Source organism: Pantherophis guttatus, chromosome 2 (genome assembly GCF_059756535.1).
Source record: "Pantherophis guttatus breed Tessera chromosome 2, ASM5975653v1, whole genome shotgun sequence".
Classification (NCBI taxonomy): Eukaryota; Metazoa; Chordata; class Lepidosauria; order Squamata; family Colubridae; genus Pantherophis; species Pantherophis guttatus.
Window position 1 is genome coordinate 156,862,009 of NC_142064.1, and position 144,179 is coordinate 157,006,187.

General features: G+C 41.7%; 1 protein-coding gene and 5 long non-coding RNA genes across 6 annotated transcripts; 4 read left to right on the top strand and 2 right to left on the bottom strand.

The window, feature by feature from the left end:
* Window positions 1–17,648: 17,648 nt before the first annotated feature.
* On the top strand, window positions 17,649–20,736 carry LOC148115392 (uncharacterized). Its single transcript, XR_015731933.1, has 3 exons — window positions 17,649–17,857; window positions 18,264–18,555; window positions 19,877–20,736. It is a non-coding gene; the product is annotated as an uncharacterized LOC148115392 (long non-coding RNA).
* A 4,792-nt stretch (window positions 20,737–25,528) lies between these two features.
* LOC117663138 (uncharacterized) lies at window positions 25,529–35,409 on the top strand. Its single transcript, XR_004590625.3, has 2 exons — window positions 25,529–29,759; window positions 33,834–35,409. It is a non-coding gene; the product is annotated as an uncharacterized LOC117663138 (long non-coding RNA).
* A 16,595-nt stretch (window positions 35,410–52,004) lies between these two features.
* On the bottom strand, window positions 52,005–52,486 carry LOC148115393 (uncharacterized). Its single transcript, XR_015731934.1, has 2 exons — window positions 52,407–52,486; window positions 52,005–52,213 (listed from the first exon to the last, which is right to left on the bottom strand). It is a non-coding gene; the product is annotated as an uncharacterized LOC148115393 (long non-coding RNA).
* Window positions 52,487–52,579: 93 nt separating this feature from the next.
* Window positions 52,580–53,680, top strand: LOC117663139 (uncharacterized). The gene is made up of 2 exons (XR_004590626.3): window positions 52,580–52,763; window positions 53,211–53,680. It is a non-coding gene; the product is annotated as an uncharacterized LOC117663139 (long non-coding RNA).
* Window positions 53,118–53,522, bottom strand: LOC148115394 (uncharacterized). The gene is made up of 2 exons (XR_015731935.1): window positions 53,484–53,522; window positions 53,118–53,376 (listed from the first exon to the last, which is right to left on the bottom strand). It is a non-coding gene; the product is annotated as an uncharacterized LOC148115394 (long non-coding RNA).
* Window positions 53,681–77,080: 23,400 nt separating the features above from the next.
* On the top strand, window positions 77,081–83,815 carry CBX4 (chromobox 4). The gene is made up of 5 exons (XM_034412816.3): window positions 77,081–77,401; window positions 77,522–77,565; window positions 78,607–78,672; window positions 81,150–81,216; window positions 82,134–83,815. The coding sequence occupies exons 1-5, from the start codon at window positions 77,174–77,176 to the stop codon at window positions 83,493–83,495; spliced, it is 1,767 nt and encodes a 588-aa protein (XP_034268707.2). The 5' UTR covers window positions 77,081–77,173; the 3' UTR covers window positions 83,496–83,815.
* The last annotated feature ends 60,364 nt before the right edge of the window (window positions 83,816–144,179 follow it).

Sequence of the window (144,179 nt, forward strand, 5' to 3'; positions counted from 1 at the left end):
GAACTGTGTGCAGGAGGAGTCTCCCCTCTCCGTTAGGCTATTAATTGTCAATATAATGTCCTTGTATATTCTGGAATGCATCTTTATGAACGAGCTTCAAAGAGTTGAAAGCCATAAAAATGTATGGTTGAGTTATTCAAATAGTATGAGAGAAGTATGGCCTCAATCATAAAGCCCAACTGCTATAAAGGATAAACTTTGTCCCAATTAAGTGCAGTTCTTGTAATTGCAATTGTTACAGATGTGTCCAAATCCATCTCAATGTTTTGTTGAGATGGATTTGTTATGGATGGGTCCTCTGGGGAGTGGCCAGATAGCTGAGACAAGGCATTTTTTAGTCCCAGATTGCTGCTTGCCTGCAAGTCTTCCTATAGGGATGGAGTGAATCGTGCTCCCCCCACCCATTTCCTAGAAATAGGCTCATCTGTATGTACGAACACAGCCACAAACCCAAACTCACTTCTCTTTTGGCCGTGAGCAGTAATCTATGGCAGCTTTTAAATTCTTGCCCCCTGAAAATGCTCCGTGATTTATTTACCCTGTTGCCAATCTTACCTCTCTTTCGGCATGCAGAAATTTTATTATCTGCTTTAAAATTAAGAACAGGCGCTTGTTCTTATTGCAGAAAGCAGCACATATAAGGGAAGAATAGCTGAAACTTTGGCTTTGTACCAATCCATCCTTTAACCTCTGGTTAGGAAGGACGCAGGTGGGCGTTTACCCCACAGAATCTAAAATCATTTACCAATAGCCTCATAGGACCAGCTGAGAATATGATTTCCTTGTGCTGGAAAGGTAAAACAGTGGAACAGAATGTTCCTGGCAGATGGTAACTCAATGCTCCCCAAATGAACATGCTGTCTTAGCATGGGTCCAGTGTGCTGTTAAATGCCTGCTTTCATTATGGAGACTTCTTCGCAAGGAAAAGACAAATCCTGTGAAGAAAAGACTTTGCAATCACCACAATTTGAAGGGTTATTGCAACGTCACTCCTCATTTTTAGGCAGGTTATATTTGCTTTAATAACAGCAGGGTCATGTATGAGAATGGCCCCAAACCGACCAGCTTGTGCTTTTTATTTGAGCTTTATAAGGGCTCTTTGCTAACCAAGCAAACTAACCAAGCCCCCAAGGCTCCATCTACTTACAAGGTTGTTCTGGGGAAATCAAAGGCAGTGTTTCCACGAAGCAACATTCAGAGACATGCTCCCTTAAAGTCAAAGAGGTGGCCATTTAGTTTCTCCTGCATTTCTTGGAAGATCTGCCCTAACTTCCCATCTTGTATATGTAATGTGCACTACCTGTATTTCAACTATCTATACTTCAGTTATTGGAAGAGAGGCTTTAAACCTCAATACTGGTGTGTTTCACCTACTCAGCTCCTCATTGAAGATCTAAAAGACAACCAGCCTCTATTTTAGACAAACAGCTGGGAACAGCTAATTTGGAGGCACCATGTGCCAAGTGTCTTCTTCCTTAAAGAAACTGTCTCAAATGGCCTCCAGTGGTTTCACAAGGAGAAAAAAAAATGCTTTTGTCATTGCTGCTGACTACAAACACAAGTTCAAGTAAAGTGTACCATTGCTATATTTTATGTGCAATTCTTTTTTCTTGAGGTCACATGATAGTATAACATCACGGTAAAGTGATGCAATGGATGGAGTAGGAGAAAGACTTAGAATGAGAGGTGTAGCACTTTTCAGTCACAACCCATCTTTTAAAATGTGGAAAAATGCATATGCCAGAATAGAACACTGTCACTGAAAATGGGTCTTATCTATATATACCATATCTATATGTAACGTATCTATTGTCAAAGACTTTCACACAACTGGATTCTAGATAGTTTCTATTACCCAGGGGGGAAATGTGCCATTTTTAAAATATAAATGTTGCCCTTTAGCAGTGGGAAATTATGAATGGTCTCAGAAATAGAAGTATATCTGGGAGAAAAGGAGGACCATATTTAACAAATAGGCAATAAAGATGCTTTCACTGCACACAAAGACATGGACATCATTTTTCTTATTTCCCAGATCAGAGTCCAGAATTTTTCAACAGCTTCTCAGATATCATATTCAACAGTAGAGGATTTTTCAGCCCAAACTAACCCTTTGATTATTTTCCCCAAAAGTCTATCGCTTTCGCCTGTAAGGTGAATACTATACTTACTCCCAAAATAGAAATCTTCTACTTTCAGACTTCAGCATGTTGCTCAGTTTAAGTACTATATATTCTTGCAGTTTTCTAGGATGAATAAGTTCAAAGAAACACAATATAATTCCTATAATGTAAAGGGGAGGGGGGAGGAATTTTCAGCAGAGGTACCCTGTTTCCCTGAAAATAAGACATCCCCTCAAAAAGGGCTTTTTAGCGCATGGCAATAAGGCCAAGCGCTTATTTCAGGGTTCAGAAAAATATAAGACAGGGTCTTATTTTCGGAGAAACACAGTAGCTTGCTGTGAAAATCTTGGAATTCTAGAATCATACGATTAGAAAGCAAGTCATAGGTCATTTCACTACATTCTTTGTCAGTAAAGAATTCCTTTTTGGAAATCAATGCCACCTCACAGGTTTTAGAAGCCTAGATGATCTTGGTTGATCTTGAAAAAGTTGAGCAGAGTCAGATCTAGTTGGCACTTGAATGGGAAACTACCAGGAAATCTTAGGATCATTGACTGGATAGGAAAGTTGAAAAAAACCAATGCAGGAAGAAAGCAAACTATTTCCAGGCTGATATCAAGAAGCAACATGGAATATTTCCATGTACTGTATGCCTCAGGAGTCAAGCTAGATATACAGGAGATTTAATTTATTTCCACTTAGATGTAGCCATTCTCTAGTTGTTTTTCAGCTAACTGATAGCAAAATAAATAAATAAAAGGAGCAGCATGTGGGCAGCTCACTTAATTCATTGTGACACTGATAGATACAGCCACCTAAAGGTCAGATCAAAACCTACTTATTTCTGACCTACCTGGTAAAGACCAATGGCCTAGAGCAGTGGTTGGTGAGCTGCATTTAATTTCATATGTGCTTTGAAAAAGGTCTCTTCAAGGAGAGTTCTTTGTCCCTGCATCACAGTTAGCATTTTGGGAAAGAAAGAAAAGTTGTAAAAAAAAGGGGGAATGAAAGGAATAAAGGGCTTTTCCAATCTTTTAGCACCACCAATCAAGGATTGCAGCATCAACAGGAGAAAAAAAAATCACACACACTTGATCAGGAAAGCTTTACAAAACTTCTCTAACATTCTTCATAAATATATCCCTGAACTTTTCAGAAACTGGTGAAAAACAGCTGTTATCGACACATAAATATTTTTTACATAAGCAAGCACAATAAACTTTCGATGCTAAATTTGTAGATTTTCTTTTTTGTAGAGTAGTTTTATGAAAAGTATCATTGCAACAACAACAAACTAATACAAGCTAAAAACAATAAAGTAAAAAAATTCAGAAAAGATAGAAAAATAGGAAGAGAAATAGAAAGGAAAGGAAAAGATAAGAATATCCAGTAGCAATGGGGGAATATACATAACAAGTGACTTTTCCTTTCATCACAAGTAGAAACAATTTTAGTAACTTATCACCTTCACTTAAAATAACACAAATTATCTTTTCTTTATTTCATATCCCATCTGTTATCTAGCAAAAAATCCATAAAGCCTTGTTATTTCAGTCCTGATATTAGCAAAAGCTTATTAAGGGCTACCAGAGATAACAACCTATCTCTTTTAACCTTGGTCAAATAAACCAACTTTCCTTCCATTTACTGTACCCTTTCTTAAGTTCTTAAACTTGTAATTAAGATTTCTTTTGCTAAGGAAGGAAACTCATCTGGAGCCATTAAACCTGTTGACCCAAAAGTTTGTAACAGCTGAAAAGCCATTAACTAGGAAGTACTGCAAGTGGTTAGAAAAGCAAGTACATGAACCTAGTATCCTTTCAAAGGCACTGTCAATCCTTCTAGTAAACCAGACAGGAAATATGACTAGATGAACTAAATCCGTATTACTATAAGGCTACATTAACAAAATCTTGAAAGTCTGAAAGTACTAAAGTACTAAACTTCCCACCATCACTTGATTCATTAATGAATCAACTGCTTGATTTATTAGGATAAGGCCTTTCTAAGGTTTTTTCTCTGACTGTCAAGCCACTGGAGGGTCCTGTCTCTCATGTCTGATTGTTTTCTAGGCAGTATCTTTTTCCTTCATTCCTCAAGGTCATTCCCACATTCCATTACACCAACCAAACTTTGAGCAAATGGCTATTCCCTCATCTCCCATAACTTTAACCTGCAGGAGACTGCTGTCTTGTGGCCTCATGAAGACCAACTGTCTGGAGCACTTGTGGGCAATCTCAAGTCCTAACCTTATCCAGAGAGGAATTATTGAACAGTTGGTCTACTAAATGGCTTTTCATTCTACTGCAATAGTCACTTTTTGTAGAACTGTCTTCAGTCTATCATTTCTTTCCCATAAGCCTCTAAATTTCTACATTAACCATAACAATAAGGTCATTTCACAACATAATATAAAAGTAGTTCTAGTGTTTTATAACAAATTTGCTCTTATTTTTTTTAAAAAGAACTAAACTTAAAGGGGGGGGGGAATTTGGTGTAATAATTAAGACATCAGGCTAGAAACTGGGAGACTATGAGTTCCAGTCTTGCCTTAGGCACAAAGCCAGCTTTGGGATGATCTTGGGGCAGTTACTTTCTCTCAGCCATAAGAAGGAGACAATCACACACCGCTTCTGAAAACCTTGCCAAGAAAACTGCAGGAAATTGTCTAGGCAGTCTCTGAGAATTGGAGATGATTGAATCAAAAAAAGAAATCTTAAAAATATTTGCAAGAATAAAAGCATCTTAAGTTGCTACCTAAACAACAAAGTGAAAAAAATTAAATAGAATTCAAACACCTGTGTCTTAGGGTTCAAAATATAGTTCCTCTTGCGGTAACCCACTTATTGTGACACTATTTGTTTTCACACAACACACTGAACTGATTTGACCCTTTCTCTGGCTTCACACTACACACCAAATAAAAAGGGCTGAGTTTTGCACATCAATTTAAGGTCTCCTCCAACCATTAAAATTAATCAAGGTTAAAGTGAGATGCAAATGTAGATTCTAGATTGTTTTACATCATGTAGAAACCCTTGTCTCTGTGAAAGATTTTAGCAAAAACATTTAATTTTAAAAAGCAGATTATTACTGGAAAAAAGTTGCTGCAGTATTGGATTTTTCACATTATGACAGTTTGAATTGTACTAGCACATTAGTAACAAATTAATGTAGTTTTATCAAATGTGGCAAGATACATTTGTATTGCGCTATTCCTACTAGTACTACATTTTGTACTGATTTTAGGTAGATGGTAGAATCCTCAAGCTGGATGAGGATAGACAAATTGGCAAGTCATACAAAGTGGGAAGGAAATTCTGCCAAACTGAAGGGTGACTTACAACTCTTTGCAAGGGGATTCAAGTATTTGGTTTCTGAGTTCTCCTGGACATATTGCTGACTGCAAAACATCAAGTGACTAAGATAGTCAGGAGTTATTATTATAGGTTAATACACTAATTGCAACCTTATCTGAAGAGGGCAGGTGTGGATATAGTTGTCCAAGCTCTAAAGATGCCAAGATGGATTATATAATATATTTGGATGTATTAGTTTTAAGGAAGCTTGATATTTAAAAAAATGGCTGGTCATATGACATCTCTGTTGTACTAGCTATTCTGGTTTATAGTATGTTTCTAAGCCCAACACATCAGGGATAGGCAATGTGGCCCTTTGGGGCAGGGTTGAACTCCAGTTGCTGTCACCCTTAGTTAGCAAAACAAATGTTTAGAGATCACGGGAGCTGCTGTCCAACATCTGGAAGGTCAGACTTTTCTCACCTCTGACCCAACTGACCTAAATTGTTTGAGTCCAGCTTGTTTGAAAGATAGTCTTGATCAATGCCAGCTTGATAGCACTTTAAGATCAGTGTCAGGGGCCTGGAGGAGCAATTAGGAAGGCAGGCACACAAAATAAAGCCTTCTAACCACTTGTGGATTGCGCTTCTAACTGATGCTTACCAAACCCATCCTTATAGGCCTTCAAGCTGCCCCGTGACTCCGCTGTTCAGCTAGCTATGTAACTGCACCTCTGGTACTATTTGTTTTTAATTATTAATTATTTTTCATTGCTTTATCTTGTCCTGTGCTTTTAAAGCTTGTTAGATGTCACCTTGTAGAATTTAGTCTTGAAGGCGGCTTATAAATATTTTAAATAAATGTGCATCATGTAACCAAGATGAAACATGCTAAAGCAAGTTCAGTCTGTAACTGATCTGATAGAGAGCCTGCAGCCCCCTAAATCTTGATTCTGGGGCTCTGAGAAATGTTTACTTCTTACTGAAGACCGACTAAGGAGTCTGAGCTCGCAGCTCATTTGCTGTCCACTAGTGAGGGAGGATGCTTGCTTCTGTTGTAGAGGGATAGAGTTCAGTCATGTCAAAGTACAGAAGCAAAAGAGAGCATGGATAAATAGCAATAGCACTTAGACTTATATACCGCTTCACAGTGCTTTTACAGCCCTCTCTAAGTGGTTTACAGAGTCAGCCTATTGCCCCCAACAATCTGGGTCCTCATTTTACCCACCTTGGAAGGCTGGAAGGCTGAATCAACCTTGAGCCTGGTGAGATTTGAACTGCCGAATTGCAGGCAGCTGGCAGTCAGCAGAGGTAGCCTGTAGTACTGCACTCTAACCATTGCGGCATCGAGATACAGGTACAACCACAATTGAGCCCAAAATTTCTATTGCTAAGCAAGACAGTTGTTAAGCAAATTTTGCCCCATTTTACGACCTTTCTTGCCACACTTCTTAAGTGAATTACTGCAGTTGTTAAGTTAGCAACACGGCTATTAAGTGAATCTGGCTTCCCCGTTTTGCTTGTCGTAAACATGACCACGGGGATGCTGCAACAGCGTGAAAAACGGACATAGGTCATTTTTTTTCAATGCCATTGTAATTTCAAACGGTCACTAAGCAAATTATTGTAAATTGTCTATTACCTGTATCTTGCATTTCTATGGTGCAACCTGTTAAACTTTTGAAGGCCCTTTTATACACAGCTACACAGCTACAACTGGTGCTCCTAATAATGAATAGAGGAAATCTGCCAAATTGTAGACAAGGAAAATGCCCACTGAACTGAACAGTCTTAAGGCAATGAATCAACATACTCTGAAATATCAGACTATTATGTACATACATTATGATACCATTATGCAGTGTAAAGTGATAAGTCTTGGTGTGCCACCACACATAGAAAATATGTTTCTTTGACCTTTTCTGTATGAAATAAAAACTTAACTGGAGTTGCAGGAAGGAAATACAACACAAGACTTACCTCCAGAAATGAAGAATTGGGATTCACTAATTTGCATTGGGGTAAGAACTGCTCACTGCTTCTCCCTAACTCTTGGCTATTGCAATACTTAATGTTCCTAACCCCTCTTGCTTCATTCATTTCTCTATTCAGAGGGATTTGATAATGTTCTTGCATAAGTTCCTCTGAAACTTCCAGAGAAGCATTTAGTAGAAAGATTGCTATCACCAAAATGATAGCAATGATAGCAAATTAAGTGGGTTATGGGTACTAGAATGGTACCTATTTTCCCTGTTGTCAGCCTTTAATAACCATGTCATTAGCAGATGGCCAGATACCAACTGGATGTTGGGACTGGTGTCATCAGAGTTTGTACAACTTTGAAGCAATTAATCAACATTATCTAGTCTCTACCAGATGCTTTGACATGCTTGTCTTGTGAATGTTGCCATATGGGCACACATAAGATCTTTATTGAATCAAAACAGTACCTGAACATTATATGTAATAGTTTTTCTGTTGTAATCAGTATAAAATCAGGACAGAAGATCTGTCATTCCTACATTTGACTTCATTATGTGCCATCAAGTTGTCAACTTGTAGCAACCACAAGTATAGATCTGTAATCTATTGTTGCTGTAATTGAGTCCATCTACAGTACCTTGTCATCTTCTGTTTATCATCTTCTCTTTTATTCCATCGTTTCCCACATTCTTCTCTTCCTGACAATTTTCATCATCTTTTGACATTCAATTTGGTTTCCTTTATTTCTTAGTCTTTGACAATCTCTTTTTCATATTCATCCCTAACAAAAAAAATATATTTTATTCCAGTGTTCCTCTAATATTCTATTGATGAGGATTTTACAGAGATTCCTGATAATTCCCTTTAAAAAAGTGGGGATAAACTCAACATCATATGGAATGATAATGTTTGGAATTGATTGGTTTCGTTCTTCTGTTTTAGCTTGACTTGCATCTAGCGGATGATTACTTAATGATTTGTCCACAATTAGCTCCTGACTATATCTTTGCTGTTAAAACTGAGCCCTCCAACTCCTTGGACCAAGAACAAAGTTCATTTGATTTCTATTTGTTCTCTCTGATGATGTCCATATATAGTGATGCTGTTTGAAGAACACGCTGATGAAGAAATATTATTCATTGTAATTCTCTCTACACAACTTCACATTTTCTTTTTCTACATGGTTATCTCCAGAACTAGATGTCTGGAAGGCTTTAATCCAGCCACATATAAATATACTGCTCAAAAAAATAAAGGGAACACAAGCAGAAGACATCCGAGATCTGGATGAATGAAATAGGCTTATTAAATACTTTGTTCGTTACATACAGTAGTTTATACACTGCTCAAACAACTAAAGGGAACACAAAACTACTGTATGTAACAAACAAAGTATTTAATAAGGCTATTTCATTCATTCAGATCTCGGATGTCTTCTGCTCGTGTTCCCTTTATTTTTTTGAGCAGTGTACTATTACCATAGTACTTCAAAAGATGGCCACCTCTTCCTCAATAGCATGCCGAATGCCATCAGGCCTGAGGAATGTGTAATCCAGCACTATGTTGGAAATCACTGTATCTTATCTATTCTTGTGGTTTTCTTGGCAAAATACAGGAATGGTTTACTGTATCAGATGAACTGAGGCTTTTTCATTATCTCTCACATGATCATCTACCACCAGCATTTTCCCCAATAAAGGTGACTATTGAGCAACTGGGATGATCTTCAGGCCTTGTGTGATTCTACTGGGTGTAAACACATAGGGTACTGTACAATTCAGGCCTTCTTTGCTCAATCTTCACCTGCCTCACTGAGGCAGCATAAGAGGGCAGTGGGACTTTCTATGAACAATGCAGAAATCTCAAAATATTTTGTTCTGACATTGGATAACTTGAACAATATATTCCTAGAAGTCTAAATTAAACGAAAGACCTTGTGAGCAATACTTAGACTACATTTTAATTTTAATTCAACTGGATTAAATACATTTTATGTTCAACTGAATTGAGGATTGGTTGCATAAAATCTATAAAACATATACTTCTTTCAAATTATGAATCTCCATAGCTATGAAGATCTCAAACTAGAAGGAATCCTTAGGTGGGTTTGTTTATGTTATTTAATTTTTTTATTTGATACATTTGTCAGCTATGCTGATACAGGCTTTCTTTACGGAGTCCAACTTAATCACTAAACCATTATTCTTTTTGAAACAAACTGCAGCTCCAAAGGCCTGTCACTCAAAGCAATAAGTTTGGTTTTTACACAATTTAAATAAGGAACTAATATGATGTCAGAAGTGGCCCAATCTCAGTTGTTCCAGATGTCTTAGCCAACAACTTCTAATATCTCTGATAATTAGCCCAAACAAACTGAGGCTGCATTTAAAACACCTGTAAGTACCAGCTGGGGCCAAAGAGGTGGTTGATCGAGTAACAACAACTGATCCTACCTCCCCCTGCTCTACCCCTGCCTGCCCCATGTGCCTTAAGCTTTAACGTTGATTTTAATTATTTCTGTTTTAATTGTGCATGTATAGGTATATATTTTTATGACTGTAAGCCATCCAGAGTTATCCTATCGTAAGATGGGCAGCCAATAAATATTTAAATAAATATTTAAATAAATATTTAAATAAATATTTAAATAAATATTTAAATAAATATTTAAATAAATAAATAAATAAATAAATAAATAAATAAATAAATAAATAAATAAATAGGATGCAGTGATCAGCCCTATGCCTGTGCAATAGCCCAGAGCTTTTCCTCAATAACAATCATGGAGATGAACTCAGCTTTTGTCAAGGAATGAAAAGAGCTGTTGGCACATAATGATTAACTGACCTGACTTTGGTGGGCATCCTATGTGATTTGCTGCTGTCTAATGCTTTGTAGTATAGGAACCATGAAAAAAGGGTTTCATAAACCATGGTCTGGGGATGAAACAAAGCCAGTGTCATGGAACAGAGGGTGAAATTGTGCCTGTCAGGTCAGCCCATCTATTCCGTGCATAATTAAAACAGAGTTCCACCAGCTAAAGCAGCAAGGAACAATACAGAGCCCTCCCAATTTTTGTTCAGCTCCAGCTCCCATCAGTTCTAGATAACATGGCCAATAGTGAGGGGGTTAAGAGTTGCAGAGAAGGATTTCTGGAAAGCATCATGTTTCCTAGCTAGGCAAAACTTTTGTCCAAGAAATTTGACCAGCCAACCTAGAGTACATTGAAAAAGACAAACCAATGTGTGGATACAGTAAAAGCTGACTTGATATGACCAAGAAGTCAACATAAGCTATGCTACTACAAGCCATCTATTCATGATACAATATATCATTGGGATGACAGATTTCATAAGAACATAAAAAGTTATTTTATATACAAAGTCAAATCAGATGTCTCCATATAACTCAATACTGAAAATAGCATGCTTATATTTGACACCCAGTGATGTTTAGTTGCAATATTTGAATGGTGTTTAGTACTTGGCAGTTTTTGTAGTTGATATGTGATGGCATGAACAGGGGGCTTTCAAAGATTCTGCCTTCATTAACTTGTTCCACTTGTATCTCTGATAAAGAACTTATGTATTTCAAATCAGCATCTTCTGAAATCTTTATAATGCCTTGGTAAGACCACTTGGAATATTGCATCCAGTTTTGGTCACCATTATATAAAAATGATGTTGAAACTCTAGAACTATAGAAGAACAACTATAGGAGCTAAAATATACCTCCTTATTTTATAGGTCTTTTCACCGAGAACATTTATTTGTCCAAAGTATTTTGGAAAAAGTAGTTATAATTTACCATTTAATGTGACAAGAATTTTTTGTTTATTTAAAAAAAAAATATTTCTGTGATACTTAGTACTGGAGTTAACAGTTTTCTCAGATTTGAGATTTTATTTGGACTGATAGCAATATGGTCAAGTATTGTAACGTGAGGTAAAACTTCAGATTGAAGATGCAAAAAATGGGAATGGTTGCTTTATTTCATCTGTCTTATATTTTTTCTGTTTTCATAACAGTGTCACTGTTGCAAAGTGGAAAGGCCAGAAAGTACCCAAAATGCACTGTCAAAGAAAAAATATTTAATATTAGGAATATAATGTATTTATGTCTAGATTTCTATCCTATCGTTTGAATGCTGGCAGATCCCTCCAAGTAGTTATTACTAGTGGTGACGTGTGGGCTTATGTGATGAAAGTTCATTTTGATGCATTACATTTAACTAGTCATTAGTAAGAGCTTTTCTAATCCTTGATTACCCAAATGGTTCATCCTGTCAGCTATGCTGCCCTAACTATGGTGAAGAAATGGCCTTGTGTGTGATAACCTACAGAAGGTAGGTTAGATGTCCTAATAAGATACAGTCTGTGACTGTGGATTTACAAAATACTGAATTATAAATAGCCAATCACCTGTTAGCCTACTATATTATATAAACTAAGCATATGAAGATGGTTTATAGAGATATGCAATATGGCCACATTTTACCTTGGTGAGGGATATCTGAGGCCAGCATTCTTAGCCTCAGTTAGAAGATGTGATTCTGCTAATTAAAATGTTTCATGTTGCCCAGGAAAAAAAAACTTCATTAGCAGTTTCAATAGCTAGAGGTGGCCTCTGTATCAGGTAGATACTTCTCTGCTATTAGAAATTTAAAAAAACCCACAAGGAATTGCTTCACGAATCTGCTTCAGAAGGGACCATCAAATAGGTTTTTGTACTTTTGTACTTTTTTTAGGGAAATGCTCCTTAGGGTTTCACATAGATTTATTAATTTATGGTGCAGAGTTTGCTATCAGAAACCTAAAGATTCAAGGAATAATCCATAGTCAAATGATTCCCGATGGTGTTAGGTGAATACAATATATGGATCAAAAGCTGTGAATTCTTTTAAGATATGATCCTTGGCTTTTACAGCTGACTCTTGAGACAGGTGGATGCTTATCTAGTATGTTTTTAAAGGAGTTTCTGTTTCAGGAGGAACCTGTCCCAAATACTGCAATTCTACTTCCCCTACTATTCTACTACTGCAACATGCTTTCTGACCTACCCATGGCAGCTGTTCTCACTTGGCTGCTTATTACTTTTGAATAGAGAAATATTTTACAAGGGTTGTCATGAAACAAGTTTTACCGCTTCAGCCTGCAGGCAGCTTTGTATTTTGTTTTGATATGAAATCCCTTGGTGTGCCAGGAATTTACCTTGGTTAACTTTTAAAAAGTAGTTTGAGAAGCAGAGCCTGTCATGCCAGAGCAGAGGCAAAAGGTGATGAACTGCAATCCCATCCATGTTTAGTAGGAATTCAGGAAGGCTTATTTTCTATTATGGGTGTTTTTACAAATGCATAGATTTACCGGCATCCCAATGTTCATTCATGAAGCCATTGGCTCATTTATAGAATAGAATAGAATTCTTTATTGGCCAAGTGTGATTAGACGTACAAGGTATTTGTCTCTGGTGCATATGCTCTCAATGTACATAAAGAAATATAAAAGACATTCATCAAGAATCATAAGATACAACACTTAGTGATAGTCAGATGTTACTAATAAGCAATCAAATCATACTAGGAATTAAATAAAACAATATAAATTGTAAAGAGAAATTTTATGTAAATTTATAGAGGGAAGCCTGTTTTTCCCTAATCTGACTTTACCACCTCACCCTATAGTACAGGAGTGTCAAACTCATGTCATCACAATGGCATTGTGTGACGTATTGGGACTTTTTCTCCCTTCGCTAAACCAGGTGTGGGCCTGGCCAACGTCTGACGCATCTGGCCCGCAGGGCATGAGTTTGACAACCTCAAACGCAGGGGAAGGCCTTCTCTGTGGCTGCACCAGCTTTCTGGAACCAGTTACCTCCTGAGGTCCAGACCATCCCCACTCTATTGGCCTTCCAATAGGTGAAGACCTGGCTTTTCCAGCAGGCATGGGGCCATTGATCTCGCTCTTGTGATCCGGCGAGATCCGGCCATGAATGGTGTGAATGAGTTTTAATGTTTTTAATATTTTAAATTTTTAAATGTTTTTTATAATGATTTTGAATGCACTGTGATCCGCCCTGAGTCTTCGGAGAGGGGTGGCATACAAATTGAATGAATGAATGAATGAATGAATGAATGAATGAATGAATAAATAAATAAATAAATAAACCCTGCTATAGTACTTTTTTTTTTAATTTGATTTATATGCCGCCCTTCTCCGGAGACTCAGGGCGGCTTACAATGTGTTAAGCAATAGCCTTCATACTTTTGTATATTTATACAAAGTCAGCTTATTGCCCCCACAAACTGGGTCCTCAATTTACCTACCTTAGAAAGGATGGAAGGCTGAGTCAACTTTGAGCCTGGTGAGATTCGAACTTACAGTAATTGCAGACAGCTGGTGTTAATCACAATGCTATCAGTCTGCTGAGCCACCAGGCCCTACTTGTGATTAATGAACAAGTTGCTTATCAATGTAAGATTGTGGATAGATGGTTATAATTAAACACGGTCATCTGACTTTTGTGTGAAACTTTGCATATTTATATACAAAAATATCTATCTATCTATATCTCTTTATTTCTTATATGAATATATGTTGAAAAAGGATAAAAGAACAAATCAACAAAAATTATGCAAATTATATGAATCCAATATGTCACATTTCTGTAACTACTGCTTCAGTTACTTTTTTCTTTAATTTAAAAAAATCCAAGCAATATAATACCCATGACTTCACCATAAACATACATATATAAACATACAATATACATACACATTTTGGATCCATGGGGAATTCAAATGTAGAGGATCCCTACTAGGAGTACATATAAAATCTGTTGTGAGATCCAGCCTTTAGTTGTCTCCCAACCATAAGAAATTTTCCATGCAATCTTTTCTTAACTGTATTTATTCAAAATTGGTCCCGTTCAAGTCAATAAGAAAGAATTCAGCACAGGGTTGCAAAATTGTGTGTCAATAAAAAAGCCAAATGGAATCTAATATATCTTGTTTAGATTGTGTTCCTTAAAGATGAATGATAAAATATTAAAAACTGGAAAATGACCGAAACATGTAAAATGAATGTGAAACACGCCTACCGCATTCTTAGGTTTAAAGGTTGCAATTGAAGAGAAGAGCTATTTTAGAAATGCTTTGTATTTCTTCTGTAACCTCAGAATTTGAGCGTAACCCGTGGATTTCTTAATGCCAGGATCTGCAATTTAAAAAGCAAAACTGCACTGCAGACATACTGTATACAGACCATCTTCTCTTTTCCTCAGACAAAATTATAGCTCTCTGCCATATGTTTGGGCCTAAGAGACTGTCGTCCAGGTCAAAGAAACTGGAGTTCCAGGCATGTTTGAACCTCAGGACCTCTCTTTTAGAAATAAATCCTTCTTTGAAGCAGAAGATGAATAGGATTAAGCAAAGACAAATTCCTCTCTATTTTTTTTTTCTTTTTACGATCTGCTGTATTTTGTTTCTCCCCAGATGCCTCTGTGGGGTGCATCCCTACTAATAAGTTTTATTAAAATAATTATCTCCTTACTGAAGTGATTACCACTGTCTTGGTTGTAACATGCAAGCAGCAAACACACACACCACACCATCAAACTGCATTCTTGTTGCTGAATTGGGTGGTTGCTATGTCCACTTTGCTTGACAATTGTATTAAACTAAAAAGGATGCAGTTGTCCTTTCTAAAATTGTTGTCAGTCATTCCCTTGAAATTTATTGCTCTGAGCACAATCCTATACGTTTACCCAGAAATGAATCCTATTGTGTCATTTTTGCTCCCAACCTAGGTAAGTGACTAGAGAAGTCTTGCAACTGCTAGTAAAATATGACCTTATTCAGAAAATAGATTAAAATTACCACTGGCCGTAAAGCTAAGAAGAGAATGTGAGAGCAAATCCTTTAAAAAATGTGCTTTTGGTGACCCTGAAATAAAGAAGAGCATCTTGATGATTTGTTTATTATATAAAGTTAACTTACACTTTGCCATTTTAGCCTTATTACTACTAATATTAGTTCTCCTTTAAGTATTAATAATCTCAGGAGGGGGAAAATTCAATTTAATGTAAATGATGCAGGTCACCTCGGAAGCATTCATGAGCAATTTATCTTTTACATCTGAACGTTCAGCCAGCAGGGGTTTCCTTTGTGGGGATATGCATAATGTGGGGGTGGGGGGAAAAGCCTGGGGTCCTTTTAGATTTGCTACATTTGCCACTTGCAATGTCAGCTCATGCAGCCAACGATGAGGCATGCTGGACACCTTTGGAGATCTTAGATTCCCACCCACCCCTTTTTGGCAAGATGCTGTTCAGCTTAAACAGCCTGAGAACCTGCCACAGAACAATGTATTTTATGATTAATATCTATCCATCATATCTATCCATCAGCAGGGGTGGGTTTCACTTATCTTTGCTACCGGTTCGCAAGCGCACCACTTCTGCACGTGCACAGAGTGTATTTGATGACGTCTGGGCAGGTGGGCAGAGCCTCCCACCACCGCTGCTACTGGTTTGCCCAATGGTTCGGGCGAACCGGTAGCAACCCACCACTGTATTACAGATAGTCTTCGACGTACGATCACAATTGATCCCCAAATTTCTGCTAAGAAAGACAGTTGTTAAACGAATTTTGTCCCATTTTAACAACCTTTCTTGCCAGCTGTTAAGTTAATAACACGGTTGTTAAGTAAACCTGGCTTCCCCATTGATTTTGCTTGCCAAAAGATCGCAAAAGGGGATATCATGACCCTGGGACACTGCAACCATCATAAATACATGCCAGTAGCCAAACGACTGAATTTTGATCATGTGATCTTGGGGAGGCCGCAACAGTGGCGTGAAAGTCAGATATAAGGCACTCTTTTCAGTGCTGTTGTAAATTTAAACAGTCACTAAACAAATGGTTGTAGGTCAAGAACTGCTTGTATTACCAATTGTAAATGGCTCTGTCAATTTAAAAGCATTCCAAATATTTATAAATGCCTGCTCCGAACTAACCGTAAGGATTTAGAAATGAAAGTAAAACCAATTTAAAAAGATATAATATGTTTCTTATTATTATTTTTTCCAAGCCAGCCTTGAACTTGGGAGAACTTTTCTGAGAGCAATGAACCTGGGAACTTCTCTACCCATTGATAATCATTCTTGCATGACTTCTAAGGGAGCCATGACTAAGCTGTGGACATCTTTCTAAAGGAATGTAAATTGCTCCCACAATGATTTAATTTATTAAAAGCTATTAATAACTCACTTAAGCAATTTACAGACATGAGCCAACAGCTCAGAATTCAGGTGCAACCTGTTTCTCTGTCCTGGGTGGAGACCAGGGAAAGAAAATGGTTTTGGGGGCACTTTTCAGCTGCCCCATTCCTCAACACAACATTTGGGGTGGTTGTTGTTAAAGCACAGTACTGCAGCCTTTTCATTTATTCATTTAATTTATTCATTTAATTTATTCATTTCATTTATTGTTAACAATATGCTTTCATTATTTGAAATTTTGGTTGTTGCCTTAAGGGAAGTGTTTTGCTTAAACAATTGTGAGCAACTCAATTTTTTTTTTTACACGAAATCACCTTGATAAAAGAGTTTTGATACATTGCTTCACGAATAAGCCTCTCTGTGGTATTCTCCCTGTGCTGCCAGGGACAATTTTAATAAAATGGGTTTAGATTTTCTTGTGTGTTGCCTTTAGAGCTTAGCAGCTGGAGGCATTCCTAATATTTGGTGTAGATAATACTTTCATAATGCATTGCCCAGAGGCCAGTTATTTAACAGCAAACCAGAAATACTTACAGAACGAAGGTTTTTAGGACTGCTGAACAAAACGTGACGTGATCTATTCTGTATTTTATTTTGCAGAGATGGTGGGTAAAATATAAGCTGCTCATAAATGGTAGATGGCAGTGTTTGCCCCCCCCATAAAATTACATGAGTGAATGAAAGACTCTGAGAATTTTTTTCTTTTTGCACTGAATTCTGTTGTGTTTCATCTACCTGCACCGCAAAAAAAAAAAAAACCTACAGCGGTAACTACACCTTTTTTCTGTCACCAAAATGAAGAAACTGCCTGATGAATTTATGCCTGTCACACCCTTAGTAAAAGCATTTTTGCACGGAAACAAAAGGGCCCATTTTAGCTGACTGTAATTTATCTGCATGATGATGAAAAGCCAGGATATAAAAGCGGGGCTGGATGAGATGCAGCATGCTTCTGTTTCTGAGTGCACATGCATACCCTGTTTTGAATGAGAGAGAATTAGTCTACATGGAAAGAAAGACTCAGACAGGAGAGCTTCCTTCCTTGCTGTATGTTCAGACTATCCAAAGTAGTTCAGACGCTAGCAACCAGAGGTCAAATCTATGCACTTGATTGATCTGGGAACAAACATTGACTATATTGGGTTTGCTTGTGGATAACTATGCATAGGATTACATGGGTAGGTGTTTACTCTTCTACTTTGGTGACCAAAGTCTTATTCCAAAGACTCCTTCCTGGATACGAGAACAGTATGAGCAGATATAGCAGTACATACAGGTAGTCCTCGAATTATAATCACAATTGAGCCCAAAAATTTCTGTTGCTAAGTGAATTTTGCCCCATTTTTTAATTTTTCATGCCACATTTGTTAAATGAATCACTGCAATTGTTAAGTTAGTAACACAGGTTGTTAAGTAAATCTGGTTGCCCCATTGACTTTGCTTGTCAGTAGGTGATTACATGACTCCAGAACACGGCAACCGCCAAGCGTCAGTTGCCAAGCGTCCGAATTTTGATCATGTGACCATGGGGATGCTGCAACAGTCGTAAGTATGAAAAACGGTCTTCGTTCACGTTTTTTCCAGTGCCATTGTAACATGGAACAGTCACTAAACAAACTGCTGTAAGTCGAGGACTACCTGTGCAGAACAAGCTGGAATGTAAAGAGCATTTTAGAAGAAGGTTTTTGCTTGAAGCCACATGGAAGCAGATGAGGTGCACAACAATGTGCTGGAAAGGAGGAGAATCACAATAAAATACACTCCACTTTCTTTCCGCGATTCCTAGGAACCATACCTGTTTCAAGGGCAAAGTTGGAGGGTTGTTTTTGCTAATGTGACAGTTACTGCTTGGCAACTTCTGCTTTTTCCAAATAAGGTAAGACAGGAAAGGATGCAGATGATGTATGTAACCAACTTTATAAAAAGTGCTTGTTTGCCCTTTCGTCATCTTCCGAGAAAGGACACTGTGTGGCCACAGATCAATAAAACTTCAAAGCACTCTTCCGTTTATGGTTTCATTGCAGTTAATTGGGATTAAGGGGAAATTCCCCTATGTATGCGTGTGAGAGGGAAGGAACTGGCATTCCGTTCCTTAGTCTCCTGGACTCCATGAGAGCTACATAGACATTTTAAAATAAGCCATCAACTCCTATCCAAGTGGGTACCCAGAGGTTCTCTTTTTTGTATTCTGTAAACCCCTCAGGGAGAGGCAGAGGTCTAGGCTGAACAATGCAATTGTGCACATTGCTTCCCATGTTCAGGCTATGACTGGACCACCTGAATATTAAAAATACCTGTCTTTCTCTAAATTTCTTCCAGGTTCCCCGTGCACCATGAAAATGCGGGGAGCTACTAAAGGGGAGCCACTAAAACCTTAGTTTTAATTTGATTATGAGTAAAATGGGAATAAAGGAAATGCTTCATTAAAATAAAATATGAGTTGTCAACAATGTAATAATCGATTCTACTTATCCACTTTATTCCTGGCAACAAACCTTATGGTATTCAGATGTGGTGTTATAGGTTGGACGTATATATTGTACTAACTAAGTAGGGTATGGCATTCCTGGCTGATGATAAAGAGAACTAGGCTAAACCATTAAGCAATAGTTTGTTTAGCCATGCTTTATTTCACAAGCCATAATCAAATAGCTTTGTATGTCATATGAAACAATACAATAGGAATATTTTATAGATTGGTTGGGGGGGAAAGAGTTAAGAAATGGAACAAAGTAATGGAACTGGAAGGGACCTTGGAGGTCTTCTAATCGAACTGCCTGCTCAAACAGGAAATCTTATACCATATCAGACAAATGGTTGTCTAATCTATTCTTAAAAACATCCAGTGTTGTATCCCATCACATTCCCACCCAAGGAATGCTTTGAGAGCAGCAAAAATATTCTTGCAAGGAAAACCAGATATGCAATTACAGTATGTAATTCAGTCCACGCACTCATATGAAGCAACAGATCACAGTAGCAGAATCAGAGGCATCTATGATAGAAGGAGAAAAGGTGATATAAAAAAAAAATTGGAAGATCTCCAAGGTCCCTTCTAACTCTATTATTCTGTTAAATTCTGTTAAGATGGCAATTGTGTTCATGCAATTGAAACCACACTCCCTTTTACGTGTATCAAAAGGGGCAGGTGGTCACACCTGCCATCCTGATTTATTTTTTTTAATTCTTCCCCATAGATTCACCTGGATAGGATTATAGAATCACTGAGTTGAAAGAGGCCTTGGATGTTACAGAACAGGTCTTGACTTCCTTCCTTCATCTTACTCTTGATGAGTGATGTTAGAACCCACTATATATTCCTTTTGGTATAACAGAAAATAACCTGGTATTACTCAATGTTCACAAAAGTGATGCACAAGATTTAGTGGCAATGGGTTAATGCCCAAGTCTGGACTTTAGACATGAAAAAGGTCAGTTTTATCACAATGGTAGCTAAAAGCAGCCATGTCACTGGAAGAATTAAAGGGACACCCACCAAACAGAAGGAAGACACTGGATCTAGGTTTTGGCACATAAGTGCACGTAATTTCCACACAAATCAAGGAGGGAAACAGAAACCTTTGTAATATTGCAAATGATGGTGGAGGGAATCACATTTCATTTCATTTTTATGCTTGCCTTGGTTGTAGAATGTGCACGGCCCAGACACTGAGGTTGCCTCTGGTGATTATGGTGCAAATAAGCAAGGCACAAGTAAATGATGATTAGAAAGGGGCTAAAAATAGACACTTATTTTTGTGCCATTGGAATCTCTGATCAATAGATTACAAAGAAGCAAGAACTCAAACCATATAGCAGAAATGCTTTCATACTATATTTTATAGTTTGGTCTAGTGGTTAGGATATAAGGTTAGAAAACCAGAGACTGTGAGTTCCAGTTCCCCCTTAGCCACGAAAGCCAGCTGGGTGACCTTAGGCCAGTCACTCTCTCTCTCTCAGCCCAGCTCACTTCACAGGGTGGTTGTGGGGGAAATAGGAGGAAGAAGGTATGTTGGATATATTCACTGACTTGAGATATTTGTAAAAAAATAATAAAGGTGGGATACAAATAAATAAATATTCCATAAGGTTGTTTATCATAATAAGTGCTTCTGTGTGTTCAAGTAATAAAAAAAAGCTTCTGCTTTTGTCCATGACAGTATTATTGCACATATTGTACATACATTTAACATTTTTATATTGTTTCCTCCAGAATTTTACATTGTGGATTTCCTGTCTCCATACTTCCTTCTCTCTGTCCTCCTTTGTAACATCTAAACACAGTAATGTTACTGGGGTGGGGAGGGAGTGGGTTGATTGTGTTCTGAAATCCTCTTTTAAGAAAAAAGTAGACTCATTCCATTTTATCTTGATCGTATTCTTTCCTCCTATAATTTAGCCAAATGTGTTCATTCCTTAGGGAAACATATTGCATCAGTAAGTGATTTCATGGCTAATAATAGTTCCCCAAGTGTTTTGTCTCAAAGAACAGAGCTGGATGAAGTAACTTATGAAATTGTTCATTGTCCCTTATTTTTCTATGCATCTCTCAACAAGCTTGCTTTGTAAGGTGAACCACAGAAATGTGAAGTCCTTCTGGCTATTTTCTTCAACCTTTTTTAAAACACCCCATACAATATTCACACCACTACACTGAAAGATGGTTTCTCATTTTTCTATTTTCACAGATACTTGTTTTGCATTTGGGAGGCTCTTTTCACAATGCTTTTCACATTGGATCTCTTGAATCCAAACTCAGTGGAAAATACCTTGCAGATGTATTCAGGCAATCTAAATATCTGTAAGAAAGTGCTGGTGGTATTATCGAAGTGTAAATATGACTGGACACAAAATGATGTTAATGGATATATATCTGTTCGTTTATAAATAGACTCACACCTGGAAGCTCCTCAGAACTGAACATTTATTCCACGCATCTACTTAGGACAAAGTTGAATGGGCATTCTTACTCCCTCCCTTTAAAAAAATATCCACTCACCAATATCACACAAATATTTCAGATGTATATGTTTATTTTAAGAGATGTGTGTATACAGGCAACCTGTTACCCGTCAATGCAACTCACATATAGAGAGTAATGAGGCTTGCATCTGAATGTTCCCCTAGATACATAAGAGCCGTAAACAGGGGATTTATACAATCCTTGGACACTCTTCCAAAATCCCAACTGACCCCCTAATCAAACAGAAGAGTTTCATTCTCAATTGAATATGATTCTTTGGCTTTCTGGCCAGGTTTAGGCCAAGAAATTTTACCTTTTTAAAATGCAGCTTCACAGGAAATCCTGATGACCACAAACCTTTCAGGGCATATTTCCATTGCTATGATGAAGTGGTAGCCACCCATCCTCCAATCAGCGGAAAACTATTTTGACATGAAAATTGCTGTTCCTGATGCCCATCCCTATCCTGCCACTGTTGCAAGTCACTGCAATTATCCGATTTCCCTCCAAGCTAATCAGTGGGGGGGAGACCTAATAGATTTTCTACATGAGGCTGCCCTTTGGACAGCACTGAATATAGGAGGAAATACTGTGCTGCTTTAATAACAGAATAGCTAAGAATGTATTTAAACCAGTTTCTCTCATAGGCTGAGGACCAGATGAAAACAGTATCATGGGAACGTGTATGAAAAATAGATATGGCAGACCATATTTGCAACAGAGTTAGGTACAGACCGATCTAATTTCAACACTGTCAAATCAATAACGTTCTGTTCTGCATGCAGAATGAAATGGACACGACTGTCTTCCCTGTTGTTCCTCTTTAAGCAATGATATACATCACATGCACGTGCAACCTTCCATTTTCTATTACGTTGATTAAGGTTAGCACCAGGGCCAGACATAATTGGACAATTATCAGTGCTTAGGACCAATTGCTAAGACTTGCCCTAGCAGGTCTTAATTCTTGGCTTCCTGTTTGGAATTTTGAGCATCAAAAAGTGGCTTTTAAATTCCCAGGCACTGTTATGTGATATTCAAAAGACAGCAGAACTAGATACACCAATGCATCTACTTGGAGAGCAATGCGTATAGGCAGCTATGGCCACCAGAGACCAGTGATGGAAAATGGAATTTATTAAAAACGCTCCACCCAGGATCACATCAAACTATTTCAGCCGGGTTAAAATAGCAGGAGTTTCAGAAAGAGATACCAGAGTGGCCTACTGACATGTCCTACCCTCTCTAAGCAAGCATTCCATCCTGTTTATGATAGTCCCTCAAATATGTGGAGGCTGTCATCACATCCCTATCCTTAATTGTCTTGGCTTAAAGCCGAGCATAACCAGTTCTTCGATCTTTTCTGGTTTGTCAGAGGGTCATGGTTTGTGACCTCTTTATCCCAATTTGAAGCAAAAGCATTCCGTTTTATGGAAGAGGACTTTGAGATGACTTTCTGAACTGCCACTGGCAATGGCTCGATGGCTGCAGGGTTCCTTGGGAATGTTGATTTAATTCCCTTTCCAATTGCTGTTGCAATATCTTTCAGGTCTTTCCAGTGACATGGGGAGTAGAGGAGCCATGTTTTGACGTTAATAGAGAAACATCTCTGTTCTTGTGGAGAGGTAACTAATGGCTCCCACTGGGACTTCATGATCATTGCATACTAATCACAGTAAGCGAGGGCAGCCTTGGAGAGTCTGGGCTGTCAGCAGGTGACACAAACACTCACAATACATCCCAGACTCCGAGTCTGAATGCTGATAGCATTAGCACTTCTGCGGCAGTACACAGAGCTATTTCAGCTGATGCAAGATCTACAATTCATTGCACAGATTGTGTCCTCGCCGTGATTCTCTTTGATAAGGTTTTTGTGTTCCATGAAGTAGTGATTCTATCATGAGAGTAGAAAGACTGAATTAGGAGATAGAGAGAAATCTGAGAATCTCCTTTTTAAAATCATTTCTGTTGTGAGCTTTGTTTTATCCTGTTCTTGATCATAGGAACAACCAAAATGCTTGGGAAGTGGTTTGTGATTCAGTCTTGAAACCGGAGAGAAAATATTTTAATATCTCTCAATATTAATAATTAGCTGTTCATGAATCATAATTTATACATTATCCAATGTCCCATTCAGCTTTGCTTTCTTTCTTTCTTGTAAAAGTTTTTATTTTTTTCCCAGCTTTTCTTGTTAACACTGACAAGACATTGTTTTGCTTTTGGAACTTATAGAATATAAACAATTCTGTGTTTAATTGCATACTGAATGTTTCTGATAAATTCAGCTCTCATGAAAGCACATTTTCTGAGTATTAAAATGAAAGCTTCAAGTTAATATTTGACCTAGAAAATGTGGGATTTCGATCTGATTGAGTTCACATACTGTTCTACGCCAGAGTTGTTTTCAACATGGTGGCTTATTGAGTAAGTCATAATTGATTTGAGTTCATGCCATACAAACTATGGATTATAAACCACAATGACTGGTTTGCCTAGAACAGTCTGACTCTGATGTGATAAGCAAGCCCTATTATTTATTCTGGAACTAATATACATTTTAAATATTATTTTCTCCCACCAAGGCTATATATTTTTTACAAAAAATATTTTGTATATTTTTTTGAGCACCAGCCAGTATGGATTCAGATACAATATTTGTCCCTTCTAATTCTGAACACACCTATTGGTAGGGGTTTTTTTTTGTTTGTTTGTTTGTTTGTTTGTTTTTCAACATCTGCTTTATTTATAATCAGCTCTACTCTGGAGAACCAAAAGTGTATAAAAAAAGCAAGTGCACTGAACAGCACTTATACAGTGACTTATGGAATATACTTAACATTAGTACAATTTGGGATACTTTACTCATCCTTCTGAAAGAAATCATCATCCCCCTTGCTTACACTTGTCTTCTATTTATTATCAAAATGAATGCATATTTTTTTTTTAAAAAAATGAAGGATGATAAGTGGTTAAGACTTTTGTCATAGGTTCCTTATAATGCTTTAAAACCTCACAGACTGCATTCTACCCAGCAACTATCATTTCATATAGCACACCTTAATAATTTCACCTACAGACAGAAGACCAAGTCACATTTCCTTATCGTTTTGATGCCTTTTTAATGTCCATCTAAAAGCCGGTAGGGAGATAGGAGCTGCTAAAATTAGGGTTTTCACTTGAACTTAATGCTTAGAGATGCCACTGTTGCCTTGCCCTCCCCTAGTTTGAGCCCTGCCGCCCTCTGGGCCGCCCAAAATCCTTCATCGCTTCGCTCTATTGAGCTTTTTTTTTTTTCTTTCGCTAGAAAAGCGCGGGACTTTCACGCCTTATATATCCCCTATTAGTAAAAGCGAACCAGCCACGCATTTATGGTTAGACGTATATGATTTCGGAAGGGGCTCAAAAGAAACGGCGGGCTGACGGGCGCCTGTCTTTCCCACCGAGGGCTCAGGCCTCGACCAGCGCGCTCTGCCATGCCGGGCGGATGAGGCAATGCAACCCTCCGCGGGCTTCCTAAAGGGGGGCCGCGCCAAAAGCTTTTCCTCCGGCCCCCGCCTCCCCCAGAACGTGTTGTGCCAAACTGAGCCGCGGTCCGTGAAGCGTCCGGGAGCCCCGGGAGACATTTGGTTGCTAGGGGAGTTCCGAGGCAGCAGTTAGCCTGGCTGTGGCAAGAAGGGAGCTACGTGTTCCGAGCAAGCTCTCCAACCTGCTTCTGCCACTAATTGCCAGGCTTGGGAATGGGGAGTGAGGAAGGGAGAGCTTGGCAGCAAGCCAGCCGGAGGCGGGGGGGCTGTGGGGGGCTCCCAAGGCTCTGGCCCGATGACGCAACAGGCAGAGCGGCCTTACAGGCGCTAGGGAGTCGGTCGGGTCCACGCCAGGAGCTCCTGAAGCGCGGAGGTCCAGAGGAGGGGAGACGGGGTTTATGCTACTCTAGCAAAATTCATCTCCACCCTGATGGAGCTAGAGCCGAGGAAGATCGGTGTGTGTGTGTGTGTGTGTGTGTGTGTGTGTGTGTGTGTGTGTGTGTGTGTGTAATATTTGGAGCAAGGCACCTATAATTTTTTAATAACTTTATTGTCATTGTACCTATATACACAGTATACCCAGACAATGAAATTCACTTAACACCCAAAGACCAGGTCCAACATACCTAACAATCCCCAAAGATACCCCCACCCACCACAAATTCCCCACCCCTAAACCACCCAAACATCCACACAACAGACCAAGTAATGCTGTCCAACAGCTCACTGATGGTGACCCTTTAAGGCCCTATAAGGAAAGATGTCAACCCTGAGCGGGTTTCCTTTGATCCACTGAGCTGAGAGGCAGAGTCAGATGGTAGAAGAAGACAAGACAATGACATTAAGCATGTCAGGCGCTCTTCCTTATCCCTCGATCTCATCATACAGAAACTCAGGGCAGTGGCAGGGCTGCCAGGGGAGGAGAGTTAGGGACAAAGGTCCATAGCCTTTGTGCCTGCAATTACTTCAATGTCTTCCAATCATCCCACCACTTTCTTCTCTAGGTTGCCTTGTGTCTCCTATGGGGCTTGTGCCTCAGGATGGCTGTTTCTTTTGCTATTGCTTTTCTCCTTCAATACAGATTTTTTTTTTCTTCCTTGCAAGGAATATGAGGGGCCAGTGATGTCAGGACTCTGGCCCCGTGATGCAACAGGCAGAGTGGCCTTACAGGTTCTCCAAGAGCTGGTCGGGTCTACGTCAGGAGCTTCTGAACCACAGAATTGGGGGGGGGGGTGGATGAGAGGGGACACCCGGTTTATGCTACTCTAGCAAAATTCATCTCAACCCTGAAGGAGCTAGAGCTGAAGAAGGGGGTTTTTGGAGCAAGGCATCCATAAGGAAAGATTGGCGACCGCGTCTGAGCAGGTTTCCTTTGTTTCGCTTAGTTGTCAGCCAGAGTCAAAGAGGGCATGGTAGAAGAAGACAAGAGCATGACATTAAGCATGTCAGGCGCTCTTCCTTATCTCTCAGTCTCATCATATAGAAACTCAGGGCAGTGACAGGGCTGCCAGGGGAGGAGAGTTGAGGACAAAGGTCCATAGCCTTGTTCGGCAGAAGTAGGAGTATCTTACAGGGGTAGTCGTGCCACAATCGAGCCCAAAATTTCCGTTCTTGAGCAAGACAGTTGTTGAGGGAATTTTGCCCCTTTTTACAACCTCTCTTGCCACAGTTGTTAAGTGAATCACTGTAGCGTTAAGTTCATTAGCACAGTTATTAAATGAATATGGCTTGTCTGTTGATTTTGCTTGTCAGAAGATTGCAAAAGGTGATCATGGGACCCCAGGACACTGCAAGTCATAAATACATGCCAGTTACCAAGCATCCGAATTTTGATCACATCACCACGGAGATGCTGCAAGCGGGGTCGGGGTCATAAGAGTGAAAAATGTCATAAAGTCACTTTTTTCAGTGCCATTATAACTTCAAACGGTCACTATACAAATGATTATAAGTCAAGGGCAACTGGTACTTCATTTTGTAAGGCAGGGCTAATAGGGCTTTTCCACCTAAAGAAGAGATTATTGTTAGATGGTTCAGTCCAGAATATAAAGTTACTTAGTTGCTCTGCTGACCCCTGAGTTAACCAACCCATCTTAACTTTTAAAAGTTCAGACTAAGGAAGAATTAAATATTTATTCGCATAACCCAGAGTTTAAACTGTGGGATTTGCTATATCCATCTCTGGCCGTTAGCGTGGCTAGAAAAAAAAGAGCTAAATGAATCTAAGGAGAATAAGAATATTGGTGGGCATGAGCTATGATGCCTCTGTTGAGGCAGCAGAATGTGTCAGATACCAGTTGCCGAGCAACAGCAGAGGAAGGATGAGGCGATTCCCCTCCTATGCAGCTTGCAGGCTTCCTATGCGTAGAAAGAAAGAGGCACTCTGGGATAAACCTTCAGGATGTTCCAGCTGGAATCTGTCCTTGTGTTTTTATCAGTCAATACACAGTACACCTCCCATCCCCTGCCAAAAGGTATTTCCCACCTTTAAAAAAAAATACTTGTGTTAATATACATATTGGACATCATGTGTCCTGGCTGCTAGATGACACACGAATGAGTTGCAATTACAATTCTCACCCTTCCTTTGAACGACCACTAAAGCTAGCCCGCTATATCTGGACAGCACCAGGCAGGGAGGAGACAATCTTCTTTCTTCCATTATAAAAGCCCCCCCTCTCTCCCCCTCCCTCCCTCCCTCCCTCCCTCTCTCTCTGTCTCTCCCTCCATCCCCCCTCCCTTCTCTTCATGCATATAGTATTTAACAGTTAGATGAATCTTGCTGTGATAATTGCCAACAATATTGCTGGGTCCACACAACATATTTAACTGGGTCATGAAGGGAGTTAGGTTGCAAGACAAACAGCAAAACCAAATCCTTTGTGGGGTTAAGGAGGTGCAATTTAAAATAACATAACCCTAGGTTTTTTAAAAAAAAAAATAAAAAGCCCTGTGTGAATATTATAATCCAGTCTAAACAAGGCATTTGCTCAGCTCCATCCACTCAGTTCTCCAAGGAATAGATCCAGCGTTTTAGAGGTGCTAAAATAGTCAGACCATCCATTACAGAACTTGTGCCAGGTCCAGGAGCCTGGGAACATCCCTCCCTAAGACTTGCTGCAAGTTACACCTGACAATCATGTCATCCAGGTCAAGTTGCTTGCAGACATTCCTCCAATAAGCACCTAGGATTAACAGTTGATTCAAATTGGGGTGGGGTGGGGTGGGGTGGGGTGACAGTTTCAAAGCAATCTCATTTTGAGTGCCAAAATCTGAGTGTCCAGCAGATGGCAGTCTGGTGATATAGGAAACCAACTTTTTGCCTCCATCTAGTGTCCGTACAATTATTTGCAGTCCAGATATGGTAGCCGTTCCATGCTCTAAACGAGCATCATTTGAGACTGCTTGCATCTTCACATAAATTACCCTATGTGGGAGAGTTATGGTGTCTGTTGCCCCATTTCTCAGGACATGCTATGCCAGCTTTGTGTCCTGGATTCCAGAGGCGTGCCTGCAATTACTTTAATATCTTCCTGTCATCCCACTTTCTTCTCTAGGTTGTTTTATATCTCCAATGGGGCTTGTGCTTCAGGATGGCTGTTTCTTTTGCTATTGCTTTTCTCTTTCAATATAGATTTTTTTTATCTTCCTTGCAAGGAATATGAGTGACTAGTGATGTCATGAAGCAGTCGCCAATATTGTCCTTGTGCAGGGATCCAGGGGAAAGCATGGACTATGTAGTCCCAAACTAAGACTCTTGACTTTGTTAGTGTGATCCTAATCTCCCAGAACAATTGATAAAGACACTAAGTGGCTGGTTGGGTTAGGTGTGTGGAGGGAAAATTATGTGACACAATTGATTTTCTTCCTGATATACCATAGATGTTATACACTTTTCACATGGTGGGAACTTAATCTCTTTCTACTTGAGCAATGCAGTACTGAATTGTTGTTAGTTGCGAAGTCGTGTCCGACCCCTCATGACCCCATGGACAACTTTCCTCCAGGCCTTCCTGTCCTCTATCATCCCCCAGAGACCATTTAAACTCACGCCGACTGCTTCAGTGACTCCATCCAGCCACCTCATTCTCTGCCACCCCCTTCTTCTTTTGCCCTCAATCGTTCCCAGCATTAGGCTCTTCTCCAGTGAGTCCTTCCTTCTCATTAAGTGGCCAAAGTATTTCAGTTTCATCTTCAGGATCTGGCCTTCTAAAGAGCAGTCAGGGTTGATCTTCTGTAGGACTGACCTGTTTGATTGCCTTGCAGTCCAAGAGACTTGCAGGAGTCTTCTCCAGCACCATAGTTCAAAGGCCTCAATTCTTTGACACTCAGCCTTCCTTATGGTCCAACTTTCACAATCATACATTGCAACTAGGAAAACCATAGCACTTTTGTTGGCAGGATGATGTCTCTGCTTTTTAGTATGCTGTCTAACTTTGCCATAGCTTTCCTCGCCAGGAGCAAGTGTCTTTTAATTTCTTGGCTGTAGTCCCCATCTGCAGTGATCTTGGAGCCCAGGAAAATAAAATATGTCACTACCTCTATTTCTTCCGCATCTATTTGCCAGGAATTGAGAATTAACAAATATCAAATGTAAGTTTACACTTTCAATTTTACCCTTTAATCCAACTTTACTGCATAACAATTTTATCACAGTAGGGTTTAAATTGTTGTACTCATTCAGCTGATGTCCAGGTGAACTCCTAAGAAAGGCAAACTCTGCAATGCTCCAGGTGTACAATTCTACTATTACCCCTTTGCACAACCCAAATCCCTTGCTCACTCAAACAAAAATACATCCAAATAAAGATAAAGTTCCTGTTAACCACCTGTGTGCTGCTTCATACAAAAATAAAAGTATCACCTTTTTGCCCACTTTCCCTAGTTCTCTCTTCCCTCTTTTTTTAGCAGATAGGAAGTCAATATTCACAAGTGATGTTGGTACAAGCAGCCTTCCATTGTTCACCTCAATCACATTATAATACAAATTTGTCTCCATTGCATTTTTTTTTTTGAGAAATTTAAAGAAAAAGAAGATGTTTCATAGAGTTCAATTCTGTCCCACTGGGCAGTATGGAGAATGATTGGTAGTTCCTCTCCTGGGAAGAAAAAAACCCAGCAGTTGGTAGAAAAGAAAATGAATTTGAGAAAACCCAAGTCATCAGTATTAAAATAGAAAGGGCAGTACCAATCACTGGCTTCATTACTATGTTTCAATATAGCTCCACAATCCAGGTAGCTGATTTTATACTGGCATATTTTCCTGCCAGTTCAGGATCTGGTTGACATTACAACATGGCTGTAAGACTATGCCTTTCCATCCCTCTTACGGCAAAGCTACTGTATTTCGGTCGACACAATCCAGGCAATCGCCAGATGGAAGCAAAGAAATTGCAGTTTTCTATTCCTCTCTGCCATCACTTAGTGATCAATTTAGATTTTTGCAGTGTAGACATAGTAGCCTTATTTTACATTAATAGCCCATCTCAGGGTGTCAAGCTCTAGACAAGATGATACCAACATTTTCCTTTAGTTGAATCAGAATGAGTCAGAAAGAATAACATCTAATGTTTATTTGTCACTTTTTAAAGAATGAAAAGAGGATAATACTTTGTTTCTGTTGTTAAGAAGTAATAGAACTTTTATCTGTATAGTTCTGATGGCCATAAATAGCCTAGGCTTCTTGATTCAGAATTCCCATGGTTAGTCAGTCAGTTTGTCTGTCTATCTGTCTCTCTTTCTCTCTCTCTCTCTCTCTCTCTCTCTCTCATTCCCAGTAGTGTTTTGAAACCTTGGCAACCACCTAAGACTTCCTTGGACTCTGGGACCCAGGCCAAATCTGCCTCATTTCTACTCTCCTTGTGCTATTGAAACCTACCACACTATTCTGTGAAGCATATCCTGATTCATAGGTTCAGGCTGCCATGGCTATCTTACAAAACAATCTCAAACATAAATTTGAAAATTGGGTGAGACGTATTTCAGCATTATTAGATCATTGTTTAATCTTCATGGCTCTTTTTTAGCCTACTGGATATCCTGAACATCTGCAGGCTTCCCAAGATTGCACAATGTAACATTGAAAAAAAGCAACTGATTACAGAATCTTTTTTTCCCTAAAAAACAAAATTCTGAGATTTTTGGACCAGAAATCTAAAATTTCAGGTGACCTGAACAAAATTTGTAACTTTCAAATAACTCTGACATAACTGATGTAACGAATGGCAAGACTATGCCAACATGATTTCAAATACTGTACCAAAACTACTGTGATAATTTTGACTTTTATCTCTATTACAAGATGGGAGTTTAGAGTATAACAAAGTCACATGTTCGGCTGGTGCCAGGCCCTCCACCCATTTCTTAACTCTATTCACTTTCTATTATTCTGGGTCAGTTTAGAAAACAAATAGTGTAATTTACCATCCAAATAAAGCAGACAATGAAAGAAATAAGTGTCAAGGCATATTTGTTTTAATGTAGGTATATCCATTTTCCTACATGGGAATACTATTCATTTTGAAAATGAAACCAGTCAGCAGAATGATTCTATTAAGTTACCTTTTTTCAAGCAAAAAAAAGAGAAAGATATAATGAATCAAAGCCATTAATGTGTGATAAATTAAGCATGGTGATATTGCAAATCTATATACATTATGGGATTGCCTGACTCATTTTTGTAAAAAGAAATTTTATAAAGACAATTCAGTACATTAAACTGGGGGTGGAATATTGGTTCTGAGGGCCAGGGTTGTCAAGTTAATAGCAATAGCAATAAGACTTACAGTATATACTGCTGCACAATGCTTTGCAGCTCTCTCTAGGCGCTTTACAGAGTCAGCATATTGCCCCCAATAATTTGGGTCCTTATTTTACCAACCTCAGAAGGATGGAAGGCTGAGTCAACCTTGAGCCAGTAAGAATAGAACTTCCAAACTGCTGGCAGCCGGCAGTCAGCAGAAGTAGCCTGCAGTACTGCATTCTAACCACTGCACCACCACAGTTCTTAATAACTCTTAATAACTCAAAAGATATGCAACAAATAGATGAGATAATTTTCCAACATTGTAACATCATTTTAAAAAAAAATAGGTTAGGCCCATGTTAGCCCCAATTGTACAACTGAGCCAATTCTCCACCGTTTTGTCTGTTTAACATCTTCAGAAGCTTTGGAAGTTCACTGCATAAGCCGTGTATATGTGTGTGTGTGTGTGTGTGTGTGTGTGTGTGTGTGTGTGTGTCAGCAATGTGGCACCTGTGGATACAATGTCATAAGTGGGCTTCCTTAGATGTCATTGGCATGATTGTAAAATCAAATCAAACTTGATTAAAAACTAAATTACTGAAACCCTATAAGAAAACCTGTGAAGTTTCAAGTGAAAATGTCAATAAGTTCTGCTAGTTGAGCTATTTTAATTTTTTTTTTTGTACTTATACCAGGAATGATCTGCAATACCACAAAAGTCTTCAGAGCACATGTTGAAAAACATTGTACTATAACTTTTGTATTTTCTCATATATTTTTTTTAATTTGATTTATATGCCGCCCTTCTCCAGAGACTCAGGGCGGCTTACAGTGCGTTAAGCAATAACGCACTGTAAGCAATTTCACAAGAACAAAAAATTGCACCTCTGGTTTTTTACAATAACCTTATGAAATGATTTATGTTGCCAAGTGAGAAATTTGTTAAGTGAATTTTGTCCCATTTTACGACTTTTCTTGCCATAGTTGTTAGGTGAATCCCTGCAGTTATTAAGTTAGTAACACCATTGTTAAGTAAATCTGGCTTCCCCATTGATTTTGCTTGTCAGAAGGTTGCAAAGGGTGATCACATGACCCTGGGACACTGCAACCGTCATAAATATGAACCAGTTGCCAAGCATCCGAATGATTACGGGGATGCTGCAATGGTCATAAGTGTGAAAAATGGTCATAAATCATTTTTTTTCAGTGCTTTGTAACTTAGAACTGTCACTAAATGAACTGTTATAAGTCAAGGACTAGCTGTATATTGAAAGTAGAGTGTGAGATTTTTCATGTGAGTCTGTCTTTTGAAAATTATCTGGAAACTACAGAATGCAGTCTCTTGACCAGAGATACCTAACCTTTCTGTGCCTTCAACCACTTTGAGAACCTGGTGAAACATATAGACCCCTTCTCATAAATGTTTAGTCATTTAAATGACTAAAATAAAATACATACTATAGTTATATAGACCATATTACAAAGGAAGTCAATTAGGCTGATATATAGTTATCAAAATACTAAAGTTTAACCAATATGTAATAAAGTAATATAAGTGTCTTTCTATTAATCCATCAAACCATTAACAAGAAAATACCCTTCCTTGAGGGTCTGGTTATGGAGTCTAGAAATAAAAAATTACTTTGTTGCCTACATACATCATTGAATAAAAAGCTAAATTTCAGCTAAAGATGAACGAAAATAGGTCTATTTTTTTCCCTCATCCATATTTATAGACTCCTTGAAATTTATCCTTTGACCAACAAGGGAACCCAGATTAAAATTGTTACCTGTTCCAATTTTTTGAAAACTGCTGTCTTGACTTCTGTTGTAATGGATGTGGCACTGTTTCTGTAACCGTTGCTGCAGTTCCTGTTAGTGGCTTCAGTTTTGAAAGCTAATTGCCATCTGGTTGTTTCTAGGTCTCAACAATCACATCTGCTTGCTGGTGCGTTTTCCGATTCTGTTTCAAATGTTGCCAGTTAGCCATACACTTTAAGTGGCTTGGGACCAAGTTATTTGAAGGACTCTCTGCCTCTGCGGGAAACCATCTGAATCCTCCAATCAGCCATAGAAGCTTTGTTCCTGGGCCTGTTGATAAGGACAGAGCTTATCAAAGTTGGATTCAAAACAAGCAACAATCTTTCGTCTGTGGGGGTACCCTCATTTGTGGAATACAGTCCTCCTGGAAATAAACTCCCTCCCTATTACTTTCAGACCTTAAACCTCTGGATATTTCAGCCCACTTTTAATTTATGCTACTCTTATCATATATCATGGATTAACTGGTGTTTGTGTGTCTGAGGATTTCTGTTTTGTAAATTGTCTTCACATAGTGAAAGGCAGTAGAAAAATATCTTAAATAAACAATACAATACACTTTGGGAGATCAGGGTCTAAGTACATGAAGACCTGGGGGAGTTAGCCTTAGCTACTATTCTGTTCCCAATATGATTGATTTTATGCCATCAACTCCTAGTGGCCATAGATTTTCTCCATGATGATCTATCCCTAGCCTGATCTTTAAATTCTCCCTGTGGTGCACTCATCGCTACTACAACTAGTCCATTCACCGTCCTGCTGGTCATCCTTTTCCTCTACTTTTTCCAGCATTAGAGCTTTTTCCAAAGAGCTGGGTTTTCCCATAATGTGTTCAAATTCCCAATATACATGAGTGTAATCCATGTATTTGAGGGTTCCTGGGATAGAAACTACATTTATTTACTAGATTTTTATCCTGCTCTTATTATTTTTTTAGAAAAATAATTCAAGGCAGTGAACATACGGCAAAACTCCTTTCTCCCTTATTTTCTCCGACATCCCTGAGAGATGAGTTGAGCTGGGAGAGAGTGACTGACCCAAAGTCATCCAGTGTCAGATGCAAATAACCATATCCACACATGTAGAATCAAAGCTATTTCATTGTATTGTGCCTATAATACAGGAATCTCTCCAGATTGCTTGCCTTCTCTTGGGAACAGATAGATAAGGTTCTATGGAGCGTGGGAGTGTCAGTCCTGGATCTCTTTCAGCTGCATAACAATTCAAGGCTAATCCCCTGCTTGACTCCTCCTCCCTTCCTGGCTATGCTTTTTCCCTTTTTCTGTCAAGTGCCAGGGGAAATTAGGAGATTCAGGCAGTTCAAATAAGTATAAAGATTTATTGCAAGCTTAAGCTCTCTACAAGAATCTGAACTACCAATGGTCAAGGGAATTTAGCAGGAGTGAAGAAGAGAAAGGAATTCAAAGTGGGCTGGACATAGATCTCTTGTGGGTGTGCCGGGACTCATGACTGATGACATGTTTGACCCCTCCCTCAGGCTCAGCCTGTCATCTACATTTTCATGCCTAAAGTGGGACTAGAATTCACAGTCTCCTGGTTTATAGGCCAGCCCCTTAACCACACCACCAACCTGGCTCAGAATAACCAACATGTGTGCCTGGATTTACTGTACAAGAAAGAATAGATGTTTGAATAAAGTTGGACATGTTAACTGCTTCCAGGAGTGCTATGGTTGTTATGAATTGCCAGTCCCAGAATTTTTTTCTGTGTGTGAGAGAGAATTGCCAGAAAAGAGAGAGCAAAGCCGCCTAGGATCCTCAAAACAAAACAAAAAAAGTTGGCACAATTGATTTATTGGCCCAAAGCATTTCTGAATTAATGTGTATTTGTTTCTATTCTATGCCTGTGCATCTTATTGCCAAATCTAATTATATGTATAATCAAGCAGCCAAAAATATATGGAGACTAAGCAGTTTTGAAAACAGCAGAAAGGCACCCAGAATTCATGCAGTTTTTAAAAAACAGGCAATGATTTCCTTCTGTTTCACTTCGGTGCCTTTCACCAAGAGGCTTTCTTGCTTGCATCCAACTGCAAAACAAATATGCCCCAGAGCTCTCTTTTATCTGCTCTGCTTCCACACGGAGCCACAGAGCCCATACTTGAGACGGCTTTAAGTGGTTCTTAAGAGTACCAGCATTGAAGTAGAATTTGTTCCCATATCCTGTCACAGGTTTTGTTTGGACAGATCTGCAATGGTTCACTGATCATTTTGGTTTGACCATTTTGAAGGAGAACCCACCAATCTTGGTCTTTAAGGTGCCTTTTGCGCTGTGACTCAGTAGCATCATTTGCTTCAATTATGCTTGTAGCAAAATATGCAATGTAATATATATGTTATATATTACATATATACAAAATATATGTTTTTTAAGTGTTTTTTAAGTGTTTTGTCTATGGTTTTTAATTAACGGGGCCAAATTTATATATGTATATTTTAACTGTATTTTAATATTTGTATTCGATGTTTTTACTTGGCTGTTCACCGCCCTGAGTCCTCAGGGAGAAGGGCGGTATACAAATTCAAAATTAAATTAAATTAAATTAAATGTAATATAAAATGGAAATTTTATGTTCCTGGCTCAAAGCACTGGTGAATAGCAATTCATCTGTTAGTAAGAGTAAGAGTGTTCCAGAACAAGTTTTGCTCATAGAGTAATCCAGTGGTGAAATCCAAATTTTTTTACTACCGGTTCTGTGGGCATGGCTTGGTGGGCGTTGTGTGGCTTGGTGGGTATGGCAGGGGAAGGATACTGCAAAATCTCCATTCCCACCACACTCTGGGGCTAGCCAGAGGTGGTATTTGCCAGTTCTCCGAATTACTCGAAATTTCCGCTACCGGTTCTCCAGAACCTGTCAGAACCTGCTGGATTTCATCCCTGGAGTAATCCCATGAAGCAGATAGGAAACTCAGAGTGGGCCCATTCAGAAATGTTGAAAAGAGATTTTCAGTATGAAAATAGATTTTTGTGTGGATGGGCATTGAGGGTATGTATGAAATGCAATTGTTGTGCAGGCTAGTGTTGAAGCTTGTACAAAGCCATGAAGAAATCATGCATGGTCTTCAACAGGGTACCTTTTTCAGTGTGACCTTGACCAATTTGCAGAGTGAAAGTCCATTTTGGGGAGTACAGCAAGTCCATTTGAGGCATGGTTGGTTGAAATGCCTGGAGGGGAAAGTGTTTCAATTAAAACATTAACTCCACAGGAAGAACTCTGTTTGGCTCTCACTCTGAAGACACTTGGACAGTAACTGAAAGCTGCTTGTTTTGGTTGTCTTCCTTGGCTGAATTTGATAGCTTTTTTTTTTAATGTATGTTGGCTTCTACTCAATTGGTTTGTAGTCTTTATTATGTCTTTGTGATAGCATTTTTAATTTTAATAGGATAACAGCCTTGGCAAGAAAAAGGATAATATGGTTCTACATTTGAGTAAGAACTGAGTGATGGGGTTAGATAATTTAAAACTCTGGATTTTTAATTGTTTTACATTTCTCTTCCTTACAGGATAATGTATATCACTTTGGTTTTTTTTTCAAATGCAGTGAGCCCAGTTTTTCTGTATTTAGGTAAAAAACAATCATATAGCTGGTTTAATATCTTTTGGAGTGGAATAAAGCAGCCTTACTGCTGTTGAGATCCTATTAAAAATAGCCCAGGTTTCTACAGAAAGTCTTACCCTAACAGCATCCCTAGAAATTCTCTTGATTTTATAAAAGCATGAACTCCTCCTCTAGGTTGTACTTTCATTCTATGGAAATTTAATATTAGTGTTAAGTTGCAGGAAACAATATATGGAGGCTGAATTTGATATTCATGGAAGCAATATTTTGTAGCAGAGCTTTGATTCGTCTAAAGATAAGTGATAAGAAAATGTATAGATGTACGTTGTTCTTACAAAGGAAAAGAGATAGTTTATGAGGTATGGTATGTTGATAATCTCCTTGCCAATCCTCATATTCATGCAGCAGCAATGCTAATGCTGCTGGGTTGTGTACCTGGTGGTTGAAGGATGAATGTCACATTGCAGGTCAAAGATTACATCATCCCACCAAGAGAACATGTTCACTGTGCAATGCAGAAATATTCTATTCTACAGAAAGTCATCTCAATTGTTTTTTTCATAGAAGGTATGCTAATAGATTCATGTGTGTACAGACAATTTCATCACTCAGGAGACTATTAATCAGAATATCAATCAGGAAAACATAATTCTATCAATTCCATTTTTAAGATAGAGGTATTTTCACACCTTCACTTCCAGGTAAAGCTTTTAGAAACTGAATGATTGCTATATATTGATACAGATATAGGATTTCTTATGTCAATCACAACCCCATCCTGTTTTATCCTAATTCTCCTGCTCCCCATTTATACATTTACCCTCCCCAGGAGGCATTCACAATCTTGATTATTTCTGCCATTTAATTGGCTATTTCCTCAGCTGGAGCTCTGTTATTGTAATCAACCCTGTCCTTAGTAGCTGTCAATCTCTTTAGATCAGCCCTCCTGCTACACATCCACCTATGTTTTCTGTCATGAGACACTCTGAGGTAGACCATATCTGCTCCTAATGACCGGTATCATTTAATTAATAAAAGTGTAGTGAGAGGTATGTGTCATCCCAACCTCCTGCCATGGGGAAAGGAAATTAATCCAACCTGGATATGTTTGCCAAACTTTTTGTATTTGAATCATTGTTTTTCGGTGATTTGGGCAATAAAAATAAATTGATTTGGAACAAAACAGGAAGGACATTTGTGTCTCACTAAGCAAGAAAGAGGAATGGAAGCGATTCTGTGAAGTATGAAGAGAAGAGAAGAGAAGACTTTATTGGCCAAGTGTGATTGGACACACAAGGAATTTGTCTTGGTGCATATGCTCTCAGAGTACATAAAAGAAAAGATACATTTGTCAAGAATTATGATAGTCATAGGGAAACAGTCAATATAAATCTTAAGGATACCAGCAACAAGGTTACAGTCATACAGTCATAAGTGGGAGGAGATGGGTGGTGGGAACGATGAGAAGATTAATAGTAATGCAGACTTAGTAACTAGTTTGACAGTGTTGAGGGAATTATTTGTTTAGCAGAGTGATGGCATTCGGGAAAAAACTGTTCTTGTGTCTAGTTGTTCTGGTGTGCAGTGCTCTATAGCGTCGTTTTGAGGGTAGGAGTTGAAACAGTTTATGTTCAGGATGCAAGGGGTCTGTAAATATTTTCACAGCCCTCTTTTTGACTGGTGCAGTATACAGGTCCTCAGTGGAAGGCAGGTTGGTAGTAATTGTTTTTTCTGCAGTTCTAATTATCCTCTGAAGTCTGTGTCTGTCTTGTTGGGTTGCAGAACCAAACCAGACAGTTATAGAGGTGCAGATGACAGACTCAATGATTCCTCTGTAGAACTGTATCAGCGGCTCCTTGGGCAGTTTGAGCTTTCTGAGTTGGTGCAGAAAGAACATTCAAAACTGTTGTTGCTGTGAGTCTTGGAATTTGTGCTTTTGCCAGATCTATTCGTCTATACATTTTCCATTAACCTAATGGTCATAATTTGTTGTGGATTCTGGAGGGCACCACATTGGGGAAGGCTGCTTCAGGTAAAGTAATTCATGTGAAAGCTATTGGAGACAGAAAATGAACATTCCTAAAGCACAAAGTGTAAGAAATCTACCATAATTCACTGCACTGAATCTTCAGAAAGGAGTTTGATGAGTGAATGAATATGCCCGGGATTATTTCCTTCACCTGGATAGAATAGTATGGTGCCCTTCATTTGGGATTTGGGCTTCTCATGGAATTATAAAACATGTTAATTCCGGAGCCCTTTTGCTTCTGGGTCTTCTTATAATGCTCTATAAGATGCACCAGGAATGGCATTCAATGGTGATTCACATGTGTTGGCTATTCTGGTTCAGTCCAAACTGTGGCAGTTTAGATAGTCCTCAATTTACAATTGTAATGGAGCCTGCCCATTACAGTCATAAGCCATGATGTTCATAAAGTGGGTCATCACATGACAGCCTGATTTTACTTTTTTTTTTTTATGATCATTAAGCAAATCACTATTGTGAGTTTAAATGAAACTGCAGTCATTAAACAAGGTGACTAAGGGGTGAGTGGTCATGGCCAGGGCCCCTGATCCAGGAACAAGCTAAATTGGCACATAGGACAAAGTTACACAAAGTGAGCCCTAGCCCAAATTGATCATTGAATTGGAATGAGGCAGTGCAACCTGCTCAAAATCAAGGATGAGATCTCACTGGTGCTCACAAGCACCACTCAAATTTTCAGTACTGTATTCCAGTCTGAAACCTGACTGGAAGGGTTCCAGATAATTTGCTTCCTCTGGGATCCATGGGAGATATAGGCCAACCGTCTTCTCAACAGCCCTTCCTAAGAAGGGAAGGTTGGAGACTGGACAGAAATTATCCCAATCTGTAGGATCCAGCAATGGTTCCTCAAGAAGAGAGCAGACTGCTGCCTCTTTCAGAGCTAACAGGAACTTCAAGTAAGCAGTTACTACCTCACGGATTCACCCACATACCCCCTTCCTAGACACCTTGATCAACGAGGAAGGGGCAAGGATTTAAAAAACAAGTGGCTGAATCCACGATGCCAAGAACTCTGTCAACTTCCTCAGGTCTAACTAAACAGTTTTTAATATTTCAAACATTTCAAAGAAAAACATATAAAATGTACTAGGGCTTGATTATGGTTGGCTAGTCTGGGGAAAATATAGTTTTCCTTCATCCTTTTTCTACTCTTATTTTATTTTTCTGAATCACACACACACACACACACACACACACACACAATACACAAAGACAGTGTGTTGGCACAGTTGACATTTGCAGAAGCTTGGTGGGGTTGTTGGTGTTGTTCCTTCCCATCTTAAATGAATACTTCAGTATCCCAAAATGCTAGGATTAGTTAACTAAAGTACAGGATCCAATGAACAAAGCTTAAAGCGAAGAGCCAGTTTGGTTTTGTGGTGAAGATACTGCATTAAAAACAAGGAGACAGTGAGTTCTAGTCTTCCCTTACACATGAAAGCCAGCTGGGTGACTTTGAGATAGTTACTCTTTCTCAGCCCAACCCATCTTTTAGGGATGTTGTTGTGGGGAAAATAGGAGGCCGAAGCATCATGTACACTACTTTGAGTTGTACAAAATAAAAATGGGATATTATAACAACTACCACCAACATATAATGCAGAAGCTTCATGTAGATCTATACCTGACCTTATTAAGTTTAACTTGCAACTTGCCCCCAAATGGGCCAGGACAAGTTGAGCCTCCTAATTTACTGCTAAGGGAATGCATCCTTCTTTGTTATTGCTTATATTCTTAATATGTAACTTTTTTTTTCTGGAATTGCTCTGGGAAAGTTGTTGAGAACCTTTACAATTCTTTAGTACAGGTAGTCCTCAACCACAATTGAGTGGTTAAGTGGGACATCTGTTAAGTGAATTTTGCTTCATTTTACTACCTGACTTGCCAGAGAGTTGTTAAGTGAATCGCTGCAGTTGTTAAGTTAGTAACACAGTTATTAAATGAATCTGGCTTCCCCATTGACATTGCTTGTCAGAAGGTGGCAAAAGGGAATCACATGACCCCGGGACACTGCAACTGTCATAAATATGAGTCAGTTGCCAAGTGTCTGAATTTTGATCACATGACCATGGGGATGCCACAATAGTTGTAAGTGTGAAAAAATGTTCATAAGTCACTTTTTTCATTGCCGTTGTAACTTTGAATGGTCTGTAAATGAACTGTTGTAAATACCAGTTTACAAGACACATTTAAACTGGGTTTAAAACTATTATTCACTGAACTAAAACCTTCACTCCTCCAGACATTCCCAATCCCAATTTCAACTCAAATTGTAGCTTCCCACTTCACTGAACTTTCAGAAGAACCCAGAAGACCTTCCTTCCTGTAACTTGTCCTTATTCTATGTGATAGTTTAAAGTACTATGTAAAGTACTTTGTTCAAAGGAACAAAGCTGCTCCCATCCACTTTTAAAATTCCAGCAAGTTTTGGCCAGTTCCAGCATGATAATCCTCTGATGTCTCTTGGTACTTCATTCAGTTCACGTGGGAACCATCTCTTGTTCGTCTTTTCTTATGAAAACCATGTCTTGTTTTGAGAAGTATCTTTTGCTGTGTCTTCTTACAAACCTTCACTCCAATATTCTTCCTGAGACTGCAGAAGCTGCCATTGGCCCAAACAATCCCTAGTCTATGTTCTGCTTTGAGGGGACCGTCACAGGAATGCATAGCAGAAAGTTACACATTACCATTGTGTTAATACAATGAAAATGTGGCCTCATATCACAGGAACAATATTTTAAGCCCTGGCTTTCCATGCAGTGACATCTTGGAATTACAAAATGTTGCTATACAAATAAATATATGGTAGCAGTTAGCTGAGCAGAATATTAGAGCAGAACAATAGGAATGTTTTTTTTTTCAAATGGTATGTGTTATATGGCCCCTGAGTCTCATTTTGCAGCACTCAGTCACTGCAGAATATCAATTGCCTCCAAAGCTCAGCCAAAAGATCCTCTCAAGCTCTACCTGGCAGAGGGACTGCTACTTAGCTATGGGCCTGGTAAACACCTGATCATAACAACGTCATCGGATGTTACTGTCTCTGGATTTAGAAAAAAGAAATTGGCCACCACTTTTTGTATGGTGCTACCCAGAGGTGGGTTTCAGCAGGTTCTGACCAATTCTGGAAAACCGGTAGCAAAAATTTTGAGTAGTTTGGAGTACCAGTAATTAAAAATTCTGACTGGCTCCACCCCTATCTATTCTCTGCCTCCCAACTCCCAGTTGATCGGGAAGAAATGGGGATTTTGCAGTATCCTTCCCCTGGAGTAGGGTGGAAATGGAGATTTTACAGTATCCTTCCCCTGCCACGCCCACCAAGCCACACCACGCCCACCAAGCCACGCCCACAGAACCAGTAGTGAAAAAATTTAAAACCCACCGCTGGTGCTATCTTCACGAAAGACAACTAAGGCCTCAGCTGTCCCAATCCTGCCCTTTCCACCTTTTACGCAAGCACAAACCCCATGAAGACAACAGCAGGGCATCATAGTTCTTCCCGTGTCTTTCGTAGGTGACTCAGGACTTGCTCAGAGAATAGCTATGGCCTTCTTCTTTGCTGAATCACCATGGACAGCAATTGTTCTTGCCCTTTAAAGCAGTCCTTTTGTAAAGTCAAAGCCTATGGAAATGTAATGGGAGAATCAACAAGCCATTGTAGAAGGGCTTAATTTAGCAGGCAGGCTATTCAGGCACGGCAGTAAACAATGCCCCATGGTGCGTAAGCAAAAGCCCAGGAACAAGATGAATCAGCCATATTAATCCTCAGCAGAATCTGTAGAGGCTGAGCTGATAGAGGAGACAGGTATGCCAACCTGTAATTTGTTCCTACATGAGCAAATGGGTTGGAAAATGACAGCTCTTTATTAGATGCCAGAAGACAGCAATTAGCCAGGAACTGACTTCGTCGAACCACCATTTGTATTTGGGTTACATTAGAGCTATCGGCTTGTAATTTTAAAGAAATCCTCTTTTGCTTCTAAGTATTCAAATATAGCCTTTTCCAAAAAAAAAAAAATGGCAAAATCAAGCAAAGCCACTCTTATTCCACTTCTCTATTTAAAGAAGTTTTTAAAAATCATATTCAGCATCCTTGGTACAAGCTTGGGAATACTTATTTAGAATTCATAGGCTCACAGGTAAAACTCCATTGATGTCAATGAGCATTGTATCCAAGTAGACTTTGGTACAGTTGGGCTATAAGTCATGCAAAACTCAGTGGAACTTATTTCTAAATAAGCTTAACTAAAATTGAATAGAAGGTTCAATTTTGATGCCAGTTAATCACCAAGGTATCCAGTTGGCACTTAGGTTTTCATTTATTCAATAGGATAGGGAAATCGTTCCATCAGTGATTAGAAAACAAACTTCCTTCTTCTGGTTTTTGGCTCATAAGATTGGCAGCAATTTTAAGAAAGGGCTCCAACCTCCTTTAAATTCTATAGATGTCTAACAAGACATATTTATTTTCCTACACATTCCTGTTTTTATTCTATTTGTTTTTCTTAGATTTCAGGAAGCCAGCTAGGCCTTTTAAGTAACGTTAGGATGGCTTTTAATGTGTATTTATTTCAGTATTTAAATTATGTCTTTGTGTTTTATTTTGCTTTGTATCTTATCACGTAATTGTCAGCCTTCTTGATTGTGCTGGTTGGATGGAAAGATGGAAATAAATGAATGTACATTTCCTGTGTTATCCTTATAAGATCTCTGTTCACAGAGTAAACATCGTGGCTGAGAGAGAATATAAATTTAAGATTAATTCTCTGGTTGTATTCACCTAACATTTTATCTTCAGGTCATTTATAGAGCTAGTGATTATATTTGCATATGCTAAACTCGGTCAGTGTCAACCTTGATTAAGTTTTTTTGGCTTCCTCGGTATGTTGGATGAACCCAGCCAGTGTGGTTAATTTAAAATTTAGTATATTGTCTGAACTCTGACAATGGGTTCATTCATTCAGTAGCCAATTAAGTGTGCTATTATAGACTGACAGCCACATGACTGTTCTTCCATGAAACATCCATTTCCAAGCTTTGGGAATTGTTTGATACATTTCCGTGTTTCTTTTATTAATGAAACAACATGTGGTTTTTGCAGTCTACATGCAGCATATAAGGGATGATTGCGTCTTGCACTTTTCTCTTGGAATAAATTAGTAACAGGGAAAAGAAGGAATGGAGGAACGAAAGAAGGAATGACTGAATGAGGAAAAGAAAAAAAGACCAGTGGCATCAAAGCTCCTCCTTGGCTCAGTGACACTGTTATAGGTTTCTTTAGCACAGTTTATGTTTGAAAAAGTTTCTCTTTAAAGAATCCTCAGCTGGCACAACCATTGTTGTGTCCCATGTTGAGAAAAGCTGCTATTGACTTTACTGGCTGTGGATAAGGACTACCACATGTTGGTTGCAGGAACTCCAGGTGCCAAAAGAAATTGTTTTCAGTGTTCTGTTGCTGACACTGTACAAAATACAGCACTGTACAGATGTACATTACACTACTTTCAAAAACACAATGAGAACCAGACATGCCTCCAAACCTCATTCATGGGTGGTCAGTTTGAGCTCACATTTAAAAAGTTAGCAAAGGCAATGTCTGCCTTCATGGGAAAAACATGCCTGGTATTAGGCATTTCTTCCATCCAGGTCCAGGAACCCTTATAGATTCCAGCTCTTTTTGACTGATTCCAATCTCAAGGTACCAGCATCGATCCAGCCCAGCTGTCACACAGGTGTAGTTACTTCTGAATGACACTAGATGTCCTCAGTCTGTGCTTGGTCATAGAAACACAAGATTATTCAATAAGCATAATTGTCCCTGTAATCCTCCTGAAACATGTGTCACAATTCAGCTTTAGCATCATAAAACATAGCTCTGGAAAGGCAGATTTAAAACCCTGAGTCCAAACCTCTGCTCCTTACAGGAATCCCGTTTAAGGCATCTGTGGCAGATCCAGCCTCTGCTTAAATGCATCCAGTGACAGACAGCTTCCCCCTCCTCATATAATTGGGCCAGGAGAATTAATCCCAATCCTAATTCATCTTAGTATTAAGATATTTCTTTATATCGATATTTGTTAATTACTAGGATGAGTGGTATTCTTGATTGTTGCCCATCCCCTGCGATTAAAGGAAGAAGCCCTACTAAAGGTGACGGTTGCACAGTACTGAAAAGCCCAAGATAGAAATAGGTTGGAAATAGACTTTCAGTCATGGGGCGGGGGATGAAGATACAGGTGGTCCTCAACTTACGACCATAATTGAGCCCAAAAGTTATGTTGCTAAGTGAAACATTTGTTAAGTGAGTTTGTCCCATTTTACGACTTTTCTTGCCGCAGTGGTTAAGTGAATCGTTGCATTTGTTAAGTTAGTAACATGGTTGTTAAGTGAATGTGGCTTCCCCACTGACTTTGCTTGTCAGAAGGTCATGAAAGCTGATCACATGACTCCAGGACACTGGAACCGTCATAAATATGAACCACTTGCCAAGCATCTGAATTTTGATCATGTGACCATGGGGATGCTACAACAGTCGTAAGTCTGAAAAATGGTCGTAGGTCCCTTTTTTTCAGTGCCGTTGTAACTTTATTTTCTTTGTTATAAATGTTTTATTTTCTTTTAATACAAACATTTCATCTTTCATTAAACAGTGTGTCGTCTGGGTACAATTTTTTTGTGCAATAACCATTAACATTGATTTAACCATTAAAAATCAGCCATGTTCATTATTTATCTATTTTTTAATTAATACTAATACATAACATATCTACTATTGTAACTTTTCTCTTCTTAGCTTACTTGACTCGGTAATACATTTTCGATATTTCACTCCTCTGCTTCTATTTCTAGCTTTCATATTTATTCTCTAACCATTGATAAAATAACTTCCATATACTATAAGTCTGATTTTTCCTTTCCTTTAATTGCAAGTGTTAATCTATTCATTTCTGCACATTCTAATATTTTCTTAATCACATTTTCAACCGTAGGGATCGCTTCACTTTTCCAATTTTGTGCAAATACAATTCTAGCTGCATTATTACATGAATAATCAAATCGTGCCATTGTAACTTTGAATGGCCACTAAATGAACTGTTGTAAGTCGAGGACTACGTGTATCTCTAAGGCATTTGTCAGGGGAAACAACCCTGCTGTAAATGCTCTAAATGTCTGCTCAATGAGTGGTTTCCAACCAGGGGGGCATTTTCTCCCTTAGGAGTCCTGGGATATTCCAAGGGGTTCACAGATGAAAAACATGTAGCAAGAAACCAGGGCATGTATCAAAGGGACCATAGAAAGACTGCAGCTACTGTCTGGTTGATGCCAGGAAATGTATCAGTTTTTGTCCCATGCCTATAATGGGACCTGGGCAGAGGAGAAAAAAAAAAGATTGGAAGGGAGCCAAGAGCAACAACAAAAAGTTTGGAAAACACTGTCCTTCAGGACTGCTTCATCTCAGTGATCTATGCTAGATGAACTGAAACTTTCTTCCCCTTTTTTTGCACAAGATTTTCAAACGTAGAAAGGAATTCTGAGACCAACTTTGGAAAGTGGGATGATATTGGTTTATTTAGCTTTTATTACAGATGCTATTTTCTGTACCTTCGTGTCTCAAATCCAAAATGGATAACAATCATCCATAGAAGAATCCACCAAATTAATGGAGTAAGTCCAAGTTATTAAAAAGATTAATAATGTACTCAGGAGGGCTGATTTACAGGAAACATGCTCAGAAACAAAGTACACGTCCTCTGTTGAGAAGAGCATTTTTGGTGATGTGGTAGAAATCTGTTGCCAACCTGAATTAATACATGTGGAAGGTTTATGTGCCTAGCAGCATATGTGAGCCAGCAGCATTTTTTGACATAAGTGAACTCTATTTGGGAAAATAGTGTTGGCAGATCAGAAGTTGCTTGGCAATACGAGGGAGGGAGGGAGGGAGGGAGGGAGGGAGGGAGGGAGGGAAGAAAGGAAGGAGAATAATATTATTGCCATTTTAGTAAGTTTAGAGAAATTGCCTGGTGTGGCTTCTACCTACTTGAATGAGTAGGCCAGCTGAACACTTGGATGGGTGCCAATGCCTAGCAGAGTTGGGCTCTGCTCCACAGGACAAATTGATTGAGCCTCAACTGCTCTTCAATACACTCACCCACTAAATTAAAGGAACATGGTATCAAAGCTGTGAATAATTATGATTAGGCTGATACGCTCTAGATTACGTTCAGTGTTACTGCTGCCAAGGCCAGAGGTGCTATGCTCTTAATTTCTTTTTATTCCTACAGCTGTAGAAAAAAAAATTACCACCATTTGCTGGAAGCAAAGAGTGCATCTCATTGTTGCCATCTAATGGTCATAGGGACTTTCACAGCCCAGATGTAATAGCGCCTTTTGCACAACCCAAGCAGCAGCACAGGGAAATACCAATGCAATCTAGACATATGGAAAGGATTAATCCTTTATAGCAAGGTGGTCTCGGGAAAGACTTTGCTGCAAATTTCAGAAAATTTCAGTTTTTAACCGGTGACGCAAAGCTGAACAAGCTCAGTTCTTCAGATCTGTAGAGACAGGAAAACTGTATCAACTTTGCCTGGTCTCTCTTTTATTGTCTGAATCTATTACATCATATCTTTATTCAAAAGTAGGTAAAAAGGAGGGAGATGGGCTGTCTAGAAACATTATATATATACACACACATACATATACATATATGTCTCCCTTTATTTCTTTATCAGCGAAATATAAATTTGGTATAAAAATGAAAGGGAGCAGTATGCTCCCTCCCACATGTTGGGGTAGACGAGGTGCCTCGATAGAAAAACACTTAATCTCTCCCCTTGCTCAAGCTGATGAAGGGAGGAGAACTTGTCGGGGAAACACGGTATATATGTGTGTGTGTGTTTGTGTGTAATTTACAAATGTACATACATACATACACAAACATACATATATACTTGGTTTGTTCCCAAGTAAGTACGTAGAGTAAAATTTAGAGTAAGTCACATTGACTCAATGGAACTTGCTTTGAGGAGGCAACTGTAAGATTTTACTGTTTATATGTTGAAATTGATGGCAATTGTGAACTGGCAGCTTATGAATTATTATGCCAGATGTTAACATTATTCTCAATCAGTTGGATTTTGCAAGAATACCTAAACATTCTGGCTCTTTTCAGGAAAGACTCATTACCAGGGCAAACTTAGTTCCTCTTTTTCTTTCAGTTTGCCCATTTGAATGTAACAAAAGGATGCGAGGACTTTCTCGCCAAAGGAAAAGAAACCCTGAACATTCTGTTCACATTCCTTTGGGCCTGAAGACACACTGGCCAAGGATGAACGCTTGATTGACTGATTGATTGATTCCTTCAGGCTGATTGCCCATAGATTCTATAAAACTGTGCACAATAGATCATATCTACCAGAAACGTTATTCAAGCACAAAACAAGGTCAGGAGAAAGAAGCGGATCTTACGATTCGTACATCTGGTATGGTGGAGTGGTTAAGAAATGGGATGACTTTCGGTCAGTCACTGTCTCTTAACCTACCCCATAGGGTCCCTGCAGAGGAAAAATTGAAAAAAAGATTTCTATATATACCCCCTTAACAGAGGTGGGTTTTGGAATATCTTGCTACTGGTTTGCCACATGCGGGCACACTCGTTTCATGTGCGCGTGTGCCCAGTTCGTGTGCACGTCTGCTTCCGCACATGTGCTCAGCCTCAAAAATGTGCCTAAATTGGATGGCATAGAGCCAGGGTAGGTGGGCAAGCCAGGCCCACCCGTGATTTCCACTACTGGCTCAGGAGAACTGGTCCGAACCGGCTGAATACCACCTCTGTCCCTTAAGTTCCTGGAGAAAAGATATAAAGGATACAATATAAATCAGTGGTGAAATGTAAAATCTGTTACTACCAGTTCTGTGGGCGTAGCTTATTTTGTGGGCGTGGTTTGGTGGTGGTGGGTAATGTGACTGGGTGGGCATGGCCAACTTTTTTTTTTTACTTTTAAAAGCATTTTTTCTACAACCTTAAGAGGTTGCAGAAAAAAATGCTTTTAAAAGCCTCTGACAATCCCAGATGAGCCACGCAATCATCAGAGGCTTTTTTTTTAAACTTTTTAAAAGCATTTTTTCGGCCGAAGAGATTGTAGAAAAAATGCTTTTAAAAGTAAAAAAAAAAGCATCTGATAATCGCGCAGCTCAGCTGGGCATGGGGGGGGGGGCAGGGATTTTTGCTACCTGTTCTCTGAACCACCCGCCGCCATCGCTACCGGATCGGGCAATCTGGTTCGAACCGGAAGCATTTCACCTCTGATATAAATCTAACCAATCAATAAATATGATTGAAAGGTGAATTAGTAATAACAATAATAATTGGATGGGGATCATGTATTAAAATGTCCTTATCCCAAACCTAGTCATTCATTCATTTTAGCAGTTATGACTCAGAATGTGCAACAATATTTTTTTAAAAAGAATAAAACAAATACAAACAATACAGCAGTGAATCATAGTAAAAACAAGCAGGCTGTAGAACAGCATCAGGCTGTGGGAGTCAAAAACAGATCGTAAAATGTATGCACTTTTAAAAAACAGTGAAATGTGCTCTGATTGGCATCTTGCAGTTAGTCATTTCTTTGCCGTATTCTGAACTAGTTGCAATTTCCAAACAGATACAAGAGAGTCTCACATGGAACACCTTGCAGTAAATAATCTAAATTGGGTAATAGAAAAGCATGGATGCTGATAGCAAAGTTGTCTCTGTCTAAGAAATGAGATGAGAATGCTGTAGAAGTAGAGATAGTTCTACGCCAAGAAATTGGAATTCCAGTTTTTTGTGATGATACTGGACAGGATAGAATGTAATGTACAATCAAATTCCATCAAGCAATTTTAACTTTGATAAATGGCTATGAGTGGGGTTTTTTTTTAATCTTATGTTAATTTAGAAGTCTTTGTTCCATTTATATATACATGCACATAAAGATGAAGCTTGAGCCTAACTTTGTAAAAGCCCCATTGAACTCAGTAGGATATTTAGCAGAGGCGTCTGTCTTTCTGACTGACGTCAAAGAAATTAAAAGGATTTTGTGTTGGTTGAATCATCTAGCTGAGTACCTCTTGAATGGAAATAAGAGGGTTGGTTCTATAGGCATCTTCTGGCTAGTTGTTGAAACATTTCTGCTTTGTTATGATTTTTAAACCAATGGAGACTGAATTTGTTATTAGGTATCCCTTTCTGTTTGCTTATTTACTTAATTTTTATGCCCCCCCCCAATCTCCCTTATAAAATAATTTTGGGCAGCTTTAATAATTTTAATACTTAGTTTAATAATAGTTTTAATACTAGTGCTGCAATCTTAAAACATGGATTTCTGTAATATGTTGAATTCTTGCTTTATAGTTGTAGGAAGTTTCTTTGGAGAAGGAATATAAAGGCAGATAATAAACTGACAAAATTGGTTGTGTAATAGCTCTTCAAAAATGCTGTTCTGATGACTCTTGTTAAACCACGTATGTGGTTGAAATGTTGTAGTTATGGATAGTCCATGTCATAGCAATCAGTGGCAGCAATCAAGGGTTGATTAATACTCATGATATTTATGGGAGTGAAAAATCATGCTTTTGGGGTGCAGAATATTCCGTAATCTGGCATTTTGCCAAGCATTAATTTAACATGCAATTATTTCTGAGCCAAATGTAGTGAATGGCACAGTATTTAGTAAAGAGGTAGTTGTTTCGCCATTACAACACCTGGGTATAAAAAGATGATGAAACTCCCATACTTTAAAGAGTTAGCTAAAAAAAAGAACTTTCAGGAAGTGTTTGTTGAAATTATTTAAGCAGTAAGAGGAAGCTGATCCTCTTTTCTTTTCTTTTTTTTAAAATCTGTTAACTCATTCAGAGTCAGTGCCGAAAATTTGTATACAGAAAACCTGCTCGGGTTCAGCAAAAAATTACGAAAGGGAAATATATTTCTCTGGTTAATTTCTAAAAAACTGTTGTCTTTAAAAGTACAATAGGCCAGAATCATCTGACTATGGTGGGGAATACAGGCTGAAACATCTACCTACCTACCTACCAGAACTGGGTAGAGTCGAAAAGAACAGAAGATAGTTTGGATCAGTATGGCTGAAGCCCTCTTGTGTAGACATTATAGAACAATAAAACAAAGTTTGGATGAAATTCATGATAGTGAACCAGCATAGCAAGTATAACAGTTTAACATGCTGAGAATTCGAGGGAGATTTCTGAGCCCTGTCTTCTTCCTCCAGCTGTCCATTCATTGCTCCTACAGGACAGAAAGGCAACTGTAGCTAGAGAGGGCTCTTCTCAGGGGTGTTGGAGACCCCGGTTCAGTGGTGGGTTGCTCCTGGTTCTCTCCAGTTCTATAGAACCTACTAAAACCGGTGGGAGGTTCCACTCACCCGCCCCAATGTCATCAAGGTTGATTAGCGCATGCGCAGAAGTGTGTGCGCGCGTGTGAGTGAAGCAAGCGTGTGTGCGCACTCACATTGCGAACCGGTAGCAAAAGTAAGTAGAATTCACCCCTGCCCCAGTTGCAATTTCCCTCCTCACCCAAATATCTTGCACACAGTGACATGAAACCAGAGGCAACCAGAAAGGCAATATACAAAATTAGCACAAAATGGCATGTCTCCCTGTCTGCCCAGTTTATGACAGCTGGAGTTTTCAGAATCTTCTCAGAGAAAAGCTTAGCTGGTTGGGAGCAGGCCCATCTTTCCACACAGCATCACAACAATGATAGAACCAGTGTGGCCCTCGGGGTTGTCCGGAGAATAATCTTGACAGCAGAAAAATACAGTAACCCAAATGGTTTTGTGTGATTTTTCTAGAACTGGAAAAGGGGGAGAAAAGAGAGAAAGAGAGAGATGTGATTTGATTCCTTTTTAGTCTTTTTTTTTTTAATCCACTGCTGCAGCAGGTCTAATGTAAATGTACAGGAAATCTGTAATATATTTATAAAGGGTGAGAATCTTCCCCAGAACTGGAGAAACCACTCCACTCCCCCCCAAAACACTCCGGCTCGCCTGTTTTTAGCTGTAAGCCTCTGCCTGATTGGTCCTTGCGATACTGATAAGAAGATTTATTCAGTAGGAATCCTGCAGCTTATCCCCCCCACCTTTGTTTCTGACATCATTCCTGTCTCTATAGCAACCAGATGTGATGTAACTCCAAAAGGTTCCTTGGTCTTGGAGGGCAGGGAACTGGAAGCAGGAAAAAAGTCAGCTGGCCGCTAAATAGGGAGGATCCCATTTCTGTGCCTAAAGTGGGGGTGGGTGGGTCAAAGAGAAAGCCAAGTCAGCTGCTTGGCATGAATAGGGGAGCCCTCGCCCATCTGCCTGCAGGGAAGAAGAGACAGCGCATTGACACAGAGCTGGGATCTGGTCAGAGAAATCCCACCCACCTCCCCTTTCTCTTGTATTTGGCAGAAATGCTATTCATATAGGTTAATGTGTCCATATGGGAAACATCTTGTGTAATGAATGATGTCTTCGCTGATGGTTAAATAGGGCAGAAGAATCATTACACACACTTGCTCCATTTAATCAACAAATGTGCAGCCTTGTGCTCCATTGTGAACAGGTGTGCCAAAGGCGGACAAGCAAATGGGCTATTACTCAGTTAAAATTCTTTGCTTGGCGATCTTTATCTAAGCGTCGAGCTGCCCTTCTTCCAGATGTGCTGGCTGGATCTGTGCTCCACCTCTCCCCCCCAAAAAAACATTTTCTTTCTGCCTCTTTTCAGTCACTGCAAGCAAATAGATTTAATTGGTTGAGGTACAGTATGCACGATGGTGATTAACTCACTCATTGCCGGATTTCCCTGCACAGGGACAGCCGGACTGAACAGTCATCCCTGTGACACTGGAAGGTGAACAACGAAGTATCCGGCTTGTGGAGCAGGTGGCTGACGCCTGTGTGGCACGTTTGCATCCTCACCTTTTCACCTTCTGTGGCCCGCAGTTGCGTCATCCCCACTGCCTGACGAGAGGCCAGTCTGCTTAGGTTGAGGACAGAAGGAGTTAAGTCAGACAATCATGGGGCTGCCTTGCCGGTGGAAAAGAGCCCCTACCCTCCACACAAATCATCTGGTAATAGGTTTACTGGAGTGGCCCTGGAGGTTGAGCTAAGCAGCTTTATGGCAGAGAACACCCGAGCAACGAGGACGTGCATGCAGCACATGGAGGAAGGCTTCCCAGCTTGTCCACTAAATCTTTCCCAAACATAAAGGCCTCTGTGTAATCTGCTGAGAGGATAAAAGCTGCAGGGTGGCCACTGGGCTGGTGACATCGTTTCACAAACGGCTGTGTGCTGGCATTTCTTTCAGCCTGCCAGGGCAGGGCTGGTGAACTGCACTAAAAGGGGGAGCAGAATCTGGAGGGGGAGCTGAGTGGGTGGGCCAAAGCTGCTTGGAGGAACAGGCTGTGCGCTTGTGTAGCTCCACTGGCATCTCCCTTCCAAGGTAGTGAGGACAACCTGGCTTCCTCTCTCTCTCTCTCTCTGTCTCTCTCTGTCTCTCTCTCTCCCCCCCCCCCCTCAGGAGGCAAGCCAGTGAAAAGAATATACTTATCCTGAGATTTTGCCAAAAGGTTTCTGCTAATCAAGGCAGATTGATAGCACTGCAAGAACATGCCATTGTTTTAAAAGTGACATTGTTTAAAAAAAAAACCAATGCCACTTTTAAAACAATGGCATGCCAACAAAACAAGCAATTGTTTTAAAAAAAAAATTAGGGGTTTTAATATAGGGTTTTTAACTATGGGCCAAATTGATTTAATTGGATTTTAATATTGTTTTAAATTTTGTATCTGTGTATTTTATTTGCTGGCTGTTCACCGCCCCGAGTCCCTCGGGAGAGGGGGCAGTATATAAATATAATAAACTATAACTATAAACTAACTATAACTATCCGGTGCAATACAAATGACCGAATTGTCAAAGTTTTACTCTTATTTTCACATGAGAGGGTCTGTGTGTACATAATATATGTGCAATGGTTTTGGGGTGGTGCATGAGTAGGGAAATTGTATTTGCATATCTACAACTTATCTGTCTCCATGTTTCTTATATGTGTGTACATAGTGTTATGGCCCCCAAGAGCCTGCCTCAACATTTAGTGTCGCCCTCAGGGCCCAATAATTACTCAACCCTGCAAAGCATCACTATATCATGCTATTTTTACACCGTACATGCTATTTTACAGGCAGTGGATTAAATCTCCTGTTGCTCAAAGCTCTGCACTATTAATCCCCCGAAATGAATATAGGTTATGGCAGCCACCTAGAGACTATTGAAAAAAAATATTGCAAAGTCGTATTTTCATAGGACACCAGATAGCTAGGCAGTTCATAGGAAGAATTAGTGCCCTATCTTTTCACAGACAGCCAACGCTATTGAGAAAACCCCATGGAAAGAGGGAGGGCATGATGTAACATCTACAAGAAGCAACCACTGCCCCAAAGGATCTGTTCATAGCTTTTGTGGAATGGCCATGACACACAAAAGAAATCGTTTATAGCAGTGAGATTGAACTGGTCTTTCCAGGATTTTTATAATATGAAATCTGCTCTGTCTCCCTTTCATTGGGTTTGTATGTAAACTATGGAGACTACATGGTCACCAGGCTTTGGGGAGTTCCATGACATCATGACCCAATAGACAAGGAGATGCTATCCTTTGATCATATCATCTTAGGGTAATAAGTAGCAGACAAGGTAGTCCCAAAGGTGCTTTTTCAAGAGGCAACTGGACTTTGTTTTTCTTTGAAGACATTTCACTTCTCATCCAAGAAGCTTCTTCAGCTCTGACTGGATAGTGGCATTTAGCAGACAAGGTGTTAACCTGGATTTGGGAGTTCCAGGTTCAACTTCCCATTTCATCACAGAGAACACTAATAATTTTACATTAGCCTAATTCCCAGCCAAAACTTGCTGGGGGAATAAAATTAGGAATCTACTCTGAGCTTGTGTAGAAAAGGTGGGATATTGATGCAATAAATAGATCATAACCATGTAGCCTAGTTCAATTTTCTCTAACTTGACTACAAGTGCACCCCAGCCAATATCAATAATGCCCTCCAGATGTCGTAGAGCTTAACTCATCTAAAAGAATTAATTTGTAGAAACGAGGTAGGATATGTAACCCAAGACACATTTGGGTTACATCTAATTTCTTTATTTGTCCCTGGCCTAGCATAGAGAGGAATCATTATAATCGGGCTCCAGAGAATCTTCAAAGGAAATCAACTAGCTGGAGTCCACCCCAAGAGGCTCGAACTGACAATGAGATTTTAGAGAGTTTGAAATTGTTGGGGAGATAAAATATAAGGATTGGCTAAAATCAAGAAACCCATACTATAGCATTTTGCTTTATGTGGCCCTCAAGTGAACAAAGCACAGAGGATGAACCTGCAAATTGCCTCTCCCTTTTCCTGCTTTTGAGGGGTTCTTGGTGCTCTGTGAGCTTGGTTGTTTTCTTGAAGACATTCCATTACCCAATAGTACCGTGTTTCCCCAAAAATAAGACCCTGTCTTATATTTTTTTTGAACCCTGAAATAAGTGCTTGGCTTTATTTTTCAGGAAGGTCTTATTATTTTGGGGCACATGAAGCAAGATGGGGCTCTTCTTGCCATCTTACCTGATTTCCAGTTCTGCGTTTAAATATTTTCAGGGAGGGCTTATTTTCGGGGGAAGGCTTATTTTAGCACATGCGCTCAAAAGCCCAATTGGGCTTATTATCAGGGGATGTGTTATTTTGGGGAAAACATAGTTCTTTATAGCCTACTGTAAGTGGTTTACAGAGTCAGCATATTGGCTCCAACAATCTGGGTCCTCATTTTACTGACCTCAAAACAGTGGAAGGCTGAATCAATCTTGAGCCGGTGAGGATCAAACTGCTAGCAGTGGGCAGAGTTAGCCTGCAATACTGCATTCTAACCACTGCGCCACCAAGGCTTATTACCCAAACTAGGCAACATCATCAGTGCTAATGTGATGTTACCTGGTTTGGGTAATTGAACAGCTGCAAGAAAACAACTAAGCTCAGAATGCTCCAAGGACCCCTCATTTCAACCCTGAGCTACAAGCACTCTCCTACTTTTCTGGTTTTTGGGTGAAGGGGAAGGCACACACATGAATGTATCTAAGCACAGATTTTCACACATGGATTTCATAATTTGGTTGAGTAATTTGCTGCAACTGTTAAAAAAAAAACTGCCTACCACAGCTTTATTAATTATTGCTGCTGTCCTATGTCAGTATGGGATGGACAGTCTTCTGGGAAGGTTTGAGCCATGAGAAAATGTGGATTTTTCTGGGATTTGCATTCAAGATATCCACAAACTATATAATATTTGCAAAGCCTTTTGGGTTTCAAGGCTAAAGGATGGAGAGAGAGAGAGAGAGAGTGAGAAAGGGATAGGACGCACAGCTGTAAAATTGTGCCAAATATCTACGCTGTCTCACAATTCACTGAGCAGCTGATGGGCTCCTTGTTGCTGCTGTCATCAGCCCTTCTTCCTTCTGTTGCAATCCACGCATGTGCTGGCCTCTTCTTCGAGGAGGAAATCCTTCAATTTATACTCCTCTGTTAGCAAAGCATCCTCTTAAGTGGCATGTAATATGTGATTCTCAAGATCTAATTTTTCTCTTGGCTTCCTCACCTTGACCTCAGCGCTTTGCTCGCACACAAAATAAAGTGAAACGGTCCCAATGGTCTCGCTGAAGTGATACAAATATCTCTGCCCCTTTTTGGCACAAAATTACAAAACATTCCTTACGCTTGACTACAGGTCAGATTTAGGAGGTAGGTTGACTGTGTGAAAATGAGGCCGAGGTGGCTGCCCCTTTCATAATTGTACGGTAGGCAGAATTTCTGCTTAACTTCTCATGCTGAAATTCTGACTTCCAGAACCAATATTAAAGGTGCAGAAACATTTTGTGTCAGACCTGACCCTATTAAACAACAGCGGGCAGATGTTTTACTGAATCTAGAGGTTGGAACAGGTGAATTAGGAAATTGACAATAAGGATATTATTCAATCCTCGGAGTAAAATTATCAGGTTAGAGGTGGGAAAAATTGAAAACACTGTCAGGCACAAGGAAGAGCAACATTTTGCCAGCTTTTATCTGCTTGTTAGGGGGAAGGAAGTGCAAGAACATTGCTTCATTTTCATTTTTCAGAAATAAGAAATAAACTACCCTGTTTCCCCAAAATAAGACAACCCCTGATAATAAGCCCAATCGGGCTTTTGAGCGCAAGGCAATAAGGCCAAGCACTTATTTCAGGGTTCAAAAAAATATAAGACAGGGTCTTATTTTCGGGGAAACATGGTACCAGATAGCCTTCAGGTTCTTATTTATCTAAGAAATAAATTAAGCATGCCTGTCCTGCCCCCTCCAGCATATACATTGTTAGCATCTCTCTTCACAACAGTGTCTAAAAATAGGTAAGAAAAGATGCAGCGTTTAGCTTTAGGAAGTATTACCTATCCTGGTATGGAGAAACAGGCTGCTTGTTCCTTGTTTATGTTATTCCAAATGCCTCCATTTTATTACAATTTATAGTAAGCGTTTGGATTTCTCTGGAAATATGAGAAAGGTGCTATATCTGAAAAAAAGAATGAAGAAACGATTAATCACAGTCACAGTGCATTTTCTCAGTGGCCAAGAGATTGACTTTCTGGCTTTCTTAAGCAACTTTCCTTGAGAAAACACCGTCTCTAGTCGAGCTGCAGTTCCAGAGTAATTTCTCTCCTGCATCAATGGGAAACTGTCCCCTCCCCCACAATCATGTGACAATACTCTGCAGCGTGAATTCTTTGCCTCAGTGAAAGTATGCTATGAGGGTGACCAACAATTGTCTTAAATATTATTTTGGCTGGTAGGATGAGCAAATCACTTCCCAGGTTGTCCCTGGATGGGCATTGGGATTATGCAGGAAGCAGAGGAGAGCTTTTTCAGCTAATTCAAACAAGAATGCCAGAAAGCTTTTCTCTTAGTTAATCTCTTAATTCTTAAGTCCTAGGAAATTTAAGCACCCAGTTTACATTCTGCAAGGGACAAGTTTATTTTAAAGATACAGGTAGTCCTCGACTTGCAACCATTCATTTAGTGACCGTTCAAAGTTATAATGGTGCTAAAAAAAGTGACTTATGACTGTTCTTCACATTTACGATTGTTGCAGCATCCTGACAGTCACGTGATCAAAATTCAGATGCTTGGCAAGGGGTTCATTATATTTATGATGGCTGCAGTCTCCCGGGGTCATGTGATCTCCTTTTGAAACTTCCTGACAAACAAAGTCAGTGGGGAAGCCAGATTCACTTACAAACCATGTTACTAACGTAACAGCTGCAGGGATTCACCTAACAACTGTGGCAAGAAAGGTCGTAAAATGGGGCAAAACTCACTTAACAGCTGTCTTGCTTAACAACAGTAATTTTGGCCTCAATTGTGGTCATAAGTTGAAGGCTACTATACAGGGCATTATTTCTGTCTTGACTTTGGCTCTAAAGTTACTGCAATCCCTGCCCTAGAGGTATCCAAGCACCACTTCAGTTCTTCAGGAATGAGTTGTGGCCACTATTCTTGGTATGTTCGATGGACTAATTGTATGGTCACTAGCTGTCTTTTTTTTTTTTTTAATTGAGTAGGATAAACAACTGGCTCCCTCTCAGAAGAGGGAGACTGTTTTCAAAAAGGCCCCTCAAAAATACCCTCTCTGGATTAAAAAGAGGAAAATAACTACGGGTTATTTTATGGACAAGATGCTCAAGTAAGTTGTTGCTAATCAATTCCAGACACTCTTTAATGGAAGTAATTTTTTGGATCTATTTCAATTTAGTTTCAAGCGTTGGTCACTCCATGGAATTACCTATTCTTGGAGTGTGACAAAGAGAATGCAATCCTGTTCATTTTATCGACCAGGGCGTATTAAGCTGGGATGTGAGAAATTGTATATTGCAGTAGCTCCACTCAGAACTAGAAAGCCAATTCCATCAGACGGTGTTGGAGAATTACTCTTTCATCCTGTAATAATTTTTAAATTCCGAAGGAATGTTATCTGAATATCTGGACTTGGTGGCCAATAGGAGGATGATACCAAGCTGCATTTTTAATCTAATGCAGCAAGGGAGTTGATGTTCTAAATCTCTGTTTGGGTAAGGCAATGAATTGGTTCAATCTAGAGAAATGGAAATACAGGAAGTCCTCGAGTTACGACCACAATCGAGCCTGATATTTATGTTGCTAAGTGAAACTTTTGTTAAGTGAGTTTGCCCCATTTTTATGACTTTTCTTGCCACAGGGATTAAGTGAATCATTGTGTTTGTTAAGTTAGTAACATGGTTGTTAAGTGAATATGGATTCCCCTGTTGACTTTGCTCTTCAGAAGGTCGCAAAAGGGGATCATGTGACCCTGGGATGTTACAACCGTTATAAATATGAACTACTTGCCAAGCATCCGGATTTTGATCACATGACCATGGGGATGCTGCAATGATCGTAAGTGAGAAAAATGGTCATAAGTCACTTTTTCAGTGCTGTTGTAACTTTGAATGGTCATTAAATGAACTGTTGTAAGTTGAGGACCACCTGTATGCTTTGTGGCTAGATTATGTTCTTCCTCAGGATATTTAATAAATGAGGGGAAGCGTATTGACATAAGACACAGGGTCTTTTCCATGGCGGCACACAGCCTTTGGAGGCTGTCTCCAACAGGTTTGGTTGGTACCAACACTTTAGACTTTTCAGCACCATTTATTTATTAATTCCCTGCTGTTGACTTGACTTTGAATTTATAAACCTTGTGATTAGTTTTACAACTCTCATTTATCCATCATGTTTTAAAATGGGATGCCTAGAACTCTTTGGCTATGGAGTAGTTTAAAAATGTAATAAAATGTAAACCCATTTAAAACATACGTGGCAAAGTGGAACTTAGATATTACCATTACCAGTGGAACTCATTATTACCAGTGGCGGGATTCAAGTAATTTAACAACCGGTTCTCTGCCCTAATGATTTCTTCCAACAACCAGTTCACCAAATTGTTCAGAAAGTTAACAACCAGTTCTCCCAAAGTGGTGTGAACTGGCTGAATCCCACCACTGATTATTACTAAAAACAACCCAGACATAGCACTATAAACAAGATTCAGGCTATGAAAACCCACAATCAAGAACTCAAAAGTCTCCTTGGAGTCTTTTCAGGTATTAAGATAAGCCTAAAGTTTTATTAGATGTCAACCTGTTTTTCTGGTGTGTGGGTGGGTGGGTGGGTGGTGTGTGTATCCTGCCATATTTAGAGGCATGGCAAAAGGCTGAGAAAGACTTGCTTAGATCCAGAACTGCTTCTATTCTTCCCCACCCTGGTTCTTCAAAGTTAAGGCTTTCTGACTTCAGAAAGCACCTTATGCATAGATTGAGACAAGGAGAATCTGTTGTTAGATGCTCTGTTTTGAAAACAGAGACTCATCTCCAGCCTTGGAATGTGGCAACTAAACAATGCCATAAAAGGGTTATGGGATCTGCTTTGCTGAAATTCAGATGGCTACTAGAGGAAGGAGAAGACCAAGAAAGCCTGGTTAGATTATGTTGATGAGATCCTCCAAAAGAGAGAGGTTAGCAATAGGAAGAACAACAGGCAGTGTCTAAAGCAGTGTATCGCAAATCAGGCAACTTTAAGATATGTGGACTTCAATTCCCAGAATACTTCAGCCATTCAGGCGGAGGAATTCTGGGATTTGAAATCCACACATCTTAATTTGAGAAACATTGTTATAAAGCAATATATGGATGTAGTAGGAGCAAGGACAGTTTGCAAGGACAGAAAGCTATGCAGGGATATGGTGTATATGCTGTTAGCTGTGATTCCTTTTCTATTACTTCCTGGCTGTTGCTTATTTCTTTTCTGAAAGCCATAGCATGCTGCACATATGTATTGTATGACAGGTTACACATTAGGTAAGTGATAAGCCATGGTTTACAAATGAGAGCACTAGATTTGGACCAAGACAACAAACCAAAAATCTGTTTAAAAATAGAGCCGATAAACCATTTTTGGAGCTGGGAGGCAGGGCGGTTGCGTACCCCATGCTGGGAAGAAAAGAAAGAGAACAATCAGCAGGTGGAATGTTGTTTAAAGAAAGGCGGAAAAAGCTTGGAAATGAAAATCAATGGGATGCCAGAAAGTAAGAGGCACACAAAGAATCCCTGCTCTGTGTTGCCAAGGCAAACCTGTCAATAGAGTATTGAACAAGCGCTTCAGACTTGCAATTATTGTTTCCTTCGAAACACAACTTGCTCCTTCACCTCCCCGATCAAACTCAAGGTTTGATGGCTGCAATGATTTCAGGGCGAAAGGACCTCTTGCTTCAAAAGGAGACAAAACCTAGTCCTTTAAAAGCAAAGCTCTCAAATGGTGCCTTCCTGAAGGAGCTGACCAGCCGCTGATTGACGGAGACGAATTTCTACATTACAGAGCAGCTCTTTTCAACCAATGCAGCAAACCTCACAAAAGGCATGTGCCTGGGTGAAATCCAGCAGGTTCTGACAGGTTCTGGAGAACTGGTAGCAGAAATTTTGAGTAGTTCAGAGAACTGGCAAATGTCACGTCTGGCTGGTCCCAGAGTGGGGTGGGAATGGAGATTTTGCAATATACTTTCTCCAGGAGTGGGGAGGGAATTGGGATTTTGCAGTATCCTTCCCCTGCCACGCCCACCAAGCCATGCCCACCAAGCCACACCACACCCACCAAGCCACGCCCACAGAACCAGTAGTAAAAAAAATTTGAATTCCACCACTGGATGTGCCATACCTGAAAGGCTGACATATTTTCTATAGCATATCTATATGTTCTTGACTAGGATGATCCAGCAGAATTCAACCCATGAAAGAATGGTTCTTGGCTATCTAGCGTATTTACCTACCTCTAAATAGATATAGAGGAAATATACATCAGCCAGATAGCCATGAAATATAAAAAGTGCAATTTGTGACATTCAGGATACAGCTTTAAAGTTTAAATATGAGTTATATATCTAAATATATCGTGATTATTTGGTCCTAGAGTGGGTCTCCCTCCCTCCATCTTATCAACTATTTTATCAATTTGTTAATTAACCAACAAGGAAACGTCTCATCTCTCAAAGCTTATGCCACAATAAATCACTTTATTTTTAAATTCCACATGTCTTGGGGCTACACATGAAGACCAACCTAATACTTTAGTTGAACAGTCATCTGAGCTTATTGTCGGCAGTTGTTCAGCTGTCTGACAGACAACTATAAAAGCAAAGTGACTGAATTTGAAGACATGTCTATACCTGGAATGAACAATCCAGATGTGTTGCCCACTTCAGACAGGACATTTGTAATAAGCTCAAAACCTTAAAAAAACCTGCCATGATTTTACATAACACTGCAAAGGTGCTATCAGAAAAAGCCATTTCACCATACCTGCTCCTGATCTGGGGGAGGATTGGGGAACCCCTGAACAATATTGTGTCACTCCAAAAGTCCTGCAGCCCTGAGATGCCCTCCGCTTTGTTTAATCGCCTGCCCACAGAGGGAGGAGGGAGGTAAAGTAGTGGTGGGCTATATATGAGCCATGCAGACAATTATGGACTGAAGAAGCAATGCTGGCAGTTGGTAGCTACTGTTCTTGTCTCTTTAGAGATGATTTCCCACAAAGTCTAGACAGAATACCAAGCCAGACATGTGGGAAGCTCACCTGCAGCACAGTCCTAATGATTGTATTGATTAAGAGTCAAGGTTTTGCAGGGCTCTTCCCCGGGATATAGAAAACAGATGGAAAAGCACATGTCCAAGGAGAGTTGACGAAGACAAACGCACGAAGAAAAGTGGAAGCCAAATGTATGGAAAACAAATGTTACCTTTTGATATCTGGAATGTAAAAGGTCAGATAATTTCCCTTAGCCATTAATATCCTCAGGATCTTGCCAGCAATAGGCAAAATAATCCAGCTCATTCATTCTTCACAATGCTTGTGTTTCAGTTTTTCTCCATATGTTTAGATAGCTGTCATTTCTATACATGTCAACCAATTAGAATAAAGGTAGATTTACTGTCGGGAGAAGATACCTCCCCCCCCCCCAAGGGGTGTCAGGATTACAAAGAACTCAGTGCATTTTTAGACTTGGCCCAAAAAAATGCTGGAAATTGCCTCTTGCGTGAGAAGCTGCAACAGTCTTCCCTAATCTAATATTCTCCAGCAGAGTTACTACAATTCCCAACAACTTGGTAACTGATCAAGAAGCTGTTGTGATGGGAATTGTAGTCCAGCCCTTCAGAGATCACAGAGAAAAGAAACCTTCACCCATGCCTTCATTTTGTCTTTCCTAAGGCACAATAGTCACATATCTTTTGCCCTACCCCCTCCTCCAAAGCAGGGGTCAGTTCTACTTACCTTTACTACTGGTTTGCATCAGGGCTGCGTGCGCTCTTTTGCATGCATAGAAGCGTTCTGATGATGTTGGGGTCGGTGGGCGGAGCCTCCCTCCAGTTTTACTATCGGTTCTATAGAACCGGTCCAAACCAGGGGCAACCCACCATCGGTCCAAAGACAGTGGAGCGATGTACATAGATGCTGTGCTTACAATTCAAAAAGACAAATCAGGAAAATAAACCAGGGGGTCTTAAGCTACAAGGAAAGATCTTACACTACTAGGTCATAGTCTCAACCTTTTTCTACTTTTGCTGAAAACACTACTCAGGAGTACAGTGAAATTTTATTCTCTGAAAAAACAAGATATAAGATGAAGGTTAAAGTTTCTTCATGGGCCAGAAGACAATCTGCACATATACACTCTGTACAGCAGAGCACAATCTAGTACTGGTACATAATCTGATACAGAGTCTGGAAGATCTGGAAGGATAGTACTCTGCATTTGTCTCAATTAAAGTCCTTTTAACTGCCTTCTGCCAATTGTTCCAGGTTCCATTGGATTTCAGCAGTTGATACATTCAAATTAATAATCATAACAAGCAAAAAGCAAAGGTAATAATAATAATAGTAATATCAACACCACTTATATACTCCTTCATAGTGCTTTTACAGCCCTCTCTAAGCGGTTTACAGAGTCAGCATATTGCCCCCAACAATCTGGGTCCTCATTTTACCAAATTCGGAAAGATGGAAGCCTGAGTCAACTTTGAGCTGGTCAGGATCAAACTCTAGGCTATGGACAAAGTTTGTCTGCAATATTGCATTTTAACCATTATGCCATCATGGCTCTAGTAAGTATAGTAATTATTAAAGGTAATAATAAATAGTAATAAGCACCTTGGATGCCATGCCAAAACATCTAGAGCACCACTTGAACACTATCAGAATTGACAAAATCAGTCAATTGCAAGAAGCCAACTTTTCTTGGAACAGTTTACATCTTGTGACAATACCTTTAAGACTATCAAACAACAATACCTGCCTATCTCTGATCCTCGGGAAGGACTTAAAAGGTGGATAAAAATGCCAAATCCATTCTCAACATCCAGTTGACTGTGTGACCAACCATAATAATAATAATGGGTCAAGACCTTCCTGAATCCAGAAACTCTGGTCTAAAGTATTTGCTATCCACCTGCTCCACTATTTTAGTGTCACCTATCTCTTGTCTAAACCATTGATAAATATGTTGAACAGTGTGGGTTCTGGCACTAAATTCTGCATTATGCCTCTTGACACTTCCTTCCAGCCTGACGTACAGCCATTGATGTATGCATGTTGGATATAATGATTCAAAGAACTCAGTATTCATCTACTGGTAACATAATCCAGCCCACATTTTACTGGTTTCTCAACTAAAATCTCTTGGGAGATTTTGGCAAAAGCTTTGCTGAAGCCACAGTTCATATGTTGACTGCATTCCTATGGTCAGCTGAAGAGGTTACACTATCAAAAAAAGTAAGATCAGGTTGGTTTGATCTGATTTGTTCTATATGCAAATAGAAAATCATTATTGTATTTGCTCTCAGTAAAATCCTGTATATACTTCCCTGAGTGAAAATTCCGTTGAAGTTGTTTCCTGAAAAAACAGACATGCCCAGGATTGTCTGGCATTGTTTTCTGATTATATAATTCTACCCATGCTTACTTCAAAATAGGTTCTAGCGTGCCTATAACTACCGTTTCTTTTGTAAGTGCACAAGAAGTGTAGCTAATTTATGAGGCAATAGTCATATATCTGCCCACCTTTATTAAAGAAGAAAGATTTAGAAGGCTCTTGGTTAAGACAATACAACAGTTATGCATTACATAATTTTATGATTGTCTGAATCAAGGGCTTATTGTGTTTCATTTATAACCTTTCTGTATCATATTCTTTACAGGAAGATATTTATTTGTTTATTTGTTTATTTCCATCTTTATTATTTTTACAAATAACTCAAGTTGGGCACACACATATCCAACACTTTCTCCTATTTTCCCTGCAAGGTGGACTGGGTTGGGTTGAATGAGAGTGATCGGTCTAAAATCACCCAACTGGCTTTCATGGCTAAAACAGGACTTGAATTCACAGTCTCCTGCTTTCTAGCCTAGTGCCTTAACCATTAGACCAAACTGGCTCTCTTAATATAATACCTCTTAGTTATTAAGATAAATAAAAGCATTGTTCTAGTGAATGTGGCTTTCCTGTGGTTCCTTGTGAAATCATGGTATATTTTTCAAGAGACGGATGTCATAAAGCAAAAGTTCATGAAACTCTCAGATACAATGAAGCCAATAGACACATTATAAGCCTGATTGTAGTCATTACAGTACTGTCAAATTAAGTCCAATCAGTCTGGGAAAAGAAGCCGGATGAAAGTCCTGCCAAAATCTGTATGTCATACAGCACTGGCTTTTTAGCAATTTAGACTCCATATGGAATGGAATGATTCTATTACTGAATACTGGGATGTACAGCATTCTTCTGCTTTTGTACATGACTAGTTCTCCCTTGTATTTTTACCTGAAAAATATTTTTTCTTCTGAAGCACAAAAAATTCAAGTGTATTAACGTGTTGTGTGTGTGTGTGTGTGTGTGTGTGTGTGTGTGTGTGTATGAAATATGCAGAAGAGGCCTTCATCCTACAGTGAATAGACAATGGCTAGAATGATGATCATGACGATTATGATGATATATCAGTGATTAACTGGCCCTTTGGTGAGCATTGCCACCCAAGAGGAAATGGTGAGTTGTGTGAGATGTGATCATGAATTTAAAATTCAGAGGACTAAGGTGGATCCTGCAGAAAGGCTCTTGTGTACAATTTCACTTTACCTGTATACACACACACACATACACAGAGAGAGAGAGAGAGAGAGGGGGAGAGAGAGAGAGAGAGGGAGAGAGAGAGAGAGAGAGAGAGAGAGAGACAGACAGACAGACAGACAGACAGACAGACAGACAGACAGACCTGCAAATATACCAACGTCTGTGCATCTAGATCCAATGACTTAGGGTGTATGCTAAGTATACATGCATATGTATTTTCCTGGATTATAGAGAAATTTAAGAATTTCTCTCGTCTCAGAAGGAGTTTAACAAATTCTCAACAGAAACATGTCGGTAGAAAAATTAGCATTGCTTAAAGAAAGCACTGATCCTTTTATTTTAAGAAACCAGCCCTGCCATATCCTGTGGGTCCTCTATATCAGCCTCTGTTCACAATGGATAATAATTCTTACATTAAGCCCCTTCAGGCCCTCTGGGAAATCAAAATTGTAATATCAGTTTGGTTTTTATTGGTTCAGGTCTGTGACAGTGCAGAGGCAGAGTCTTTGTTCAGCTGAAAGTCCAAGGTGTCCACAAATGATGATCTCCACCCACCTCTTCCAACTGCAAACTAAGATTCCTGTTCTTGTTCACTCTCAGGAAAATGGGGTTTTCCTGTCTAATACCGAAAAATCATTCAGTGGCAGTCCTTTCTTTTCTACTTAATTTTCTTTCATCCACTTGATTTGGTGATTTATTAACAGATGCATGCACATACATGCACACACACACACACACTTTCTTTTTAATTAGAATTTTTGTCTGACAGCATCAAGATTGTTGGGTGCAAGTGATTTATTTTTAAAAATTCTTATTATTTTACAGTGTATCACCCTTCCATAGAATCTAATGAATATCCCTGCATTACTTTGAATGGGATCTGACCCAGCCCAACATATCCTATGCCTCAGGCAAAGAATCCAAATTATGCTTTGCAACCGTGCCCGTCTGATCCATCATAAACCCAGGAGCATGCACATATCTGTAAATTGCTCATACAATGAAAAATTAGACCAGGAAATTAATATATAATGCTTTCCTCCTCCATTGCCTTAATGCATTAAACATCGGTTTTATGACATTAAACTATTGCATTATAGAATTGTTTCTATATGTAGATGTACGTGTAAGAAAGTTTGTTTTGTCCTTCAAATCAGTCTTGACTCCTGCTGACTACCTGGGCAAGTCCACACAGTTTTCTTGGCAGCGTTTTCAGAAGTGGCTTTGCCATGGCCTTCTTCCTTTGATTGAAAAGGACTTACTAGCTCAGAGTCACAGTTGGCTTCCATATGTTAAATAGCATTAGAACTCTTATCTTCCAATCCAGTACCTTATTCAAACACACATATATGGCCTTTTCTCTTATCTCTTGAAATATTATCTGCCGATTCATGAGTTAGCAAAACCTTTGCCAATTTAAAATCTGCTGTCAATTCCTATTCTTTCTCTAATAATGTGCTTCAAGGTTGCCCTTGAATGCGGCCTAGAAGCTTCAGCTATCATAGAATGTAATATTTTTCTAAGCACAGGTCAGGTTATTGCTATTGGACTTTAGCATCCATAAATTATTTGGATCCAAAATACTTAAAATATTACTGAAATATTCAGGTCGTTTTAAGCAGTTTCTGCTTTATCAATTTAGATTGACAAAAAAATTTCTATTGTTTTCAAGAACGTTTTATCTGCTTTTCTGTTCTGCTATTGTAACATAATTTTAAATTAAATAAGGTTGTTAACATCATTTTGTTATGTAGTGTTTATGAATAGTGCTGAGTTACAAAGGCAGTCATTTCCTCACCAATGGACTTTAATGCACTAAGAATGTGATTTGTGATAATCAAAATATTGCAATGTTCTAAAAGTGATGAAAGAACATAGCTTAAGAGACCAGGGATCCATCTAGTTCTATTTATCAATACAAATTTATAATCCCTCTCTGGTTTGTGGATTTGTTCTTGTTTTTCCCAAGTCTTCCTAGAAATGTTGGATTTAAACATGGGATCTTTTGCAGGTGTTCTGCCACCAAGTTGTCCCACCACTACAGTCTTAGTTCTTATTGCTGACAATTACTGAAATTTATGCTAACAACTTTGTTCTTAAAACACTGGTTTAACTCATGTTCATTTGCCCTTGAATTTTCATTCTTTGGAATCCTATTTCAATTTATTAATTTAAATTGAAAACATGCCTTTACTTAAACACGCACATACACAAAAATTTGACATTTTATTCCATTACATTCTCCCTTTTCAAAAACATACCTCAAATACATACACAACTAAACAAGCTACTCTCCAAATTAATGTAAGATGGGGAAGTGAGGGGAGGGGGAGTGATGGCTTGTCACAATATCTGTCCTTTTCCTCCAGTTGTTTCACCAGAGTTTTCCACTGAGAAGATTGCATATTTAATGGACGAAAATATAAGCTTGTTTTTTTTTTATGGATACTAATATCCCTGAGTCTTCCACACCCATTTGGAAGACCCATTGCTTTGTGCGATGATGTGTCTGCTAATTGACTCAAGGCAGGACACGGTACATGAAGCACAACTCTGCTGCCCTTATCTTTTCATCATTTTTCTGTTTCCGCCAGTCTCCATGCAATGCCTTCACGCTTGTCAGTATCAATGGATAGCTTCTTCCATACATTCCTCCCCTGGTAATTCTAGGTCTGTCACTATCATTGTCAGGAATTAAACAGGAAGATGTTTAAAAGATGCCAACTAGTGAATAATGGGATATCTTCAACCTTCATTAATATTTGATAGTAAAAGAGGTAACTAAAGGGGAAGAAAGTCCAAAATATTTTTTAAATAATTGCAAATATCTATATTAATATTATTGTTCTGTGTTATTACTGGTCACAGATACATCATCTAGAGACCCTTACACAATGATGCATTTGTCACAAGATTCAATATACTTGTTGCCATAACAGAGTAACAATAGTTATCTTTTGGGGACTTTTAAAACTAATGCAACTAGTTGCATGGTTATTGAATTTGCTCCAATTAATTTTTTGGGGTGGGTAGGTGCGTGTGTGTATGTGTGTGTGTGAAGATTGTTTTGCTTAGCTTGTTTTGACGTGTCACAAAACACAGGCAAAAGTTAATTCAGCATTAATTATAAATGCTCTCTAGTATCACCAAGTAATTGTATTCGTTATTCCAGGGATCATGTTTAGAGAAGCAACACGTTTCTATGTCTGTCTGATTGATCCATATTTCTTGTAAGCTTATGCGATTCTTGCTACAAGATGTAGGAATGGATCTTGGCTTCCCAATGTCTTTAAAAGAAAATGGAGAAAGCATATCATAACTACACAATACACATAGACAGTCCTTGACTTATAACCATTGATTTAATGATTGTTTGAAGTTACAATGGCACTGAAAAAAGTGGCTTATGACCATTTTTTATACTTACAACCATTGTAGCATTCCCATGGTCACATGATCAAAATCTGGGTGCTTGGCAACTGGCATGTATTTATGACAGTTGGTCATGTGATCACCATATGCAACCTTTCCAGCTGGCTTCCGACCAGGGGGAAGCAAGATTTGCTTAATGATGGCATGACTCACTTAACAACTGCAGTGATTTGCTTAATAACTGTGGCAAAAAGGTCGTAAAATGGGGCAAAACTCACTTAACAACTGCCTTGTTTAAAAACAGAAATTTTGGACTCAATTGTGGTCATAATTAGAGAAATACTTGCATAAACTTCCAGCATTGAAGGTAATGTGTCTTTTGAGTATCAGTTGCTGGAAAACATGATCTGGAGTAACTATTGCTTGTGGGCTGGTTGGTTACAATGCTGGCCTTATTTTCTTCAAGCCACGATTTTACGCCAATCCCATTCTGGAAAATAACTACTTTTTTCTGCTTAAGCAGGCAGAATCTTCCCACATAACACCTCAGCATTCTAATGTCAGGTGACTTTTATAGGGCGCAATCAGGGGTGTATTTGGGATGTGTGAGGAGATAGCCTCCCCTTTAAGTAATTAGCCAATATGGGCAACGAGTAGGGACAGGATGACAATGTATGATGACATCACAAAAATACCACAACTTATGTACTAGCATCAAACATGACACAAATAACTACGGAATTTGACACTCCTGTAACCATTCTGACATCACTGGGGTTTGTTACAGACACTGTTGTCAGACAATGGGATTTACCTGCCATATCGCTAACCAGACATTAAGGAAACTCTGGATTGAATATATTAGAACTTAGAACATAAAAGTAATAAAGCTGGAAAGGATCTTCTAGTCTCATTCCTGCTTGGGCAGGAAACTTTTTACCATTCTGGATAAATGGTTGTCTCATCTCTTCTTGAAAAGCTAGAGTGATGCAGCACCCAGAATTTCTGGTGGTAAGGCATTCTACAATTGTTCTCATTGTGAGGAAATTTCTCAATTCTAGGTTGGCTCTCTTTTTAATGCTCTTCCACCCATTACTTCTTGTCCTGCCCTCTGGTGCTTTGCAGAATAGGTCGACTTCCCCTTCTCTGTGAGAGACCCTCAAGTACTAGAAGACTGCTATATCATCCCTAGTCCTACTCTTTGTTAGACTAGACCTACTTCCTTCAACTGTACATTATATGGGTTAGCCTATCTCTATTGCTCTTCTCTGTATTCTTTTTAAGGTTTTAGCTCTTTTTAGTAGCATGGAGACCAGAACTCAATGCAGTATTCCCAGTGTGGTCTCACTAGTGCAGTCTAAAGTGGCACCATCATTGATGCCCAAGCCATGAAGAAGATAAATTTGGGAAATGAAGCACTATGGAGGATGCCACAATCCGGGAAACTCAATATGTGTGGTCAATACTTATTGAATCAGCAGTTGTTGGATGACCCATTAAATTAATAAAGAACGCGCCTTAGAGCTGGCTCAGCCTTAGAGCTGTACATCTAATCACCATGCATGTCTTCCTGAATGTATGAATGGCCTTCGCAGAAACGCCTTTCATTTGTGATAAATCTCAATCTTGCGAGATCCGGCCATGGATGGTGTGCCTGTGTTTTTAATGTTTTTAAAATGCTTTTATAATGTTTTTTTTTAAATTATGTTCACTGTTTGTATTATTTCTGTTGTAAGCCGCCCAGAGTCCCTAGGGAGTTGGGCGGCATAGAAATATGATTAATTAAATTAAATTAAATGAAGGAGCCAGAAAGCTGGAAAAATCCAATTATACATTTGATGGAGTGTGCTTTTCTTCAAAGCACCCCATAACCCTGCAATCAGATAGTGACCTTGCAAACGTAAACCTCCCCATTAAATGGCGGGAAACTCCCCCTCCCCTCATTCCATAGCGGTGTTATCTTTTCTAACAAAAGTCACCAAAGCTGCTTTCGGCTAGCGAGGCCCGGCAGCTTCCCGCGCGTTTCCTCAAGAACTATCCGCGGCCTTGTCTCCCGTTTGCTATCCCGCCTTCGGCTCCGGGGCGGAGAACGGATTGGCAGCGTTTCCCCGCCGCTCAGCCAGGCCGCTGTTGAGCCACTCGCTGTCCCAGCGGACGGCGGTCGAGACCGGGACTGCAGGGAACGATCGGCGCTGGCTTTCCTCCCCTCGCGAGCGACACACGTGGCTGCCAACTCCGGCCTCATTTGCATGCGGGAAAGCTTAACCCCTTCGACTCCCGGCAGACCAGGCAGCTCCCGGCCGGGAAGAAGAGCCGGCGCCGTTTCTTGCGTCGCTGGCGGGGATCCTGGGATTGCGGGATACAAGGAAAAGCCCGGGACTCTTCGAGACCGGAGATTCGGTCTCGCTTTTTACAGCTGAGTCTGAGGAAAAGCAGCCGCGTTTGGGAATCCGCTTGAAGGGGGCGAACTTTTTGCGGATTGCATTAAATGGAAGCGTCGTTTTAAGCACCGTTTCCATCGCTCCTGCCCAGACTCTTATAAATCAATTCTCCAAGCCGGTCCTGGTGGAAACGGGGTTCAGTCCTTGCCATTCATTTCTCCCTATCTGGCCTGTTCTGTTTGGCCTGGAAGCGACCAGCAACGTATTCTGAGATGTCACATCGGACCATCCTGCGAAACCACCATTCAACAAGCGACCGAACCCCCAAAAACTGCCACGCGGGTTACCTGCTGCTTCCAGGCAAAATTGAGGTTCCCTAGATATCCCAGAATCAGAGGCGATCGCCGTTTCGGTCTAATGAAGACACCTGCCGAATTGTTTCTTTCACCCACTGCAAAAGTTTTTTTGCAACAGTAATGGAATTTGCATTCAAGTATACACAGCAGCTCAGTTCGGGGTGTGAACAGCTTCCTTTTAAACAGAGCAGTTGATCGATATTTCTGAATTGGAACCTTGGTTCAGTCGACAAGCTTCAATAAATAGAGATTTCGCTTTTGAAAGGGTTAGGGGGAGTTTAAGGTGGATGCATATGTGTCCATTTATGACCGCTCTCCTAAGAATTCTTCCTTGGAAAGAAGTTCCATTAAACTCAGAGCTTATTTCTGCATAAGGACAAAGTGCCTATTTGTTGATAGCCACAAAACGTGCAAAACCCAATTCGGTGCGTATGTCTGAACGTGGCAGTCTGAACTAACAGCTGCTAATCCCTGTACTTCTCTAGGCGGAGAATTATTACAAATACATTCTGCCCATGTTAGCGCATAATCATCGGCTACCTTTTTCCTTTGGTGTCTAGATTTCTAGCTGAGATTCTGCTATTCCCTTAAGTGCTGATTTCCAAAAAAAAAAAAGGTTATGGTCCAGGAAATAATTGAGACAGAGACCTACAAACAGAGCAGAGATCCAGCGTGGAAGCCGATTTAACGCAGTGGTGAGAATAATATGGATCCTAAAGCCTAAGTTTCTCAGCAGGAATGCAGCAGAAAATAGGAGAAAAGATCGGGACTAAGAGTCTATTTTGCCGGAATCCTAGACCAAGAACGCTTCCTTGGCAGAAACTGACTGATAATAAGAGGCTGAAGTGAACTCAGGAAGTTATCGATCGGTCCCTTGCTAAAGTTCTTGTTGCTGGGCGATCCGGGAGGACTGTGGATGAGACGCGCAGGGAAGGAAAGAAGGCAGACTCGATGTGGGAAGAGGCTGCTGAAACAGGCTGAGCTCCTAAAAGATAGAGGAATCCTTTGGTGCCTATTACCATGCGGTGGGGAGGGGAGACGGTTGTATTTTTCCAACACAGGCAGCCATTTTTCCTTTGGTACCATTAAATTATTACCGATTTTTCAGCCGCCTCCCTCGGTCGTTTCCTATCAGCTGGCAACACATCGTCTCAGCAGGCTTGATTCTCTCCAACTTTTGGAGGATTGCGTATAAGATTAAGTCACATCGGATGTTAGTGACGGAACAGCGAGTCTATGTCAGCATGCCAGCAGAAGTTGGGGCTTCTACTGGACACCGGGGGGGGGGGGGGAATCTTTACCCTACCTAAATTACTCCACTTGGGACGAATCAGTTAAAAGAAAGATTTGGGGGAAGAGATGAATGAAAGAGTCTGGTGTAGCCGTTTTAAAGGTGTGCCATTTGGCATTCAAATCATTCTGCCATTTCATTTTGTTTGGGCTATTTGGAAGCGAAAGGGAAAACCATTAGATTACCTGGCAAAATCCTCTCTCCGATTTCAAGCTGCGGTAAGAATGTTCCACGTCTACCTTTTCTTTTGCCCACAGCTGACGAAATCAGGCCGGTCCGCCCAAAGAAAGAAGAGGTCTATGACGTTGAATTCAGACATACTTGCAAACGGTATCTATAAACAGTGGGGGAAATCTTATAGACCGCAGGGCTAGAGCTACTCACGCACAAGCTTCCCTGAGCTCAAATGGGCGGATTCCCAGGAGCTGACTTGAATACTTCATCAGCCTCCCCCTCCCCACCCCCCACCTGAAGCATCCTCACCGCTAGATAGCACTCAGGGGTCAGAATCTTAAAATGTGCCAAGGGCCCTCAGATTTGAGATGCATCTATGGAAGGTATTGCGGACGAACGCTGGAGAGAGAAAAGGGCAGCCCACGTAAACTCAGCCTCGTCCGTCTTGAGAGTGAGACGGGACGGGGTAGACATTAACGCTGATTTGAGATGATTGACTATTGCAGTCTTGGGCAGCCCAAATTCACACTCTATACATTTTTGCAAGGGCCACAGGAAGACATCCTATATAAGTCATCTACCCGCTCTGTTTCTACCAAACTTTCTGATTCTCGGGTTTTTTGACATTTCCCCCCAGTTAAATTAAGTTTTCAGATAGCAGAACGGTATTGAATTGTGATAGACGACAGTAGGGGGCGCACTGCCGAGGAACTAGAATTTTTTTAAAAAAAAAAAATCCAGCCATTCGCACGGAGAAATATATGTATAGAAAGGGGGGAAATGAAGAGTGAATTCACCATTTTAAACGCCCTATCTTATGTTTTGAAGCCAAAGGGGCTTAATAGCTAATGAGGAATGATCGAAACCCAGTTATTTTTCCAGTGGCTGAATGTGTTGGAAAAGCAGCGGGCGTCTCCGCCCTCCACTCCAGACGCCTGCCTCCCGGCAACTCCTTTTCCCAACATAGATGCAGATTAGGGGTTCCTTGGAGCGAGATCAGCCTGGATTCAAGTAATTCAGTACTTAAATGTCCACGGGTTCTATTTTTCAGGTGGTATGGAAAGGACCATTCCCTTACTATTGAAAATCCGCCCCTTTATTTAGATTAATGCGCTTTCTGGACTCTGTGTGGATTCCACCTGATCGCAGACCCGAAGCTGTTTTGCAACTCCCGTTGACACGTCGCAATACGATCTTGGAAAAGAATTGTCCTGCGCCCTTTCGAGAATCAGTGCAATATGGAGTGCCTGCGCCTTTTGTGGTGTGTTGGCTGTGCCTGTGTGAAATAAATAGCTACGGTAGATTCCTGTTCGCATTGCCCACAGGACTGACTCAATCTTTCATCAAATTATATGGGTTTCTGCCATAAAACACCCCCATTTAAATATATTACTCTCTAAAGTTATCCCGGACGGAAAAGGGCATTCCTGGGATCTTCCGTTTTTCCACTACTAGCCTAGAGATGGAGCTTTTCCCTGGCACCTCCGTTTTGCTGACTGTCCCGTCAGTTGTAGCAGGATTGCTCCGCAGTACCCTGAAGATTCTTCCCCCCCCCCCACTTCTTTGCCTAACTCCCGGGTTAACAATTTCGGCTCTTCACCAATCAATTTATTTTGGTCGCTCCTAAAATCTATGCCGATTTTAGGGAAAATAGGTGGTATTCCCCTCCCCCTCCAATCCCAGATTGCCGTTTTCCGTTTCTCATAGCGTGTCGTCCGCCCCCCCCTCCCCAAATCAACAGCTAATTGGCTTCCATAGTCTCTCTAGACCCAACTCAGGCAGTTATCTTTCTTCTACGCGTTGCATTCCTGCGTCTTCCGTGGGATCGAGACCCGAGGACAGATAATGCAACCCTTGCATCAACGCAGGCGCCCATCTCTGCCGCCTTGGCATCCTGCCCGTTCTCCGCCTTTCCAGCTTCTCCCGCTCACCTTCCACTCTACTTCCTAGAGCTCGTCACACCCCTCTCTTTCGACTTTTTTTTCCCTCTCTCCCGCCCTGTGCGCGCGGCGTCAGTTAAAGTGGCCGAGCTGCACTAATCAGGTGTGATAATCGAAGAGATATTCCTGATGTTCGGGAAAATGAAAGCCCAGGGGCCTCTTTAGAAGGAGATCGCAGCTAGACGAATTATTTTATGCATGTATCAAGAGATTAATCCGGATTTAAAGACTTAAATTAATTCCGCGGCGAACTAGAAGAAACTGTTGACTCTCGAAAGGGAAGGTAAAGTGTCAGAAAGCCCACACAAAGGACTTTGCATTTTCCAAGTTAACCCCCAAAACCCGCAATCTGTCCCGGGATTACCCTCTAAAGTTACCAGAGCTTCCAATCCAAACACTCATCGCCATTAGTCACCCCAAAAGCTCTTCTCCCGTGGCAGGAGGACTCCGTGGCAAGGGAAAGTAAACACAGAAATAAGAACATTAATTAGGTGCTTTTTGGGGCTTCCGTGGCTTCTGCGGACGGTCCTCTTTGCTGACAGCGCCACCCAGAAGCACCCCTGAAGTAAATGCTTAATCCTTCAGTTAACTTTTTCGTCCTCCTGGGTTGGTCCCCGGCATTGAAAATCAGGGGTTCTGGGCTGCATCACGCGGGTAGGACCAGGCAGAGGGTGGTCTCCATGGCCCTGCCCCTGCTATTACATTGGGACTGCATTCGACCCTGGCACTGCCCGCATGGAAGCACTTCGGGCGGGGGAGGGGACCGAGGGTAGTTTGCTGAGCAACGGAGCAGCCAAATTTTTGCTAACACGCATACACACACCGTCGCCTGCAAAAGGGAAGGGGGGGAGGCAAAGCCGCTCCTCAGCCCCTCCTCCTTCAAGTCCTCTCCCTTTCCCCTTTTACCAGCCCTCGAAAGCGCCGAGCCAATCGTCTAGCCGCGTCCCCCTTTGACAGGCAGTGAGGTCCCCGCCTCCTCTGACGTCCCAAGCAGGATTTGCATGAGTTGCGCTGCTGCGAAAGGCTGCAGCTCAGTCGTCTGGAAAGGCGAAGTGAGTGGCGAGGAAGAGTCGTCTGTCTGCAGGACGCAAAGCCCCGGTTCCCCTCCTCCGGATCGCGCCGTTGTCCCCCCCCCCCCCCCGGAGAACAATTCTACAAAAATGGAGCTGCCGGCGGTGGGGGAGCATGTCTTCGCGGTGGAAAGCATCGAAAAGCAGCGAATGCGGAAGGTGAGCGACCAGCCAGTCTTGAAGCTCAAGGGTGGAAACTGGAGAACAGCCGAAGGGAGGTTGAAGGAAGCCTCCCAGAAATCTCTCCGGATCCTGACATCTTTTATCCTTCTCTTGCAGGGCCGAGCGGAATATCTCGTCAAATGGAGGGGATGGTCCTCCAAGTAAGTCCCGGGAAGGGAATCGGGCTCTGTCCTTAACGCGGGCTCCCATGTCGGATTCAGCCCCCCGCGAATATTTTGCCATGCTCCAGGAACCCCAAAAGTGCCTTCGTTTTTATGCATGGGTTAAAAAGGGAGAGCTCATTAATTGGGGAGGCGGCAGAATAGAAAGAGGCCGGGGGTGGTGGTGCAGAGCCAGCAGCTTCAGGGGAGGAAGGCAAGGCGGACTGATGTGCAGCAGTTGCAGAAAATGGCTCCTTTCCCTTGGAAAGCAGGCTCCATATTGCAGAACCGAGCAGCCCCGGAGATCGGGGGCGGGGGGGGGAAGGGAGAGAGGGAGGAGAAAACCCATTTAAAAAAGAAAAACAAAAAACACCCATGCTTGAAATCCTTGAATGTACTCGGGATGAAGAGGGCGGCGAAAGGCGATCACTGTCACCAGGTTGCTGTCCTGCTGGCAGTGAAGCTGCGCATTTAACCTGAGCAAATCCTCCGCTTGGGCTACTTTTGCTGGATCGAAGGAGCTGCAAATGAACTAAGGGATATGGAGCGGGGCGGGGGAGGGGTGGTTGAAGTCTGAAATGATGGAGTCTGTCCGGGAGTGGGGGGGGGGAAGGGGGGAGAGAAGGGGCCGTCAGATTTAGAAATAGCGGAGGGAGGGATAAGCCTGGGAGTCTTTTTGGCCGGCTCCCTGAGGGGATCGGCGGGGCTTTGAACCCCGTCCTCTATAATATGCATGGAATTCCTCTGGAATAATAACTGCACTAAATAAACAGATCGGCATAACCTTCCTCCCTCCCGCCAACCAACCCATCCCCCTCCTCGGGTTAGCGCCAGTCCTGAATGCGCAGTTTGAAACAGGTCCTAGAAAGCGGGGGGGGGGGGGAGCGATGACTATTACAGCCAGCTTCTAAAATGGCCCCACCGCACAGAGGGGATGTCTGCGAATAAGGGCTCCTTTTCCGAATAGCGCTGCATGAATAGTTAAGCTATTTTTAATGTCTTGCAATAGTCCAATAATGCCATGTTTTCATCTTTTGCAAGATATAACACGTGGGAGCCGGAGGAAAATATCCTGGATCCCAGGCTGCTAATCGCTTTTCAAAACAGGTGAGTTCGCCTCGCCGTGGGAGCTTGGGGGTTGCTGACGCGGGGGAAGTCTGGCCCGATCGGGCTTCATCGGAGAAGAAGGAAGCCTCCAAACAGTCGTCCCTGCAGCGCGGGTGGTGGTGGGGGGACACGAAGGAGCCCGCGGCGGTGGAAGAAAACGCCCCCTATTTCGGCTGTGCAGGGCAAGTCGGCGGGAGCGTGGCAGCCTTGTGCAAATCGCGCTGCATGTTACGGAACTTCAGTTTTAACCCCTGCTTGGCTGCGTGGCGGGACTTCCTTTTGCAGCGTGAAGTTGCCTGGTTTAAGCTCGCTGCTGGCTTGTGGCGCCTGCACGTGACGGAAGGGAGAGGCGGCGGGGTGTGCGCGGCCTGAGTCCTGCTGCTTCTGCGCTTGGCAGCTTTTTTGCTAAGCCTCTCCGGGTGGAATCGCGACCGCAAAAGTGCCCGCGCATGAGGCCCCGTCTCGGTGACAGCTCGCAAAATGCATGCATACCGGGCGGGGCTTGGGGAAGCCTAGGAGGAGCATCGCGAAGGTTGAAAGGCTGGGCTGCACACAGCACAACACAACACACACGGGGAACACACACACACACACACACCCGCCTGCCTCTGTCCCTGGCTGCGCGCGCCTGATTTCCTGCAGGATCTTGACCTCGAGGCAAATGTCATCTTCAGGCCTTGAGGAAGAGGCGGCGACGGTCTTCTTGCTCTTTGCCTTTCCCCCCCCCCGTTTTCAAAATGTTGCCGGAGCCTGCTTGGAGGCTCTGACCTAACCTTATTCCTCTCGGCCTTGCAAAGGATTAAATGCGGCGGGGGGGGGGGGGGCGTCGGGAACCGTGGGTCCTTAAGTTGCAGGGAGCGAGGAGAACCTGCACCCCTTACGTGGCTTCGTCTCCCGCCCTTCCTCCCGTTTGTGGCGCTCTGGCCAGTCGCGGTGAGCAAAGGCCGCACTTGGTCGGGGAGACGACCTTCCCTGTCCTGCATTAGGTCGATAATTTGGTTCATTTGCCGTTAAGCAAACCGGAAGGGGGGAGCAGAATCCCCACCCTTCGCCTTGTCAGCGAATGAGCGGCCTCTGAGGCTGCGGTGTGGAGAAGAGCCTTATCATATGAATCCTAATGAGGTGATTAGCATCCAGTGCAGCGCCCACTGCAGCCGCCCTGGCAGTGCCTGGGTGGGAAGTTGGATGCTTGTTGCTGATAGTTCCTACAGCACTGCAGCCTGTTCTTCTTCTGGGCCGCTTATCTGGTTTGCTGTTTCCTGCAATCTATTGCATTATTGCTGTTTGTACAAAATCTGGATTTGTCTTTTGGAGCCTTGCCTGCCTTTTTTATATGGCATGCTTGAGTACTGTTCTGCTTAATGTGACCCAGCTTCACTGACCTCAAAAGTAAGTGCTGGTTTGTTCTTGAATGGGAGACCACCAAAATACAGATTTGGTATTAGAGGAATGCTTCCTATGACAAAGAGTGAATGGGGCAAAGCAATGGAAGTGAAGAATAGTTTTTCATATTCTAAATAGTTTTATTTGGCTGGAAGCAGCTGTGTTTTCCAGGAGATTTGAAGGGCTGCCTTGCACATCTGAAGCTTCTTTGCTTTCAAATAAAAGCTGGTTGTTTGGCTAAGAACATATCTGTAGCGGTAGAAGTTTCATAGAACATGGTGGGACTTACTTTTGGGGATATTTGTAAAGCAGCAATATCAGTAAACTCAAGAGTTGGCTGGCAGGTTCAGATTCAAATTTTTAACTAAATAATAGCCAGTTTATAAATCGAGGTTGCAAAGGCCTTCAGAAGAAGTTCTGGTTTCTGCTCAATTGAAATTTGAGCAGATAGATGAATGGTTTGTAGGAAATGAAAATAGCTGAAATCTAAACTGGCTCTTTTGGATGTCTGAGCAGCACTGATGACATTCCGGACACTCTGGGGAGGAGAAATTTTCAGACTTGCCTGTGTCTTCGTAAAAGTTTTAAAAGACTTTTTTTTTTGTCTTAGTGATTTATATTTGGAGTGTGCATGCCTGTATTGTAGCTCATTCCTGTGTCTTTGATGTATGACAGAATTCCCCCCCTCCCCCAATCTTGGCTTTTCCACTTTCTGATCTGCCCATTTAATATGTGCTGTATGAAAATACATAATTGCCCCTCCCTTCCTGCTTATTTCTGGATGTCATTGCTCTCTATAGCACAGGCCCTTGAGGGAGCCATACTTACTGACTGGTATTAATTCCTGTGACCTTTCAGTGTTTCCTCGTGTTTCCTGTAGTCTCTTCCTGCTGCTGTGTTCTAAACACTCAGGGCGGCCCCATGTGTCTCTCCTTAAAAGACACACTGATTCAGTGACGCTTATTCCCAGGAAGTCTGCCTAGGATTGTCACTTTCATCTTCTGTCTGTATTAAACTAGCATGATAGTGGTCCATAAATCTGAAGTCAAACATTTCTAATTGTATCTTTGTTGATTTTTTAAATCTTTCTTCAGGGAGAGGCAAGAGCAACTTATGGGATACCGCAAGCGAGGACCAAAACCAAAGCCACTGGTAGTTCAGGTAAATTCAATTAATTGTGCTGCATTTCTTTCATTGGAGTAAAATGAAATAATCTATACTAAAAGTGAAAGTAATTGGCTCCTGAAGGTAGAATCTTGCTGAACAGGCTGACTTGTTTTTTTTCTCTTTTTTTTTTTTAAAAAAAAGAGAGGCTTTGTTGGTGACTAGTTTGTTTTCCTTCAATTAATTAATATTCCCTTCCTTTTCTAGTGTATATCCCAAGGGGGAAAATTTCATCTTGATTTCATCATGTTCTCAGAGACCCATGTGCACACTTGCCTTGTTAACTATAAATGCCTTAGGAAGCCCTGTTCTACCCATTCTTTGTCTTTTACAACCAGCTCACTTCATAACAGCTTCAGAAGGCCTCAAGGCCAGTGCAAACTCTAACATGGCACAATATTTGTCAGGCTTGGGCTGAATCCTGAAAGTCCATAACTGTGTCTTCCAGATTTAAAAGGGTTTCTGGGAAGCAGCTGAATGAAGCCTGTTGCCTACAACTCACTGGCTTGCCTTCTCTAACAGAAATCCTTGCAGTTAGGAAGGATGATGCCTAGTTGGGTTATAAGGATTAGCAAAGCAAAGGGCCAAGGAAGAACTGGCCAGAGAAAAGGCATGCAGATGCAATGGATAGGATGTTTTGTTCATCTGTATTCCTAGCTGCTGCTTTTCCTTGCCTTGCCACATTTGCTGCTCATGTAGTATTTTTGCATTTATGCTCAAAGGGATGATTGGGTGAAAAAATGCCTTATTTCTTCTACTCTCCTGTATAGCTCTGTCAGGGGAAGGTTACAGCAAGAGCATCCCTTTATCATGTCTTCGTAAAGTCTTCTGAGCTGTCAAGCCAGATGCTTGTTCTGATCAGTTCCAGAAGCTTTTCTGAAATTCCTAATCTATATTTTCCTCCCCACTTACAGCTGCCATCTTTTGCACGTCGCTCTAATATCCTCAGCGGCCTGCAGGACCCAGCCATGGAGAACAGGCCCAAGCTGGATCTCAGCAGCTCAGGCAAAAGCCAGCAGCATCAGTACGAACTCAACAGCAAGAAGCACCATCAGTATCAGCCCAACAGTAAGGAGAGCAGCATCAAACACCAGTCGCACAGCAAAGGGAAGTACTACTATCAGCTGAACAGCAAAAAGCACCACCACTATCAGCCGGACCCCAAGATGTATGAACCTCACTACCAGCCTAACAACAAGGAGCCACAGCAAGGACAGGCCTGCTTGGAGCACAGCAAAAGCCCATTAATGTCCCAGTCAGACAAGTGGTCCCATGGCTCCACAAAGAGTTTGCTGAATCCTATCAAGAGTTTGACTGGGGTTGAAGGAAAGAACGGGGCAGAGAAGAACCTCTCCAATGGGACAGGACCACCAACACCATCTCCCCGGGACGGCGTGACCAGCAATGGCATTGGTGGCAAAATGAAAATTGTGAAGAACAAAAATAAGAATGGACGCATTGTGATTGTCATGAGCAAGTACATGGAGAATGGCATGCAGGCAGTAAAGATTAAGTCTGGAGAGCCCCCAAAGAAGCGGGTGGCCGAGGAGAGGACTACTAAGAGAGCGTCAGAGGAGAGGCAGGAGTCCTGGAAAAAGCCCGGGGAGGAGAGGTGGCTGAATAGTGCTCTCAGAGGGAAAGCTGGCACAGAGGTCAGTCAGCTTCCTTCTGAGATAGGAAGCAGCCCTTCCAAGACAGCGGCTTCCAGCCAAGAACCACCTGTTCCTGAGCAGCAGCCTTTGCAACTGACCACCAAGCCCAACCTGGTTGCCTGGACCCTGGATCCCAGCCAGCAGGAGCAGACTTCCCCTACCCCAGGACTGAGCCTTTCACCCAGTTACAGTGGCTCCCGGAAACGCTGCCTTTCTGAGCCCCATGGAGACAAGGAGAGTGGCAAGAAGCGCCTCACTTCCCGGAGCATTAGTGCCCCCACCTCCCTGAACTCTCCTGCCCCGGAAAAACTCGAGTCCCCGGCCTTTCCCACCTCTCAGCCTGAGGTCATCCTGTTGGACTCTGACTTAGATGAGCCCATAGACTTGCGTTGTGTCAAGACTCGGGGGGACAGGGAGCTTGGCTTAGTGCAGGTGAAGCCGGAGATTGTGCCAGTGTCACCAGAACAGTCGAGGCCAGAGCCGGAAAAGCAGGTGGAGCACTTTGAAGTGGAGGAGGAAGAGGAGCCCGTGCAAGAGTTCAAGCCTTTTTTTGGGAATATAATAATTACGGATGTGACTGCAAACTGCCTGACAGTGACCTTTAAGGAATATGTGACAGTGTGAGGAGCTTAGGGGCAAGCTCTTCCTCCTGTCTCTCTCCCTAGGCAGCCTGGCTCCTCCCCTAAGATACCGCTCTACCCGGAGAAACTCTTTGGCACTGCGGAGCAGCAGCAAAGAGCAGGTCCTCTTGAGATCAAACACACTTCGCTGCCTGGAAGAAGGGAGGGTCGGGTGCAAGGCTTCCCCTCAGCCTTCAGGGCTTCCTGCAAGGCGCTCTTCGCCTGCCAGAATCTCGGGCATCAGGATGCATCGAGGGGTGCCGGCTCCCCAGTTAACTCACGGGAGAAGAGTTCTATAGTATTATATTTTAACAGTGCTAACTTGTTCAGTGGTTCATGCTCCCGTTTGTATGTGGTGTTGCTAAAAAATGTATTGTTTGAACTGAAGGCAGGCCTCCCCAGGTGGGTCATGCAATTATATTTATTTGTAGGTATTTATATAATGAAATATAAAAAGCCTAGATTTATGGAGTTCCCTAGAATGCCCTATATATATATATAATTATATTAAATACATATATATTATATATATATAAAAAGCTATATCAGAATATTTTCTTTCCTTCCCTTTTTAAAAGCCACCTCTTTTTGATTTCCTTGCTCCTTGTTTTTGTAAAACTGCAGGACCATCATTCATATATATATATATATATATATATATATATATATATATATATATATACACACATATATATACATATATATATACACACACACACACACACACACACACACACACACACACACACGGGGTGTGTGTGTGTGTATATATGTATATATACAGTATATATGTATACATGCACACATACACACATTTTTCTATCTCAGTGTGCAACCCCCCCCCAAATCATCTAAAGCTATTATAGAAATTGCTGCTACTAGAAATGTCTAAACTATACGCTTCCAATTATTATGAATTGCTTGAATGTAAATATTAAATGGTAATATGTGGAAAGTGCATTTGATGTTCTGCAGCTGGCCTAGGCCGGGATGGCAAAAGCTAGCTGTGAAGCAGGAGGGCCTCAGCCCCTGACAGGCACCTTGGTGCCTTCAGAAACCAGAGGGAGGAGGAAGGTAAACTCTGTGTCATGCAGTCATTACAAAGGTCTATAAACCTTTCAAAAAATGACAGGTGGTGTGGAGTCCTTTTATTGAAACATTTGGGATCCTGGCTGCAACACATACAGTTCAAGTGGCCAACCTGGTTGCTTGCTTTTCAAATGCAGACGAGAGAGACTCAGGTAATAACCTTGTGGTGCCACAAACAGAACTTCATGACACACGAAGTTCTCAGAGAGTCCTCAAAAGCTGGGCTTGCAAATGATAGGTAAGCAGTTTTGCTGTGGAATGCTTTCTGAAATAGTGCAAGGAAAAGGGAGGAGCCACGCACATTTATTATCACCAAACTGGTTCGTACATAATGACCTGGAACATGCTATTATCTTGCCCATGGTGTTCTATATGTAATAGAAAACATTATCTTAAGTCAGTTTTAATTTCTTAAGAAAGCTTAAATATAATGAGTCATTGAAATGAAATGATAGTAAAAGGCTTCTTTCTCCACTGCCTGTGACATCTAAGCCTTAAGAATGATTTATTTTGAACGCAGTGGGTGCTCTGCCCTTTTAGGTTGGGGTGTGTGCAGGAAGGTGACTTTTACATCGGTAGCATTTACCAAAATCGTTCTAACTAGATTTCCAACTATAGTCACCAGAATGCTGCTCACCATTAAGCAAACAATGCCTTTGCTTTTGCCTATTCTTGCATGTCATGCAGAGATAAAGAACGTGGCACAGTTAGTGGGTAGCAGCAGCAGCAGCAGCTTATTTGCTGTAAAGGTTATTGAGAAAGCCAAATAACAGTCTTCCTCAAAGAATGCGGTTGAGCTGTGGTAACTGAAACCCCTGGTTCAGAGAATGTTTCATAACCCCAAAGTAATATATCTCTTGTCTCTGAAAAATCAAAATTAACTGAAAAGAAGCTCTCCTGCCAGATGTCTCCAGGATAAGTCCTGATCAGCAGAATGGAAGGTGCTAGCAGCCTGTACCTCAGCAAGTTGTTGGTTTCTCTAATTCAGCATTGTCAGTACCAGCAGGAAGGCTGCTTGGGGCTTTGTGCTTGCTAAGCATGTATTTGGTCTCTGAACTAAGGAGTGTGGCGGAATTCATTAAAACTTGGGCCTGAGCTCTAGAAGCATGGAGGATACACCAGATCTGAATCTAAATAATAATCAAGGTTGAAACACTTTGCTGAAGATATTGGGTTCTGTGGGGGAGGATGATGGAGACAGTCTTGTGAACACAATGACAAGGAAATTACACTTCTCTGTTTGGGAATGGGAATCTTGCCCTGGGGTAGATAATACATGTTTAAGGCAGCCATCCCATCGCTACAAAGCAAATAAGAATGTGAAGGAATTAATGCTAATTCCCATTTGAGTAATCAAAGATGCTAGTTAGGGTGAAAAATCAATCCTTTCTTGGAAGCAAAATGAATTGAAGGCAGGACATGCTTTCCAAGAAGCACACCTTCAACTGCATTGTGTGTGTCTGACTCATGCTAACACCTCTCTGAGAAAGCGGAGGACTTTAATCGTGTCACAACATTGAACAACAGTCCATGGAAATTGAACAAAGTCTCTTTCAAAAAATGTTGGAAGAAGGATAAAAACTAACACAGTGGCAGTAATCTGTCCGATTAATGGCCCGATTTGGCTTAAAACTGCTCAAAAGCAACCCTCAATTTTTGGATTTTTTTTTCCTCTCCTACATGTAAATATACTTCTTCTTTTTTTTTAAAAAAGCCTTTCTTCCCGAGCCAAATTTCTTTTTAAATATAAACCAGTGGTAAGCTATTGCAATAATATGGCAACCTATATGTATACAGAAACAAGTGCCATTGAACTGAATCGGATTTCCTTCAGGTAAGTGTGTATTGAGTTATGGTCTGTAAGAACAAAGTTGGATTTCCAAATTAAAATTTTAAGAATTTTGGGGAAACGAGGGTAAAATTTAATATTTTTTTTAAATTATGTTCCTATCTTTTGCCTCATCAGTTTCTCATAAATTGGTTTATCACATTTATTCCTAATTTAAAAGTAGAGAGAAATTGAAGAGGAAAAGCCCTTTTATTTTTCAAAATAAAATGCTGTGTTCCCATCCCCTGCTTCATCTGTTTCTCGTGAGTTAGTTTATTTATACCCAACTTGAGAGAGAATTCTGGTTTCTGAGTCTCAAGTTAAGGGCTGAGCTTTTTTTTTTTAAAAAAAGAAATCAAACAGGTTCTTGTCTACTGATCCTTCATTTAAAAAAAAAACAGGAAGAGAAAAGACACTCAAGAGTCAAATTGGTTACTGAATTGTGAATAAGACGAAGTTCTTTGGATTTAATTGCTATAGTATTGTCAAGTGCAAAACATATTTTTCAAAAACTGAAAAAGTACCAAACCATGAAATGGAATATGCCCCTCACAGCTCCTGTATTGTGCCACACTTCCTGTATCAGAAATATATCAGTGGTTATGAGATGAATCTTCCTGTTTCTCTGGCAACCCTAATTACATTTAATACCTTTAATCATTGGTGGTTAGCAGTTTGTGCAAAATGCATTATTGCTTGTATATTAAAAACAGCTTAATTGCAACTTGTTTTAAGCTCATCCAAGTGCTTGCATACTCCCTTCTCCATATCACCTAACCCCTGACTGATCTGAACAGAGAAGCTGAAAAAGCCCTGAGTACTTTGGCAGAGTTTGTGGGGTGTTTTGATGAACGCCATTTCCTGTAAGCATTTCTTGCACCAAAGAAGTACAAGTAACTGACAGGCTGCTTCAGGTGCAGCTGAGATAGGAAGTAGGCAAAACGGATGGGGCTCATCCGCTGGTCAAATAGCGAAGAAAGAAACTATATTTTTAGTGTGTGATGTTTGCTGTTCAGATTTGCTTGCTGGCAGCTGGAGACCAGCGCCTGAACAGTAGTAGTTGTGCTCATACCCCTGCAGCTGGCCACTTCTTGTGAAATGAATGCAGCAAATGGGAAGATACAGTAGATAGAGGGCTTTAAATCGGGTTATGGTTTGGTCACAAGCTGCATCAGAGAGTTAGACAACATGGTAGATCTTCATTATGATTAGAACAAAGTTATTAAATTCAACTGAGTTTATCCATTTCATTTTAATGTCAATTTAGATCTGTTAAAGAATTTAAACCAATGCACTAATTATCTCAGAAGTAAATATCTCTCTCATTCATATTTAGATGAAAGGCCATCACACAAAATCCTAGGGCTGTAAACTAGACTGAGAAGTTGAAATAACATCCCATGAGAAGACAGTGTCCGTCCTATTAGTCCCCGGACAATTTCAAAAAATCAATTAAGGCTTGTCCGTGAAGTCATCAGAAGTTCAGCTCCACGGTGTCTCTGTTGGGACCAGTGTAGTACAATGGTCAAATTGTTCAAAAGAATGAGGAAACCAGTTTGAGATCACCTTTGATTATGGAAGCTTTCTAGATTACTTTAGGCCACTCACTTTCTCACCTGCCTGCCAAAGAAATTGTGGGGAAAAATAAGGAAAATGTACAATGTATATCATTTTGGGGTTTAAAAAGTATAAATAAATAAATACTTTTACTTACAGAATTCATCTCAGGGGAATTTAGAGTAGCCTAAACCAAGCAGCCAGTCCCCCACCCAACACTAATTAGTCTACAACCTGCTTAGTTTTAACATTGTCTAGGCCAAAATTGTGACAATTCTGTAAGATGAGAGGAGATGAACAGCTACTGAAGTCTCAAATGCATTTTCTTAAGTGTGAGTTGGTTGATGTTGACTCTGCAGTAGGGACTTGTGGGAAATCCTAAAGCACTGGAATCAGGCATTCTGACTGGTATCTGAGGAGTGCCACTGTATGCTAAAGTGGTCGGACACAGATGTCTGTGGTGCCTTGGTGGCGCAGCAGACTAAAGTGCTGTTAAATAGCACCAGCTGCCTGAAATTACTGCAAGTTCAAATCTCGCCAGGCTCAAGGTTGACTCAGCCTTCCATCCTTTCGAGGTAGGTAAAATGAGGACCCAGATTGCGGGGGCAATAAGCTGACTTTGTATAAAAAAGAACACTGCTTAGTGGGGGCTGAAAGCCCTACTAAGCAGGTATATACAAAAGTATGAAGGCTATTGCTTAACGCATTGTAAGCCGCCCTGAGTCTCTGGAGAAGGGCGGCATATAAATCAAACCAATAAATAAATAAATAAATAAATGTCAACATGAGTGCACCGAAAATAGGAAGATTCAGTACAAGAAGCCACTCCTGTTGAGATTCCATCTTCTGCCTATATTATAAACACGCAGAAAGACATATTTCCTCCTATAAGTTGCTACAAGCCATCTAGATAACAAATGGAATGAATGATTGGATTGACATACTGTGCTAAACTATAATGTGATTGATTTTACATTGTGCTTGTAGCATGAATGCATCTCTATTAGTTTGTTAGCTATGACTTATGATTTAATACATTGCAGCCAGACATTCATAGTGTATTCTGCAAAGTATGATCCAAGAAACCAGAATGTAGTCCAATATATGAATACAGCCCATATAAAAGCAAGTTAGCTCATTATTCCACACACTGAAATATCTAGGAAGGGTACATATCGCACTAAAACCGTATGTGGCTTGTTTGGATTTGGCTCAGGATTTCTACAAACCCATTCGATTGTTTCTTATTCAGAAAGTCATAAGTAAGTACATTATGACGAAGAATCAGCTCTGAAGTTGGAACGCTAAATTGTCATAAGCGTTTAAGAGGGACCAATTTGTGTAATACATAAGGGGGGGAAATCAGCTCTGGGACAGCTGTTTGTACAGTTTATTAGACTCTGTGATCTGGGTGGGGCAATTTCTCCCTTCTCCCAGCTGTGTGATATAAATGGAAGGAGATGCCAAGGGCATTCCTCTGGCTTGCATTTCTGGCACATTCTCTCTGCTTCCCAAGTGAAAATAAGGGATTATCTGTCCAAACATATTTTCCCTTACAAATATTTGTGAAACGCGTTTTGACAGAATCTTGGAATTATTTTTTTCAGTATCGGCATTTTAGCATCCAAAAATCTAATGTTTTGGGGTTTTTTTTTAAACAGTCATGAATGTGCTTAAATTATTAACCTTGCTTATGTTTTTATCAAATTGTCAGCTATCATTTAGAGTTGCCACTATAAAAAAAAATTCCTTCATAAACGAAAAGGTGGAAAGAAACATTTTTGTCATGGTGGAATTGGAGGGCACAGCAATCATTCGTCTTACTTTAGGTTCATAGCTTTGGAATGGCACACTTGTTTTCTGGTTATTTATTGATATTTATATCTCACTTTTATTATTTTTCTAAACAACTCAAGGCAGCAAACATACCTAATACTCCTTCCTCCTCCTATTTTCCCTACAACAACAACCCTGTGAGGTGGCTTCGGCTGAGAGAAAGTGACTGGCCCACCTGGCTTTCAGTCTGGCAGGACTAGAATTCACAGTCTCCTGGTTTTTAGCTAGGTGCCTTATCTATCATTGCCATACCAGTGGTTTTTCAACATGTTTTTCTAGTTTTATACAGCACCACTAAGCCAAAATTAAAAGCCACTCAGAGTCAGAAGCCTTGAATTGCGAGATGGGTGGCACATAAATTTAATAAATAAAAATAAATAATCGATGACACTGGCTGAGTCCTCAAATATGCAAGGTTAAACTGTTGTTGTTCACATATGGTTCAGCATATCATCCAAGTGTATCCAAGACAAATTATATTACTTTACATTATATCGCAGTTAAAATTATACAAAAAGGACTAGTGTAACTAACATTGTTTTCAGTGGTGGGTTTCAAAAATTTTTACTACCGGTTCTATGAGTGTGGCTTGGTGGGCATGGCATGGCTTGGTGGGTGTAGCTTGGTGGACGTGGCAGGGGAAGGATACTATAAAATCTCCATTCCCTCCCCAATCCAGGGGAAGGTTACTGCAAAGTCCCCATTTCTTCCTGATCAGCTGGGACTCAGGAGGCAGAGAATAGATGGGGTGGGGCCAGTCAGAATTTTTACTACCGGTTCTCCGAACTATTCAAAATTTTCACTACCGGTTCTCCAGAACTGGTCAGAACCTGCTGAAACCCATCTCTAATTGTTTTGCTTCTTTAGTTTAACAATTTCCCCAAGGTTATCGGGGTTATAAATGCTTTTCAATATGGCAGTAGAATTGCAATAATCTGAAGCTGGCAGGAAGAACTTCTGAATGTGGGGATGATAAAACCAAACTACATAACTAGCTTCTCAGACTTTGGCTGAAAAATAAATGGACAATCCAAAATATTAATTCTTGTCTGCTTTTTCCTGTCATTCAGAGTTTTGCAGCCTAGTAGCCCTACCACAAATAACACTTTTTAATCTTGATGGCTCTACTCCAGTAGTGGATTGCTCCCGGTTCTGTCCAGTTCTTTAGAACCGGTAGTAAAAGCAGCAGGAGGCTCTGCCCACCCGCCCGGATGTCATAATTGACAATTTGCACATGCGCAGAAGCGCAAGCTCAAGCACATGAAGCAAGCACACATGCATGCTCCCGTTGCAAACCAATAGTAAAGGTAAGTAGAACCCACCCCTGCTCTACTCTCAGAGAGATGTTATTTTTGGTAGAATTGCACTAAGGCAACGCAACGTGAAATGCACAAATCTGAAAGACAGAACTTCATTCAACTTTCTAAAATCTTGTAGGAATGATATGGTCTGCTTGCTTGGTCTTGGCCAATAAATACAATTTTTTTTCCTATGTAATAGTTAAAAAGTAGGTATTTTAAACTAACTATATTGAAGGAAAAATGAGAAGGGGACAACAAAGGATGAGCTGGTTAGATAATGTCCTTGATGCAATGAACATGAATTTGAAAAAAACTCCAGGAGACAGTGGAGACTTGGCATGCTATGGTCCAGAAAGACACAACTTAGCGATTGAACAACAGCAAGGTATTTTGGATATTCACACTTTTATATAGGCACAGATATACCCATCAATTACTTGTTTTTTTTTACAATCAGTGATATTATGCAAAGAGTAAGAAGTTAAAAGCAAATTAAGTCATAAGATATGACAAAAATGCACACCTAAATCACATTTACACCAACTTTATTCACCAACGTATCTTTCTATTTTAGCTAAACATTATTGCTTCTACCACATCAATTGGTTGCTATGTACGCTGCTTTTTGTTCTTTAAACCTCTAATCTTCTCTTTGGAGGATCTCATTAAGTCCAGCCAGCCACAACTCCAACATCTCTAGCATAATCACATGTGTTACTTATAGAGTTATCCATTAATGCATGAAACAGTTCAGGGAACTCCATGCTCAGCATTGAAAGCCAGTGTTGTAGAGTGGTTATGGTGCTATACTAGGAGCAGAAAGATCCAGGTTCTAGTTCTCCTTTGAACATGGAAGCCATTCCCTCCCTCTCAGATTTAATCAGTGATTCTAGGCAAGCACAAAAATAGCTACCACTACAACAGAGCAGAACAAACAGTAAGGACAATTCTCTGCTCAGTGTTGAATACTATTCTCAATGATGTGCTAAACTCAATGAATGTGCCCTTCCTCAGCAAAAACTCACAATGCACCACAATGCCCATTAATAGCTCATGTATTCTTTCAGTCATAATTCTGCAGAACACCTCCCCAAGCCACCCTTAAGAAACCCAGTCACTTGCTGTCTTTGCATTCATGCTTGCTATCTACCCTTTATATAGGGGAATAGCAATCATAAGTCATAATTTCAATCGTATAATGTGGATGCAGTTTTCACACACATTCCATAAGTAAACCATAACTATATTTCAATGTTTCTCCAGTTATTCCATTTATTTTCATATAATTTTTCTTAAAATTATAAAAATGCCTAAATTCCCTGCAGTTTAAGTGCCTAAACTATAGGCATTTATGGACTTCCCCGTCATCAGGTTTTCTTGGGCATCAACATTTGTAGCCCAACATTTCAATTCTGCTCCTCAACATATCACTATTTTTGCATTCACATCTGTAAGTTATTCTTCAGCATTTCCTCATTTGGTATCATATGAATAATTTCAACACTTCTAACTTAATTCCATTCACTGCTCCAGGCTCTTTGGTTAACTCTCTTCGTTGATTTCCAAAACCATGTTTTAATTTCCATTGAATCACTTCCCTGTTGAACTATATTCTTTTTAAACTGTTCTTTTCTCTCTCTAGAGACTTTAAAAAATAATTTTATTGCTGTAAGCATACAGAGAGCCAGTTTGATGTAGTGCCACCAGGCTAGAAACTGAGAGACCTTAGGTTCTAGTCCACATTGGCTGGGTGACTTTGGGTTTGTACAGTTCTCTTGGCTCTAGGAAGGAGACAATGACAAGCCACTGCTCAGATCTTGCCAAGAAAACTGCAAGGATTACTCCATGCAATCACCAGGAATTGAGACTGGTTTGAAGGCACCTAGAAAAGTATAGTATACAGAAAAGAACAAGGCAGAAATAAAGAATTAAACAAAACAAAAATACAGGAAAAGAAAAAAGTGATACATCATAGAATACATAGATACAAAAAAATAATTCACTTTTCAAACAACAAAACAAACATTGACCACGTGAAAAGATACTGGATTGCTTTTCCTGCATGTTGATGTAAAACAAATTCCTAGATAGAAAGTGAAGATATACAATATTAACAATCCAAGATTTATAATCCAACATAGTAGAATCTTTCTATCAAAATAAACCAACATTTTATGCTACAATCCATGCATGATAGATTCGGTATTCATCTTATATCAGCGTTAGAAATTTGGGCTCTTTAGTTCAACATCTTTAAACCTTATTCTTCTTCTGACCGTCAATATGAATGTATAAATGTTAACACTAGTAGGGCAAGCCCCAAACAAATGAAATAATACCTCAGTCACCCTTTTACCACAAATTGAGTTGCCATCCAAGTTTAAATTTCCTTTGAGGTGTCCAAAAGACTCAAAAAAGAGTATTTGTTGAATGAAATGCAACAAAAGTTGCATATTTCCCTTAAAACAGTGAGCAATTTACTTTAAAAAAATGATCTTAATTCTTTATTCCTATTTTTTAGTAAATTACCAAAATCTATTTTTATGACAGGTAGTCCTCAATTTATGGCCACAATTGAACCATAAATTTCTGTTTGTAAGTGAGACATTTATTAAGTGAATTTGTCCCATTTTACGACCTTTCTTGACACACTTGTTAAGTGAATCACAGCAGTTGTTAAGTTAGTAACATGGTTGTTAAGTGATTCTGCCTTCTCCATTGACTTTGCTTGTCAGAAAGTGGCAATATGGGATCGTATGACCCCTGGACACTGCAACCATCATAAATACTAGTCAGTTGCCAAGCATCTGAATTTTGATCATGTGACCATGGGGATGCTTCAATGGTCCTAAGTGTGAAAAACGGCCATAAGTCACATTTGTCAGTGCCGTTGTAATTTTAAACTGTCACTAAATGAACTATTGTAAATTGAGGGCTAGCTGTATATCTTTCAGTTGTTTGTAGAATTCAACCATTGGTTTGAAAACATCTCAAATTCTTCGGAAAAAAAAGTAATTTAGGAAATTCAGACACTGCTAATACATTTAGTCCAAACTGTATGACCAAAATATACTTTAACTATATGTATTGCCTTCCACAGACTTGGACAATCCAAATTCTTCCTACAGCACTTGACAGGCTGCTTAATTAATAATGACCTGACGTAAAACACTAACACCACAATTTGCCCGTTAACTCAAAAACAAAAACAGTTCATCAGCAATTTGAAGCTAAGATTATTATCCCTGAGTCTTCATTTTTCACACCAAGAGGGATTAAACTTCCTTCACAACAACATCCAAATATATCTCACAGACTTTAATGCAGAAAATAGAATTGTTTTTAGACCAGAACAAAACCTTTGTCCATATATCAAAATGATTAAATAGTAACTTTCTCACTGTGTCCATAGAGCTTTTTCAGAAACCTACATACTTCCATATAAAGGTGAAAGCCAAAGTATACTTTCAGTGATAAAGCTGAAAATGTAGAAAGTTTAAATGAATGAGAGCTGTGAGGAATGTCTGGCCATCCCACACAATTTTCTCAATATCTTATCAATCTGGTTTTGGAAAACTGGCAGGTATTAATATGAGAATCCCTTCAATAACACATAGGGCATCAGTATTGGAATGATAATAATGGAATAAAGAATAATAGCATTTATTCTACACTGTAAGCTAAAACAATTTTTAATCAGCTAATAATATCAATATTAAATTGAGATAAACAAATAAAAATATTTACCTGTATATACCTGGAAAGCTTGTGATAATTTCTATGGTACTTAAAAGAATTAAAGCAATATGTTAAACATTAGTCTTTACACCTGTCTGTATACCATGTTTTGTCTAATATATTTCCCACAGTATATTCTGTTGGATTGTTTATGGAGATTCTCAATCATCCAGGTCATGGTTGTCCCAAAGGTGCTTTTTCCAAAAAGGCAACTCGACTTTTTTGTTTTTTGTTTTTCTTTGAAAACATTTCGCTTCTCATCCAGGACGCTTCTAAAAACTGAAGAAGTTTCCTGAATAAAAAGCAAAACAGTACATCATCTTATAAAAAATTATCTTTCCAATTATAATTAAGTGTAAATTAAGTGTAAATTTTAATCTGTTACTCCACATATTCTTCTACTGATCAAGCTTTATATTGTATTTGAAATGAAAAAAAAATCCATTTAATCACACAATTTTCAACCCATTCATCTTCCATATTCATTTTCCATATTCATTTATACATCTTAGCAATAATGTGCTTTTTACATTCTAATTTTATTAAACTTATCAAAGTATAAAATAAAAATAAAAGGAGTGGAAAAGGAGTGGCGGGAAACGGGGAAAGAAAAATGTGCAAGGGAAAGGGGAAAACAAGAAGAAAAGCATTGACTTCTGACCCTTTTTAGCATAGTAGAGTAAAATAATAACAATACATCTTCAACTTTTAATGAGTTGAGCCCATACATAGTACAACTTACTAGGAACAGTCATTCAACTGTTGAACTACGATCAACTATGTACTGATAACAACAAGCCTGATAACAATCATCAAAACGCAAAATCAAAGTCTCATTTTTTTTCCATCTCAAGCACAAAACCCAGAAATGGTTTCCAAGCAGAAATAAAGTTGGATGTGTTCTTTTCTTTGATTAGAACAGTGAATTTAGCCATCTCTACTAGTTCCACCAGTTTTTGCAGTCATTCACCCTTTGTGGGAATTAGAGTATTTTTCCATTTTTTGTGCATAAAGCTTTTTTGCTGCTGTCAACATATATAACAGCAAGGTCCATCCCCACCCCCCCCAGTTCTTTGTCCATTAAACCTCAAAGAAATGTCTCTGGTTTAATTTTTATAGTCATTTTAAGAATCTCCTGCCTTAAAATATAAATTTTACCCCCATATTTCTTTGCTTTGTTACAAGTCCACGAAGGATAGTAAAAAGTTCCTTCTTTTTATATTTACCTTTCCAACATACATTTGAAATATTGTTGTACATCTTTGACAATTCATTGGGTGGTAAATAACTACAGTAAATTGTTTTATAAAAATTACTTTAATGTAAATTTTAAACCCTTGGTCCCCAGGTTTTCCCACTGTTCAAGCATTATATTATAACCAAAATTATTTGCCCATTGAATCATGCAATGCTTCACATATGCATTCCCCAAATTCAGTTTCGATAACAATTTATAAACCTTGGCAATAATACGCTCATCATTTTCACACATTACACTTTCAAACACATTTTTACAAAGTTAAACCTGTAAATTTTTTTGTCTAATTTAAGCCTTTCTTTCAGTTATAAATATGTAAAACAGTGACACATATATCCTTCTGACTCCAAATCTTCTTTGGACTTGAGAGTAGGTTCAGCTTGAGCAAAGCGTATTATTTGACCATCAGTCCACCAATACCAATAACATGCCTATTATTAATACACAAACTTGTCAAAGTTAGTTTTCTCATCTACAAAATCATAATTCTTTTCATCCAATTTAAATCTTTCTGTTAACTAAGTATAAGCAAACCACTGGCAACTATGACCTCCCATTTCCAACACTTCTCTTATTTTTAATTTAGGTTCTCCTTCAAGAAAGTCAATACATCAACATAGGGCAGCCAAATCTGTGTAACTATAATTTCTAAAAAAAACCCTCCTTGAGTGACAACAATAGAGGAATTTTGGGAGATAATCTTGCTTTATACCTGTCCAAACCATCAATATGGCATGCCTAATAAAATGGTTTTTAAAATCTATATTAATCTTACTTTGTCGTACCATAACTCAAACATGCCATCCAAATCTCAAATCATGCCCTTCTAACTCCAATAATCTCTTATTTCTCAGAATCATCCAGTCTTTCATCCATATCTGATTACAAGGACTGAAGTACAGTTTTAAGTCAGGTAATCCTAGCACACCTCTTTCATTAGCACCATGCAACAATTTAAATTTAATTCTTGTTTTTACAGTAAACTTAGAAATATCTGTTTGCCATTGTTTAAAAGGTATATCAGTCATTAATACCTGTATTGTTTGAAATCAAAATGGCATCCCAGGTAAAACAGTCTTCTTAATTACAATAAAGTCTACTCAACATTGACAATGATAATTTGTGCCACCTCAATAAGAATTTTTAATATCATCCCATACCTTAACATAATTGTTCTGAAAAAACCTGCAATTGATACTACCCAAAGTGATCCTCCAAGTACCTTCTTCTCAATTTCAAAACCTGTCTTCTTCATCAAAATCTCTTGTTGTGTGCTCATTTTTAAGCAAACATCTTTGTTTTTTTTTTGTTTATTTTAAAACTAATGTACCAAAAATTTTCAATATTTTTATTAAATTTTCAATATCATTCTGAAGCTCTTATAAAATCAAAGCTAAGTCATTGTCAAAAGCCTTCAATTGGTAAGCCTCTTTTTAAATTTTCAACTCTTAATTTCATCATCCTGGACCTGATGTCCAACATTTCCAACATTCAACATTTCCAAAACTAAAATAAAAAAACAAGGGTGACAAAGGACATTTCTGTCATGTTCTTTTCTGCACCACATGATTAGTTAAATCACCATTAACAAAAAAATATGTGCCTTTTGAGATGTAAAAAAAGATAAAGGAATCCCTGCAGATATTACTCCACTAGTCATTGCTGACTTTAGGAGACAATGCTCATCTCTGTTTCAAGGCCATTGATCCAATGCTGTCCACAGACATTTCCATGGTCATGTGGCCAGGATGACATCACAAAGTGCTGTTACGATCCCACTGAAGTGGTACCTATTTATCTTCTTGCATCTGTATGCTTTTGAACTGCTAAGTTGGCAAGAGCTGGGATGACGACGGGAGCTCACCCTGTGACATGGCACTCGGATTTCAAACCTGGGCTGCCTTCTTTCCAGCCAACAAGTCCAGCATCTTAACCACTGAGCCAACATGCCGTCCCTCTGAGATATATATATATATATTGACTTAATACTTTGAATAAAATTTTCCCTGAAATCCATATAGGATCAATTCAAATTATCAAAGGCTTTCTCTGCATCCAGAAAAACCAGCTCTGTTTGCTTCTCATTATGTTGTTGTAAATATTCTGTTATATCCAAATACAATTCTTGCGCTATCTCCTAATTGCCTTTTGAGTAAAAACCCACATTAGTCATTGTGAATAAAAGCCTGTAAAATCTTTAACCTATCAGCCAACATTATTTATGACTATAAAATATTCTCTAAAATGTCTATTCTTTTGTCTCCATGAATCTATCAGCACCAAACTGTTCTTCAAGTTAAAAAAAAAAGACCTTGGTTGCTTTCCTTGATTAAACTTAATTCCCTTGTCTGAAGTTCTATCAAGTTGTGGAAAAGCTACTCCATTCCCCCAACAAGCACCAATTCTCATGTGAAAACAGTGACCGTTGGTCAATATTTTTTTAAATTTCTCTTTGTCATCATCTGGCACGTAAAATCCAACAGTTAGAGATTTAATCCTTTACATCTCTAATTCTACTACAATGTATCTATTATGTTCATCAGAGATTAGAAGCTGTGTTTTCAGTTGTGACTTAATACTCAAAACAACACCATTAGTCTTTTAAAAATGAGAGAGAGAGAGGGAGAGGGAGGGAGGGAGGGAGAGAGAGAGAGATAAAGAGTTGGATTTTCTTTTCATAAAAGAAATCAGAGTAGAGAGAGCATGAATTCTGGAACACTTTTCTACTACATTATCAACAGAAGACATATGTTTTTAATGAAGTAACAAACTGAGTCAATATCTCTATATGTATGTCTACATCAGGGGTGATATTCACTTACCTTCGCTACCGGTTTGCAAATGTAAGCACATGCACAGAATGTCAAAAATGGGATGTGATTACATCTGGGCGGGTAGGTGGAGCCTCTCGCCACCGCTACTGGTTTGCCCGAACCAGATAGAACTGGCTGAATACCACCACTGGTGTGCATGTACACTTTCTCCCTAGGAACTAATCAGGATTATGCACATTTGTTGCTTTTGTGTGTGTGTATGCCCATCTGAGCAGATCTAACCACATGTCATATCCCTGTGTGTAGTGCATACATGTGCATATCTCAGAGTATGAAAAGAGTGAGCGAATATAGATTATGTCTCTATGTATTTGAGTACACTGGGACCCCAGGGCCATCTGCATCTGCTCCACTCTGGATCAGATATCCAAGATGAATGGAGGCCCCTGCCCAGCTGTCTGTTCTTCATTGCCTTTCTGAAGGCCTGCACCATTGGACCAGCCATATATAGCTGGGGAGACAGTTCCAGAGGGCAGGTTCAGGACAGCACAAGATATAAGTATTTGTTGTAGTAATTTTTTTTATCATATTTTTTTTTTATTTTTATATGTAAATGGGGTTTCTGGGAGAATTTGACAGATATTCAAATATTGCTGGTTTGTAATTTTCCAGAAGTTCAAAATAAGGTGGCCAGAGAGGGAGGCAGTGGAGTTCCAAGTCAACATCATTTGTGAAGTCACAGACTCCAGAGTTTTGCTGTAGTATGAGAGAGAAAAAATAAGACGTCTATCTATAGAGACATATATACTGTATACTTACGACCACAATTGAGCCCAAAATTTCTGTTGCTAGGTGAGACATTTGTGAAGTGAGTTTTGCCCCGTTTTACAACCTTTCTTCCCACACTTGTTAAGTGAATCCCTGCAGTTGTTAAGTTAGTAATATGGTTGATAAGCAAATTTAGCTTCCCCATTGACTTTGCTTGTCAGGAGTTCACAGAAGGGGCTCACAGGACCCCAGGACACTGCAACGCTCATAAACACATGCCAATTGCCAAATGTCTGAATTTTGGGATGCTGCAACTATCCTAAGTGTGAAACATGGTCCTAAGTCACTTTTTTCTGTTCCCTTGTAACTTCAAACAATCACTAAATGATTTGTTCTAAGTCAAGGATTACCTGTAGATGGGGAAGAGCTCCCATTTTGGACATTTCCCTAATAATTTATGACATCACCCAACCATTGCTATATAGCTGAAACAGTAATGACAACAGGTTTTATATTGCCACAGCAATTTCTGGGGGACCATTGAAGATATATAAGTCACTGATAAGAGAGGCGAGTGAATAGACATTAAAATGAAAAATGCAGCTCCAAATAGGGTTGAGAATAGCATGCATCTTGAAATAATCAAAACTTCTAACTTTATAAATATAATATAATGGGGATAGCATTGGTACAACATTAACTCTGTCATTACACTATTTTGGACTATTTTGGAGAATTTGGTTTGCCAGTAAAAAGAAAGAATGGGGTGATAATTTACAGAAAAGATTGATCAAAATTATCAGGATACAGGACCTCTTCTCTTTGGCAAAAAGTGACAGTATTGGACGTTCTTCCTTTAGCGGAAGAAAAATAAGGTGGCTGAGAATTATAGGAATTGTACCCAACCCATTTAGGAAGCTGCGATTGACAAAATGATGAATGGTACAAAACAACCTCTTGCCCATATTTTAGATCAGTGGTGTCCAACTCGTGGCCCATGGGCTAGATGCATCACACGCTGGCCACACCCACCCGTTTTATTGAAAGAGGGAAATGTCGCAATATGTCATGTGACACTGCGAGTTTGACACCCCTGTTTTAGATTATGGAGTCATTCAATTCAAACTGATAACTCAAAGAAGCTCTTCATGTAATTCAGAATTAATTCATCTGGTGCTTTGCAGGCACCAGATGTGGTAAAAACCAGTATCCTGAATATATTTAAATGAGAGTTCAGTGAATTCCCAGATTCTGTCTCTATTGCTGAGTTATTAAAGATCTTAATGCACAATTTTAATGATATCACCAGACATGCCAGCATTCCTGTGGTTTATTTCAGCCATCTGGTATTCTGATGATGTTGACAAACATCTTCAGTACTATATTCAAAGTGAATGTTGAATAATTTGTCCTTGAATTTTAGACCAGTGAATGATTGATTGATTATGTGCCATCAGGCCATTGTCGACTCTTAGTGACTACACTCTGTAGATTTTCTCCATGATGATCTGTCCCTAATCTGGTCTTTCAGCGCTTTCAAAGATACTCCCATCACCATTGTAACTGAGTCTAGCCACTTTGCTACTGGTTGCCCTCCTCTTCTCTTTCCTTCTACCTTTCCTAGCACTAGAGCCTTCTCCAAGGAAATGGGTTTTTGTATAATGTGTCTGAAGTAGGGCCTCAGATATAGCAGCTTTCATGTAAGTAGTATGCATTTTTAAAATCCAATATATGACTGATGGAGTGGACAAAATGAAACTGAGGAACTGGCCCAGCAATAAGAAAGAGGAGCATCTTAACTGTAGAAAGAATTAGCTTCTGGTGATTCAAAAATTCCACAAACAAATCCATGCACATGCACATATATGTTTCTCTTGCACTTCCACCTTAAAAGAACATTTCAATATCTTCAAAAAGTACAATAGTATAGAACTAAAGGTACTGAAAATCTTTGGAGGAAAAAATCCAATCAATATATTTTTTTTAGAAAACTTTTAAATTATTGATTATTAATATGATCTGAGCAACAATGATCGATCTGAGTACTCAAGCTCCCTCAACCCTTCTATGAATAAAAAGGAGGAAGAGGAGGAGGGCACTTCACCAGGGCTGTCCTGAGGGTTGTGAGGGAAATGGTGGAGGCCTATATTCCATGTTGAAAGAAGAATCACCCAATGGGTCATGGATTGACTAGTACTTGATAATATGCAGCTGTAAGGAATTACTTCTCATAATGTGAGAATTAAGCAAGATGTTTATTTAGACATTGTAATCTTTGTATAGTTTGAAAGCAATATGATTGATTCATCAAACACTTACCTATTTTTCATTATATCAAAGAAAGAATGTAGAGTAACTCCAAAGCCTACAGTTGGGAATCATAAGCATTACTTTTCATTGACAACTTCTGGGACAGTTGTGTATACTGTATCTGTCGCTCATCCTACACTACCCAGATATGAATGGATTGGGATTAGCAAGTCATGCCTTTATCAGAATACAGTTAGACAACTACCATATAATGAACTCTACACAGGTCTGCCTTTGAAAATGATTTAGAAACTACTGTTGATCTGTGGACACCCAACTGCTGGTGGCCACATTTTGTGCACTGAACTGGCTACTGGTAGGTTCCCAGGCCCAGTTCAAAGCCCAGGTGCTTACCTAAAATGCCCTCAATGGCTTGGTTCTCACTTATCTGCAGAGATATTATGAAAATCAGTTCATCCTTGGATATCTTCCTATGAAGGGATATTTAGCATTCCCACCCCATGGGGATAGGAGCTTATAGGCCAGGTGTGTCAAACTCGCAGCATCACGTTGTCATCATGTGATGTATCGTGACTTTCCCCCCCCCTTCGCTAAACCGGGGTGGACGTTGCCAGCGCATGACACATTTGGCTCATGGGCCACAAGTTTGATACCCTTGCTATAGGTCATCTTTCTTACTGGTGATGGATCGCCTTTTCCCCTGACCCTGAAGATGCTAGAGAGCCATCTTAGTTTGGGTCTTGCCCATTGATTATTACATTCTTTGTGGGCCCAAGATGAAGAGAGAAATCATGATCTCTTGAAGCAAGTCTGGGCTAGTCAGCTCTATGCTATCTCTAGCTATGTCCCTGCCGGCTGCCTATTCTAGAATCATGATTCTACTATCAGCACCCACACTTAAACAGCTGCGGAAAAAAGCTCGTCCAATTTCCTGCTAGGTAAAATCCAGGATAAGAGACCACAAAGGCAACCAAGCTACGGGAGGAGACAGAGCCAGACGGGTGTGTCTAATTTAGATAATAGGCTGACCCACCCCATTATTGGCTTTTTGGAAGGCTGTAAAGACAGTTCTCTTCCCAGAAGCATTTTATTTATTTATATTTTGTATTTCTTAACCGCCCATCTCCCTCAGAGATAGACATATGGACATTTAGACAGCAGTGATGATGCCAGGCTGCCTTTTAACTGAGGGGTTTTCTTCTGATTTTTCTCTTTCCTTTTATTGTTATACAGTTTTTATGTCACATGTTTGAGAGTCTTGTGGAGTGCTGGAGAGAAGTATGTGTTTTTTTCTTTTTGGGTTTGGTTTTGAAATTTTTTCATCTTGCGAATTGTCTTGAGTCTGTTTGATTAGCCAAGATATAGATACATATAATGAATGAAGGTAATTTGCATTCTCCTTGGAGTTTTCTTAAGACGAAAACAATCTTTAAATGTTTCTAATGTGAAAAGGTAAAGGTTTCATTTCTTTTCCAGTTTTTAAATTCTGATTCTTTTCAGCTACAAATATGGCAAAGAAAGATTTTTTATATTATTTTTCCACACAGTGCCCAACAAAAGAATATGAAATACAGTGAATTGTAGTTTATGATATTTGAACATTTTGGCTGCTCGTGCTGATTTAGTAGGACTTGCATAATGTTTTTGTTTTTTTTAATCATGTGCCTCAATAGTAGATATACAAGGGAACTGCTAAACAACGATAATATAGGTAGTCCTAGACCACAGTTGAGCCCAAAATTTCTGTTACGAAACGTTTGTTAAGTGAACTGCCCCATTTTACGACATTTCTTGCTACACTTGTTAAGTGAATCAGTGCAGTTGTTAAATTAGTGACACAGTTGTAAAGTGAATCTGGCTTCCCCATTGATTTTGCTTGTTAGAAGGTCGCAAAAGGTGATCGCGTGACCTTGGGACATTGCAATTGACATACACATGAACCAGTTGCCATGCATCTGAATTTTGATCATGTAACTATAGGGATGCTGCAACGGTCATAAGTGTGAAAAATGGTTATAAGTCGCTTTTTCAGTGCTGTTGTAATTTTGAACGGTCACTAAATGAACTGTTGTAAGTCAAGGACTACCTGTAACGACCCATAACACTTTATATTTTATGGTGTCACAATTTTGTAATGCTGGTTATGTATGTTTGGAAAGAGCTAAAACTATTCAGTCAGCAGAAAATGTGTGGATGTGTGTGGATGGGTGGATGGGTATGCGTGTGTGTGCGTGAGTGTGCATGTGTTGCATTTGTGCAGCAAATAGACACACATCATACTTTGGGGATTTTCTTTGTGCATAGTTTCACATAGTGTGAAAACTGATTATAGAAGATTTCATTTCTTCTATCCCCTTTTTTGTTGTTATTATTTTTGTATACCCATAACTGAATCTGGCTTCTACCAACTAGAATGTAGCCAAGTACAGACTATCCTTAATCCCACTGGGAGCACTGCGATAATGAAAAGCAGGTAACACATTTTACTAACACATTCATAAGGAATTTAAAACAACAACACTGCACCACATTCCTTAAGCTATTGTGCAGAATTGTTGCCATTTCGGGTACACAGAAAGGGAACTGTCAAATAAAAAATATATATGCCTTACCCCAGGGGTGAAATCTAGCAGGTTCTGGCAGGTTCTGTAGAACCGGTAGCGGAAATTTTGAGTAGTTCGGAGAACTGGTAGCGGAAATTTTGAGTAGTTGAGAGGTGGCAAATGCCACCTCTGGCTAGCCCCAGAGTGGGGTGGGAATGGAGATTTTGCAGTATCCTTTCCCTGCCACGCCCAAGCCACGCCCACCAAACCATGCCCACAGAACTGGTAGTAAAAAAAATTGGATTTCACCACTGCCTTACCCCCCCCCCCCAAACAACTGGACAATATGCATGGGAAAATCAGAAGACATTCTCTGATCAGAGACCAAGAGATCATATTGAGTATAGGATCCAGTGCAGAAGTGAGACAAGATTTTGCAGTGGGGGGAGGCTCAAGTTCAGATCTCTCAGCACAATGCATCCTCACAGGGTTGTTGTGAGTGGAAATTAGAAGAGGGGCTCCTATGGAATGGCATAAGGCCCCTGCCTTGAGCAGGGATTTGGACTAGAAGACCTCTGAGGTTCCTTCCAACTCTATGATTCTATGAGCCCCTCTTGAGATCCTGGAGAAAATGTGGGCTTTAAAGATAATATAGGATTTTGAGCTAATAATCTACACTGGATCAATTTTTTACATTAAAAAAACTCTTCCCTATCTTGCTCAGAAAACATTTAAACAAAACAACAACAGAGCGTGGATGTCATTTTATGAATGAATGTAGGTTGTGTGGACATGAAAAGGAAGGCGGCAATGCCCAGGGGGCAAGTTCTTTTAATTAAAACCTAATGGCAGCCATTAGAAAGCTGCTTAGGCGTTATGATGCTGGAGATAGATGAGAAAGCAAGCAGAGGTGTAAAATGAGGGCAATTTATCACCTGGTCAAGCTGTTTCCCCAAGGCTGCAGACAGCAGAAATGGGGGTGGGAGAGATCAGGCGGGCACATCTGCCCCAGTACTAAAGTGAACAGTGCACTGGGCATTGCATTTTGGCTGCTGCCATTGTGAAATAGTATTTGCTCAGCTCTATCATCTCAAGGATGCTGCAGTACATTACACTCCCTGTGGCCCACCTAACTGATTGGTGACTGGCTGCTCCTTAGTGCTGAAGGTTCCCCAAAATTCCCTAACACTGAACAGCTGGAATGACCCGGGGAAGTGAAAGACCTGGATAACTTTGGCTGTCTATTGGCTACCCTTGGCAAATACCCAAGACCTCCCTATAGCTCCAATTGCTAAGAATCTTAAGAGCTCTCCCACCCTTCTGGCATTCCTCCATCAAGGGAAGCTTGAGTGATGGCAGTAGAGGTAGACCCTTCTCATATTCTGCCTCTCTTCCTCTTCATTCTCCTCTTTATTTGTGTGTGTGAAAGACAGCTCCAGCCCCTTTTTTACTTTTCAGAACTCCGACCCTTTCAGTTGCACTAGCAAGTACTGAAGCCAAAGTCCATTAAAGAAATTTATAGGCTCTTGGCTCATAGCTCTGTCCCTTCATGCTCTAAAGTGCTTTAAACATGAATTGCTCAAAGTGCTTGGAGATGCTTAAATCCCCGCCAGTGGAGCTTCAAGAGTCTGTGAGCAACACAAACAAATGTAACAAGTGAACAAAAAATATTTGATCCTGAATTTGTATTTATGTAAACCTCCAGGAGTTAGAAGGAGTAAGCAGGATAGATGGGTAGATAGGTAGATAGGTAAATAAGTAGATTCACCAGTAGAGGTACAGTAGCTTTAATCGTTATATAGCAAGCAGAAAGCCAGAAGGTGCAGCCACTATACAATCCTTTTACAACAGAGCACTCTAGGAGGGTTTTTTGTTGTTGTTGTTTTTTTGCTTACACTCCTCGACACTGTAGGTTTTGTGCCAACAAATAAGGGGCCACTTTAGCTACTCTCCTGAATGCATCATCCCCCTGGGAAAATCATCTTCCTTTCAATAATAAAATAACACTCTGAAAATCACATTTATTTCAAGTATTTAAAAGTCGTCCTTTGAATGAGTGCTTTTAAAAAACAGACAAATCTCTCCCCCCCCACACACACCTCCCCAATAAAAACTATGTATCTCAGTACAGCTTTGCTGGAGTCTCCTGAAACAGGAAGGCAAGAGCAATAACTGACAATACTTAGGAGGAAAGTAGGGCATCAGTGTTATATTTGGAAGGAAAGTAGGACATCATAATGGGAGCTTTTCCCAAGAAGCCTGTGTTTCTCAACCTTGGCAACTTGAAGATGTGTGGACTTCAACTCCCAGAATTCCCCAGCCAGCATGCTAGGAATTCTGGGAGTTGAAGTCCGCATATCTTCAAGTTGTCAAAGTTGAAATACCCTGCAATAATCCATTTGGGCATATAGCTCCGTCTGGGCTGCCAGCTGAATAGATGCTTGTGTTCAAAGAACAACTACAGTCTATCTAAAAATAACGCAAGCTCTCCTTCACCAGCCCAGCCTTTACAAGCTTCTTACAGTCTAGTCTTTCTCATTACTAATTTACTTAGCAACTAAGTCTGGGCAGTGTATTAACTTTATTTTCCTTCCTGCAATGCCAGGACTGGCCTTGAACTGGCACCTTGGCCTCTTCTAATTGTGGTCTTCTCTGAGCCAGCTGATCTAATGGTCTGATAGGAAAGATCTCAGGCTGGCCTCTGGGCCTTCAATGAGCTGCCCTTAAACAGCTTATAATAGCAAAAGTAGCCAGTCAGTGGACTTGTTCTATTGCTTCTTTTTTTTTATATCCGTTGGGGAAGCAATCTGGATCACCTTTATCAGGAAGGGGAAGGAAAGGAAAGAAATAGCAATATCATTTCCTGCCAAAGGAAGCATTTTGAGAGCATGTGAGGGGTTCCAACAGAAAATGGAAGCCACAAAATGGCTACCGTGGTAGGGGTAAACACTCAACTAAAATAGTTCACCTAAAGGCAAATCTTATTATTGCACACACACACACACACACACACACACACACACACATCCTCTAAGTTTTCAAATGGCTAATTATGCCAGGTTAGCCCTTGGTGGAGGGGTGGGGGGATTTTCAGGTTGCTTTCAATCAAAACCTTGAGTGCAGCCACTCACCATTTTAATTTCTTAACAATGTCCATGGGGCCTACATTGGGCCTATGAGGCCTATTATTGTAAATGAAATTAATGCTAAAGGCTGATCTATCACATTGTATTATGAACACTTTGCATTGGTTAATTGGCTGGTAGGTTTATAATGTTTAAATCAAAAACTACCCTAGAGGTATACCATTTATGTTAACTGGAATCTCACAAAGAAAAAGACAGTATTAAAATATAATTAATGTTTTTAATTATTAACATCTTTCCTTTGTGCCATGGCAAGTAATCATATATCCACTTTTGTTCCATGGAACTCACTAGAATTTATTTTAGCATTGTATAATCTTTATTGTTATATACAAATTTCCTAGAATTAAAGCCCTACAGGAAACCTTGCTTTTTAGACATGGATAAAGATTGCTTTATCATGCCTTGCTAACTGCTTTCTTCTTAATATAGAAACCAGCTCCTCTGATACTGTCTTACATGAGGCCTGAAGCTGAAACATCACCCAAAAGTCACCAGTCTAACAAAGCATGACTTTATATAGATCTGTTGATTTATACCACATCCTTTGTATGCATTGGATTTATCTCCAAGTGAACAATCCAGCATTATTCAATAATTATTCAATCTCATCTCTTTCTGGGAATCTGCTTATCACTTCAGCTAAATGGGTCATATACATTAAAGAATACTTTTTAGATAATTTTACAGAAATCCTAGATCACTAATTAAAACTTTCAATGAACAATAAATAAAATTGTTCATGTAACCACACATACAGTAGAGCGATCATGTATTCTCGGGAATGAGGCTAAATCGACAACACATGGATGCCACTGATACAAAAAAGAATTGCTTTTAATAGGCACGCCCTGTATCTTGTCCCACTTTGAAGGAAAGTTACAGCTGGACTGGGTGTGTTAGCCAGAAGTGACTCAGTGTTTTGAGAGAGAAAAAGGAAGTTTGGCCTCTTCATGTGGCTTGAATTCATGTGAGGCGTGAAAGGGATTTGACATATAGAAGAAGCACTTTATTCTGCAACTACTGGCAATGAGATTAACCCAAAATATAAAATAAAAACCAGGAGTACTTTGGGGGGGGGGAGTAACTGATAAGGAGGTCACTGGAACTAAATCTGAATAGTATGGAGGATCCCTATATGACACTGAAAGGCAAGAGCATGACCTCTCATTCAAACCTAATTTCACAGAGCTTTGCAGAGCTGGCTGTCAATAGGGATGTCTAATGAAAGGCCAAATTGGGACAGCAAGATACCAGGCACTCCTGCATTATGTATCATGTGATGATGATGATGAGTCTTGCAGCAGAGATTATTGTACCCTTCATTTTACAAATAAGGAATTGAGATCAAGAGATTACCAGTGGCCCAAGATGGCCATTGGGTGAATTATTAATTGACCAACTATAAATTAGTAATAACCATGTCTGAAATACTTTTTTGAGATATTGTTTTCCCAACCAATTGCTTTGTACCTGAAATCTTGCTCCAGGCCAAGGCTGAACAGAAAATAGATCAGGATCACTTGAGAGTTGCCTGGTTGATCTGCAATAAATTAACATGAATTTCTGACACCTGATTGTTGAACCACCAAATGATTTCTCTCCCTTCATATTGCTCAAGTTAGACTGAATAAGAGGGAGAGCAGGAGTGGATGTTTGGTTGGAAAACTGATTGCTCTGGTACTCAGTATTAATGCCTTGTCCACATCTTTTGCACTAGGTCTCACATACTGGAACTCTAAGTTCTAGGTTTTTTTAAAAGTACCTTCCCAAATATTAATATTTGCCTGAATATTTTTAATTAGATATGCTGCTAAAGGCTTGCTTAATGGCAAAGTATATTTTGGGGAAAATATACATGCCGATCATATAAAGATATCTGTCAAAATGTCTGTTATTTTAGGAAACATCTCTGTATACTTTATAAAATGAGAATATATTTGTCTTTGTGATTAAGGTAGTTATTCCAATATAATTCACTGGGTTTAATACATACTTGCTTTAAATGTTTACAAAAAATGTGTGTATGTGTGTATATATTGCTTCAAACTCACCCTGCAAAGTAATATTGAAGAAATACTTCTCAACTAATAGAACATCTAGTTATTTTTAGACTCTAGAGTTAATGATCTAAGATGAATTCTGCAATGTTGGACTTTTGCCCCCAAATCCTGCCTTTAGTGAATCTCTCTTACAAACAGTAAGATGAGGTTTAAAGAAGTGTAGTATGGATATGGACATTTAAATGTATTAATGTACAGTAGTTTTTCAATATGTATTTTGATATTTAAACATAAGAATCGTGTTTATGGGGACAGATAACCACTTTGGGAATATCTCATTTTGATTCTGATGACTTAATAATGATCTGATTCCACAAAACAGGTAATTCCAATGATGGTCATTTCATACATTACCGGTTAAGAATTTAGTTAAGGGCATCTCATTGTGGAGTATATCTGTGGCACAGATGCCTAATTGTGGGTGGACATAGTAGATAATGATGGGGTGTTTGGGGGCAGTCTGAAATAGAACTATATTAGAAGTGTTTAGGTGAAAGTCAATGATCCAGAAGGATGAATTTAATCAACTTGATCCCTGAATATATCCAAAGCAACTGAAAGATCTCTGATAGGTTTTCTTTCCAGAAGATGACTATTTCTTGAACAGGCCTACAGGTAAAGCTGATGAAAAGTGAGTTTTGTTTAGCTATTCTTTCTCTTTATTAGCTGTCTATTAGCAGTCTAGAAAGAAAGAGAGGAAAATAGTAATACAGCAAGATTCATTACAAATCTTTCAGAAACCTTGCCTCATATTCCTGCTAAGAATTCAATTCCTTCTGACATATTTTGATTCTCCAACTTTGAAACTATTAGATGTAGGTGGGAGATTTTTAAAAACCTCCTCTTATCCCTAGGCAATATGTGAGAAGGCATAGTGTATATTTAAGTCATATACATTTAAGTCATGGTGTATATTTATTGCTAAATTCATATTCTCCAAAATCTTCACTTTGATTCAGAGCTATACAGGGATCTCAATAATTCAAAAAAAGGATTTATGTATATCAGATTTCTCTTAAGCTTAGCTAGAGAACTTTGCCTAAATTCAAAGCACTGCTTTTCATTAAAATCAGGTAGAATACTCCCTGCCTTTACTAGAGAAGGCAAACAGCTTGCTTATTGCTAGGGAATTCTCTTAAAAGAAAACTGAGCCAAGGGACAGAAACTCTGTGCCACACCATTCAGAAGGTGTCTATAAGGCCTTTTTGTTTTTATAAAGTAGGGTTATAGTCAGTAATTCTAACTCACGTTTTATGTCCTGCAAGAACCTGTATTTTTCTCATTCTATGAATGTCAGCTCTTCAAGCACCCTTCAATTCAACCGGGTAAATAAATAATAAAAAAAGCCTTGTCCCACTGCCAGTTGGCTGTCCTTCACCTTAGAAGTCCCAGCTGCTCATGTTGGTTAGATATTGTGGAAATTGGTCCCAACACCTGGAGGCCCCTGGGTTGAAAGGTACTGTGTACGATTGCGGCCCAGTTCGTGGGATGGAGTCTAATCCAAATAGTGGAAAGCGGTGGGCTGCCTAACAGGCGCCGGGAAAGCGACTAGGGAGCGATCACTCCGGCGCCGGACGAGCCGTAAACTACCCAGGGGTAGTAGGTGGTCTCAGTTTCAGGCCAGGCAAAGGGCATTAGGACTGCAAATGGGGCCGCAACCCTTTTGGGGGGCCACCGAAGTCTCCCAGAGGGGAGGGCCGAGTCGAGTTTTGCAAAATGGAAGGTTTCTCGAGAGCCACTCTTGTCAAATTGGCTGCTGCCGCAGGAATCTCGGTTCGCGCCCCTGCTAAGCGCAGACAAGAACTTGATACGTGGCTTGGCCGACGCAGCTCACTTTGGAGCCGAAAATGCGCTCTTCGCATGTTCAGAGGGCCCGCGGAGTCGCCTTCAGAATACCCCGAAGCGGGGACCAAGCGGCGATCACCACTTCTCCAGCTTCCAGCGCGCTCAGCCTAAGATCCCCGAGACCCCCGTGAACGTGGCGCCTGTGCGGAAAAAAAACCGGGACCGGCTTTAGGAGTCCTTCCTTGCGGGAAAGCTCCCTCCCAAAAGCTGGGATCTGTAATAGACTCTGGCAAATTGAAAGTCAGGTTAGGTGGGTACTGCACACAGAACCTAAGCAAACCACCCACAAACCTACCCATATCTAGCCTAGAATAGAGCAACTTTGTGGCTGGCTCAACGCCGTGGAAACCCAGTCGTGGAAGTGCGGCTTCTGACGAATTTGGGGACTAAATCCCAAGCAGGTCACGTGGGCGAGTGGCTCGCCCTCTCGTTAGCTTGGCGGTAGATCCAGTGCTACTGAGCATTTCCTTGCCTTGGGGAGAGAAAAATAAAGCCACCGAATTAGTAGGCAGGCGATCTGGCCAAGAAGCAGGACCTTTTCAAGCGCGCCCTTTCTTCCCGGCTCCCCCCTCCGTTTCTCGCGCTCTTGCTCCGTAGGGGTTGGTTATCCGGAGGAAGGTGCGCTTGGAGGGGTGCGTGGAGGGGAGGGGAGGGAGGGGTCGGAAATCCAACCAAAGGATTGTAGGAGATTGACTGCAGTTGGTTGTCACATAGCAAGCATTTCAGGATTTCATCGCTGGCAGAATGACACTAAAGTGATGGAACCTACAGACTTGGGGGCGCCAGGCTTGGTTCCAGAAGCGGGCAGTGCATGTACTGCGTGCATCCTAAGGACTTACTTCCGAGGAAGTAGCATGATGTTGCCGAGTTTATCTCGCAGTCTCGGTTCCTTCAAAAAAAAAAAAATAAGCCTTTCAAAGTTGAGTGACAAGTTTCTAGTCCGTTGTGTTCACTTAGATATATTTCATTCCTCGAATCTGGGTGAAGGCAGGGAATCACCAGCTTCAGATCCTGGCTAATTCCGGGGAGATCATTAAGTACCTTTAGGCCTGACCAGGGTCTTCTGTTTTACAAGGTTTAAAGAACAGAATGAAAGCGGTGGGGAGGGGGAGCAGTCTAGCCATGCACTATTCCCTGGAGAAAAAGGCAACATAGAAGTAAATACACGGGGTGAGTGCAGCTAACGGGCTGAAGAAGAATGTGGGCTAAGTCCTCATCACACTTACCTCGGACGCCCACTGAAACCCATGAAACCACGGTGGAAAAACGAGGCAGCTTTCTCCCAGGACCAAATGACCACCTCGCTCTCTGTTTTCTGAGTGGGAAACCCAGGTAGTGGGGGCTCTTCCCAGGAGGCTTACTTGAAGCGCAACCCCCTTCGGAACTTGGAAGGATCAAGAAGCCCACCTTTGAAACAAAGACAACCACAGCATTCCTGGTCACAGTCTCTGCCAGTCGTAACCCTGTTTCCTCCAGTAAGGGGTGGACCACGTTGGCTGGGTGACCACAGCTAACACTCGCAGGGGACAGATAGACCGCAGGGAGCCATGATTTCAAGCCCCAGCCGGGTTTGGGAAGAAACTGCAGACTCTGTAGAAGCTCTTCAGAACGGCTTCTTTTCAACGGCTCAAGCCTTGAGTCCTTCTCTCTTCCCCGGGTCTATGGGCGCGTAGAACCTGATTTGCGGACTCCTATTTCTAGCCTAAAAACCAGAACCACCCCGGTTACCCCGAAGCTCTGGGACTGAAGGAAGACCACCACCCCCGCTTTCCAGGAATGATTAAGAGATGCCCCCCCCCACGAGTCCAAGTCTTTAGAATCAGGGTGGAAAGAGCCACCCCACCCTTGGTTGCCCAGTTGTCTTGACCTCGTCTCACACGGGGGACCGGGGGGGGGAGGCTGAACGCCTATGGATGCTCCTAGTGGCTTAGGCTAAAGGGCACAGACAGGGGAAGGGAAAGAGTTGGTGACTACAGGTGGGGAAGCTGGAGGTCTGAAAAGCCGAGGCCAGCTATACAAAGGCTCCCGCACCTGCATTGCAACAGCAACAAGTCCCTCCTTGCGGTTTTCTTCAGGCTGGCAATACCCTGCAATGCAGCAACGCAAACGCCCCTTTTCCTTCTTAGCACTATTTCTCAGTAAACTATGAACGTCTTGCGCGTCTCCCCGACACCCCCCCCCCAAAAAAAAAATCCGATAAGTCCATCTGCTCGAGAGGCTTCCGATTTAATTTTGCGAATACCGTCTCCGAAAGCTTCGGCTCTCTAGAGAGTCCTGTCTTTTATAGAGGAATGCTTAGCTTGGTTGCGCATCTCCTCACCCTGGAGGCGAAGCGCCCCTTCTCGAAAAATATCTATATGTGGCCATTTCAGAACCAGCAGGGCGGGGACGAGTCTACCGGCTTGGGTCATTCACGGTGAAATACCCAGGTTTATTTCTCAGCTGCTTTGTAACGCTTGGAGGAGAGGCGGCAGAGGAAACTTCTGCCGAGAATTGGTGCCTTGCTAAGACAACCAGGCAACACAAATAACGTGCGCTGTGCAGGTACAATGAGTGCTTGCATAGCTCTGCTAGAAAGTCATTGGACTGGTTTGGAGACGCAAGGACAGGACAAACCTGGGAGGAGTTCACCTGCCAGGCCATTTCGGTCCTAGTTACAGCTTCACCCAAGTCTTGCCTTGCCAATATCCCAGTTATGAAGCCAGGCTTCAATCCCCCACAAAGATTGCTGGGTGATGCTACAATTTGGCTTCTTTATTGGGAACACTACTCTTATTCTCACCTTGACTCACCCAGAGGTGCTCTCCAAATGGTTCCTTCTGCCCCCCCCCCCTTTTTTTTTTCTTTCAACTTCCATCTTCCATAATGGTTATGGGGCTGTGTGTGGATAGTTAGAGACATCACTTGGAATCATGGAGGAACTAGTATCCACTACCTTCCTGGCTAAAAGTAAAATAGGCTGCCCGTTGATTCAGCTCTTCATTGCACAGAGGATTGCATTAGGGGCAATTTTAGATTCTGGATTTAAAGGCCTTGCAGAAGCCTTTATTCAGGCAACAGGCCTTCTTGCTCAGAAACATGCAGTATTTTGCTGCAGAGACAAGCAGAATAAAATGAGCATCTATAATTACATGTGCATGCCTAGCCAGCCCTTCAGTGATTGAGAAGGAGAAACAGAAATAATAATAAACAAGTCGAAAACCACTTGAATATTATCAGCACTGACAAAACCATCAGTCAATTGCAAAAAAGGCAGCTATGTTTGGAACAGCTTACACATTGCCACAATATCTTTAACACCATCAAACAGCATCTGCCTTATCCCAGGGCCTTGGGAAGGACTCGACAGGTGGACAAAATGCCAAATCCAGGCTAAATTTCTGACTGTGTGGCCAACCATAATAATAAGTGTAATGAACCACTGCAGTCCGGTCAGGTTGCTGCTAGTTTCCCTCTGAAAGGCACATTACTCCACTCAATTGCAGTTCTATCGAGATTAAGCTGACAATCCACCGAAGCAGATCCCAGGGTTTGGGAGGATGGCACTTGACTGGAGGGGACTGGGTGGTCTCAAAGTTTGCCCTCCGAGGCCGAACATTTCTTGTTGGTTCGGAGGATAGCCAGAAGCGAAGTGGGGCGGGGGATGTAGGTCCTGGAGCTTGAGAGGGACGTTCTGAGAGGTGGTTTTTTTTTTTTTTAAAGTAAAAATGTTTATTAGATCCATTCACAGTATACCAGGAATTAGGATCTGGGTCTCTCTTTCAGGACCTTCTGAGAGTTAATACACCGCAGGGAATACATCGGGGGCTGGGGGGAACGACCAACCTCTGTCCTCGGGCGAGGGTGGCTATCAGGCAGCCTCTCCAGACTCATTTCTGGCGGGCCTGATAGTTTTGGGAGTGGCAGCTTCACGGTTATTCCCCGAAATAAGGGTACTTGTGCGTGATCTATGTGAGGCGGAAGAGGTCGGTTTTGGAAGCTCGGAGGCCAAGAAGCCAAGTGGATCCGGGTTGCCTTTCCTCATTTCCTTCGCTGAGCAGAACCCTCGAACGAAGCCCCGCTTCTGAACCTAAACCCGAGCTTAAGCCTGAGCTAGAGAGGCTCGTCTTTGTGCCCTGTTCTCTCGGGCCCCGTTCCCCTGTTCGGGGAGCAAAACGCCTCGCTTCTCGGCTGCGCAAAACGGCCACCTTCCGCCTTCTCCCTCCGCTTGCAAGACAAACTGCGAAGGACAAAATGGCGGGACAAGGGTGGGCTGGCAGCCAAGCAGAAGGGAGTTCTTTCGGCGCCGCCTCAGCCCCAGGCAGGCACGCGGTGCTCGGCGGCGACAGGAGTCTCCCGCCTTCCGGCTGCAGCCTCGCCGGCTTCCCGCTGCCTTTGCCGCCTCTTGCCTCGGTTCCCGAGGCGATCCCGTCCCAAAGGCAGCTCGCCAATGGAAAATGGCTGCCATTCGCGCTTCCAGCCGGGTTGCTTTCTTCCAGAAGCGCGATCGTGGCAGGAGGGAGAGCGCTTTCACTTCCTCCTTCTCCTAGATTCCGCCAGATTCCCAGCCAGACCAAATTGGTCCCGTACTTGGGGGTTGGCAAAAGGGCTTTCCTTTCGGGCTGGCGACTTCAAAAGATTCTAGAACCGTGGGATGACTAGGTTGAAATTTTTAGTTGTACCGACTTGCTTCCTTATTGTGTCTGGTTGGATAACACCCCACCCCCACCCCATTGCAAGACAATCATCCCGGACTTGAAGTGGGGATCCCTCAAAAGTCACCTGGGTCCAAAATCTAAGATTTCCTTTTTTAGTGTTATTATGGGGGAGTATTGGATGGCATGGAAGGGGGAGGGGGCGCCTTGGCTCAAGTTCTGCTCTGTCTAAAATAGAGATGGATGGAATCAGGGCCAGTTTGTCAACCTTCTCATGAATGCATGGATGCTGTATGGGCCAGTACCTTACTTCTACTAACGCCAGTGCATTTTACTGGCGACGGTCAGTAAAAAAAACAACAACAACCAACCCTTCCATATGAAGGACTCTTGAGTTCCATTAAGGGCATCTGGACACCATTCTCTGTAGCGGCCAACTTGGGAAAGGTTGCTCTTGATGGTGCTTTTGGGGTCTCCCGAACCCCCTGACTTTTACAATGCTCTGTTTGGGGGAAATCCTCAGGGAAGGAGGTACGTAGCTGGATCAAAGAAAGTTGAAAGCATAACTATCAATTCCGATTCGGATCTTACCTCCCATCCCTAAAAAAAAAAAAAAAAAGGCAGGCTTGGGGGTCGCTGCATTCTCCCCCAAGTTGCCAAAGCCAAACGCAAGCCGACCTCATTCAGATTTAGAGATACGGACCCCCGCTTTTAATACTGCGACTTGAAGTCGAGATGGAGAGCTGAGTTAAAATATACTCCAATAATGATGGGAGCAATCTTAGACTGAGGTCTCTCTCAGTTACAAAATGAAGATATGGTGGTTTACTCAATCGCTGCTTGATGATGGGAGTATAGATTTGGCCATTCAGTAATCCCAGGACTTGATCGGAAAGGATACAATATAAGGCTGCATTTCTGTTCCCACCGATATCTGAGGAATTCTAACCGGCTACGAAAGCTGCCAGAGCCACAGTTTGACTGGCCTGAGATGTGTGTGTGTGTGTGTGTGAATGTATATATATATATATATATACACACATAGAAATCAAAGCCATTTTAGGGGCTGTATTTCACCCAGGATTAAACAGGTCAAGAGGAAGACCGCGTCATTGCAGGGGTGGGTGGGAGGCAGACTTCGAGAGACGTGCGTCCAGCTCGGCTAAAAACGCTGATGTCTACGGGTATATAAAAAAAGGCCAGCGCTGGCTTGCCAACCGTATAAGGAAGCACTGGGAGGACGGGACGGGTAGGGGGATCCTGCACTTCATTGGCGGGGGTGGATTTACGGACAGGGCAGCTGCGAGGGAACCAAAAAGACTTGCTCCTGCAACTTAACTGGAGCACTTTGGGGCGGGAGGACCGATCCAGCTTACAAAGTAAAGCTGCCAAATAAAGTCACAGGGGGCGTCTGTATGCTGAAGTTGGAGGCCATGCTTCAGCCAGTGCGCTAATGCTGGAGTAGTTTAGATTATCCAGCCGACAGATGTTTCTTCCTTCTTAGTCGCTCTCAAACAGGTTGGCTCGGCACGCGCAACATGTCCCCTCCGGGAAAAATTAATCTTACTGAAATTCCTTTGCTTAAATAATCGAACTTCCTCTGACACATGGAGCCATGAACTAACCACACAGGCTGAGGTCGCGCAACCCACAAGGCTGCAATGTGCTTTTCCTGTTTGAGGCTCAGCCTTGTGTGAGAACGCGTCTATGCCAAACCCTTCGGTGGCAGGCCGGGCTACGGGGGAGGGGGGCACAGTAACAGTAGCCTTCCGGTGCACATATGGCCACATCCAGCTAAGTAGGATCTCTCTCATCGAAGGGTGTGCCTAGGATGGCAGCTTTGCCCTGGCGCCGGCGCATAATAGAGAAAGGATGAGCTGTCCAGAATTAGCTCAATGGATCTCAGTGGAATGCTCACCGTTCTGATTGGTTCCGAGTGTTCCACTAAGGACATTTGAAGGACAGACGGGTGCCTTTTTGCCTGTTTTGGGGAGGAGGAGAGAATGACGCCAGGAAAGTCGGAATAGCTTTGCAGGACGATCCAGTGTTTATTTCGGCACATCAGACACATCTCTTTGCCCTGTGAGATGCTTTAGTTGGGTCCCTGTGGTTCAGCATGAGCATTATATCGGATCTAACCTTCAGATTGACCTTCCTATTGTTATAAGCCATTATTTCTAATTTCTGAGATCCTAGAAAGACCAGATTCCCTCCGTGTCTTACTAGCTATTTCTCCACCTTTCCAACTCTCAAGAAAAGGGGGTAGATCTGTGGCTGAGACGGATGGCTTTTTGGCTTTTGATGGGCGTCAGCGAACTACTCAGAAATGTCGGGATTTTCTCCTTTTAATTCTCTGGACTCTTCTTCAGCAGTGCCTGCTTTCCTGCACCCTGCACTTTGAAGATAGGGCTGGGAATACTGCAATGCTCAAAAGCTATTTTTGTCGGGAATGGGGAGGGGGGGAGACAGTTCCCCACCTAGGATCTTCCTCTAGTTGTTAGGACACTGAAACTCGGCATTTTTTGCCCATATCTCCGAGATCACATTGTGCAAAGATGCTCATAACCCCAGAAAGGCGGCTTACAAGTGGAACGCTCAGGATTAGGCCACGGCAGTGGGGCAAGGGGACTGATCTGGTGATTTTAAGCTTGATATTCTCGCACCAGCCTTTTTGCGGCCACTGGCCCACAATAAGAAATACTGCACCGTTTTCTCTCCCAAAGAGCAATCCTAATCAGAGGGTAGCTGTCTCTGCCCGTTTTTTCAGCCGTCTTGCATGGTGATCCGGACAGAGAATGCCTTTGAGGAAATCTGTCAGCCCTTGACACTGTTTCCATTTCACCCAAGACTCGGAAGGATCCATGCATCGCAAGCTGCTCTCTTTTGGGAGCCACTGAAATGGGCTCCCCGCTGCACCTGCTTTCCAAGGCCAAGGCCTCAACAGTGCTAGACTTCCAAGGGGACGTTGAGTAGAAGTGGAAGGCTGAGCAATTGGCACGGGATGGGGAGCTTCAATTTGCAGCATTTTAGGGCTTCAAGGCCTCCCAGCGCCGGCAAGGCCGACTCCTTCTGAGCTCCAGTCGTCCTCGAGGCAAGTATTAAAAGAGGTTGCCGCGATGCCTGAGAGGGCAAACACGAAAAGAGGCGAGCCGGCGAGCCGCTCTCAGGTCTCCAGCCACGACCTACTGGTACACTGTGAACGGAAGAGGAAGCGAACAGGCCAGGCGCGCTTGGCACAGAGGGCATTACAGCCTTTTCTTCCTTTTCAACCTCCCTCTCATTGGAAGAGTGGCTGCCCCCAGATAGAGGGGAGCGAGGACTAAGGCTCCCAAAGTGCAAACCACGGGGCTAAGGAATAGGGGTCCCTAAACCATTGAAGCCTCAATGTGCTTGAATGCAAGTGAAAGATTGGTTAATTGGCACCCTTGGCCAGCAGCTGGGCAACCGGGAGCCCCCAGCATTACACACAGAACCCGCATGACCCTTTCAACAGCCAGTTCTGGATTTCTTCTTCCCGTATGGGATTCCAGAAAAGGAACTCGCTTCACCCATGGCTGCCTTTACAAAGAGGTACCTTAGATTAAACCCCGCGTGTTTATTGTACCAGGACGTATCCTCTTGCCTCTTGGCTTCACCTTGTAAAACTGGTTTTCCTTCCGCTGCCTCTCCGCCCACACAGAATCTCTCTTCTAGCTCCTTTTCGGACCACAACAAGCCGCTGCAGAAGCTGGAGCCGGAATAAATGCACCTTTTCCAGCCCGGGGTTGGGATGTCTTACAATATCATTCCCGCTTATTGAGGTTTATGGGAGGTGTAGCCCTTCATATTTGGGAGGTCATCAGATGGAGGGTGACTTTATCGAATTGGCAATAGATGCTGCTGAAGATGTTTCTTCGGTTGAAGGTTTGCTCTACCGGGTATTTAAACACAGGGGTTTTTTAAATTTTATTTTCAGAACGCTGCTTTTCCTCACTCTTTTTCCAGCCGGCCTCGTTTTCCTGTGCATTGGCAACTGTGCAGTGGTACTAAAAAAAATGACACGAAAGTAAAGAGCCACTCGTTCCAATGGAGCTTACTTTGAAGGGAACGATTTGAGGATGTTAGCTTGAATACCCTGGGGGTGGGGGGGATCTGCTTCAGCTTCCGTTCGCGGTTCTCTAAGGCGCTGTCGCCATTTCTTCCTTCTCAGAGGAGGTGGCTCAGGGCCTCTGTGATCTTCGCCCTCCTTATTTTCCGTCTTTCGAGTCGTACACTAGATCAAATTCTCTGCTGGTTTATCTCAAGGCTGGTAGAGACGGCCGCGATGCTTGCCAAGGGAACGGCCTTCGCATTCTCACACTCCCCCATTTCCCTCCCCCCCCCCCCCCAAGGAAAGAGTGTTAAACACTCCGGGTTGAAGGCATTCCATTGGGCCGATAATCCCGACTTCCTGAGATTCCACGGAACATAATCTAAGACTCGGATAAATGCTCGCCTGCCTGCGGCTACAGCCAGCGGCTACAACCAGCCAGTATTCAGCCGGGCACGCAGGGGAGTATGGGCCCAGGCTGATCTCTTGGAAATCAGCGGATTTCACGAAGGCTCGCCCTTTCGGACCCGCTGACTGCAACTATTCTGGGAGATTGACCTCTTCTGGACCCGATTCAACTTTCCTAAAGCGGTGACCCCTTTAAGCTTGGGATATGACAATGCCCCAGGAGATGCTCAAACATTCCCACATCGGGCCTTGAATCATCTGCAGCTGTCATTACTGTGCTGAGGATACTTCGCGGAGGATGTTTCTGGTTCATGTGTGAAATTGCACAATGTCCCTAAATGAGGAGACCTCTCTTTCTCTCTTATGGTCGCCCTCCATCCGCTTCCTTCGGCCTCTCCGCATACCTTGCCACTATGTGTATTCCGCTCTTTCTCAAATCAATGCAGGTATCCGTCTACCTCGGCATTTTTCTATGCCTTCCATCGATCAATTCATACTATCCATACGGCCACCTATCATTCTGAGATACACACCCATCAATCAGGCACACCTATAGCTGTTATCGCTCCATTTCATCGGCCTTCCTCTCCCACCTTCTTACACACACACACACACACACACACACACTCGCGTCTACCCAGCCAGTCCAGCAGAACCTCCTCTGTGCGCAGCTAAATCTAATCATTATTGCTCTGTTCCTGATTTGCAGGCCGGAGATCTACAAGGACGAGAAAGCAGAGGAGGGGTGGGTTGGGGTGGTAAGGAGACTGAGCTGGTGGGTGGTAGGGAAACATTGTCCCTTCGGGGCCAAATTGGTCCCTGATGGGGCCCTTTGAACAGCACGCCCATTTTCATGCGCGAGGGTCTACCAGTAATCCCCGCTTCTCTCCCCCCCTCCCCGCGTTCGCCTTTGCAAGAGGGTGGGGGGAGAAAGCGAGGGTGGAAAACGAGCGAGGGACAAATGAGCAGGGGAGGGGAATAGCAGGCCCGTTTCCACCACTGAAGTCTGGTTGCCGAGATACGCGCCTACCAATCCGCGCTCAACAGCTCACCCGAGTCTCTCGCGCCGCTTCCTTATATGGTGCAGCTAGTCTGCAGGGCGCCGTGCTCATCACCATATAAGGGCATGAACCGAAATACAGTATCTACCTTGTTCTCTCTGCGCTCTAGCCTTCCTCCCCGCCCCAGCCCGCTCCCTCCCTCCCTCCTTCCCTCTCTCCCTTTCCTTCTCTTCCCCAGCCCTAGATGAATTAAAGGCGATCGATGCCAGAGCGAAGAACAGCGGCCGCCAAGAGTCCGGGTGCAGCTCCATGCCCAGGCAGAGAGAGAGAGAGAGAGAGAGGGAGGGAGGGAAAGGGAGGGGAGGAGGCAGGCTGCAGTTTCTGCTGCCTCGCTGAGTCTGAGAAGACGTGGCCAGACACAGATGTTGCCGCCGCCCCCCTCAGCCCTCCCCCCCCTCTTTTTCAGGCTGCTGCAAATTTTCTTCTTGCTTATTAGGCGGCGATGCAAATGAATTGCACTGGATATTCTCTTGCATTCAGTAATGGCTTTTGTTAAAAGGTTCTGGGGCTTTCCTGCCAAAGCAGGAGAACAGAAGCAAGAGGAAGGGGGAGGAGACTATGGCTGCGGGTTCCTTCCTGCCGCAGTCACCTGGGTGTCCTTGGGAAGCCCGGAGAGCTAGGAATCCCCGCATTTTAGAGGGTGGTCTCTCCTCTCATTAGCCCCCCCCCTCCCCGGAGATCTTCCCTAGGCGGGGTTCAAAAAAAAGAGTACATGTAGCCACGCCAAGGGCGGCACTCGGCAAGGAAAGAGGGCAGCGTATCTGCTCGGTTTAAGGGGCATGAGGAGCGGCTGCTCTTCAAAGGAGGCGTGCCAAGGCGCATGCTTGCTTTGCAGTCCTCCCGTCAGAATGGCAGGTGGCTGGTGGGGGAAAGCTGGCTTTTGCCCCCGAGCATCCAGTAGTTTGAAATAAGGATGCTCTGTACATGCTCAAGGGTTCTATGGTTTCCCCGCTTGCTTTTTGTTTTACGTTCCAGGTTTCAGCTGCACCCAGCTTTAGAAGCAAAGCTGGCGGTCTCCTTGCCTGGCTTTAATTATGCCACAAATGACACGAAGGGAGGGGGGCGGCTGGGCTAACTCCAGAGCAGAGCATGGCGCGGGCTCCACTCAGAGCCGCGGGGGAGGCGTTGCCGTCACACCTCTTTGCAGCTGTCAGATTCCAATTTATTCTTCCCTGCCTCCTCCCCGGGAGTTGACGTCAGCGAGCTGATGTGCTCTGGATGGAGGGGGGGGGGAAGGCTCATTCAAATACACTGCAGCTTCCACCCCCACCCCCCGCTTCACAGCAGGGCCTTTTCACCCTAGCCCGGGAAGAGGGGGAGGGGGGCATGCGTGCCCTCGTACAATTATTCGGGTCCATTTCAAGCGCTCTTTCCCTCCCCTCCCTCCCTTCGCCCCCCCCCCTTTTTAATACACAACTGGATTTTGCTGGCTCTTTCCAGAAACTAGCGGGGAAGACAATTCCCGAACGAATATGGCTCCGTAACGGCAGACAAAATGGATCCAGACTGGGGAGGTGGGAGGGAAGGCGATCGCCAGCATCAGCCCCCACCCCCCCGTCATTGGCTGTCGTGGAGGCTCGAAAACAGACTCTCTTTTTTGCGGGGGAACACGCATGTTTATATTTCTATAGCCCTAACCGGTGAATTGGGGGGGGGGGGCGTCGTCGCCAGGAACAAAAGGCGTTTTGTGAGAAGCGTCCTTGCACTGCTTGGCTGCCAGTGTCAGATAAATGGCCTCCTCCTCCTCCTCCTCCTCGGAACCGGGCGTTTTTATTTTGACAACGCGGATTCTCCTGCCCTGCTCGCGGGTCCCACCGCTATTAGCGACAGAGCAAGCGTCCCTTTCTCGGGCGCTGAAAACGGGAGTGGGGAAACCTAATCAGTTAAGATGAACACAGGCACAGAAAGAGGACTAATTTTAGGGCGGTTGTTGTAAGGGAGAAAGCTCTGCCTTTACTTCGGAAGAGTAGCCCACCTAGGAGGATCTGCTGCTCTCGTGTAAATGACACGAAGCGTCCTGCAGCCCCCAGGTTTCTCTTGTGCTATTTCGTTGCGCTTGCGTAGCGCCTGATACGCTGCAAGGGCGCTAAAATTGTAATCGATCTTGCCCGATTCGGTGTATGAATGTCAGGGCAAGTAAAAATGGGCGACTGGTTCCAGAGTGCCACTGCCACTGCGGCAGAACTGGAAGCATAAGCATTGGGACCTAGAATGAATCATCCTTCTCTCCCCTCCCCGCTATTACTCTTAATACAATCACCTTCGGACCCATAGTATAAGTGTACAGATGCAACCATCCATTCATTCCCATCCCATCCCGTCTGTCCTCACCCCACCCCCACCCCCCACCCGCGGACAACTAAGAATACGCCCAAATCTCTCCCGACCAGTTCCCTTAATCCTCATTGCATTTCTGCCCTGGGAGTGACAGCCTTAAAAGGAAGCCTCTTGGAACCTGCAGCGGCACAACCTGTTCTGCCAAAACTCACTTGATGCCGTTTGCTGTGATGGCTGATTAATTAATTTAATACATAAATAAATAAGCAACCAAACAATCAGTTTTGGAACCCTGGCTGCTTCTGCTTGACCAGAACGCAGTTATTGATTCTATGTTTCCAGGAGAAGGGTGTGTGTGTGTGTGTGTGTGTGTGTGTTTGTGTGTGTTTGTGTGTGTCCGCGTCCGAGTGAGACACGACAGGACACGGCTAACCGCGGGTAAAATCGATTAGAGCTGACTCAGTTCTTTATGTCACCAGATTCTTTGTATTCTCGTCCCAGAGTGAATCTTGACCACTCCGTATCTTTGACTCGCTCCCTTTCTCGAAATGATACAGGCACAGTCATATATCTACCTACCTTTAAATCGCTATATAAAAATTTTCTCACATTTTATTCTAATCCAAGGGGAAGCTCGGAGCTGAAGCAAAGGGCAGGCACGGTCCAACAAGCTAAACTGAAGTCACTTGGTACTGTATAGCCGCCATACACTATATGGACCACATGAAATTTATATCGTGTTCTATCACTCCCAAAGACAAAGAGAATGGGTGTTTGTTGTAAAAGTGCCCGGAAGCAGCTTGCCATCTCCTGCTTACTTAAGTGCGAAGAAGTCCCACTTAATAGATTGGGATTTTTTCAGGCACTGGATTACAGCAGTGATCATAGAGGCAATCTTTAAAGGACCTTCTGGCTAGTGTGGAAGAGAATTCCACTGCATAAACACGATTTACTTCTCAATAAAAGTGCATTGGGATGCGAATAATTAAGGTAAACGTAGTTGACGTTCAGGTACTGAAAATCAGAAACTACATCTTCGGTTTCTTGGTCTCATGGAATCGAGGTAACCCATACCTTATTGATTTAGGATGCAAAGAAAAGATAACCGAATGTTGACACATTGGTTAACAAGAGATTGGATTAGACAAGTTCTTGGCATGTGTACTCCAGATTCAGGTCAGACAGACAATCCAGGGATTTCCAAGCAAAAACAGGGGCCACCTCACACGGGCTCTTGAAAGCATGCAGGTTTTTTTTTTTTTTTTTTTTTTTTGGCAGAAAGGAGGCACATCCCTGTGACTTACTCTAGCAGACACCATTTCTAGTAGCACGGTGCCACCTATGGAATGCACCTGGAATTATCCTTTGCCACACAGCGATAGAGAGATCCTTCTTTCCCACTTTGGAAATCCTAAATCTGGACAGGTGATAAATTAGCGCTTGTTACCAAAAATCCAAGAAAAAGGGAAGAAAAAATTAAAGCCTTTTGGCCAAGTGTAATAGCAATGACATTAACAAAACTTATTGGTCATGTTTTTAGAGCGGCATTCATCTCCCTATAATAACTTCTCAAAAGATACAGGAAAATGAACTTTGTGTGACGTTTTAGGTCTATCTTCCCCACCCCCCACCCAACCTGCTGTCTTCTATATGTGGTGGGAGCCATTTCCCGATCCTTCTGGCTTCAGATTATGCTTTTTGGGAATGCTAAGCATTGTAGCAAGCAATCTGGAAGGTTGAGGAAGGTGCTTTTTCAACATCTGCTTCTGAGGGAGAGAGAAGTTAAAATAGTTAAATTAGCTTTTTCCATCTCTCCAGATATTTTGGACCACAGTACATATCCTATATTTTTTCAGCTGGCATGGATAGTGGCAGCAAAGTGGGAAGAAATTGTTGACCTACAGTAATGCCTTTTTCAAAATATAGTTTCAACTTCAGAAGTATTTCTGACATCCCCACTCACTCACAAATCTGTGGCTAAAGAAATTAGACATGCCCAGAGGGCTGAGTTTCACAACTCAAGGATCCTTGCTTCAAAAAGTATCTTATTTACTTGGTGGTCGTGCAGAGATTCAAGGTGAGGAGCCTGGTCTCCCGAAAGGCTTTTTGGCCAGCACGTCTTCATTTTATAAAATAAATTTGGCATTAGGAGAGGAGAGGACACAACCAGTTCTTGTTAGTGTATGAGTAGTATATGAGTCAACCCAAACAGAAACTAGTTTCCAAAACAACTTCGTGAAATTCCACTGGAGCAGGGATGGGTATGATATGTACAACTGCTCTCAATTTGTAAACACCTCAGTCACAGAGTTTCCACGCATTTTGATTTAAGCCTTCCTTCCTTCCTTCCCTTCCCCTTCCCCTTCCCCTTCCTTCCTTCCTTCCTCCTTTCCCTCCCTTCCCCTTCCTTTCCTTCCCTTCCCTTCCCCTTCCTTCCTTCCTTCCTTCCTTCCTTCCTTCCTTCCTTCCTCCTTTCCCTCCCCTCCCTCCCCTCCCTTCCCTTCCCCTTCCTTCCCTCCTTCCCTTCCCTTCCCTTCCCTTCCTCTTCCCCTTCCCCTTCCTTCCTTCCTTCCTTCCTCCCTCCCTCCATCCCTTCCTTCCTTCCTTCCTTCCTTCCTTCCTTCCTTCCTTCCTCCTTTCCCTCCCCTCCCTCCCCTCCCTTCCCTTCCCCTTCCTTCCCTCCTTCCCTTCCCTTCCCTTCCCCTTCCCCTTCCCCTTCCCCTTCCCCTCCCTCCCTCCCTCCCTCCCTCCCTTCCTTCCTTCCTTCCTTCCTTCCTTCCTTCCTTCCTTCCTTCCTTCCTTCCTTCTTCTTCCTTCCCAAGACAGCAACTAATTTAAAGACAGGCAATCTGTGATGCCGCCGGCATGAATGGATCGCCTCTGAATCTTTTACTTAGGATAAAGCGTCCCTAAACTTAATGGGATGTTTTTCATACACAGGCAGGTGGAGGGAAGATAAAAATCAAATGGCGGCAGAGTCTTTACCTGGAAGGGCTGGGCTATCAGCGCCTCCTTCCCACACATTCACCTTCACCCTTGCAGCTCCTGAAAAGAGAAATCCTCTACTTTTCAACACACGCACCCCAACAATTTCTCTGGGAGATTGGTTCCCCACCCCCAACACGCCCCCTCCCTATTTATATTGTGGCTCATTGAAGTTTGCTGACTGGAAAGTTTCAGGAAGTCCAATGAGATTCGGGCTCAGGACTGCAGCTTAAAATTTCTGAGGAAGCTGCTTCCTAATGTTTGTCTCTTTCCTCCTGTTGTCCACTCTATCTCGCACACATGGGACAAACAGTGGGGTTTTTTTCCCCTACTGGCCCAGCCAGGATTTTCCGAAGGGTTTTTGAATATTAAAGTTCAACAGGATGAACTTTTCTGTTTGTTTTTCTCCTGAATCACAATGCAAGGTATAAATCTCCAGAGTGATTTCTGAAGCACCCAAGCAAAAAGTCTGCTAGGGACCAAAGTCCAAAAACAGCTGCGGAAGTTCGAATAGATCCAGGAAACGCCCTCTTTTGGCCGACGTCACAAAAGCAGTTTCAGGCCTACGGAAGAGCTCTTTGCTTTTCTTTTTTTCCCCCCATGGAGCGCGTCTGACCACATGCCCCACTGAACGCAGACTTGCCTCGGAGGACGTCCACTGGAGGACGTCCGCCTAGGAGGAAACGGGAAGATGTCCAACTATCCAGCTATTCCTTGATACTTTAGTGTTCTGCAAATTTTCTAAAAACTGACTAATGAGGCTTATTTCGGAAAGCACCTGTGCCGGATTCCACCGGATTCTAATTTGAAAGGAAGAAAGAGTCTCAGAAAAGAACTTTGTGAGAGTTCCCCACCCTGGTTCCCCTCCGTGTTTAGGGGACTACACACTCAGAATCAACAGCCAAGCTGACTCTAGGACAGGCTCTCACTCTATGAATTATGGGAATTGCCATCTGATTAAATGGGAAAGCACTCTATTGAAGATTGCTCCATAAAATTATTGCCCAAAAGTTGATTCTAAAAGTGAAGCGGGGCTTTTGCAGTGGGAAGATCTCCTGTCTAAATCCTTTAAATTTCACCAGTCGCACAAATGGGTCTTGATCTCTGGGCACAGCATTAGCCTTCTCAGCTTGGGAAAAAGTGGAACTTGGTTCAACAACTGTGCCACAAAGTTTGGCAGGTCATGGAAATACCAAGACCTTGAGGGTCACTTTAGAAGTGCATTCCCAAGCAAAATAATAATAATTTTTTTTTTTAAATAAAAGAAACCCACGCTTCTGTCCTTTCACTGGCAAGGAAGAACTTTCATCTCAAACAGATTGCAAAAAGCAGCATAGCTTTGACATCTTACGGCTATGTGTGGGTGCTATCAGTTGAAAGGTCAAAGGTCCTTCTTAGTCTTTCTAGAAAGAAAGTGCATGTGTGTACATGCATCTGTGCACTGGGAAGCTATGTGTGTGCGCTCTTTGTGTGGGAACAAAGGAAAGGAACATTCTTTCCTGGAATGAAACTTATGTAATGTCTTATGATGCAAGATTTCAAGAGAAAAAGTTAGGGTCATAATGTAGGTGTAAGTTAACTATATCATGCAAGTCACCAGGGTCAGCATCTTGCAAAGACTGAATTCTTACTTACTTTACCAGAGAAATAAGTGCTAGAGGCAGTGCTTTAAGCAAGCCACTAATCTCGAAGCCTCTTCTCTTCCCCCTTCCCACTATAGAGACACAGTCATAGGATGAGAATTGCTGAAAGGGTAATAAATTTATTTATAAGGCATGCCTAAATAAAGCTAGTTTAAAAAGTTGAGAATTATAGCACTATACAATACTTATTAAATGGCTAGATCATGGAAGGGAACTCTAGTTCTCCAGGTGTTGTTGGCCTCCAGCTACCTACAAGTTCCTGTACTGTCAAACCTCTAAATAGCCCCCAAGACTGAAAATGGAAGCTGGGTAACATTTTGAAGGTGGCCATGAGCTCAGTAGGCAGAGTTCTGCATGACACAAGAGAATCTGTGGTTGCTTCCAGGGGAAATAAATAGGACATAATAAACTGACATGATGAATCTGATTGTTGGTCCATCTAGCTCCATAGAATCTGGACTGGTAGCAGGAATCCAAGGTTTTAAACAGGAAATGCCAAAGCTTGGAGAGCAGATACTTCATTTGCAAGTATGTGCTCTGCCACTAAATTAGGGATTGTCCTATGAAATTCAATGATTTTTTTAAAAAAAAGCTGCAATCCTAAATGCACTGGCTAGAAAGTAAAAGCAAAGTGCTTCCCAAATTATGACCATTTCTTATAGCTTTCCCTGTGGTGATATGTTTGTATTCTTAAGTAGCTGTGGCCTAAGAATGCTTCCATTATAGAACTGCTTCAGTTCTAGTTCATCAAGAAGACCAGCCTGCCCAGAGCAGATATAAATACATAAGATTCTCTATTAGCCCTTTCTGCTAGCATTGTTAGAAGCATTTCTTTTTGACTCTTTCCCCTTTTGCCAATCCATCTTTTTCTTCAGGAAGATCACCACACTCTGTCTTTTCTTCTCACTAATTCATTTCAAAGTATCATTTTTGAGTTACAACAGTTGCTTGAAAAGGAAGATAAAAAGGTCCTGGACCAATAACAAAGTCTTGTTAAGTCAAGTGATATTGGAATCTGATAGAATGTGCATTTATTCCAAATGCATAAACTTATGGAGCAAAGAAGGAAAAACAGCAGCTAACCTTCTGCCGTGGCACAAGATTAGCAATGGAAGCAGAGACCTTATTACTATTCCTAGTGCCTAGAGACTTTAAATGAAACAAAAGGATTGCAGAGATGGAATGTGGGATTCATCCCTGATCAAGATTAGGTTCGATGTTCTCTTTGAACCCTTTCAATTCTAAAGTTCTAGGAATCTATCTTTTTAGGAGGGAGAGACACTTCATATGCTGTAAATTATAATCTGGGTTTTTTTTATCTGCCGAGTAGAACGGGTGGGACTCATATTAATGGATATTCCCTGAGAATAGAATACAAGACTAATGCATCAGTGAGACACATTATGGGATGGCTGAGCTCTCTGGAGAAGGCTCTGATGCTGGGAAAGGTGGAAGAAAAGACAAGAAGGGGTCAACCAGAACAAGGTGGATGGACTATTAGTGACTATGAAAGACCTGAAAGACCAGGTAGGGACAGAACATCGTGAAGAAAAATCTGTCTATGAAGAGTCCATGCCTGCTTGACCACACGTAGTCAGTATCAATGAGAAGATTGCCTTCAATGTTCGTACTGGTTCGGCGGTACAGGAACCTGTAAATATGTAAAACTGAGGACTTTCTAAGTCAATTTTGCACCGCGAAAGGATGCCTCGGCCACTCGCTTCTCTGGATCGCTGCTCACCCTGAGGCTTCATTAAGAGACGGAAAAGTCCGGGAGAAAGTTCTTCGTTCCTTGCTTATCCAGCGCTTGGATTCGTTGTGCAAGTTAGCGGCTGGTCCAGGAAAATCCGCCCGTTTGTTCCTGAAAGCATTGTTCAGCTGTGGAGGTCGGAGCGGGCGGATGTTGAGTTTATTTATATAGTGCCCGACTCGCGGGGTCGCAGGCGTGTCCCTGTGTCTCTTTCCTTCCCGCACCTCTTCAACTCCCAGCCGGTTCTGGTCCTCTGACTTGAAGCCGGCAAAAGTTTCGGTTATAAACCAAATGTAGCGGTCGCTAGATCCCTCTGTTCTTAAAGGGTTTCCGCCAGAAAGGAGAGAAAGATTACAGCCTTCCTTCCCATTACTAACCCCAGGTAGGCATGTCAACCCAGAGATCTTCCCAGCCGTGGATACCTGCACCAGATACCTGCACCACCTCTGCTTTCTCTCTCCCCACCCCCACCCCGATTGCCCTATTGTTTTCCTCTTGGGGAAGCTTTGAATGCAAGGTGAGCTCTATTCTAGAAGAGGTCTCAATTTGGAACTTCCAGTGGTTCAGCTCTACAGTCCCTTGCCAAGCCCACTCTTGCTTTGCTCAGGAATTGCTTACAGGGCTCAGAGGAAGGAGGGAGCAAAGGAAGGAGGAAAGCGTAGGTGCTTAGAAGCCAGAACTCTAGCTTGGAGATGACAAGGAACACCACTCACTCACCTTGCAAGGACCTGATGGTGGTGGGGACATCAACAAGTCCTGGTATCACGACCCTTCCTTGCCTCTGAGATGTCTGTGACATCATTGACAACTTTCCCCCTAAAGCACAACAGGGTGTGGTTTTAGCCCTTCCAAAAGGAAAGGAGTGAATGGGGACTTGGATGCTGCAGAGGTAGGAGAAACTAATTTTTGAGGGTTGCTGGAAGAGAAAGGGATTTATGGAACTTGATGCTGTGAACAGAGCCACCCCAACCAGGAACTAATGGAGCAAGCAAGCCAAATCTAGAAATGAATGACTTGCTTACTCTGAATCGGCTTGTTTCAGAATCAGGTGTTAGTGATGCCTTTTCAGAACAACTAAGGAATAGTTGGCTTATGATCATATATAAAGTTGTTTCCTATTGTTGAGTGAACCAAACAGTTTCCTGGGTTCATAGGAAACGCAAGCTTTTGCTTAGTCATTGATAAACCAAGAGAAGCTTTCATGCTTGAGGGTATGTGGAGATATATAATAGACTTTCCACACCAATTAAAATTTTCATGAGAAGCAGACAGATTCTAGATTTTCAGGGCAGTGATGAGATAACTTAAAGTTTCTGAATTATGGCTAAGGTCATTGTGGTTCAGCAGGAGTCTTGGTGCTGCAGTGGAATAATGTCATAGTCAAGCAGTGGAGAGACATCCAGGCCTACTTATGCTTCTGCACTTTTGTAGGGATTAAATACCACAGTCATTTCTAATATATATTCTTCTTGGTTGGTTTGAAATAACCACCATCTCTTTAGTTGTCAGTTACATACCAACCTTCTTAAAAATTCTAGGCCCCTACTCCAAGGTGAATTGTAGAAAGTCCATTTAAGTGCTTTTTATACATTCCATCCTTATGTGCAGGATATTCCTTTGATCGTCCACATGAAGCATATGTGCTGGGTGTGTGTGTTAAAAGACAGGATCCCCCCACCCACCTAATCTTCACTGTCTTACTTAATGCACCTCCAACTTTTTCTTTCAAGAGGAAAATAACTTGGAGAGTCACACACCTGCTGGTGGTTTCCTCTTCATCAGAAAACCAGGTAGCAGATGTGATGGTATTGAGGAAGGGGTACCATTCAGGCTTCTGAAGGGAGAATTCTCACTCAAGCTTGAAGAGAACTTGAAGGAATGAACTGTACTCATTAGATAAGAGATGGAGCAGATAACTGAAAAAATGGGATGGATAATCCAAGTCAGCTGGAAAGAACCACAATTCCAGTAAACCTCACTCAGTCTGGTAAATTGGCCAAGGATTATAAGCACAGTACATTGAAGACAACTGTACAACATCTAGTTGCCTTCCTCTGACTCAGATACACACATAGGAAGTTTGAAGCAAGTAAAAAAAATATCAATCCAGAGAGCTCAAACAAGGCTGGAATCCACTCTATACACAAACTAGTTTGAATTATAGTCATTGAAAGCAGTGAAATACCCTGATGTGTATTGTATTTTGTATATGTATGTGTGTGTGTGTGTTATATATTCTATGCAGCTTATGTATAGTAAAGGTATAATTGATGGAGTGTAGATATACAAAGAGATGAGTGTGTGTGTTTGTTTGTGTACATGTGATTTTTAGATTTTAGAATTTTAGGCATTAATATTACAGAGTTCATAATATGCACATACATTATTTCACTGTATAGTCATATTTGTAACAAAATGGAAGAATTTCTAATCAGAATATTGGTATCCCAAGGCGAGGAGAAAAGAAGGAAATATATGACTTAAACTCTCTCTCCCACTCCCTCTCCCACTCCCCCCTCCCTCCCCCCCCTCTCTCATGATAGCCATTGGATGGCTTTCTTTTAAAACCCATTGAATTCACTTGCTCTCCTTTCATCCTTGGCCTCTGGCATGATGCAAGAGGAAGCCTCATGAACTTGGGCTTCCCCTTCAATAACTGTGGTTGACTGGATTTAACATGGAGAAATGCAGAGGCCATTTGTGCAAAACTGAAGGAATAGCACTGGTGTGTCTAGGATAAGGCAATCTTTCAAGACCTGAAATGGATGCTGACACTCCCTTGCTCTCCCAATCCATTTCCTAGACTTGTTGAGCTACATCTACCATCATTTACTAAGCTGGACGAGGCTGGTTATTTAATGCTGGAAAGAGATCTGATTAAAGATGTGATGATGGTAGAAAACATCAGAGCTCACCCAATAGAACTGGAAGGCATCAACGTTCTTTTGTCCTGTAGTGTGTGTGTGTATGTGTGTGTGTGTGTCATGCGTGCTCCATTTCTATGAAATTTTGGGTTGGAGGTGGGAGTAGGAAAGCTTGATGTTCAGGTATTAGATTCTTTTCCCATGCTATATTCCTTCAAACGCTCTTTTCTCCAGTTCTGTCAAAGTCAGGGCTTTTCCTGAGTTTCTCTTTACCATAAATGTAAGCTACAGGAAAGGCTTTGTGTTTCTTTATTCAAGGGAACAGTAGGTTAGATGGCATCAGTCTCTCACCTTGAGTTACATTGTTGGCTTATTTAGGTCTGTCTGAAAGGAAATGGCCCGACTTCAGGAATGGGGTGTAGAATAAATAATTTGCATATGAAAGATAGACCCTAGGTTCCCTCCCTGGTATCTTTGGCAGGCTGGGAGAGACTTTCACTAGCACTCCACAGAGTGGCTGCTCCAGTTTTAAAGAAAAGGCTTTCCCCAGATCTACTTGGAGGCACCAGATCCAGAGCTTTTGTTCCTCAGAAAATGTGTTGCAATGCCACACTAGGGACCGCCTTCCTTAGCAAGGGGTTTTTCCACAAAATAAATTTTCATAAATTCCCCCCTTACATACACTGGCTGAAATAGAGATTCTAATTCTCACATTAATATCTGCAAATACAATACTGTACATCTATCTATCTGTCTATCTATCATCTCTCTCTCTCTTTCTGTATGTATGTATGTATGTATGTATGTATGTATGTATGTATGTATGTATGTTACACACACACGCACACGACTTTAATCAGATTATTCCATTAGCAAGGGCCTTTTTATCACCCTACATGTCCGAAGAGCCTCTGGCTCCAGGTTCATTGCAAATAGATCGGTGATGTAAGGGAAAAGACATATCATTACCGTGTTCCATTATAGGGATTACAACCGGCTCCCCGACATAACACGAAAGAGGATTTAGCCACAATTCCGCGGGGGCGGAGGAAGGAAAGAAGAGCAGTAGCAACAGCCAGTAGGCCGTCCTCCGCCAGCCAATAAACAATCAGCTCTGAGTCTATTGGTCCAGCGCCTGCGAGGCGCAGAATCAGTGGTGATTCCGTTTCCTTGTTTCTCCCCCCCAGCTTCTTTTAATTATTATTATTTTCCTCTAAAGAGTCACGGGAAATCTTTTCGTGTAGGCTGGTTATCTGCCTGGTGTAAACCACTCGAGCCGGAGGTTAACTGTGGCTAAACGTTCAGCTACACTTCCCTGCTTTGGAAGAATGCAAGGTGGAATGTTTACTGTATCTCCATTTTTTTTTTTTTACTTGAACGCCAGTCTTTACCTTCCTGGAAAATACAAATAGTTAAAGACTTAGCTTCCACGCATGTGGGAAATTACCCTTTCCCTTTCCCCAAAATATCGAAACTATTTCCCACATACACACACACATATATATAAAGCTGGGAAAAGGAAAAGGAAAAAGACTGGGTGAGAGACTGGGTGACTTTGGAAAACTTCGCCGCTAGTGATTTATGACGTCTTCTGTCCTGGCGCAATTGTCAATACGTCTGAGCTGAAGGCAAAGTTTGTACCCGGCATGGAAAGCCTTACGCCATCTGTGCGAGTGACGAGACTCCCAGCAGCGGAGTGCTTGTGTCAGAAGTGCAATTGGAGCCAAACTTGTCCCATAAGCGAATCGGTTCATTTGTCAGCCCCTGTCTGATGTCGCAGGCTTGTTGGGATACTAACACAAAATGGGACGGAGTAGTAGGTGGATGGGCCGCAAGGACTCGTGCTTCTTAGATAAAACACACGCCAGTTATTGACATCTCTTTCTTTTTTAAAAAAAGAACCTTCACAAAGTTAGTTTTGACTGACATGTTCATTAGATCTAAAACCAGAGGAGTTAAAACATAAGCCTTAAGTAAAGCTAAACCTCCTCGCGTATGTTTAAGTTGCAGATCTGCAATCATTTATTTGAAAGGGAATTATACTGAACTGAATGGGGCTTACCATTACTTTATCTGAATAGAGACACACACCTTTTCACTTTAGTATGACACGAATCCTTTATTCGGCACTGAGATCTGAGCAACCGCTTGTAAATCCCTTTAAAACATCAGTCCAGAGGAAGCCTATTTAGAAACAAGATGTGGTCTAGATTGATAAAGAAACACGTGTTTAGCTGGGTGGTATCTGGAACATCACTCGATAGTTCATAGTCGCTGTCCCAATTGCTTTCGGGGACCAGCTCAGTTCTAATGGCAGTTATTCACACGTCAATACTTTGGCCACCAAATGAGAAGAGAGGACTTATTGGCGAACACCCTGACGTTGGGAAAGATAGAAGGCAAAAGGAGAAGGGGACGACAGAGGAGGAAATAGATAGTGTCCTGGATGCAGTGGGCATGAATTTTGGCAAACTCCTTGAGAAACTACGGTAGAGGACAGGAGGGGGGGCTGAGGCCCATGGGGTCGCTAAATCGCACAATTTAGCGACTGAACAACAAAGTTACGCCTTTAGCCTGTTAACTGAGAGTGAGAGGGTATCCCATTCCTCAGTCTCTTTTCCATTCGGATCTCTTCACAAACGGAGTTCCAAGGACGGTGTGTTGGATAGTGGGGCATTTTGTAACCTTGATCCCTGCTACACGATCAGAGTAAAACCGGAACGGTTCTATTGTGCGGGTAAATCAGGCGAATGGTAATCTCAGAAGCGCAATACTCCATAGCCCCAGACTGTGACCGGATCCATGGTTGAGCCATTCGAGGGAAAGTCGGACCCGGACGTCGAAGGGGCAGAGAAAGAAGGAGAACTTCCCCGTCGGTGGACTGCAGTGTAGGCATCCTCTGCAATAGCACGAAGTTAAGTCCTGCTGCATCGGAAGAATCCCAGCCGAAACCAACCGTGAACCCCAAACAACCTGAAGGATTCTAGGAAATTCCTGAAATCGGTGCGCTGTAACAGCGCGGCGGGGGCGGGGGGAGATATCCACCCCGTCTGGAGGGCACTATGTTTGGGAAGATAGGTGAAGTGATCATAATCTCTCAGGAATCACCATGCCAGTCCTTCCTCTCTAGGCTGAGTCCCCACCTTCTGGACAACGGGGACCTAAAGCTGCACGACCCTCGCCCTCCCGCTGATGTGTGTTTCCCAAGTTCTCCGACCAGTCCCAGAAAGGTCAGCTGCTGTTTCATTGTCCCCGGCAGACAGAAGACTTGCTTGGCCACAGCTACCCCAGGGCTCAGCCTCGCGTATCTTCTCTCACCTGTTTCGGAGGCTCTTCTTTCCTGATCCCGTCTCCCCTGATTTTCCTTTTTTCCCCCTGCTTTCTTTTTCCCTTCTGGAGCAGCCAAGGGCGCTGATGGGATTGGACAGACCCCACCCGCTGGATCGGCCGCCCCCCGACTCCCAAACAGCAGCGGTTTATGGGCAACTTGGCAGAGCTTCGCTTGCCACCAAGTCTGCCACTTGCTAAAGAGCGAATGGGCACCGCTGCCGCTGGCGGACTTACTAAAGCTACCACCACCAACTGAGAGCTCACCAGCTGGGAACTCTGGGGCATGCACTCCAATGACTCTGGAAGGCTTCTGGTGGAAAAGAGTACTCAGCCTGCATGAATGGGAAAGGGAGGGACCTTAGAGTCATCTGAAGACAGCCAAAATATTTGGTCCACAGCGGTTGTGTTTACAGGACAACATTTTCATAGTTAGCCAGAGTCATTTAGCATACAGGCTATACAAGAGTAATGATATGACCAGCTGGTTTGTCATTCACACAGTGTACTTAGATTGATCACTGAATCAACTAACCAAACAAGCTAGGTTCCCCTTGTACAACTCACTAAACCCTTCATAAATATCAAGATTGAGACTAATCAAGTTTAAAACACGGTAAGAATGATAGGATTAAGCAAACTGCATGAACGCAGCTTCTGTCAAGCAGCTTCCTTGCCATTTGCAAACCATATGCACAGCAACAGATCTGTTTAAATCCACTGTCTTTTCAAACCGAAGAGCTAATGATCAGGAGGGCAACAGGATTATGATTACTACAATCACCCTAACAAAGGAATCGACGGTCATGGTCCCTTCTTTGAAGAGGCTGAGCCATGGGATTATGGACCTAAACCCTGAATCTAAAACATCTTCATTTGGAATGGGCCACCCTCAATTTGCCATTCAGGACAAGCCAGCAGCTTTAGGGTTGTCTTAGCAGGATAGGGCTTCCACAGAAGGCCTTGGGACAGTAGAGGAAGCCCTGAGGTTGTGTGAGAAGGTCCAGAAAAAAATGCAAGTAGTAATTTACCCACTTCAGACAGATGCCTATCTATTTATTCCCTATCAACTACAAAATCTGGAAATCAACAATTTGTTTGTATTATCAGTTTTGGTATTTAACCTACCTTTTGGTGAGATATTGTATCTAAAAATATATCATTGCTGGAATATATATTGGCAACTATACAAAAGAATGAAAATTGCAAACCAAGCTACTGTAAAAACTAAAGCTGGATTAAGAACAAACTGAATATGCTTCCGAGAAATCAAGGAGAAACTTCTGGCTCTTTCATCCTTCTTTGGCTTAAATCTTCAACAGAAGCTTCATCACTTCGGTTGATTTTTTTTTTCTTGCACCCAACTCTGAGTGGGGAGTTCTAGATTTCTGCTGCTCTGATCGAAATCTTATCTGAACTTTAAAAAGCTAGATGGCTTCGACTTGATTAGTACTTGAGCAAGAAGCTACCAAGACACCCCAGCCTGTGAAGATCAAGATACACCCAAAAGCAACAGCCAATTATATGTGACTTTTGCCAAGAAACTTGTCTGGTTGTGTTATTGTAGGTATCATAAGACTAGTTCCTCTAAAACTGTCCCTTTAGCCTACATATGCATGACTGAGTTAGAGATTATGCTAATTGTAGTCTAACACATCTATAGAGCAGCAGGTTAAAGAAGACTTATTTTGATATCTAGCCCTGGTAAATAGTAGGCAGAGATAATTAGATCACAGCTTTTTTTAATGGCCAGGACGTTTGGTGGTAGCAAGCAGGATGAGAAACTTGCTCTTCATCAGAAGAAAGAGCCAACTGGAGAACCTTTTATCTCCTTTATTGTCTTTTGGTTGTCCTGTTTATAGAAGATGTCCTTGGTACCCATTAACTTTTCTTATCCCCTCAGACTGAGGCTCCCTAACTCCAGCTCCTTCATTAAAACTAAAAGTAATGCGATTTGGGCCTGATAAGAGGCTTCAGGTCAAGCTGGATTGGTGGGGACTACAGGGTCCATGCAATCTTATTGTTAGCAGGAGATAATTTACCATTGTCTTCTTCCATGCCTACACTTGTCATCAAAGGTGGTGGCAGTCACTAGTTCAGATAGTTTTAAAGGGGACTAAAAAACTTGAGAGCTCCTGGCTCTCACCCACTACTAGATTGGACAATTGTTTGCTGCCTCTCTAACTCAAAGGGAGCAGTCCTTAATTGCCACCTACTGTGCTTGTGGGTATGCAAGAGAGATTATCCTCATTTTTCAAAGATTCCAGAATGAATCTGATTGGTCGCTCTGGAATACAGAAAACTAGACTACATGACTTGATTCCTTATGCTTTTCCCTTCTTATAAATACACAGATGATGTTCTTTTGGTAATTGGTTATGGTGTCTGCCATAAACCATAATCTGTTATAAACAAGAAAAGCTAAGAGATTTAGTTAGAACTAATAAATCTGATTATGGTTTAGTGCTGTGTATGAACCTTCCCGTAGGCCTTAGAACTATTCCCAGGAGGCTGAAAGGCCTCCTAAATCAAAGGCAGCGTTTTTTGATCTCTGGCACTTCATGTATAATGCTCATCAACAATGTGAGTGTATCGATAATGAAAGTTTAGGACAGGTTTTCTAGCAGTTGCATTCACACAATGTGCTGAATTTAATTTGTGATAACCGTTCTCTCTCCACCCCCACCCGTTTTGCTTTTTTGTGATTTTGTAGTACAAGCTGAGTTCATCTGGTTAGTTCAGGGTGTTAGGTGGTGGTTCCAGAAAATAGATTAATTTGGTGAATGTCTGTGTGAACAATGCCTGTCAGTCTTTCTAGTACTAACCAGCACAGTTTAGGAAGCTGGTCCAATTTCATTCCATAAGAAATACATTGAAATAATTGTTATTGGCCCTGAGCGGGGACTCAGATAAAATTAACTCTGGGGATACAGGTTAGTAAGGAATCTACCTGGCTTTTACTACCACAGATTGATTGCAAGAAAGGGGGGAGGGGAATCTTTGTCTCTCTTCCTTTTCTCAGGTTCAGTACAGGATCCCCAGAATTAATAGTCCCGGCGGTGCTGAATAAGATCACATCATCTGCTCCTCTTCCCAATGAAGGATCAAGGACAATTGTTAATACGATGGGTTAACTCTGCCCTCTACAACGGGGTAGGAGTTCAAGCAAAGAAGGCGATCGGACTGAAGGGGGTGGGGGGTGGATATGCTGAAGGAGTGAGGATGTTGTCAGTAAAAAAAAACTTTTGCGGAACTGGCTTTGCGGAGCCCCTTCGCTTGGCTTCCTACGGGTGGCTTCCACCAGATCGAGAGATGGCACACAGCAGAACGCTATCAGAGCCGGACACCTTTGAGCCAGGCAAGAAGCCGCAGCTGCTTTGTCCACGTGCCGCCTGCTTCTATCATTTGCAGCGCGCGCAGGGAGGGGGGCGCACATTCACACACACACACACACACACACACACGCGTTTCGCTGGCGCACTTGCAGACTGAGCGGCTGACAGATCGAGAGACACGGACCGTATTTATTGGCTTAGAGACGCGCTGTTTGCTCTCATAATTCACCGCTCTTATTATTCATCATTCAACGCTGGTGTAAAGGGTTTTTTTTACACGAGCGTTTATACAAGGCTTCCCCCCCCCCCATCCCCCTTCGCTTGACGTCAGGCGCCAGCAAGAAGATTCACAATCAGGATGGGTTAAATTTGGGATTATTTAGTCCGACCTCGCTGCCCTTGTTCGCATCAGCCACTTCAGAACCTGGCTTGAGTCGTTTGCTGAAAGGAAAAGGAGTCGAGTGTTTAGCCTAAAAGGCGCTGGAGAAAAAAAAAAAAAAAAGAAGAAGGGGCTGCTGGGTCAGCCTGGCTTGGGCGCTTGCCTTCCACCTGGGTTCACCTGACGGCCGCTGCCTGTGCGCGGCCTCGCCGTTCCGGATCCTAAAGCAGGTTTTGACCTTGGCCGATGCCCTTTCAAAGGCTGGTGGGTTAAACGCCATGCTTTCGTGCACAGACAGAAAGCATGCTGCTTTACATGTAAACTGGTCACAGACTCAGTCTATCCCCGGTCATTTCAAAGCGGAGGCTCCTAGGCTCGCTCATAAAGGGTAAAAGTTTGCAAGCTCTTCTATCAACATGCCACAGCTACAGAGGTGGTTTTGTGCTTTTCCCTGTATACTTGATGGCTTGTTGGAGACAGGAAAACACCAAAGGAAGTTCTGGCAAGGAGGGTACCTAGCAAGGGAGCAGATGTTGCTGCATCGGCAGCTGCACCCAAAGTTTGCACTGGAGCATGTCCTCCCCCCCCCCACAGCTATTACTACAGGTGGTCCTTGACTTACAACAGTTCATTGAATGACTGTTCAAAGTTACAATGGCAGTGAAAAAATTGACTTACGGCTATTTTTTTTTTTACACACATTGCTGCATCCCCATGGTCACGTGATTTACATTTGGAGGCTTGACAATTGACTCACATTTATGATGGTTGCCGTGTCCCAGAGTCTCCTTTTGCGACCTTCTGATAAGCAGAGTCAATGGGGAAGCCAGATTCACTTAACAACCCTGTTACTAATTTAAAAACCAGCGGTGATTCACTTAAACATGGCAAGAAAAGTCATAAAATGGGGCAAAACCCACTTAACAAATGTCTCACTTAACAACATAAATTTGGGGGCTCGATTGTGGTCGTAAGTTGAGGACTACCTTGACTATTCATGCTCTGCATGAATGTTATTGTTTTTTAACTTTGGGGCCAAAAACAATGTTATTGTTTTTTAACTTTGGGGCCAAATTTATATATATCTTTTTAAATTGCTTTTAATGTTTGTATTTATGTTTTTTACTTCGGCTGTACACCACCCTGAGTCCTTCGGGAGAAGGGTGGTCTATAAATTTAATAATAAATAAATAAATAAATAAATAAATAAATAAATAAATAAATAAATAAATAAATAAATTAGACAGTGTATATTCTAGTTCCCCATTCCGGTTACATTTTCCCTTCCTTTTTAAAACACTCTTCCATCTTGATCCCTTAAGGAGGTGTGTGTAAATGTCTGAATCTCACAGAACCTTCTCTCAGTAAAGGTGTCAAACGGTCCCCGATTGCTTAGTTTGGCCATCTTTTTCTCTGGGGAGAAGGCTGCTGTCCGTTATTTTGTCGCTGGGGGTCGAGGTCAAAACCGATCGTGCCCCTCCACCAGTATGTAGCAATTGCTCCTAGTCGGGCTTTAATGGAGTGACCTTCGGGCCACGAACGCGGCAACCCACCAACGCGCATTCTCTCCGAGCCCGGCTGGCGCGCAGGCGCGCAAGCACCGATCTCTGCGGAGACTCGGCTCCTGGCTGAAAGAGCAGGTTTCCCCCGCCGCAGGACCGGGAGAGATGTCTCCTTTCCGACCCCTCCCCCCCCTCCGCTGCTCCTAAGACACGCGGGTTCAATAGGCTGGCGTGCCTTTCAAGGGGCAGGTGGCTGGGGGGGGGGGATATTCGGCAGGCAGCCCTCATCAATTCCCCCCCCCCCGACCGTCACTGGCCAAATTGTGTTCCCCCGGTCCCAGGCCGGGAGGAGATCCCAGGATGAAAGCGTAACTCAGCACCTGCTCTCTCTCTCATTCGCCCCTTCTCGATTTCGGCCCGGGAGAGAGAAAAGCTCGGGGTCCTGGAAAGAAACAGGTGTTGCGCGGAAGCGCCTTCGCCTTCGATAGCTGTATGGGTGATACACAAAGAGAGCGAGAGAGAGGAGGCCGGGCGAGTTGGAGGCGGGCAGGTAACATTGACCAAGCGGTTCAGAACGAGGCAAATGGATGGGCTGCCGTTTTCTCTTGCTACAAGCGCAGGGATGAGAGCGTTTCATTGCCACACTCGCCAGACCCGCCGACTCGTTCCGTGGCGGTCGAAATTGTAAGGCAGATATAGAGACAACCTAGCTAGCGGAAGAGAAAGCTTTACCTTATTTATCCAAGCAGAGACGCACGTCGATTGACGCTTGGTGGAGCCAGCAACCCTTTCTACTCGGAGTGCTTGGAAATCGCGCGCGTGTGTGAATGAGTGAGTGAGTGAGTGAGTGAGTAAGTGACAGACAGACAGACAGACAGACAGACAGACAGACAGACAGACAGACAGACAGCAAAATGTTTTCTAATTTTGTACCGTGTTGAGTCGGAGGAAGAAACGAAGAGGAATCAAGGAGGCACGCGTGAGTGAACCGGGGCTCCTCGAGAGGTACAGCTGAGCAAACCTCCGACTTAGGTGCGATATAAGATTCTGTTGTCACCTCCTGTTCCCAATATCTGCCTCTAGGCTAGCGATTTAAGGTGGTTATAGAATTGCTACCCTGGCAAGTTAGGGGCGAGTGTCTGGCAAGTCTTATATGGCGGGAGCCCTTGCTCCCTTTCCCCCCTGCTGAGGCACAGGAGCCAGAGGTGGACATTGAAACGGCGTCAAGAAAAACGGAAATCTTTTTTATCTTGTGTTTCATCTGGAACCAACACCTCCTTTCTTTGGGTGAAATTGCTGCCTAGCAAAACTAGGTCGTATTCCTTCGCTTCCCATCCGATTGTTTTCGTGTTTTAAGTTCCCACAAGCATGACACTATGCTGGGATTTTATTGGTGTCCCTTCTCCCCCGCACTCCGGTTCCTGGTGCGACAAAAAAGGGCTGCGATTCACTCCGGAATCACTATAAAGCAAATACAATATTCGCTTTGAGAAGGTCGTTGTTGTTTAGGTTTCACGGAAAAGTGCAAAAACAGACACATACACACACACACACCCCTTCAAAACACAAAATAGAAAATTGTTTCTGCCTTCGTTCTCTCCTCCCACGTCTCCTAATCCTTTGAGTCTCTTCAAAGCATCAAAAGGTAAATATAGTTAACAGGGGCAAGAAGGGGCAAGAAGGGATGAAATACAGCAAAATATCTCTTTAGAGCAAATATCTGAACTCTTCAAGAGGCATTAGTGTTCTCAAGAGTTTGGCGGAGGAGCGGATCGAAATGAGACCCGGTAAACGGACAAGACTCACCCAGTTAGTGATGAGGATCAAAAATTGGGAGAACTTCTTGGGTGAGTTTTCTGCCCTTAAGGATGGGATCGGCAGGCGATTTCTTCCCGACCTCCAGACGCCCCGGATGGGACCTGACCTATCCCACACTTTCCCTACCCCACCGCCACTCTCCTTTCTCCCACCCCGCCCCGCTCTCTCCAGAAGACTAGCGAACAACCCACCCCCACCAGGTACTTCAGAGTTAGGAAATCAGAACCGCGCGTAGGCTCTTGAAGTCGACTTTATTTTCACTGCCCAAACTGTTGGAAAGTATTTCAACTTAAGCAGAAACAGCTGGATTGCTGGCACTGCTTTTTGTTGCTGCGAAAGTCGACTTTGTAATTCAGAACTGGCGTTTTAGAAGGGAAGATGTCTCGGTTGCTTTTTTTTTTTTTTTTTTTAACTTAGCCTACAAATAGATTCATCGTTCCTCTCCGCCTTCACCCCTCCCCGGAAGTGTGTTAAAATTACATACACTGATTAACTGATGATAAGACTTGGTTTCGTATTTTAATGTATTCGATCGCAGAGAGTTAAGTACATTGTAGAATCTCTAGATATGATTATAAAACTATTGTCTGAGCACTGGTATACTTCTATGAACTCTTTG

Bases quoted from the DNA above. Each gene is read 5' to 3' on its own strand.
- CBX4 (XM_034412816.3), top strand. From the start codon at position 77,174: ATGAGTTGCGCTGCTGCGAAAGGCTGCAGCTCAGTCGTCTGGAAAGGC. The intron at 78,673-81,149 runs GTGAGTTCGCCT...ATCTTTCTTCAG, and splicing joins CTAATCGCTTTTCAAAACAG to GGAGAGGCAAGAGCAACTTA. The intron at 81,217-82,133 runs GTAAATTCAATT...CCCCACTTACAG, and splicing joins CAAAGCCACTGGTAGTTCAG to CTGCCATCTTTTGCACGTCG.